Here is a 118,683-nt window from a genome sequence, read left to right on the forward strand (position 1 = left end):
ACTCTTCAGTTCTTAGGAGTTCATGCTGTCTTTTTCATCCTGCACCCACCCACCCCCCCCTTTCTTTGAATTATTTTGGCATCGGTCACTTGGAAGAATGGTCATTCTCTAAATCCAGATTGAAAATTCCCAACCTCAGGTTGATTCAGCCTGAATCGTTGAAATGTGCATAAACCCTCTGCAAAGCATCTGTGATGCTTTGGTGCCTCACAACGTCTTCCTCTTGAGAAATGGGAATGAGTTACCACCCACAGTGACTTTATATGACACAAATGTGCTGTGTAGAAAGGATATTTAATCTTCACAGTTACCTGAGGGCTCTTTTCCTGGCTGTCATCAGTATTACTCTATACATACATAAATAGATAGGCATGGCCAGCAAGTGTTGGTACCTGATTGTGAAAATATTCTAAGGTCATTGAAGAGGGTACAGTGCACTTAAACGTTACGGATCCCTCATGTGCATGTCCCCAGCATAGCTCACTCCCATGAGCAAGACGGCTGTCCTTGTGCAGTTCTTTCCCTGTGGGGTACCAGCCTGTCCCAGCCACTTCCACAGTCACTGCTGCTTTTGGACAAATCCTGGGCTGGAGTTAGTAGTGATAATAATGGTGAAGAGACTGAACCCTAAAGGTCTAAGGACCGGATCCCAAGTCTTTTGACCCTAGATGTGTTCTTTCCACTCTATCACAGTTCTTCCATTGTAGGATTGATGTAAGAGTCAAATGAGATGAGATCATTCAAGCTGGTCACTTAGTGTCTCGTGCAGTGAGGACAAGGCATTTGCTCTCTGGTCTCCATCGACACTGTAGCTAGTGTATTATCATCCCCCTGTGGAAAGTCTTCCTTGACCTCCAGGTCTCGGTCATTTCTTTTCCTGTGTCATCCTGCTACATTTCTTATCTTAGCCCCCCTTTGACATTTGAAAGCACTTGAGTGGCTTCTCACTTGGTTTGTCTTTGTTAGGCCATAAGCTTCCTAGAAGGAAATGCTTAGTGTCCTCCTCCACTCCTTACTGGTTCTCCCTTTACATGAGAGGCATCCAGTAAATCTGATCTTCAGTCTATACCAGGATTAACTTACTTTGGGAAGTCTCTGGACCTTATTTTCCCATCTCTAAAATAAATGGAGGCTGAGGCACACTGCCCTGTTTGTTTAGCTATCTGACAGTGCTATATTCTAGGATTTTTTTTTCCCATTATAATTCTTGGAAGGATAGTTTTTTTTCTCTTTATATATTTCTCCCCCCTACACAGTACAGAGCAACTGATTTTGTTGTTCCCGGGCCTGGTAAAGTAGAGATAACCTACACGCCCAGTGATGGATCTGAAAAAATGACCTACCTGGTACATAACTTTGAAGGTAAGTTCATCATGAGCTATATCTGTTCATTTTTTTACAGGTCATTTAGACACTATTAGTACTGCTTTTTAATAGTTATGTGGCTGCCAGAAATACAATCTGGAATCTACAACATTTCTACAGGGCCCAAAAACTAGCATAAAGAAGGAATTGGCTTCCATGCCTTCCCATGGGGTGCAATAAAGAAAGACACAAAGGGAACTAGCCACTTCATTGGAAATGCATGTGGGCAAAGATGGTACATAGTTTTGCCCTTCTCTTGAAACGTGGAGGGAAGGTTGGCAGGAATCTATTATAAATGAATTAAAGAAATTAAACATTGCTAATCCTGTATCACCTGTCATGTAATCTGCCCTTTGCTCTACTACGATTTTTATTGGAAAAAGGTTGCGTTATATAGTTGCTGAAATTTTCTTCTTGCCCTGAGTATTTATTCTGTGAAAGTAAATGTTTGCTTTTTGCTTTTTCTTCCCTACCATCCTGCTGCTTCAAAGATCCATTTGTGGCAAATGCCACCTAAAGGTTGAAAGAACAGAAAACCACCTTTCTCCACTACTGAAGTTGTTAAAAGCTCTCACACAAACAGAAACTCAAAGCTCACCTAGCCTTTGTACTCTTCGCCTCCTCCAAATAGTATCATTTTAATGGAATCTAGCTCAGCGGGTTTTGGCCTTGCACATTTCAAGCCTACGTTGGCCCTGGGCAGTGGCAAAGATTCAAGTTCTATCTTTCAGTAATTACAGAGTTCACCTAGAGTCGTGAAACACTAGTGATTACATGTAGCATAATTATTTCTACCAACGAGGTATGAACCTTCAGTATCCTCCAGGAAATTATGAGAATTCTCATTCAATATTTGAAATCCAGATTTTTCTCAATGGCTAAGGACAGAGCACAAACGTAGAGATTAAAACACATGTGAAATCTTAAGTGTGAAAGCACGAAAATGATTCACCATTTCTCGAGTGTATTTCTGGTTCATAGATCAGTAGTTTTTAGTATTTTGGTGTCTTCTGGATCCTGAGGACCATGTTTTTCTCACTTCTATTGCCCTTTCAAAACAAGTTAGAATGTCCTTATATGTCCTTATCTAGAATTGACTTTCTTCCAATCACGTGCCTCAGCAACTCATGGAATATTCCCATTTGAAGCCTGGGTAGGACTTTTTGAAGTCTAGGTTCAGACATGCTTGGGTGCTTAGGTGGTGGTAGGTGAATTTGGATTTGTTACAACTCTACCCCATTTACCTTTGTTTTCCTGTTATCATCGGTGTTCCCCTCCCCCCCCCACAGAGGGTGGTGGTGTGGCCATGGGGATGTACAATCAAGATAAGTCGATTGAAGATTTTGCACACAGTTCTTTCCAGATGGCTCTGTCTAAGAGTTGGCCTTTGTATCTGAGCACCAAAAACACTATTCTGAAAAAATATGATGGACGTTTTAAGGACATCTTTCAGGAAATATATGACAAGTAAGTACAGTTCTTTTTTTTTTCTTGTCTTTTTTCTAAAATAAGCCAGGACTTATTTGCATCCTTATCCCTTTGATTCTGGGACAAATTGAATGAAAACCATCACTATCCCATAAAGTTAAGGGCATAGCTAAAATTTAACAGATGTGAAACAAACCAATCTTGAGTTGCTTTTAGAAGGAAAATGTTTTCTTTTTTTTTTAATTTTTTTAAAATTTTTATTTATTTATGATAGACACATAGAGAGAGAGAGAGGCAGAGACATAGGCAGAGGGAGAAGCAGGCTCCATGCACCGGGAGCCCGACGTGAGATTAGATCCCGGGTCTCCAGGATCGCGCCCTGGGCCAAAGGCAGGTGCCAAACCGCTGCGCCACCCAGGGATCCCAAGGAAAATGTTTTCAAATAAGCGTCCCACATTTATTTTTATTAAGAGCCAAAATTGTTTATAATGTTTGAATGAAGGTGCCCTGTAACTGATAGAAAGTTCTGATTTGGCCAGGGAGCGCCTGGCTAGCTGAGTTGGTGGAGCATGGGACTGTTGATATCAGAGTTGTGAGTCTGAGCCTCATGTTAGGTATAGAGATTATTTAAAAATAAAATCCTTTAAAAAATTAAAAAGAGGGGTACCTGGGTGGGTCAGTTGGTTAAGTACCCAACTCTTGATTTCAGCTCAGGACATGATCTCAGGGTCATGAGTTTGGGCCCCACATTGGGCGTGTTGAGCTCCATGCTGGAATGGAGCCTACTTAAGATTCTCTCTATCCCCCCCCACACACACACATACCCCCACCCCTACCATTAATGCTTGCACTCTCTGTCTCTCTCTCTCAAAAAAAATTTAAAAATTCTAATTTTTCAAGCATATGACTTTCTGAATTGGGCACATTTCCATTCTTTTTGAAGCCCGTTGTTGTGATTTAAAACTCTGCTTTAGTGGAATCATTTGAACTTGTCTATAAGAACTTCAGGTTCAACATGAGAGCATGTGTTAACTTTTAAGATGCAAAACTCCCTTTTAGGAAAGTGTGGAGGCCAGGGCTTGGATTTTAGGTATGTTTCCTAAGAAACCTTAATTCCTCTTCCTGCTACCCATCCATACCAACCCCAGGAGCTGTCCTACTTTCCTGAAAGATATAGAGTGGAAGAATAGTCTTTTTCATCCATTATTACATTCTTTTTTTTTTCTTCTAAGATTTTATTTATTTATTTGAGAGGGAAACAGAGCACAACTGGGGGAGGTAGGGATAAGCAGACACCCTGTTGAATGGGGAGCCCAAGGTGGGGCTCGATCCCAGGACCCTGAGATCCCAGGACCTGATCCGAAGTCAGATGTTCAACCAACTTAAGTCACCCTAGACACCCTCGTTATTAGATTCTTAAAGTAAGCTGTGCCTCAGGACATCCTGAATGTACCCAGTAGTGTACTGAATCTGATCAGCAGTGTACTGAAAACTAAAAATAGTGCTGGGGACACTCTATTCTCTCCCTTATTCTTACATCTCTGTGAAGGATGTGAAATTACTCTCTGGTGGGGAAATTGGGGTTTAGCAGCTAGCAAGTGGACAGGGTTTGACCTTAGGTCTATTAGATTCTCAAATCTCTGCTGCTTCCTCTAAAAAAAATGCTGCTTCTGGCCCAACCCCCACTCTCTTTGGAGAAGCAGGTACTATACCTAACAATTTCTTTTTTTTTTTTTTAAGATTTTATTTATTTATCCATGAGAGAGAGAGAGAGAGAGAGAGAGAGAGAGGCAGAAACACAGGCAGAGGGAGAAGCAGGCTCCACGCAGGGAGCCTGATGCAAGACTCGATCCCGGGTCTCCAGGATCACATCCTGGGCCGAAGGCGGTGCTAAACCGCCGAGCCACCTGGGCTGCCCAACAATTTCTTTAATTCCCTTTTCTCTTTTGCTTCGTAGGCAGTATAAATCCCAATTCGAAGCCCAGAACATCTGGTATGAGCATAGGCTCATTGATGACATGGTGGCCCAAGCTATGAAATCCGAGGGAGGCTTTATCTGGGCCTGTAAAAACTATGATGGCGACGTGCAGTCGGACTCCGTGGCCCAAGGTGAGGAGCTATGGGAACAAGAAGAGGTGGAGCTCAGCCTGTGACACGAAGGTCAGGCCACAATAGCTCTCTAGTTTGGGAAGAGGTGTGGTTGCAGCCCTTTGTTAAATCATGAAATGTAAACACTACAAGCTATCCAGTTCCATCTTCTCAGCCTATGCAAAGAAGCCCGGGGCTGTTCACAGAAATTCCACTTTATGTCAGAGGTAAGGGCCAGATCAACAGAAAGTCTGCTCTGATTTCTCCAGCACCAAACTGCCCTCTGATTTTAATTACCCATGGCAGCTCTGTAAACTTGGTAAATGTTCCTGTTACCTTTAATTCTCTTTGCTTTTCCCCAGAAAGTACTACTTTTTCTTTTCTCTTTGGAAAAGTTAAGCACCTCCTTCCAGTTTGAAAAGCAGTAAATCAACCCAAGTTTATGTCAGATACGGGAGTTAGACAGTTCTCTTTACCATCCTGTGTCTGCAAACGCTCATGATCCTTTGTGCTGCATTCACTAGAGGAAGGAGTGATGCCTTGTGGATGCTTCCATGGTGGACAAAGGAAACTATTCCTTGTGAGCAGATTTCTTAGAAAGGGACCCAAATCGTCCCACTGTTTCTAAATGTCCTCAAAGCAACTAAGGGAGTATCTGGAGGGATATTTCAAATGTAAATGTCAAGATACAGAAGTTCAAAGGACTTTGGAATAGGACTTTTGAAGTGCAGTATCCAGTAGTGCACTGATAAGATACCTGGGACCAATGCTCTGTGTCTGGGCAGAGCTTGTAGATAAATGTGACCTCAGTGCAGCTCAACAGTCAAAAGGCAAAGGCAGAGCTGTCCTGGTGTCCGTTCTTTCCTAGGGTATGAACTACTTTGGACTCAAACCACTTACATCCTCAGTTTTGATGGTGATACCAACTAGTGTCCTAATATTAAAGATAGACAAACTCACTTTGGATATGGTCCTGAACTTCTCCAACCAGTAAACATTTGAGTCTACGAAAGCCCCAGACCAACACAGTGATATGAAAGGAGCCTACTAGGGAATAAAGGGGAAAGGAGAAAAAATGAGTGGGAAATATCAGAAAGGGAGACAGAACATGAGAGACTCCTAACTCTGGGAAATGAACTAGGGGGGGTGGAAGGGAAGGTGGGCGGGAGGGGGGGGGTGACTGGGTGACAGGCACTGAGGGGGGCACTTGATGGGATGAGCACTGGGTGTTATGCTATATGTTGGCAAATTGAACACCAATAAAAAATAAATTTATATTAAAAAAATGAAAGGAGCCTACTAATCCCATGCAGAAGTTTCTAACAATGAGTTTTTTTTAAAAAGCATTGTTTATTTACCTACTCTCAAACCAAAAACCAAAACTGACAAACAGCAGCTTGTTACAAATTTGCATTATTAACTCCACAGGTGCTATTGGAAGGTAGCTAAAAACAGAGAAAAATATTCTTTGAATTCAAGTGTAAGAGTGAATAAAAGAAGGAAAACCAATTGTCTAGACTTAAAAAGTGGTAATGTAATTCTCTGGATAGGAAGTCACAAAATAGGACTGTTTTGTTGGGGCTGTTACAGGGGGTAAGGGCAAGAGGGATGTTCTTGGGTCATCCCATCCTGTTTTCAACCTGCCTTTTCTTTCCAGTCCAGTGAGTCTGAGCAGCCTGATGGCAGGACACAACTGTCATTAATCTTTTTATTTTCCCACATCACAGCATCTGGCTGCACATATGGATAGCAGTAACATACTGAGCTCTTCTTACTCGTGGCAGGTACTATTCAAAGGAAGATGAATATATATTCTTTTCACAAATATACGTCTATTCATCTAATTCTTACAACAACCCTATGAATCAGATGAATGTGCATAAATTTGTGAATATATGCGGGACGAAGAAGCGTAGCCTTTCCAGAGGTGGCTTTGACCCTGAGGTCCGGAGCAGGGACCCTGCTTCCTGAGAGGCAGAATCATTGATGACTACACATGCGTATATTTATTTCGTTTCCTGAGACCTCTTTCATCTCTGAGAGACCCAATGTTCTTCGTGCAGTTGTACCTGATGCTTCACATTCTGCCTCTTACAGGTTACGGCTCTCTTGGCATGATGACCAGCGTGCTCGTTTGTCCAGACGGCAAGACAGTAGAAGCAGAGGCTGCCCATGGGACTGTAACACGTCACTACCGCATGTATCAGAAAGGCCAGGAGACGTCCACCAATCCCATTGGTAAGTGTTTATTGCTACGCTGATTTCCAACCAGAGAGTGGAGATCTCCAAAGGAAATCAGACATATTCCTTTGGCTGCCCAACACGTTGTGTCTAAAATCCTCACCAAACAGCAGATCTGTTCTACTAAGAGCCGTTTCAATGTACTTGAAATATACACAATATATGCTTTTCCATTTTGTAGCAGAATGTACGCTATAAAGAAGAATGTTGTCACTGAGCATTTTCCTTTTCCTCTGGTGCAGTGAAATGCCACAGATGGCTAAGAATCTAAAAGCCACACAGATCGATCCTTCTAACCGAATTTTAAGGACAACACTTTTTTTTTTTAAGATTTTATTTATTCATTCATGAGAGACACACAGAGAGGCAGAGACACAGGCAGAGGGAGAAGCAGGCTCCATGATGCAGGGAGCGCCACGTGGGACTCAATCCCGGGTCTCCAGGAGCACACCCTGGACTGAAGGCGGCGCTAAACCGCTAAGCCCCTGGGCTGCCCCTAAGGACAACACTTTAAAAAGAGATTACAGCTTGGGAAGAGGCAGGGAGGCCACCATAGACAAGAGAGAGGAGATTGTGACCTATTCCAAATTAGTAAATGCCCTCAAGCTTCAAGTACTACTAGCACACCGTGAAAATGTGCTTTCGTAAGGCTCTAACAAAACCCAAGACCTCTGCTCAACAGCAAGACAGATTTTTTTTTTAAGTTTCTATCCAATAAAATATTCCCAGTTCTTAGAAAACTTTATAGCCCATGTGGATAGCACCTAATGGAATCAATCACCCAAGCAAACAAACAAAAAAAAAATTGTTCTGTTTTTGGCAACTGAAACATTTGGGAATCCCTCTTGGTATGATCTAAGTGTTGGCTTTTGGGTTTGGTTTGGTTTTGCTCTTTCAGCTTCCATTTTTGCCTGGACCAGAGGGTTAGCCCACAGAGCTAAGCTTGATAACAACAAAGAGCTCAGCTTCTTTGCAAAGGCTTTGGAAGAAGTCTGTGTTGAGACCATTGAGGCTGGCTTCATGACCAAGGACTTGGCTGCTTGTATTAAAGGTTTGCCCAAGTAAGTATAAGATGCCCTGAGCTCTGTAGTCAAATCACCACTTACCTTTACTGGGCTCAAAACAGCAGTGCTTTTTGGAAGTACATGAATTATTTGTTATTTATTGCCTAGATCAGGGGTCAACAGACACTACTGATTGTGGACAATAAGCAGTTCAGACTTTATGGAACATACAGCCTTTTCAAACTCCTCAGCTATTGAACTTTGCCACTGTGGAAGGAGCACAGTCACAGATGATACAGAAGCTGGTGGATGTGGCCGTGTTCCAATTAAACTGTACCCTGGATGGAGTCCATGGGCCACACTGTAGTTTGCTGACCTCTGATCTAGTCGAAAATCATCGGGTGACAAGGTTCTGTTTAATTTAACAAGTAAATTATAGACATTTGAAACAGAGGGACCTCCAAGGGTATTGTATTCTTCCCCTTTATTTTCTTCAATTTATGAGTAAGAAGAGTAACTGCACAAGTTTTACGTGCCACTAGGTCTTAGTCCCTTCCGTAATTATTTACAACCAACATTCAAGGCCCGTTTATTGCCCAGGATTTTTCTGAGAACATGGTAGCATGTAGCCCAGTTGGATTGACTGCCAGTCAGAGACTTCTCCCTCACAGCTGGTCACTATGACTCACCTCAAGAAACCCTACTAAAGTTTAACATTAATCCCATGTCCTAAGCATGCGTCCTCTCAGTGATGAGGATATACTCAATCGCTACATCTTTCTTATCTTAAATTTCTGGCAAGAATACAGTGCTTGAAATGTTCTTATCAGTACACTACCTTTGTGGTCTATTTGAATAGGCACTTGTCAGCAGGATTACATTAGCCAGACTATCTTTTCTTTTTTCTTTCTTTTTTTTTTTTTTTTTTTTAAGAAAGACCGTGATAAAATAAAAGAGCATTAAAACTTTTTTAAGGACATGTGACAATTTGTAGGAATGTTGATGAGAGCATGGCCGTACCCCTGAATAGGTTTTGTTATTTTTAAGAATGAGGAATAAGAAGTGGGTTGAGTTCAGTCTGAATGGGAGCTCTGTGATAGTTTTGTCCTCAAAGACTCAGGGCAAGGGACATTCTGTGAAGGTGCATGTGGCCGAGCTGCCAGTGCAGGCTGCCTGTAGCCTGCGTCAGCCCCTTGAGCCTTGAGCACAGTCATCAGCCATATAGTCATACTTCGTTAATACTAGTTTTCTTCTAGACCTAAGTAAAATGCTACCTATGTAGCACTTCTAGAATTTTCCCTCTGCCCGCAGATCAGAAACAAACTAATCTCTCTTTTCTTTTTCTTCCTTTATTAGTGTGCAACGTTCTGACTACTTGAATACATTTGAGTTCATGGACAAACTTGGAGAAAACTTGAATATAAAACTAGCTCAGGCCAAACTGTAAGGCCATCCCTCAGCTTAGGAGGATACGTGTTTTTGGTAACTAGGTCCACTGGTTTACATTTTCCTGTATAACACTCAAGGGGAAAAGGTAAAATCAATTTTGTAATTTGTTTAGAAGCCAGAGTTTATCTTTTCTATAAGTTTACAGCCTTTTTCTTAAGTAGCTTACACTTATGCCACCCTCGTGAACGTGGCAGGGAACTTTTTTAAATTTTATTTTATTTTCTACTAGTAGCCTAGGAATTACTTTCATGCTCGTTGTATACTCATTGTCCCTTTTTCTTATGTTCCAATGCAAATGACCAAAATGAAGAGTGCTTGAAAGGGTAAACTGTAGCCACAGTGTTGCTCCCTGAAATAGATGTGAAGTACACATTGACTCCCTTCATCGCTCCGGGGCCTGGGGCGCTGTGTGGTTTTGGTGTAAGAGATGTCCCATTTCGTGCAGTAGAGCTGTACGGTGAACTTGCCAACTTGCCCATCGTCTGGAATGAAGAGCGTAGGTGTTACTAATACCCGCTGGAGACACCGCAGTCACTTTTGTAAAGAGGTCTTCTTGATTGTTTTGAAAATGCTAAATATTTCTGAGGCAACTGGAGACTTTGGAATCCAGAATAAAGATGACCTGAGGGTCTGGCCTCTGTTTGTCCCCTCTTCCTGGCCTTGTGTGGCCTGAGTATTATGCTACCCTGAGCAGCATATTTCATCCAAGTGCAATAACCCAAGCTGCACCTTTTTTTGGACTTCTGCTGGCCCGTTTTATTTCCCTTCTACAAATGTGATTTTTTCAAAAGTTGATTTTAAACACTATTCTAGTCTATTCTTCATCTAAACTATTAATTGTTATTAAAATTAAGTGCTAATGACTAGTCTTGGGTTTTTATTTGTGAGTATGCTTTAGGTGCCAGGCACCATGCTAGGTCCTGGCCACAGGAATTCAATTTTAAGTGGTCTCTGCCCTGAAGGAGTTTACTGTGGGGAAAATGGATAAGTAAACAGGAAGATGTGGAGCCTACAGTGAAAGGGAAAGAAGACCAACGACAGAACAAGAGATTACTAGAAGAATATTAGGGAATCAAGCATAGGCATTTGCTAAGGAATGGAAGTATGATCATGTAAGTTTATAGGAAGCCAATGAAGACTTAAGGGAGGGACATGGTCATATTTTCCTTTAAAAAAATAGCACAGCTTTTATGAAGAATGGATAGTAGTGGAAGAGGGGGTGATGGGCAGGATCCAGGAGAGAAGGCCAGTTTTCAAGGTACTGTGATACTTCGGGTGGGAAATGATGAAGATCTGAACAGGGACATGGCACTGGGGGTGGAGGGAGCAGGGTGGATCCCTGAAAAGATGAGAACAGATGGGGATTGGTGGGTCCCAGGGGATGTGGGAAAAGCAACGTCAAAGAGGTTTCCCACATATCCAGCTCGCTCTTGAAAAGTTGGTCAGCATCCCAGCAGTAGCCACGTACTATGGGGAAGGAAGCCGAGGCCTTGAGAGGCACTTTGATGAGATATATACAGTACCTCAGTGCCCATTTTAGCCTGGAAGCCAGGAATCCTCGTAGCTGAGCTAGGACTCTTTCTACTAGACCTGCACATTTGCAGGTTTGGATGAAGAAAGCATTGTGTGGAACAAAGTCACCCCATTGGATTGGATGACCTTTTGACTAGTCCCTCGAGCACTTACAAACATCCTAGGAGTTGATCAGATGAGTGTTAATGGCTGCAAAGGTCTACCCCAATGTCTATCAGGATCAGTATTTGGCCAAGAACCGGTTAATATTCTAAAATACTTAGTAAATGAACAGAATGCTGACCAATACGTGTAGAGGCTAATGGTTTATTTTGTAACAGCATTAGGATCAGAATTGTTGACCTGGAAAATGACTCCTGCTTTGCAAAACACTGAAGGCAGCAGGATCCACGGACAGAGAAGACAGGAGTCCCACATTTCGAAATTCTCTCAGTTGCAAGTACTATTTCTTAAGTAGAAATTTTTTTTTAAGATTTTGTTTGTTTATTCATGAGAGACACAGAGAGAGAAGCAGAGACACAGGCAGAGGAAGAAGCAGGCTCCATGCCAGGAGCCCGGTGCGGGACTCGATCCCGGGACTCCAGGATCACACCCCCGGTGGAAGGCAGGCGCTAAACCTCTGAGCCACCCAGGGATCCCTTAAGTAGAATTTTTAACTGAAAATACTTAATAACAAATCTTCACAATTAGAGTCTTGTATTTTTCCCAGATACATACAGTCCTCCTAAGACACTCCCAACAAGTGATTTCCCATCCTCATTCGAATATTTCTATCATAAAAATTTCTTCCCCATCCAGGGTCCTGTCTGTTCTTATTAAGGAGGTAAGAGAGGAAACATAAAAATATTAAGAGGAATGCATCTGCCTTCAATTCAGGTCATGATCTCAAGGTCCAGGGATGAAGCCCCATTTCGGGCTCCCTGCTTCTCCCTCTCCTGCTGCTCCCCCTGCTTGTGCTCTCTCTCTCTCTCTCTCTCTTTCTCTATCAAATAAATAAAATCTTTTTTAAAAATTAAGACTTTGAGTATTGATATAACTACTGAAAAATTTTGTACTTTTTTTTAAACCTCTCTATTAGAAATTTTATTTCAAGGCCCGATTCTTAATATTAAGGAGAATGCAGCATCCAAACTGCTAATTCCTCTGGAATAAGAAATTTGAACAACTCTGCATGGTATCTCAGACTCAAAGAGGTGAACTTTGCAAACAACATTGTAACTTAATTTTGGTATTATTTCAGACTTACAGAAAAATTAATTAAAAATTTGTGAGAAAGCCTTATAACCTTTTGCCAATTTTCTACTTTTGCACCATTTGTTATTCTGTCTCTCTGTCTTGTCTTCCTCCCCCCCGCCCCACATCCACACACACACTTTTTTCCTGAACCATTTCAGAAGAATTTGAAGACCTTATGCCCCTTCACCCTTAAATAATCCAGTCTGTATTTCCTAAGAACAAGGACATTCTCTTATATAACCACAATACAATTATCAAAGTCAGGAAATTTAACATTGATATAATACAATACAGTTCCTATTCAAGTTTCAGCAACTGCTCCCATCATCTTTACAGATTTCCCTCCAATGTCCAATCCTGGATCATACATTGTACTCTGCTGTCATATCGCTCAAGCCTCTTTGTTCCTGAAACAGTTTCTAAGCCTTTCTTTGTCTCTCTAGACCTTGACATTTTTGAAGAGTACAAGCCAGTTATTTTGTAGAATATCCCTCAATTTGGGTTTATCTGATGTTTGTAATTAGATTCAAGTTACACATTTCGGACAGAAATACCACTGAAGTGACAAAGAGGAGAGGGGGAGAGAGAGAATCCCAGTGTGGACCCTGTCAGGGGCTTGATCTCATGACCCTGAGATCATGTTCTGAGCTGAAGTCAAGAGTCAGACACTCCACCAACTGAACCACCCAGGCACCCCAGTGTTCTTTTCCTTGACATGGGTGATATTACAAGAATGCCTTCTCATAACTTATTAAACTACCCATTTGTTTTTTGTTGTCTGCTCTATCAACTTTATTTCCAACAAATATAATAGGAAACTTGTTCTGAATCCAGTGGACTAATTACACGGAGCCACATTCTCCGGAAACAAATCACAAACTTTCTCTCCGGTGTTGGCTGACCCTGCTAAGCTTTCTGGTTTGCCTTTGATAGAGTGACACATTCCAGTAACATTCCCTCAAACATTTTCGAACATAAGCTGCAAAGTGTTTCTCTAAGAAGATGTTCTACCCCAGTAATTTCAACTGGACTGTACACTAAGAATTATGAGTAGAAATGCTTGAGGGTCCTTTGGTGGACTTCCTCATCTCACTTTGATGAATCCATGACACTGTCTTTTTAGGAGTACTTTGGTGTAAAGCGCTCATTTGATTTCTGCATAAGAATTACTATTCCTGGTTGGTTGCTTTGTTTTGCCTGTTGCACTATTTATATATTCAGAGACTAAGCTCCGAGACATTTTCTAACGGAATCACATTTTCCTACTTTGAAATCACTGGTTCAAATTTCTACTTTTCTTCCTAGCAAGAGATTTTCAGGCATTTCTTACAGGGTTTTACTCTGAATTTCCCAAGTAAACTTTGAAATGTTTAAATTATATGATCAAAATTAAAAATTTAACTTTGACTCTGAATTTTGGTTCTAATACTCCAAGGCTACTTTCATCTCTTTCATCTAAATTTTCCATGTTTTCTGGTTGCAGTTACTCCATTTTCTAGAATTATTCAATGACCTTAGTTTGTAAATCATGTTCCTATTTATATTGTTTGAGGCAGCCTACACATTGCTGCAACTTAATTACTACACCCTTGTACTATTCCATAAAGATCTACAATTTGGATCTCAGCCAAAGTTTTTAATCTGGTCTTGGCACCTGGATCAAATTCTTTATATGAGGTTTTTTCTTTTTCTTATATCTTTGAACACAATTCACCCAACAAATAGATTTGAGTATGTCCTCTGATCCTGACACTCTTGGGATACCAGTGTCTGGTAAGACCCACAACCTCTAGATGGGGGTACTTCTCTTCAGTTCAGGCTGTACCATGTACTCAATATTGTTCTTTTTTTTTTTTTTTTTTTTTTTTCAATATTGTTCTAAGAGCCAACCAGCTTGGGCTTTGAGTCACTGGCTTTGTTACAGTGTTTTAGTAAGAGTTTTTACTATTATAATGGGAAAAGTTTAAGAATTTATTTGGAGTTGGGATGCCTGGGTGGCTCAGCGGTTAAGCATCTATCTGCCTTTGGCCCAGGGCGTGATCCTGGAGACCCAGGATCGAGTCCCACGTTGGGCTCCCTGCATGGAGCCTGCTTCTCCCTCTGCCTGTGTCTCTGCCTCTCTCTCTCTGTCTCTCTTATGGATAAATAAATAAAATCTTAAAAAAAAAAAGAATTTATTTGGAGTTAACTTGGGTCTCATTTTCCATGAATATATTTTCCAAATCTCCTGAGGCTATGGCAGGAAAAACATCTTCATCTGTACTATGAGTGCTGTGATCCTTGCCCTTTAGCACAGTTGTGACTAACCCACCTGATTCAGTAATATTTGTTTTACTTCCTCAGTTTCTGGAAAAGTATCACACCTGATGTAACTGCTTCATAAACTCCCAGCTGAGCACAGGAAGAGATTGGAGACACATAAAGGATGGAATTTTTCTAGGCATACTAGAAATTCTCCAATTTCTTTTTTTTTCTTCAAGATTTATTTATTTATTTATGACAGACACAGAGAGAGAGAGAGAGAGGCAGAGACACAGGCAGAGGGAGAAGCAGGCTCCATTCAGGGAGCCCGATGTGGGACTCGATCCCGGGACTCCAGGATCGCGCTCTGGGCCAAAGGCAGGCGCCAAACCGCTGAGCCACTCAGGGATCCCCCGAAATTCTCCAATTTCTAATCTAATTCTCCAACTTTGGAAAGTAATTAGAGCTCCTATCTTTCTCAAAGTCTCCAGCAATGGACTTAGTAGTGATTTTGAAACAGACATGGTGTTTGAATCTTATTACTTGCATTGTACATGAGATATTAACCCATTTGGATTCTCAATATTTTGGAATACTTTTAGTGCTTCCATAAGAAACAAAGACATGCATGGGATACCTTCTCAGCATCAAGAATTCATGAGCCTTTCCACTTGAAATAGATGCAGATGGTTATTTTAATTATAGAATGTGTCAGTCACCTTGAAGGTATAGCAGGCCACTAACAATTTTGCCTATATTTAGTGTAGTAGGGATCAAGTCAGTGGGTTATCTTTTATGTAGCTAATACCATGTGTTTTTTTCCTGATACAAACTTCATATGGTTCTAAGTCACAGCTTGAAAATATACAGTCAGGGCACGTGGGTGGCTCTGTCAGTTGAGCTTCTGACTCTTGAATTCAGCTCAAGTCATGATGCCAGGGTCCTGAGATTGAGCTGTGCTGTGGGCTCTACTTGGTGGGGAGTGTGCCTCTCCCCCTGCTTGCTGGCATGTGTACACCTTCAAATAAATAAATAAATCTTCTTTTAAAAAATTAAAAATAAAAATATAAAGACACTGCCATAACTGTGAGGTAATCTGGCCCAGTAATAGACATCACCACAGTCCATTAAGAAGAATCTATCAAAAGTCAATGACAAGGAGAAAATCTTGAAAGTAGCGAGAGAGAAGCTAATTTTCATGTATAAGGGATCTTCAATACAATTTTTTAAAAGGTTTTATTTATTCACGAGAGACACGGCGGGGGGGTGGTGCAGAGACATGGTCAGAGGGAGAAGCAGGCTCCTTGTGGGATCACACCCTGAGCAGAAGGCAGATGCTCAACCGCTGAGCCACCCAGGTGTCCCTTCAATACAATTAATAGTTAATTTCTCATCAGTAACCATGGAGTCCAGAAGGCAATTGAATGATATACTCTAAGTGCTGAAGGAAAAAAATAGCCCAGGGGCTCCTGGGTGGCTCAGTAGGTTAAGCGTCTGCCTTTGGTTCAGGTCATGATCCCAGAGTCCTGGGATGGAGCCCTGCATCCAGCTCCCTGCTCAGCAAAGACCCTGCTTTTCCCTCTCCCTCTGCTGCTCCCCCTGCTTGTTCTCTCCCTCTCTCTCTCTCTCTCAAATAAATAAAATCTTAAAAAAAAAAAAAAAATAGGGGATCCCTGGTGGCTCAGTGGTTGAGTGCCTGCCTTCAGCCCAGGGTGTGATCCTGGAGTCCCAGGATCGAGTCCCGCATTGGGCTCCCAGCATGGAGCCTGCTTCTCCCTCTGCCTGTGTCTCTGCCTCTCTTTCTCTCTCTGTGCCTCTCATGAATAAATAAATAAAATCTTTTAAAAAAGAAAATAGCCCAGACACACCTGAGAACAGTTGAATGTAAGAATGACCTTCAACTGGAATGATTTCTGAAGTTGAAATCCTTGAACTCCTTTTTTACTACCAGAATCTATTCAGCCTAAAAACCTGTCAATGAATATATCCCCAGGAAACATCCAGCATCTTACTGGTATCCCAACATTTAAAAAATAATCTACTGTATAGAAAGTTTGGATTTCTACCAATATCTAAAGAGCTGTGTTAACAACTAATTAATTTATTACACGTTTATATATATCATCTAAGTTTCTTGCTCTCTCTTTCAAATAAATAAGAAAATAAGGTTTTTTTTAAAGATGTTTTTCTGAATCTGGATGAGTGACTCACTTAAGGGACCACCATCAAAAAAGAGAAGTCTTGGGGTGCCTGGGTGGCTCCGTTGGTTAAGCAGTTGCTTGGGCTCAGGGTCCTGGGATCAAGCCCTGCATCCTGCTCCTGGCTTAATGGGGAGTCTGCTTCTCCCTCTCCATCTTCCTACAGCTCTGCCTGTTTGTGCTTGCTCTCTCTCTGTCAAATAAATAAAATCTTTAAAAAAGAGAGAAAGAGAGAGGGGAGGAGGGAAGGAGGAGGGGGAGAGAGGGAGAGAGAGAGGGAGAGGTCTCAAGATTGCTGGTTCCAGCCAAAGGTGAGTTCAGTTACGGACAATGAATTTGAGATACGCAGAACACCCACCTGGAGATCTCAAGCAGCATTTGAGGATGAAGGATTGAAATGAGGGCCAATGTGTGGACAATAGTTGGTGTTTTGCAAACAGAAACACTCTAGGAGAAAAGTGCAAATTCAGAACAATAGATGGTTGCTGATTGGTCACATTTAGGAAGCCAGAAGAAGAATCCATGAAGGACAGAGAAGGAATAATCTGAAAGACGGCAGTGGTGGTGGTGGGGGGGGGGGGGGGTCAAAGAAAGTCTGGGGAAAAGCTAACTCCTATGGAAAGCGGTAGGCACACAGGTCGATGTTAGAGATCAAGGTTAAACGTAAACCAAAAAATAATCACTGGCAACTCTTGATAATCATACTCTAAAAGGCAGACTCAGATTTTTAATTAAGTGTCTTACTCATTTGTATGAAGCTTACAAGATTCCCATCTTCTCAACTGACATTCTCTGCCATCTCTCAGTAGGAACCACCTGGAACACAGGCTGTAGACTCATCAACGCAGAAACAAAGTAAAGGGCATCACATGAACATCTGAATAAAGCTCTAAGAGAACTTCAGCTCCCATTGAAACTGGAAACCTATGCATTCATTCAACAAAAATGATTTGAGGGTCCACTGTGTGCTGGGCATTGGCCTAGGCCTGGGCACACTATGGGGAGTTAGACTTGGAGCCGGCCCCTTGAAGCTTCATTGTATGCCATTTACCTACTACTCAGTGAGACAGGGGCCTGGCAAGATTATATATAATCCAGGATGGGCACTTAGGGCCCATATATATAAATTATACAGGCAACTTTTATAACAAAAATACAAATCACTAGGGCACCTGAGTGGCTCAGTGGTTGAGCATCTGCCTTTGGCTTAGGTCATGATCTTGGGGTCCTGGGATCGAATCCTGCATCAGGCTGCCCATGGGGAGTCTGCTTCTCCCTCTGCCTATGTCTCTGTCTCTTTCTGTGTCTCTCATGAATAAATAAACTCTTTAAATATACATGTGTACATATATATAAATCATTTATTTCAATAATTACATCAATGGCTCATGGAGGACCTGGTTTTGTCATTTATTCAAATACAAAAGGAGCAGGCACTTCTGAACTTTTAGTGTCAACTGGCATGTTTACGTCTTAAGCATATGTGCTAACGTTATGGAAAATAAATCAGTTACTATTTTGAGGGGAGTGGGGTGGGGTGGACTGGGGAAGAAATACAAAGAAAAGGGATGAGATGAGACCCCACAGAGTTCTGAGATGGGGAGAGGGGGACCCACGGGCAGCATAAGAGGAAATACCGCAGGCCCCTGGAGTTCTGGAAAGGCGGTGTCCAGGCCCAGCTCAATGCAGCACTCTCAGCAACGCAGAGTCCCTTGGCCTTGGGGAGTAGGTTGTTTCTGGTCACGTGGTGCTCCATAAATGGCGTTAACTCGGTCCCAGGTTCAACTTTCCAGCTTGCAAATAGACCATGTTTCAACAGTTGGCATTCAGCGGTTGTTTGGCCCTAGAACATGATTCCTTGCAGCAGCAGTGGAGTAGGGCTTCAGCTTGCAGCTGGTGGGAAGGTTGGGGGAACTCACATCCGTGCGTGTTGTCTCTTACGTGCATTTTCTTTTTCTTTTCTTAAAGATTTAATTTATTTATTCATGAGAGAGAGAGAGAGAGAGAGAGATAGGCAGAGACACAGGCAGAGGGAGAAGCAGGCTCCATGCAGGGAGCCGGACGTGGGACTCGACCCGGGGTCTTCAAGATCGTGCAGGCCACGCTAGACCGCTGAGCCACCCGGGCTGCCCTTATGTGCGTTTTCAATTCCTTCCCACCGCCGTCTCTCAGGAGGTGGCTGAGGCCCAGACAACGTAACGGGTCCTGGGCCCACTAGCCAGCGGCAGAGTAGAAGGCCAACTCCCGTTTTCTCGGTGCCTCTAGATAAAATGCTTCTTAACCTAGGAACCCAAGACAGCCCAGATGGGACGCACCAGGAGGAGAGAGCGTGCAGTTGGAGGCCCCCAGAGGGACATTCAAACGCACGTTCCTGGCCTCCACCTGCTGAATCAGGCCCTGAAGGCAGGGCTCCAGGACTCTCCAGGTTCACAAGCTGCTCCGCTGATTGTGATAAATGGGAAAATGTGACAACTGTGGAAAGGGTTGAGGAAAAAGCCACGAGATAAAGTTACACCAGATTTTGGTTGGCGGATAGCATCCATTTTGAAAAGAAGAAGAAGATGATGATGATGAATTGCAAGTAATTCCTAACAGGTACAACTTAAAGGGTATTATTTACTGTATTTCCCCCTGCTGCCACCGGCAGTTTTTGTTTGTGGGAGACTTTCTCTGAGGTCTGCTTTCCAGCCTGTTTTCAGCCTCCTTTGTCACTCCCACTTCTGGACCCAGAGACCCTCTCAATCAGCTAAACCAAGAGCTCCTCTAAGAAGCTCCCCCAGGGATGGGGTAAGGAGAGACGCAGGTGCTGGGATATTTGTCCTCATTTTCAGGCAACTCTATGATATTTTCCCCAGATCTCCTGGATACAATGCACATTTGCTTTTAAAGCCACTTCAGATGTGGAAACCTTAATGATAATAGTCATTCATCAAAGATCCATCTGGAAATACGCCACCAACACTGACAGCTACTGTGGGAAGCGTGGCAAACTCCGGTTATAGTTGAATGTTGATTTGTGATAACTCGGATAAACAGAGTTCGCACTGATGCAGGAAACTGTCCTATCATCTGTGTGTGTGTGTCTGTCTGTCTCGACCTCTGCTTTCCCCAGTATCACCCTCCACATCCCCCCTACATCCCCTCAGTCCCACACATCAATTTCATCTCTCATTTCTGTCTAGGGATTAAGTTTTATTGATGAGGTTGGCAGGACTGAGTTAGCCATAGTGAATCCAGATGCCGAGGCAACCTCCAAAAAACCATACAGTCAGGGGCAAGAATTGGAACCTAGGGGTTAATGATTTGGCATTTTCCAAAGCCTGCAGTTTGATGAGCTTTTCCAGATGTTTCCTGAGGGCTTTGTTGCAGCAGGACATCCCGGCCCTGCCAGGCAGCTGCAGTCAGCACCTTGGGTGAAATGGCCCCTACTTGGTTTCTGAGGAGGCATTAGCCCTTGGAGGGAATTCAGATTCCCTGGGGATGGTCTCAGGACCCCAGGCTCCCCGTAACCAATTCTGCCTCCCTTTCTGTGGATTCTTCTCTCTAAGATTGTCTGCTGGCCTGACCCATCAGGACACTTACTGGCAGGAACAGTGTAGTCAGGAGACAAGGGTAGGTTGGGAATTGTCATTCTTTTAAAATAAATGGTACAGTGAAAAGGGGGCCTTAAAGATAATTTGATTTAGCACACTCTGTGCTCAAATTGGAAACAAAGAGAAGTAAGGCTTTTCTTAATGCTGTTTATTACCAAATAACGCAAGTGTTGTTCAGGCAATAGACATTTCTCATAAAAGAACATTCCTTCACTGCAAGGAGCAGGTTAGCACCCGCAAACATTTTAGCTCTAAATCTTGGTACCCATATAGAAGAAAAAAGGCTACTCCCTCTGGGTTGAGGGGGGAGGGGATAACTTAATAAAACCATCATTTATATTTAGAATGTCCATTTATCCCACAGGCAAACCAGAGGATAGAGGTCATCTAAGGATGTCTCAAGATAGAAGTCACTCTATTGCCAAGTTCCAGTGGTTCACTCTCAATCTCTGGGGATAAGATAGGAGAAGTCATTTAGTGTCATTCTGGAACTGGCCCAGGCTAAATGGGCTATTCCATATCTTGCTTGTCCTTTTCTTATAACTTGGATTGACAGTGATAATACCTGTAGCTAATATTTATCAATCTCATATAAACACTGCCCTAGATCCTTTACTTGATTACTTGTTTCCTGTTTGCAGGAGCCCTGTGATGCAGGTACTACTATTTATTTCATTTCATAGATAAAGAAACAGAGGCACACAGGTGCCTGGATCACACTGATGGTACTCTGTTCATCTTTTTTTTTAAGATTTTATTTATTCATTTGAGAGAGAGCGAGCACAAGCAGGGGGAGCAGCAGAGGGAGAGGGAGGGGCAGGCTCCCCTCTGAGCAGGGAGCCTGACAGAGGACTCGATTCCAGGACCCCAAGATCATGACCTGAGCCGAAGGTAGATGCTTAACCCACTGAGCCACCCAGGTGCCCCTCTGTTCATCTTTTGTTGCAGACTGAATTATCTGAAAACTTAGTGGCTTATAACCACATTAATTACTTTATTGTTACCCCTCACGGTTCCAGAGGTCAACTGCACTCAGCGAGGCAGTTCTCGCTTTAGAGTCTCGCTTGGGGTCACCCATGCAGTTGCAGTCAGATGGCGGCTGTGGCTGGAGTCTTGTTTCCTGTAGCATTTCCTCACTCGTGTGTCTTTTGGCCAGGATCCGAGATGGGGCTGTCATCAAGCGGCCCACACATGACCTCTCCACGTGGCCTGGACTTCCCCCCAATGCATCCCAGCTGGGCTCTAAAAACAAGCATCCCTAGAGGACAGGTAAAAGCTGAATTGCCTTTAAAATGTTTTTTTTTTCAGTTCATTATAGACTTAATAGGAAGTTGCAAATATAGTTATAGATGAACCCTTTACTCCGCTTCCCCCAATAGTGAGGTTCTATACCTGTAGACCAAGATCATAACTAGAAAATTGACATTTGCCTGATGCTATTAATTAGGTTATAAATTTATTCTGTTTCACCACAGTCAATGGTTTTCCATCTCTATAGTTTTGTCATCTTAAGAATGCTACATAAATCAAATTATATAGTATGTTACCTCTTGAGATTGGCTTTTTCACTACACCTAATGCCCTTTGGATCCATCCAATTGTGCATGCATCTATAATGTGTTCCTTTTATTGCTGAGTAATAGTCCCACTGTGCCTTTTAAGAACCGGTCTTGGAAGCCACACTGTTTCACTTCTACAGTAATTACAGTCCTGTCCAGATTCAAGAGTAAAAATCCACCCCCTCCCCACCTTGATGAGAGTAGTGTTGATACTCCCTTCCAAGAAAGAGTATGAAGGACAGGAGAACTGTTGTGGCCACCTGGGAAAATATAACCCACCACAGACGGTAAAATGGCAAAGGTGGAATTCAAACCCAGATAGTATGACTCTAGAGTCCCTATTTTTAGGGTGACAACCTGTGTGTTCTTTCCACAACAATGGGAATGAAATCATTGCAAAGTTAACTGGCTATAAATATTTCTTAGAATATACAACATTAATTTTATTTAATTTATAGAATTCGGAGATAAATAGGAAAGGTTGGCAAAACCAGAATCCTACATGTTCACTGGGGAAACCTGCTGGTAAGAAACATTGAGTTGAGTACCCTGGAGGTAAAAAGACAGATCTTATTCCTTTTTCATTCTACAGAACTTCTGACCACATAGCTTTCTGTTTACTAGAAATATTCTACGTTTACTACTCAGGAAAATCTCCATACTCACTGAAGTTAGAACCACACTTTTATTCTATAGATTTCCTAAAGGGCCCTATCTTTGCTAGGTGGATTATCCAGGATGCTTTACTAACAGGAAAAAAAATCCCAGAACCACAGCATTGCTACTACCCCAAATAACTTGATCCTCCATGGAGCCATCTCTAGCCTTTAGTCACCTTCCATAGTGAATTGGAGAAAGCCCTTCCACTGGGCAGATGCATCTCATGGTTTAGACTCTGTTGCTCTGAAATAATAGAAAACATATGTCTTGGTCTCTGCCCCCTAGTTCCTGGCACAGAGCTCCTAAAACACTTGTAATTTCATAAGTGAAAAGAACACGAGGAGTGTCTTTTATTCTAATTCTGGTCTTTGATCCTGAATCCTGACACAGAGCTCCTAAATTCCCTGGAATTTCCAGGATGATAGGAGTGTCTTTTGTTCTAATGAGGCAACTTTGGTTGAGCTCCTGTATGGGACTGGTCTCCAGAAACACCAAGCTGTGATCAACTGCTTGGAACTTTCAGCCCATTCAGCACTCTCTGGAGAGGGACTACAAATTGAGTTAATGGTTGATCATGCCTACTTGATAAAGCCTCCATGAAAACCCCCAAAATTTATGGTGTGGGAGCTTCTGAATTAGTGAACATGTGGAGATTTAGGGAGAATGGTGCTCTCAGAGAAGTCATGGAAGCTCCCTGGCCCTCCCCACATAACCTACTCTATGCATCTCTTGCATCTGGCTGTTCCTGAACTGTATCTCATAAACAGGTAATGTAGTAAAAACAAACAAAAAAACAATTTTCCCGAGTTCTGTGAGCTACACCAGCAAATTAATTGAATTCGGGGGGGGGGGGGGGCAGGGTCATAGGTTTACAACCAGTTGGTGAGAAGCACGGATAATGAACAACTGGACTTGTGACTGACATCTGGAGTAGGAGCAATCTGGTGACACTAAGTCTTTAACCTACAAGATCTAACACTATTTCCAGGTAGATAGGATTGGACCTGAGTTAAATTTGTGGGACACCTGGTCAGTGTCTGCTGAGAATTGGAGAATTTGTTAGTTGGGGGGTGGGGTTGGGGAATACCACATACTGGAGTTGCATTCACCAAAGCTCAGCTCACAATCCTGGTAGCCTTGCCTCTCAACCTTTTTTCCACTGGTTCCATAAACATTGCCTATCATGAGACAAGAGCTTTGCCAGTTGCTAGAGGTCCAAGAGCATTCACACTGCCCATGGGGAGCTTGTAGGCTGCAGGAGAAGCAAGCCAAGTAAGTGGAGAACACAACATAATATCATAAATATTAGCAGACATGACCTGGAGGCCTCAGGGGGAAGCATAACCTAACGAGGGGTAGGGAAATGGCTCTCAGGGAACACTTCCCAGTGAGTTCCCTGAGCCGAATTTTGAAGTTTAAGTTCTGGCAAATAGGACTTAGCCAAGGGAATGGGGGTGAAGAAAGATAATGGCAGGCAGGGACCCTAGTAGTGAGCAGGGATCACACAATGAGACTCAGGGCCACTGTCCTCTATAGAGACTTTTGTACAATTTTAGGAAATGGTCTCTTTGTCCCCTGAAATGTCTTAGGAAAAGCACCTGTATTAATTTTCTAGTGCTACAGCAACAAATTACCACAAACTTGGTGGCTTAAAACAAGAGAATTTATTCTCATAGTTGGGAAAGCCAGAAGTCTAGAATCCAACTGTCAGCAAGACTGGTTTCCTCTGGAGGGTCTGAAGGAGAATTCATTCCCTACCTCCCTCTTATCTTCTGATACTTGCCAACAATCCTTGGCTTTCCATGGCTTGTAGACCTAACTTGAGCAATCATTGCTCAGACCTAACTGAGCAATGATTGCTCTAATCTTCACCCCCATTTTTTTGTGAAGAAATACTTTGCTATGTTTCTCTTCCCTGTCTATGTCTTTCTCTCTTCTTAAAAGAATACTTGTCACTGAATCTAGGGCACACCCAGTTAATCTAGCATTATCCCATCTCGAGATCCTTGACTTAATGCTATCTGCAAAGATCCTTTTGCCAAACAAGGTCACACATTCATGAATACCAGAAGTTAGGACTTGGACTTCTTTTTTTTTTTTTTTTAAAGAATAATTTTTTTTATTTTTATTTATGATAGTCACAGAGAGAGAGAGGCAGAGACATAGGCAGAGGGAGAAGCAGGCTCCATGCACCGGGAGCCCGAAGTGGGATTTGATCCCGGGTCTCCAGGATCGCGCCCTGGGCCAAAGGCAGGCGCCAAACTGCTGCGCCACCCAGGGATCCCCAGGACTTGGACTTCTTTTGGGGGACCACAACCCAACCCACTACAACCCTCTTGGTGCATGAGGTGGGATCTAGAGCAGGGCACAATCTGTGCCCTGGCCCTGCTAAGTTGAGCTCTATCTACCCGCCCTCTAGGGTTAAAGAGTGAACCTAAGATGAAAATTCCAGTCTCTGTTATTCCAGAGCTTGTGTTGATCACTTGCTGCATCCATTTCTCCAAAGGCAATTAAAAAGTACTCTTAAAGACAGTCTGCATGGGGCACCTGGGTGGTTCAGTCAGTTGGGCTTCTGCCCTTTGGTTCAGGTCATGGTCCATGGTCCCAGGATTGACCCCTGCATCGGGCTCTCTGCTCAGTAGGGAGTCTGCTTCTCCTTCTGCTCCTCACCCTGTGCTGCTCCTCACCTCCTCACCCTCTCTCTCTCTCTCTCTTAAATAAATAAAATATTTAAAAAACAAACGATCTGCAGAACTTACCAACTCTTCACTCTAAGTTGGAACCTTGTCAGGAATGAGATTAGGCCCTGTTCAAATGAACAGAGGGCCACCTGGGTGGCTCAGTTAGGCATCTGACTCTTGGTTTTGGCTCAGGTCATGATCTCAGGGCCCATATTGGGTCTCCATGCTCAGCAGAGAGTCTACTTGAGGATTCTCTCTCCCTCTGATCCTACCCCATTAGTGTGAGCCTCTCTTGCCCTCAAAAAAAAATCTTGATTTTTAAATTTTCAGATTTTATTTATTTGAGAGAAAGAGAGCACGAGTGTAGGGAGGGGCAGAGGGAAAGGCAAAAGCAGGCTTTCCGCTGAGCCTGACATGGGACTCAATCCCAGAACCCGGGAATCATGACCTGAGCTGATGGCTGAGGCTTAACTAACTGAGCCACCCAGGCGCCCCTAAATAAAATATTTTTTAAAAAGGGTAGCAGAAAAGTTGGATTTAACCAAGCAAATAATAAACTAGGGAATGTGTAACTAGAAACTTAAGAAATGGGAACCTGAATAGAAAAATTAAAGAAAAACTCCTTTCACTAAGTTCTTTACATTTTTTGTCAGACTAATGTGTATACTACTATGAACCAGTAGCTACAATAGTGAGTTCATTCAATCTAAACCCTGTGGTGGAGAGGTTTACAGCAGAGTGTTTGTCATCCCTGTCATCTTTCTGAATGATCTTCTTTATAGAACTCCACTTTCAGAGCATTGCCCAATAGTACATGCCCTTAGAATTAGCATCAAGTCTATAAAAAATTATAAATAAGCAATGAATGGACTGGGATGGTATTTATTATTATACAGAAAGGGTGATTTATGCACTATTCAGCAATCAAATCTTAGAGCTCATGTCTGGAAAATTACTTAGTTCATTTACTTACCAAAGCTCGTGTCCAAGAATATTTTTTCAATAAAACCTTTCATTTTACAACCACGCAGCAGCCATCCCCAGAAATTGTGGTTTAAAAAAAAAAAAAAAAACTAGCCTAAGATTTGAGATATAGCAATCTAGTAACCTAAAGGTTCTGAATCCTTTATTAGAACCTTGAGCCAGATTTCAGGTGTTAGAAATGTCACAAGGGGTATATTCTGCATATTACAAACCACCTGCAGAAAGCTCCAGAACAGTTCACCATACTCAAACACAATATTTTTACAACCAAACATTGAAGCTTCTTATTATGGGACAGATTAAAAACTATAGCCTTGGGATGCTTGGGTGGCTTAGCCGTTGAGCACCTGCCTTTGGCTCAGGGCATGATCCCGCGGTGCCTGGATCAAGTCCCACATGGGTCTCCCTGCATGGAGCCTGCTTCTCCCTCTGCCTGTGTCTGCCTCTCTCTGTGTGTCTCTCATGGAAAAATAAATAAAATCTTAAAAAAAATAAAAACTATAGCCTCATGTCAGTTCAGATTAGATTATTAAAAACCCTTTTAGCTTTCAGAACTTCTCAGATTTTAAAATTGTAGAAGAGGCATTGTAGACAAGTAGGTAATATTTCACCTCTTCTTGAAGAAAATAATGATTACCTAAAGCTTATGCAACCACGGCAGACACGTCCTCCTCCACCCATGCCATCCCTCCAGCCCAGCCCCTGATAATGGACTAGGTAGTTTGAACTCTTGTTATCCTTTGACCACATCCAGAAGCCACACAATCTGTGGTACATTTGGAACTAGTACCCTATCATTCCAGATTTCCAATCCTAAATTTATTAATTTCTTATGCATTAAAATTACTGTAAGTAATTTGTGTGCCTATAATTTTACAATTAAAAGTGGGAATTCATTATTTTTAGGCACAGGACATAAAAGATTTTTTATCTTTTTAAAGATTTTATTTTATATATTTATTCATGAGAGACACACAGAGAGAGAGGCAGAGACACAGGCAGAGGGAGAAGCGGGCTCCATGCAGGGAGCCCGATGTGGGACTCGATTCTGGGATCAGGATTACACCCTGAGCCGAAGGCAGATGCTCAACTGCTGAGCCACCCAGGCATCCCAGAAGATTTTTTTTTTAAACTTTATTTTTTTATTATTTATGATAGTCACAGAGAGAGAGAGAGAGAGAGGCAGAGACATAGGCAGAGGAAGAAGCAGGCTCCATGCACCGGGGGCCCGACGTGGGATTCGATCCCGGGTCTCCAGGATCGCGCCCTGGGCCAAAGGCAGGCTCTAAACCCACTGCGCCACCCAGGGTTCCCGCCAGAAGATTTTTTAATAAATGGAAAGATGTAGCATATTTGCACATGGTAAGTCAATATTATAAATGTGCCAGGGATTCACAAATTTAAAAGTGGGATGCATTTTTCAATCAAAAGCCAAATGGGATTGGGGAGAAAATTTGGGAAAGCAATCAAAGTCTGTTGGGAAGAAAAACATGCAAGAACACTCAAGAAAATTTGGTAAGAGAATAAAGAAGTAATAGCATTAACAGTTATAAAATATTCAATCAACAATGAGGTGCTAGTACAAGAATAGAGATTCATTCATTTTGTCATCCATTATTTCAACAGGATCTTTTAAGAACTTATTCTGTGCCAAGCTCTAGAGAAACAGCAAGAAACAAGATGGATAGGGTCCCCTTCTCATGAAGCACATATTCTAGCAGGGGAATCAAGTATGAAAAACCCATTGCCGTAGTCTTTGATAAAAACGAGGAAGGGAGTGAGTATGGTGGTTGTGTCAGATCAGGTGCTCTGGGAAGCTTCAAAAGATTCATGAAGAAAGCCAAGAAGCCAACTGCAATATGTAAAAGAATTTGGCATTTACTACGAACATTTCCGGCATGTTTTAAACAGAAAAAAAAATTAAAAATAGAATAAACCAGCTTTAAGCTAAAATTTAGGCCATGTAATTAAAAACAAAAATATCCAAAAGAATATATCTCAGTGAGTTTACTTAAAGAGTCCCCTTTGAGATAATGCCATAATATTCAGACAGGGCCATAACATCACACATATGTAGGCAAATTCTTGTAGAACTTCCTTTGGAGCCTGCTGATAAGCCTTGCTGGCATTTCCAGAATAATAATTTGGAAAATTATTCAGAATTTACTCCCAACTTCATTTCCTAAACTCTCACCTCCAAAGGATACTTTTTTTTTTTTTTTTTAAGAGGGAGAGAGGGCATAGGGAGGGGGCAGAGAGAGGCAGAGAAAGAGAATCTTAAGCAGGCTCTAGGCCCAGTGCAGAGCTCAAAGCAGGGCGTGATCTCACGACTCTGAGATCATGACCTAAGCTGAAATCAAGAGTCAGATACTTAACTAACTGAGCCATGCAGGTGCCCTCAAAGGATAAAGATTGATCTGGGCTGAGGTTATTTGTTACCAGTGTTGAGGTTTTTATTTTGAAGAAAATAATCCTTTTTGGAGATTAGGAATTAAGGTTATCTCATTGCCAACCTTAAGATATAAACTTCATCTTTTCAGAGATGTCAAGGGTCAAACGTATTTTCCCCTAATTAAATGATAAAATGAAAGCATTTTGTTGGTCAAAACTTAGCCCATTAAAAAATAATAAAACTCTTTATCTTTCTGGTTCTTACATATTTCATTTTGTGCTTTATCTGTTCTGTAACATTCAGTAGGTTGAATATACAGGCATAGAAGACATTCAGACAATGTCCTTATCCTTCCAAAGAAAGGTTTTAAAGAGCAGAAAGTTTTCTTTGATATACTTTTCTGAAATCTCTATAATGTTCCAACAAATGTGCATTAATTCTATAATTAGAAAATAAGATTCTAAAAACAGGGGCGCCTACATGGCCCGGTCAGTTAAGCATCCGACTCTTGGTTTCAGCTCAAGTTGTGATCTCAGGGTCGTGGGATCAAGCTCCGTGTCAGGCTCTGTGCTCAGCGTGCAATCTGTTTGAGATTCTCTGCCTCTCCTTTTCCCTCTGCCTCTCCTCCTGTTCGCTTTTTCTCTCTAAAATTGATAAATACAATTTTTTTTAAAAAAGAAAAAAAAGATAGTAAAAACAGAACACTCCAAATACCTTGCTATTATTAATCAATTGCCACAAGACTGGCAAATCATTTTTCATGTCGTTTCAACAATAGCCTCATATGCCAAAGAGCATTTACCAGTCCACATGTATCAACTCAGAAAAGATAGTCTCTACTTATAGTTTTTCAGGCAACAGAGAGGTACAGACCCCCCAGAATAAAGAGGTAAACTCAGAGCTGTATGACGGCACATTTCCAAACCAGAATGCTGAATTTCTTTTAACCCCTTTTGGAATTCTTGAAGCACATCTAAGCTGATGTTATTCCAGACTCTAATATCATTTATATCAGTGGAAGGTTTATTGCTAACTTCAGCAGGAATACTGAGATGAATATAAAACACATCTTTGTGGAAAACACAGTTACATTCCAGGCACGAGGGCCTGGATTGTACTGTTTAGTATCAGCAGAAGTGACTCTGAGTTCTACCCTTAAGGATGACATGAGGTTGCCAATCATAGTATCATGGTATCCAAAATGCTACCATAATGAAGCCTCCCTGTGCATTGATAGGATGTTGAGGCTTCCAGAAGTTCCCTATAAATGGAAAAATGCCATTGCCTTTTATGACAAGCTCACGCTCAGCTCATTGCCTGGAAGGCAAGAAATAGAGATGTTACAGCTACTCTGGGTCACAGAAAAGAGATGTGACACCAGAGAAAGATGATGCCCAAGACCATCTTCTGGTTTCACAGGTTTTCTAAGTTTGGCCTTAAGTCCTGGCAGGGTGGTAGGACAACCAGTCAGAAGGAGCTGCGGCCAACACTCCCAATCACCCCTAAAGTACAGAGAGTAGACACAGAGTTCCTGCACCCTCCTGAGTCTTGGCTGCTACCAGGCTTAGACTAGCCAGAAGCAAACCTGGCCAGGTAATCACGAAGTTTTCTTTAATGCTGAGGTCAGAGCTAAACACAAAAGCTTCATTAACAACTTGTTTGACATCCGTATACACTCCTGGCTTGACCGCATGAGCCTGACATCACCGCTTCTATACACCCAGAGCCACCATTTTAAAATGTCCCAGTCTTGATGGGGTGCCAGTGGCATACAGCTGGGTGTCCACTGATGTCATCAAGCTTTGTAAAAGCACCATTTCCATATGTTTCTCTGTTAATGCCTTGATTCTCTTTTCAAAGATAGATGTTATGTCTGAATCCTGCAGAGCCACAAACAGTGCTTGCCACATCGCTGTAGAGATTGGTTGATTTACGATGCTGTCAGCACAAATTCTAGATCTAATCATGGTTGGGCATAATTACCCCTGTTTCTTGGATATCTTCTCTTCAGAATAGTTTTTGTATCAAGCTAACCCGTGACAACTTTAATCCTAAGGGACATCTCTTCTACGTTATCTAAAACAGAGACGGCAAAATGGAAATGAGAGAGGCTTCAATATAGTCCTCACTCGGCCAGCTGACTTAAGGCACAAGTCAGTGAAAACAGCCACATTCTTTCTAGAAACTATAATCAAACTCCAGAGGGTAGGCAAAATATCATGAGGTATGGGTCATGTGATCTTGAAGAAAATAGGGGAAGAAATATAAGGAGGATAGAGAAAGGGGAGGGAAGGAAAAATGGAGAGAAGGAAGAGAGATTTCCATCCCTTCCCATCCCTCACCCCTGCTCTTGGCTCTTAATAGGTTAGGGAGCCTAGGGTTGCCAGATTTAGCCCCTGAAAATACAGGCTGCCCAGTTAAATTTGAATTTCAGATAAATGCTGAATAATTTTTTAGTAAAGTACACCCAGATGGAATATGTGAGTTATACTAAAAAAAGGTATTTGTTGTTTATCACAATAAACTGGTGCAAACTGAATTATGGTGAGACCCGCCAGGATTTTGAAATAAGACAAATGTAGGTTGAATCTTGCACAATTACTTATTAGTCATGAAGCTCTGGGCATGTCATATAGCCGTTTGGAGCCTCAGTGTCACATCTTAAAATGAGGAAATGGCATGCCTTCATAGGGTTGTCATGGGGCTTAGAAATAAGCATATACTACAACTAGCAAGTGCTCGACAAATGCTCTGGATAATTCAGTTAAACTGTTGTTATGTCTGCTGCCTCCCCTTCCTACTTCTGAGTCTAATATGTCTCTAAACTCCACATATTTTTATACCCATCCCCTCCCTCCTCATTACCACTCCACTTTGCAAGTTCATTTTCTACAGCTTTTTCCCCACTATGGAAAATGCATTGTTATAAAGTGCCATCGAGTGTCATAAAGACTATGACATTTTAATTCCCCAACTCAGGAAAGATGGCAGGTCCTGCGGAGTTGAGAGTGGGGTTATTCCAGGGACAAGAGAGGACAGCAGACTTAGAGGGACTTAGCAGTCGCAGAATACCAGCTTATTCCTCAAACATACAACAGTAAGGACACTACTCACTGGAGGTAAAGTAGGAGTTGGTCAGGTCTCTCCTCCTACCTAGGTTCTGGGAAAGCTAAAGGGAATGATTTTTTAAGATAAAAAAAAAAAAAATGGCTTCAGTTTCCCCTGCCTGCATCTTTAACGAGGAGGGAAAGGCTTTTCCCCTTAACAGTCCAGGTCAGATATTTACACCTGACCTACTAACTGCTGTAACCACACTATGGGCAGAACACAGACTACTGCTGAGGCTAGAAAGCATGCCTTGCAAGTATTATTAATCAAACATGGCATTATGAAAGAAACCTCACAGACATGAAAGGAAATGCTTCCCTCAGAAACCACAAGTGCACAAAGCTTGTTTCTTCTCCTTCTGGATCAGAATCTGCAACTGAGAAGTTGAAAGACTGCTTTCAATAGCCCAAGAGTCCAAAGTACTCTGAAATATTTGCCAAAATCGCTGCTTGGCTGTTCATGCAAAATCCTGGTGATCTTCCAAGTGCACCCAAAGAATCATCTGATAGTCAGACTCTACATTCGGTGTCAGAGGAAGGGGAAATGGAGATAGCCATTCTAATGATTTCTGTCAATATTAAAATGTACTTATCCCTGGATTCGGCAAATCCACTGCAAACAATCTATCTTAAGGACACATGTATTCACAAATTTAAATATATTTTTATTTAGGTAAAAATGCTGCTGCAGAATTGCTTACTGTAGCAAACAATTAGAAACAACCTAAATGTCTCTTTTTAAAGGAACAGTTGAATATATTATGATGTAAAATTATAGGATACCCACAGCAGTTAAAAGTAATGAGGTAGATTTATGCATCCCAGTAAGGAGAGCTTTCTAAGGGGTGTTTAAGAGGTTAGGGAAACTACATAGAATATCACTATAATCCCATTGCGCTAAAAGAAACAAATGCCACAACTATTTCTATATTTACCTATGTATGTAAAGACAGGATAATGTCCTCAGTGACACATACTGAAATGTTCAGAGAGCTTACAACTAGAGAAAAAAAACTGCTGGGGAAGTGGAGGGAGCCTGTAACATGTGACTTAGTATCCCTCGATACCATTAGAGCTTTTAGCAAGAGTGTATTTGAGCATTGCTTGAATCATTTTAACTAACTGCTTTTAAAAAGAAATGTAAAAATAATTAAGTTAACTTGTGCAACCACTCTGGAAAACAGCATGGAGTTTCCTTAAGAAGTTAAAAATAGAGCTACAATAGAGTGCCCTAATTGTACTACTAGGTATTTATCCAAAGGATAAAAAAATACTGATTCGAAGGGGCACATGCACCCCAATATTTATAGCACATGTGCCCCAGTGTCCATAATAGCCAAAATATGGAAAGAGCCCAAATGTCTATCACAAATGAATGGATAAAGATACGTTGTATATCTTATATATATACACACATATATATGTATTCCATATATATGTATACATATATATACATACATACGGAATACATACATATATATAGAATACATACATATACATATATATATGGAATATTACTCATCCATCATAAAGAATTAAATCTTGCCATTTGCTACAATGTGGATGGAACTAGAGGGTATTATGCTAAGTGAAATAAATCAATCAGAGAAAGATAAATACCATATGATTTCGCTCATATGTGGAATTTAAGAAACAAAACAAATGAACATAGGAGAAGGGAAGGAAAATAAAATAAGATAAAAACAGAGAGGAAGTCAAACCATAAAAGACTCTCACCTCTAGGGAACAAACAGGGTTGTTGCAGGGGAGGTAGGTGGAGGGACAGGGTAACTGGGTGATGGGCACGTGATGGAATGAGCATGGGGTGTTATATGCAACTGATGAATCACTAAATTCTACCCCTGAAACTAATAATACACTATATGTGAACCAACTGAATTTAAGTAAAAAGTTTTTTTAAAAATAATTGAGTTAACCACTTTGACTATCCTCCTCAAATTTTATTTACCTCCCTATATAGACCTTCTTTATAAAAACAGGATCTCAGAGGCCATCTAAATTATGGACCTGTGGCAAATTCACACAAACCTAGGATTTCCTGAGCATATTTGCCCAGGATCCTGGGATCTAATTGTTTCACGAATGCAAGACATTCACAGCAGGAATTCATATGATGGACCAAGTAAAAATACTCAAGCTTAGTTCAAAGATTCTGCAGAACCATCTAAAAGAAGAAGAGGGGTCATTTGTAAGTGTATACACACAAAATCCCAGGGGGTTCTCAGATTGCTCTCAAACACAGGAATTTATAACAAAGTCTTACAGAAGACTATTGAAAACACCAATTAACCAACAAAATCAAAATCATCACAGTCTGAGTCACCAAGAGCATCAGACAGTAATGCATGATAAGCCGTGAGGAGGAATGAACCCCGGCATGTGTGGGGTGGTTTCTCCATGCCTGAGAGAAGTGACTGCAGGATGAGTCTGACCCACAGAAGGCAGTTGACATTACGATTCAGTCCAAGAAGCTGAGAGTGACTTGAGTCTCAAGCCACACAGACTGAGAGAGGTGAAGGTTAAAATGTTGGCAGTGACTGGAGAAGCAGGAGACCAACTACAGAGGTGGCTGAATAAAACTCCACAAGAGTGCCAGGAGAACCCCATGGGACTTTCTGAGCTTTGGGGGATGGATTTGTGAGAAACTGGGGTTTCCTCAACTCTGGTAAAGATCCAGTCTATTAAAAAAAAAAATCCAGTCTATTAACACTGTTCATTATTACAACTGAAGGTCTATTACAATCTCTGCCCCAGCCTGATGGGGCTGAGGAAATCCAGGTTATGTTTAAAAACCAAGTCCACCCCAGAAGTCCTACCACCTTTCTGAAATCTCCTGACAGTTAAAAATGAGGTCCTGAGCAGGAAGGGGAGAGGGAACTGGCAGGTAACTGGGGGTCTGAGGTAAGAAAGAAAATCAAAAGGTCTTCTCTCTGACTCCATGACTCTGAGATGAATTTCATTAACTTCCATGGAGTCAATGAAGGAAGCGTGCTCCATTTGCAGGGCTCTGTCTCCAACTATGCACGAGATCAGTGATGCCCAACTACTGCGGAAATATAAGGATCAAGGGACAGAAGAGAGGAAGAGGTGAGATGTGCTCTTTGATAGAAGCAGCTTCTGTATTATTTTCTGATTTTATTTGGGGGAAGTTGTACAAATCCTCTTGTTTAATGTTACAAATATCAAAGGAAGGTGGGAAATGGTTCAGTTTACCATAATGGGTTGACGTTTTTCCCCCCAATGCTTACACCAAGTTCTTGAAAGTAGGATTCTACTTTTATTTTTAAAGTAAAACTTGTTCTTAGATAAGAAAGCATGATCATCTATTCCTTCTTACCAGATTAGTAGATTAATTTCTAAGTTGTTTGTCGTTTTAAGAAAGACTGAAAAAAAGAAAAGAAAAGAAAGACTATTGCAAAAGCAGTATTTCAGAATAATTTGTCTCCTTAAGTTTGTTGAGAAATAGCTCTTAATAAGCTCAACCCCTACCATGCTTCCAAAACATGGCTTGGAAACAAATTAAGATGACAATATTACCTATCTCTCCTTCACTGTTTCTTGAAGGCAGGGTCCTTGTCCTAATGGGTTTCATATCCTTAATGAGGGCAGTCACAGAGTAGAACATCTTTGGAGGCTTGCAGTATAATAAGAAAAATGTCAAAATAGGTTTTTAAAAAGAGGAGTATATTTTAAATGTTGAAATTTAATACCAAAAATATTTGAATAATAATGTAATATAATAAATATGATGTTCACAAGCTGAGATAGGAGAAAAAGATATGGATCCATGATGATCTAAAAAATAAGATATGTGTTTAAAGTTAGTAAAGATTGTTTCTGTTACATACAGTTAAATGTCCTACATAATGTCCTTCGTTGCTAAATCTAAAATGGCAGCACTGCCCCAAGGAAAGATGGCAGCTGGTGCCCACCAAAGAATATCACTGCTATGCTCAAAAGTGACTGTTAAGGTGAAAGGAATCAGAATATAGCACCCCCAAAATCTACCACTTTAGCATAAGGTTTATTTTGATTTGAAGGCAATTGAAATAAATCAGATACAGGAAGAACTCACTCCCCTCCATCTGCCTAAAAGCAGGGCATAAATTTCTCTTTTGAAGGTGTCCTTCTTCTCAGAGATCACACCAAGATGCATCTACACAAACAAACTTTCATAAATAATCATAATTCGCAATTATTTTCTCCCCTATATTTCCTACTCACTTTCCCACAATTTATTATCCCTGGAAGCCCAAACATGCTTTCCTTTGGTCACTTCTTCACAATGTATTGCTCTTTGTTGAAAATAAGGCCCTGAGCCTAATCATTCTGAGTTTTCACTTTCCTGTGAAGCCTCCATGCACATAACAATATTAACATCAATAAACATTGCTATGCCTTTTCTCCTGTTAATCTGTCAGTTTAAATCACAGGCCTCAGGCATATAACTTAAAAAGATAGAAGAAAAGTTCCATCCCTACAAACATCTGCATCAAAGCTACTGATGTCTAATGGCCAAGCGCTGATGTCTGAAATTAAGGCCACCTCCAGTTTTGCCATCATGGCTGCTGATATTGCTCCCATTGTGGTAGAAGCTTATGGTATCATCGTTGATGTCAACCGGTGCTCCCAATGTCCCATGGTGATCACAGAGGAAATATGCTTTTTGGGACACCCAGGTGACTCAGTGGTTGAGCATCTGCTTTTGGCTCAGGACGTGATCCTGGAGTCCTGGGACTCAGTCCCACATCAGGCTCCCTATGGGGAGCCTGCTTCTCCCTCTGCCTGTCTCTGCCTCTCTGTGTGTGTGTCTTTCATGAATAAATAAATAAAATCTAAATCTAAGCATTTATATATACATATATAAACATACATATATATACATATACACATATATGCTTATTATTTTCATTCACTCTTCCAGTGCAGTCCCTTCCATTGAGGATCCAAGCATTAGGGGCTGGATTTAGGAAAGTATATCACTTAGGATGTCTTCTGCTAAAATTACTCTTAATCTCTAACTATAGCTGGCTTTAAAAATAAGAATCATTTTAAAAATAAGAACTTTAAGAAATAAAAACATATAATTGAAGTTCTTTGGCTCCGCCTTCATCCACTTGGTAGCTTCAGACTGGTAATAAGTTGACTGTCATAGTGCTGGGCATCATATTTAGTGTGACCTTGGCCCAAGGGGAAAAGTGGTCCATCTCCGCCTTATGCCTCTCTGGGGAAGTGGAGATTACTTTCCCTCAAACTAAAAGTTAGTATAACTGCAATAACAGAGCATTACCTTGATTATTCCTCCAGCTTCACATGTCAGCCTCTGGAATCCCTGGAGAAATTTGAAGAATATGGATGCCTGAGTCCTTACCCCCAGAGATTCTGAGTTAATTGATCTGGGGAGTTTTAAAAGCTCCTTGGTGATTCTAAAGTACAGCTGATTTTGAGAACCACTGATGCAAACGGAATCTTGGTACAACTCTGTAACCCATGATCTTCCTGACTTGCCCAGATATGCTCAGACATGTCTAAATCCTAAGGTGAATAAAGTCAGTCTCTTATGTTCACAGGGAAGATTACTAAATCTCATCTCATTTTTTTTTTCATATAAAAGTTCTGTGCTCACATAGGCTGGCTTGCCATATACTATTTATATACACACAAAGGCTTTTCCCCCTACCAAATGCAAATGCTAAAAACACTGCCATCTGGTCAACCCGTGCCAACACCATCTTCCCCCCATTGTTCAACCATTAAGGGCAAGAGCATGCCTACAAATGAGAGCAGAGATTTGATCTGCTAAATGTGTTCAGAGTCCACATTACATTTAGCACATAAAAAATCTCCCCATGTCAGATAATTTTTAGTGAATGCATGATACCTGCCATGCATTATTATGCATCTTGTTTGAGGAACGCAAAGATAGAAAACATAATGTTTACATTTAAGAAGCTTACCATAGAAATAAAGAGATTCAATATAAACCCACAGATAACACTTTTAAATACAATTGAATAAGATGCAAAAACTGTACTGGTAATAACAACTATTCTGTAAAAGACTATGATGCTCCAGGCCAAAGATATATATGTAAATGTCATGTCTAATGTTTGGAAGCCTATGAGATAGATTTTTTTTGATATAGATTTCCATTACACTTTACAGAAAGGGGAAATAAAGTGCAGAAATTGAGTAACTTAACCAAAATCACACAGTTGTCACCTCATTGTCTTACTATGTAGTAGTGTTACTTTTCAGTAATTTAAACATAAGTTTTGATGAAGATGAAAAATTCATATCTACATTCTGTGGAAATGTTCTGCAGTGTCAAGTCAGTATGTTATATACAGATATCTTGAATATTATAAACATCTTATCAAGTTTAAAGAATACATCAGAAAGTCTTGTAAAGGGGGGCACCTGGGTAACTCAGTCAGTTGAACGTCCAACTCTTAATCTCAGCTCAGGTCTTGATCTCGGGATTGTAGGTTCAGGCCTTATACTGGGCTCCATGTTGGGCATGGTGCCTACTAAGAAAAAAAAAAAGAAGTCTGGCAAAGATGCATTGTCTGGGGAGTCAGACCTGATAAAGTGGATTTTTTTCTCTGGCAAATTACCTCCTTTTCTTCCCTTGGCTTCCTTATGTATAAAGCATGGATATTATTTGCATATCTGCCTCCAGGATATGCTGTGAGAACTGACAATTTCTAGCTGTGGTATAAAAGTGCTTTTGGATGTTGTATTGTTTTGTTTTGATTTAACGTCTTGGCAATAAGAAGTATAAGAAGCGGTAGGTTTCTCCCAAAGCCAAAGCAGCCAAGGTAAAGGGGTCATCATTTTCTTGGTTTCTTCAAAAGCTAGATGTGTTCTCACTGGAAGAAGAAGGAAGAGGCAGCCTCGGCATCACCCTCCATGCCCGGGTGGCTGCCCTGGCATTGGGGCAGGCAGGTACACTGTTGGCATTACATCCAGCAGCCTCCGTTGGTCCATTTAGGACCTGGACTCTCTGGGTCTCCAGGGATTGGAGCTGGGGAGGAGAACACTGGAGTTAATGTCTTGGCTGAGTTGGACCAGCTGCAGCATTTCAGCTGGGGTGGGAGGGAGACAGGGAAGGGAGGCAAAGGTGAACAGGCTGAACAAGGTCAAGGCTAAAGTTCTCCAGGGTTGCCCTTGGGCAAGGAGCATCTTGGGGAGCAGGAAATTTTGGTGACACTATAAAGTAGGCATCACTAACAGGGAGCCAGTAAGCTGAAAAACAACTTTTAGTTTATTCTAATATTTCATTCGTAAATAAAAATAATTGTTAACAACCACACTAGAGGAAAGACTGAATTATCTTTCTAGTCTCTCCATAGAAAGTAATATCACAAAATCTTGGTCATATTAAGAAGTTATCAAAAATTATGGAAGAGAATATAGTTTTAGGTTATTTCAGTTAATAATAAAGATAATACCATGATTCGTTTTTATGCTTTTGATAGGGTGGCATTTGTCAGCTCTTTGTGATTAATGGTTCTAAAAAACATTTAATTTTGTATTCACATTTTTGCATTTTTTTCTTAGACTGCATCAAATTCAAATGATATAAACTTTAGGGTCACAAAGCCTAGAAACATCTGGGTATCCTATAAATTCAAGGTGGAGTGAACAACCAGGCTATAAAAATTCAAATCTAGAGTTTTTAGTGTCACTCCTCGAACACTTGAGATACCAGGTAACCAAGAGCCTTGGTCAGTGGAGAGGAGTGGAAGTGATACTGACACCCAGGTGCACATGGACCAGAATAAACTCTGCTCTGCCCACAGGTGTGGAGGAGATGCACGTACAGGCCACAGCGAGCTCTGGTCTCTAAGACAGTGAGGAACCGTGAGCCAGCTGTAAGCAGGGGGGGAAGTACTCAGGATGAGGAGGCAAGTGTGTGAGTACGGAGACCACTTAGCAGGGGGGAAATGGTGATTTTTTTTTTAAGTTTTATTTATTTATTCATGAGAGGCAGAGTCACAGGCAGAGGGAAAAGCAGGCTCCATACTGGGAGCCCGATGTGGGACTTGATCCTGGAACTTCAGGATCACGCCCTGGGCTGAAGGTAGATGCTCAAGTGCTGAGTCACTCAAGCATCCCGGTGATGATCCTTTGTACCAGGCAGTGGTCCTTCAGGACTCCCACCACTCTGTCAGTAGGTGGAATCATCCAAAGTGCTTCCAGACACCCTAAGTGTGAGAGGGGACACAGGTTCCCCGGCTTCTCCAGCAATCCCTGCTCAGTCAGATGACTCCCTAATCTGCAGCCAAGTGCTATAAAAAACCCTGGGGGAGAACTTCTTGCATCCTCTCAGCTTTCCAATTAATCATTTAGGGGGGAAACCAAAGCCTACTCAGGTAAAAAGATACGTGAACTCCAGGTCAGGATCACAACCTGGTCCTAAATATGACATTCTTTCCCCTGCAGGCTGGCAGAGGGTAGGAGGCTGGGTAAAAACAAATGATTTTCATTCAGTCACTGTTTCCTAGCAACCAAAAAAGAAGCATGTGTTTTCCTGATGTCTGTGAGCACCAGCCCAAGCCCATGATGTTCGGTGCTCCGGCTCACACCTCCAGAAGCAGGGAGAGGACAAAAGCACCGGAATCGGTCTCTGGTTGGTGAGAGATTCTGAAAGGGGAATTTGTTAAGGGCTGGACACCTAATAGAACACAATCTGAGAGTTTTGTATCATGGATGTAGGAGTGCAGAGAGGGGATCTGCATGGAGCGTGCAGATATTCAGGGCATAATGTTCTTACAGAGTAAAGCTGAGACTTCTGTGGGGTTCATTTCTATGAAACAGCTAATGTCTGAGACAGCTGACATCTTTCTATTAACTCTTTTGTGTGTATTTCCAGCCAGAGTCTTGTTTTTTTGTGAAAGCTCTATAGACAGAAGAGTGGCTGAATTCAAATTGAAACTACGTAGTCTATGCAAACGGCCCCCTTTCAACCAGGCCCAGCTCCTCAAAGCATGTAAGTCACGAACTCTACAGCTAGAAGGGACACCTCGACTCATTCCACTAATTGTTTTACAGAAGAGGAGACACAGAAACACAGAGAGACAGATTCACTTATCCAAGGTGACACAGCTAACTGATAGGCTTACTGGGTCTTTGGACCTCCTGGGGTTGGGACATGCTCATACTTTTAAGATTTTAACCTTTGTATATTATGCCACATTGAATGACGGTTGGGGAGGGCAGTCTAAGAGGAAGCTGTCACAGCATCCAAGAGACACATATTTTATAACCTGTAAGTCTGAAAATCAAAGAGTTGGCTCAGAATTACAAACAAGAATGGGTTAAAGCCAATGTTACGTCTTTTGCTTTTAAAAAGGCATCAAAGCTAAGGGAGCCCACCCACCCCCTTGTCAAGGAATTGAGATAAAGCAAATGTTCTACCAATAAGTGCTCTTTTGACTCAGTGAAGTAGAAGTGCTAGCCTTTATCAAGTTTCAAGTGCTAGGGCAAAAGGTGTTCTTGGCGACATCAGCCAGGTTCATCATTTTTTAGATAAGACCCGAAACTGGGGTGCAGAAGAGTCAAGAGGCTTGGCCACCACCACACCAATCAGTGGTGGAGTGGACACCACATCCCGGCATCTGGCCTCCCCGGCTCAGTGCTTTTCCTTCTAGGCCACAAGTTCCCCTCTCTGGCTTGCAGTATTCTCTCCCAATTGACTCTCCCGTAGAGAACTATATTACTATCTATGGAGTTCATTCATTCCCTATGGAATGCTCCTACTTTGCCCCCCACCTTTCGTCTTCATCTTTTCCACATCCCGTCCAAGACAGAAGCAGATGCAGTGGCAGCAAGAATAGTCCAAAATAATTAAATTGGTCTGGTGAAGAATTCATTTAAATTAATGATATCCTATTTTCTCTTTGCTTCTTGTTGGTGAGCTGAATCAAATATAGACTGCAATTTTTTCCCAAAAGTTTCCAAAGTTTTATTTATTCCAACCATACTTAAAGTAATGATTTAAAAACACAGGCACAATTTCAAAAATACAGAAGTTAAGATAATGAACATCTGTGAATTTATTTTCCCAGATTCAACAAATGTTAACTTTTTAAATATACATTTGTCTATTAGTCAGGGTTCTCCAGAGACACCGAAAATATATGTATATATGTGTATACATGAACAGAGAGAGATTTAAAGAATTGGCCCACGTGACTGCGGTGGCTTGGCCGGTCCAAAATCTGAAGGGGTAGTAGGCTGGCAGGCTGGAGACCCATGATAGGGTTCTCCAGCAGAATTCCTTGGTGCTTGGGAAAAGTCGATCTTTCTACTATTCAAGCCTTCAACTGATTGGATGAAGGCCACTCACATAACGGACAGTAATCTGCTCTACTCAAAGTTCACTGACTTAAATGTTAATCTCATCCAAAAAACACCTTCTCAGAAACACCTAGCACAATTTTTGACCAAATATTTTGGCACAGCGGTCTAACCAAGTTGACACATAAAAATGAACCATCACAATTTGCTTTTGATCTTGTTTAAGAATAAAACATCGCAGACATAGTTGATATCCTGCTTCTACCTCTCTCTGGGCATCGCATTTCTGTGACTTCAAACCCTTTTTGACCTCCTTATCTAAACTTGAATTTCTGGCTCAGTGTGGGGGTAAGAACTGAGGATATGGCTTCATATTTGCCATGGTGATATGTTCTTTCCAGGACCCTTGGCCATAGAAAGTCGTACATGGATTCTATAGAAAATCCCATTATGAGCCATTGTACCAAGGTGGATTCACTGAGAGTCACTATGTTGAATGTGCACAGAACCCAGATTCAGATCACAACACTTTTGATGCTTCTTGGCAAATAATCTCATCTACTATTACCTAAGCCAGGACTGTTTTACTTGCTAGCTTATTGCAAGGATAAGTAAGTGATGAATATTGGGAAACTTAGAAAAAATAAAAGGTTATCAGACAAACTCAAGGTACAATGAATGCACTGCCCTCCCATTCCTCACCCCCAGCCAGTTTAATTCTGACCTGGAACTTGCTGGATAAGAGGTCTGAGCTCTGCACACTTTGGGATCCCTTCCAGAGCCTAGGACTCCATGACTGGTATTTGGAGTGATAGCATCCCAATTCCAATTCTCTCTGATTTGCTGCTGTAGCCTGTAGGCTCAGAGAGGCTGGGTCTTCCCCAAGGATATCAGGTACAGTGTAAGCTACAGCTACCTGCCCAGCTGGACAAGCTTTGAATCATGGAAAGAAAGCTCCTAAAGAAGGAAATGAAAAAGCTCCTGTAAGTATGATTGAGAATAAACTTTTGTTTGTTACACTAGGCTTCTGGTGGGTTGCAGGTCATAGGTGGTCTGGATATTGGCAGGTGGGGTGGGGGGAGGGCGTTAAAAATCTGAGGAAGAATATCTATTCCTGCAGTAAAGCAGAAAGCCAGATGAGCTAGTCTCTGCCTCCTGCCTGAGAGGCCTCACATGTGGTGCAAAGGAGGATGTAGTCTCCTGAGAGGACGTTTCTGCCAGGATCGTGTGTGTCAGAGGCACCCCCATTCTAGGGCCCAACAGCTGAGCCCCCAGCCCAGATTGCCTGTACTGCTCAGGATGCACCTTTAAAAGGGCCCTGCTGGTGGAAGATATAGAAGAGATTTCTGCAAGATGTACCCAAGGGCCCGGCATTTTAATTGCAGCCTCTGCCTCTATTATTGTCAGTCTTATTGACTAAATAATTCATCTCCTTTTTCTTGACATCTGAACTTAAAAAAAAAAAAAAAAGACAAGTTTTCCCCTGGAAAAAAAATTTTCTCCCCCGGTAGCTTTTCTATGACTTTATTAAGAGGTTGGTGAAAAACACAGACCACATCAAAAGGGGGGAAAAGGCCATTCTACTTCATATACATTATAGGCATGACAATAACATCTTTTTATCAAAGACCTTCTCACAGTCCTCATCAGATGTCCTTTCTCCCGCCTACTGTAGTAATTGTTTTTTAACAAGTCCTTAAAAAGTATTGGAAGAAAATATGTATGACTTTATACATATTTACTTACATGTATGTGCTTGGAGGCCAACATAGTAAAAAAAAAAATTGTTATCAGAAATGTCAATTCTCCATGTAGAACTGGAATTTCAAAACTGATTTAATTTTATATCCAAAGAATAAGATTTAGGCTACTCTAGATAGAGTACCTTGGAATTAGAGAGCAAAACTTGAGAATTTTTATTAATTTTAGCTTAATAGACTCAGAAAACTTTTGGAAACCAGACACAAACTTACCCCTCCCGGCCCCCACTGCCCTGGCAGGAACTTGCCCCAAGTGCACGGTATGAACCTTAAAAATGGAACTGAGTTCATGTCCCTTTATCCTTCCTTTCTCCTGACTTCCCCGGGGGGGGGGGGGGGGGGGGGGGGTGGGGGGGGTGGGGGGTGGGTAGCCCCCTTTCTCTTCTCCCAGGGCAGCTGGGAAAGGTTCCCACAGGAATTCCTGGGTTTTATGCATAATTCCTCCTTTGCCTTCTAATGGGGAAAAAGGCCTTAGGGCAAGAGAATACATCCATACAGAACATCACAGGGCTGGAACTTTTCAACTTTGGACGTTCTGACTGAGTTTAATGCAGGCAGCAAGGGAATCTTTGTTTTAAACAGCAGGTCTCCATCCTTTTGGTTTCGAAAGATCTCCTCTGCATGTGGGAAGTTGTCAGGCCCCTCTCCTCTCCGCTTTCCCATCAATTCTGTTCCAACTACATGAGTTTTATTTTTATATAAATGTGATTGAAGTTCACAGTGGTTAGACGCTTTAAATCTATATCATTGCAGAATTGCTACTTAAATCAAAATGAGTATTAGTTGAGCTACCAGAGCCACCAGTGGCTTTGTCTTTTGGTGGAGGAGGGAGGGTTGGGAAGAATGTTCTTCTGCAGACGGAGCTCCCCTCTCATTCCCAATGGCTCAATGCTGCTCTCTTGCTTTTAAGGGGAGATTATATTGGCATCAGACTTCGGGAAAATGAATTTGACCCAAAAGGAAGAAGGCAACTCACCTTTCTAGATGATATGGTAAAGAAAGGCATGCCAATGCAAGTCACATTTGTGTTATTTGTGTTCAGGGGACAGAACAAGGATCTAATGTAGATCGTGAACAAGGCTAATCGTGATGCTCCCCAAATGTCCTTTTCCTCCTCTTCTCATCTTAGGTCCCTCCACATGGTCTTTTCAACTCATTAAACGGAAAGCAAAAAAGAATGAGAATGTAAAAGTCATGAGACTTTTGCTATTTCTCTCCTCGAAAAGACAAAAAAGCAAATGAGTGCAAGGTTAAATGTTATATACATGATGTTGAAAACTTTTTGACAAAATGAAGTATGTAGTTCTCGAATATAATAATGTTTTGTTTTTTACCATTTGCATTCATGGAGAAAACCAAAGGATTGAATAATCCTAAAATCCTTCATCATTATTTATGCTGGAACTCAGATTCCTGATGTGTAATGAAACTTCCCTTCACAGAAATTAAAAAATTATGTAAAGATCTAATTCAAATAAATTAGTCAACCCTCAGCTTTTTTATGCTTACCTGTTTCCTCCTCTTGCACTAAGAAGGAAGAAAGCCTCTCTCTCTGCTCCTCCCCTTCCCTACCTCTCCCCCCACCCTTCCCCACCCCTCCCCCCACCCCTCCCCTCACCCCTCTCCACTCCCTGCCTGACTTTCCGGAGCTGAATAAGCAGTTCAGCCTTGGCGTTCTAAAAGTACTTCTCTGTGCACATGTTCAATGGAGAAATTAAATCGATTAAATAAGTGCTTCTCGAGCTTTAATGAGATCTTAATGCAAGGCCCTTTTGATTTGTGAGGTTTGGGTGGGGTTGGGAATTTGCATTTGTGATAAGCAACTGGAGATGCCCAGGCTGCTGGCCCAAGCACCAACCTTTGGATTAGGTTTCAACCACTGATCACTGTTCTTTTTTTTTTTTTTTTTTTTGTTGTTGTTGTTGTTGTTGTTGGGTTTTCTAGTTTGGTTTAGTTGATGAAAGAAATAAGTACAGTTGACCCTCGAACAACATGAACAACACGGGTCCACTTATACACGGAATCTTTTTTTTTTTTAATAAATATACTACAGTACTGTAAATATTTTTTCTCTTACGATTTTCTTAATAACATTTTCTTTTTTCTAGCTTACTTTATTATAAGAATGTAATCTATAATATATATAGTATATAAATGTAATATATAAAATATGTGTTAACTGTGTATGTTATCAGCAAGTCTTCCAGTGAACAGCAGACTATTAGTAGTTAAGTTTGGGGGGAGTCAAAAGTTATAGAGGATTTGAGACTGCAGGCATTGGTGCTTCTAACCCCTGGGCGTTCAAGGGTCAACTGTACATTATTTAGACAATGTTAGAACCTTAGAACCCATCTAATACCACCAAGACAAAACCAACCTTCCCTTTTCCAGAGGTGGGGATAGAGAGGAGAGAAGGAATATTTTGATAGGGACAAGGTGAATATGCTTAGATATTACCAGAAAGATGATCAATAGGATAGAAGTGAACATTCAAATTGGTCCTCAACTTTTTACTGTATACAAGACTCTTATCGGGTCTACCTCCAGTCCTTTGTTCATATTGGCCCTGCCACCCAGGATGTCCTCCACCTAGAGAAGTTCTCATTCTTCAAGCCCGAGATCCACCAGGGCCTCCTCTTGGAAGCCTCCCAAGATCCCCCTGAGAGCACATTTCTGATGTTCTGCTCACAGAATTCAAAATCGTTCTCTGTGGCCCTCTTCCCCCACCTTCTCCTTCTACTATTTTAAAACTTGGGGGTACTGAAGTCCTGAGGACATCAGCGGCTTACTCAAGGATATATTGTGAGTTGTTGACAATATCTAGATTTGAACCTAGATTCCCTGATTCCTAGTTTCCTTCCAAGAATTTATCCTTTCTTTTCCTGTCACCATGAATCAAAAATTTAAAAATGGCCCTAGTGAGAAGTAAATGTAATCACTGAAGATTTCTAAATAAATCTCAGATCTCTGTCTGAGCATCAGGTTACTGGACATAGTAGATGGTCCCCCCCTCCATTGTAGACATCATAAAATAGTAGAATAGGCTTAGCAATGCCATAGTCATTGGGTCCGGGGGTGCTCCAGCCAATGTCTAAGCCCATCCCTTTGCTGTCTGTGCTTCCCGCTTCCAGGCACACTATGACTTGGCCATCAATGTTGCTTTGCAATGGCTGGATCACTCAGAAGACTTAACTTGGCTGGAGTGGGAGAAAGTGTGAGTTGAAATAGTTTCTTTTTTTTCCTTCTTTTTTTTAAAAATGTATGACAATGAGTAGTGATAGAGAAAGCTTCTCTCTGGCATCTTCCACCACGAGGCACTCTGTTCGAAAATGCTGCATGGTGAGTATCCTTTGCCTGCTAGATACCTAAAGAGACCCCATAGTTGTCAACATATGCATGTTTACATATTTTGTATCTCTTCTGACTGATTTCTGTCAGATGATCTTTCTCACACATAATGTTGTATCTTAGAAATATAACTGTGCTTTATTTTGCATGTGCTGTGATTTTTTAAATGGTCAATTCTTGGGGCACCTGAGTGGCTCAGTCAGTTAAACATCTGCCATTGGCTTAGTTCATGATCTCAGGGTCTTGGGATCCAACCCTAAGTTGGGCTCCCTCTCAGCAGGAAGTCTCCCTCTCCCTCTCCCTCTCCCTCTCCCTCTCCCTCTCCCTCTCCCTCTCCCTCTCCCTCTCCTTCTCCCTTTCCCTCTCCCTCTGTGTTCTCTTTCTCACTCTCTCTCTCTCAAATAAACAAATTTTTTTAAAAAATGGTCAATTATGTGGGTAAGGGCTATGGTTGTTTTCTAAGGACTATCAAACACAATCTCTTAAGCATTTAACTAGACATATACCTGAGCTGAGCTATTTGAACTACAGCTTCTTGAATCCTTTCCAGGATTATTGGCATTTCCATGTGTGCCAGGCAGACTCACTCAGTTGGTAAGAATAAGGAACTAATGAGGCCAGGACTTAATAGCTTACTCAAGAGGCCAGTTATTTTTTCTGTTCCATTGCCTTAGAACACATACCTTGTCCTGGATAGCTATATTAGTTAAGGTTTAGTTGTAATAAGCAGAAAATCTAGTTTGAACAGACTTAAGCACTCCCCTCTCAAAAGGGGAGGAGAGTAGGAATTTATTGACTCTATTTGAAAAGTCCAGGAATGGGTCTACATTAGGCATGGATTAATTTAAAACTCAAATTATGTCATCAAGATTTACTTCTGGACTCTTTCCTCTGGGTAGACATTCTTCTTCTTCTTTCCTTCCTTCCTTCCTTTCTCTTTCTTTTTCTCTTTCTTTCTTTCTTTCTTTCTTTCTTTTTCCTTCTTTCTTTCTTTTTTTTCTGAGAGAGAAAAAGAGAGCCTGAGTGGTGGGGAGGAGCAGAGGGAGAGAGAGAGAGGGAGAGAACCCCAAGCAAGCTCCACACTCAACACAGAGCCCGAGGCAGGGCTCCATCTCAGGACTCGATCACAGGAGCCTGAGATCATGACCTGAGCTGAAATCGAGAGTCTGATCCTTAACAGACTAAGCCACTCAACGGTGAACCTTATTCTTCATTCAGTCCATTTTGTCACAATATTCAGTCCGCAGGAAAGTAGGTTTAAGAAAAATATCACAGAATTGTGTCTCAATCATGCCTCAGCCCCTGATTTATCCAGAGATGGAGGGTGGGGGATTGGAATACTCTGACTAGCTTAGTCCACAGTGTGTTTTCTACCCTTGGAATCTAGGGATGTCCTTGGCTTCCCTAGAAGCAGATAGGCTTACAGTGGGTGATGCGGTTACCCCAGCAAGAAGGGGAGAGTTCTGCCACAGAAGGGGAAGAGGATACAGATTGGCAAAACCATAATTGTCCACCATAGTGGCCAGTGTTTGGCAGTGGTGAAAACATGGAAGGCAAATTCATCACCATTGTTGCAAGATTGCAAATTCAAAGTGTGTACTATATTGATGGCAGATTAGCCACCTCAATTTTGTAAATAAGTGCATAACACATGGCCATTGGAGATTAATTATGGATTACTATTATAAGCTTACTAGGTGTCAAAAAGAAAAAAATAAGCCTTCCATTGTTATTTATTCATTATCTCCCTTAGGAAAATGCCATTTCATGACAGACCTGTATATCCAAACCGAAAAGAAAGAGAAGCAATGATTTTATCATCTTACGCTGGAATCTTAATGGTAAGGAAAAAGAACACTATTTGCATATATGGAGATTTCATATTTATTATGTGCATTTTGATATTAATGCATATTTATTTTATTTTTCAACTGATCTTTCTAAATGCTTAGGATTTACTAATACTAAATGTTTCAGTTTTAAAGATATTGAAAAGTCCTTGAGGGACGCCTGGGTGGCTCAGCAGTTGAGCATCTGCCTTTAGCCCAGGGCGTGATCCTGGAGTCCCGGGATCAAGTCCTGCATCGGGTTCCCCGCATGGAGCCTGCTTCTCCCTCTGCCTGTGTCTGCCTCTCTCTGTGTCTCTCATAAATAAATAAATAAAATCTTAAAAAAAAAAAAAAGAGGCAAAAACAAACACACAAGAATGAAAGACATACATAATAATACTGAGATTCTGATTTATCCATTTATTCAGAAGTTATTTGTTTAGTGCCCATGGTATCCAAGCATGATTCTAGACACACCAGAGCTATGATTTCTTTGCTTTGTAATATAAGAAAAGCCATGATATGATAATGCATTTGTTGGTGCTGTTGTTTTTTTAACAGAACAGTATCCCAATTGAGGAAGTCTTTAAAATATACGGAGCTGATTCTTCTACCAATTCTAGGGCTACTAAGGTAGGAGTGATCTGAAACTATCTAATAAAAGAGATTTTTAGAGAGAATTTATTTTATATATTTATAATGTGTTTTTAACATTTTCAACTGCATGAAACAACAGGGTTTTTTTTTTTTCATCAAAATGTACAAAACCAGATGTAGCCATATCTTAGTTGGATAATAAATCTTTGTAAAATGATTTGCTTATGTGAGGGCTGTTCGTAATCACAAACGTATTTTGCACAAGGCTGAGTAGAGGCAGCAAATAGAGCACCAGGCTTAGAGTCTAGATTCTGCCTCTGTTTCTGGTAAGCAGACTTTCTCACTTCCACATTTTGTAATGTAGGTTTGGCAAGTCCAAGTGCTCCTCTTGCACGATGTACCAGGACATTTAGAACTAGGACAAGCTCTGCAAGGTTCAATCTCCTGATAAATTCTGTAGTTTGCTGCTGCCACTCCTCTTCCCATGAGAGTCCTTTACATTACAACAGTAGAAGCAACAACTCTCAGAAGTCCAGTGACACCACTTCTGACACCACTTCTATGGAGCCCTAGGTCCCTTTCCTTCTTTGAGTTTTCATATACTGATCTAAAAAAATTTTTTAATATTCTGAATTAACCTTATAGCCAGTTCAGTTTTTGCTACTTACATACGAACATTTAGTAAACATTAAATATAAGATAGTATTTAGAGGTGAACTAGTGATCTATTTTACTTTAGATACCTCTAGAAAAGGGAAAAGGGGATAGAGCTGGAGGGGTGTGCAGTGGGAGGGAGGCAGAGAGGAAAGAGAGAGAGTCCATACCCTAATAACCCAACCTTCTGCTCACACTGTCACTTTTGATTCCCACCACAACTTGGCAGGAAGGCCAGGGCAGAGGCAGGGCTATGGCCACAGAAATGGCCATAGCCATCTTGTTCTTTTACCTGTAGACCATACAGCAAACAGTGGGGTCTCATAAAAGCAAGAGCCCACCAGGTCCAGCTGAAGAGTCAAGCATTTACTAAAAAGTGTTGAAACTTTGAATCCGAGTGCCTCGTCACTTTTAATCCATATGTAAGCTGGCTCTAGTCCTGAAACTCAAAGCCCCTTGGTCACAGAGGACATCAGCACCTTTCTTCTGATCACCCTAGTTTAAACCTCATTCATTCATTCAATATAGTTATAGGTGCAAAGGATTTGATGGTGAACAAGTCAGACAAGATTACTTTTCTCGTAGGTCTTGTACCTTATGTTGGAGCTGACATTCTACCTTGGTTGACATATAAGCCACCGCAGGTGGCTCCTCAGAGACCAAGCTATTCTGTGCTTTTAAAGATATCCCAGCTCTTTTGGTTCCTTAAAGAGCCAAGCAAACCATAGTGCTTAATTTCTGCTGTTTTTTTCAGCAGTTTTCCCCCTTCCAGGCTGCCCCTTTCCCCAGCCCTCCTAACATATACACATAACTATCCAGCCCAGCCCCCTAGGGCTCAGCCATTGTATTTTTCCACATCTTCTGGTGCCTGGGGATGGCTAGGGTAGGCATCATGCACTGACTGGTTGACCTCCACTCACATGGTCAAAGGGCAAATATGGAAAATCACATCCTGGAGAGGATGGCCCTATGAATGCTTCCAGTCTTGGTTCGGTTATCAATCAAGAAAGTTTGCAAACACAGGTGTCCAAGTAACTCCGGCCTTTGTAAGCAACTAGCCAGCTTCATTTTAAAGGGCTGGAATAGGAAGCCATGCTATTTAGAGGTGGGCAGGCCAATTGCTGCCTATCCATCCTGTCTTTCACTTATTCAGTAAATAGATTTTATTCAGCACATTCCCTGTTTGGTTATGCACAGTCTTGTTCTCACAGTCAGTGACTCAAACTAAAAAGCCCAGATGTGTACATAGACTACATAATGACCAGCTCAAAAGGGCCATAGAAAATACTAACATGGAGGGGTCATTCCTTCAAACACCTGCATTTGTATATTGTTATAGGATATGACTCTCAGCTCATTTATAGGTTTGTAACTGGAAGGCAGCTTGGGTAGGGGTTCAGTATGAGGATTCTGAAGCCAGATTGCCTGGGTTAGAGCCAACTGCAAGCAGAAGAATCCTTCTAAGTTCCATCACTCTCGATTTCATCATAAAAATTGGAACCAGAGGATCCCTGGGTGGCTCAGTGGTTTGGTGCCTGCCTTCGTTGGCTCAGGGTGTGATCCTGGAGTCCCGGGATCGGGTCCTGCATTGGGCTTCTTGCATGGGGCCTGCTTCTCCCTCTGCCTGTGTCTCTGCCTCTCTGTGTGTGTGCCTCTCATGAATAAATAAATAAAATCTTAAAAAAAAATTGGAACCAGAAAAAGGGACTGCTGTGGGAAATGACATGAATTAGTACCAGTAGAGCCCTTAGTGGTTGGCACATGGTAACCTCAACACAATAACTATAGTTAAGGTTCTGGTACTTGGGATTTGGGTATATGATTTCTTCTATATTTCTATAAATCAAGGTTTTTCAACACTTCATTTCCGATCATTCTTTGTTGTTTGTGTAGGGGTGGAGCTGGGGGCTGTCCTATACATTGTGGGATATTTAGCAGCATTGCTGGCCCTTTAGATGCCAATAGCTTCCCCCCAATGTGACAACCAAAAATGTCTCTCCACTTTGCCAAATGTCCCTTAAGAAGCAAAACCACAGCTGGTTGAGAACCACTGCTCTACATAATTAAATAGTTCATCAAGCATCATATATATTATCAACATAATATAAACTTTGCCTATTTTAGACACCAAATGATCACATAGGGTATGATACCATTTGAGCTACAAATACGAGAATGTAAGGCTCATCTACCCTTGTGAACCTCACAAGCTCCCCCCTACTTCAAGAATACCAGCCCAGGCCTCTCTATTGTGGCTATATATCAGCTCAACTCTGGGACCTCCTTCACATCTTAAATCAGAAATTGATAGAACCTCTCAATGGAAATGTAGCATTTCGAATATTAAATTGTAAGAGCTATTTTAAAACAGTCTTTCGAGGTTTAACATAATTTCAAAAAATTGTTTTAACTGGGAGATAGGGTTGTTCAAAAGAAGTTATTGACAAAGATTCTTCTCTAATTGCTGCATGTATATGAATAAACTTTGATTCCTTTGGATAAAATGTCTCCTAAGCAACAGCTAAAATCCTGTCCAAGCAAGAGCGTAAAGCCCTGTAGAATACTAATCAGATTATGTAGAAGTTCTCACCACTAAAATTGGCTGCACAATTTTATATGGGCTGTGCATTGGCTTAATGGCTTTCTTCAGGAGTATTTGCTGCCACCTGGTGACTGAAAGGCATCACGGGCTCAGTGTTGTTCACCAAGTCTATTATCCTCAAGTTCTACTGCTGATAGGGAGCTCTTATTTGATGACAGGGAGCCATTTTTCTGCTGAGGATGTTGGACCTATAGGGAAAAAAAATCAACTAAGGGTCTCACACAAATGACTGTTACTAACAACCAGCTTCAGATAAATATAAAATAGCCTGCTCAATTTTAAACTGAAGAAAAAGAAGCATAAATCTGCTTTCAACAAAGCAAGCAGGCAATAAAAATATTCTTCAGTTCCATTTGTCAGAGAAAGAGGAAGGAAAGACAAGCAAAGAGAAGAGAAAGACAAGGAGAGGTGACTAGAGAACACCAGAACCTCTACTTACCCTCTCTCTTCCTGCAGCCACACCCCAAAGTCTGACCAACCATCATTTAACTCCACCTCAAGTCCAAAGCACACTCTTCAGGGGCAAACAGACTGGTGTCCAGTTCCAGCTCTGCCACTTGTTAGCTGTGTGGCGTTGGAGAAGTTATTTAACTTCCCTGATTCCATACACATACACATCAGGTGCATGATGCTGGTATGGGGTGGCGGACCTTCAACATTAGTGTTATTATTTCCAAACCCACCCACACTCCTGCCTCTCATCCACAGAAGTCCTTTGACAGCAGCCTGGCCTCCCTGCAGCAGGCTCGTCTTCCCCTCACATCCTTCTGCAGCCCTAGCCTCCAGGCACTTACCACAATAATCTGCCGAGTGTTTTCTCTTCTTGAAAGATGCTGACCCAGAAATGAAAAAGCATTTTCGTGATAAGGAGAAGGATCCATTGGGTTTACACAAAAGTTCGATATTGGCAGATCTTTATGATGAGAGGTGGAAAACTATGCTTTCAATATCCATTATGTCCAAATGAATACTTACAATATAAGTTTAAAGTATAAAAGCCAATCAAACAACAAATCCACCAAGTGGATGAAATGGAACGGTATCAAGAGTTTGGAAGCTCCCCTTGCATCCTCTCCAGCTCCTACCCTTCCTGTTACTCTCTGTTTCCACTATCTAGAATCAAGCATTTATCATTTTCTTGTCTTTCTCTCTAATTTTACCACATATGCATGTCTCATCAACATACTGTTTAGTTTTGCATGTTCTTTGAACTTGATAGAAGTAATATAAAAAAGCAGTCTTTACAAATGAAGCAGATGTTTTATTCTATGGCTTTCTTTTTTCATTCAACATTATGTTGCAGAAATTCATCTCTGATATTACACACTGTTTACTGCCCATAATATTCCGCTGTAGGAGTACGCCACAATTTATTTACATATTCTTCTATTTTAGACATTTGGATGATTTCTCTACATCTCTCTTTGTGTACAGTGACAGGATTTCTGTATGGCCTATGTCTAGGTGTGACCCCACCACCTCATCGGTATGTGCATCTCCAGCTCTCCATAAAGCCAAACTGTTTTCTAAGATGGTCGTACCAATGTGCACTTCTACCTGCAGTGAGGTTATCTGGTTGCCACCAAAACTTGCTATTTTCAGGCTTTTTAAGTTTGTCAGTCTGTTAAGTGGCTGTTAAGTGGTTTAAATTCATATTCCTCTGATTACCAATGAATAACTATTTCTATGTTCTTCTTCTGTGAAGTGCCTGCTAAAAATCTTCCGTCCATTTTTTTTTTTTTTTTGGTTGGGTCATTTTTCTTTCTTTCTTTTAATTTACACAGAGCCTCAATTTTTAGAAATACAATCAGCCAAGTCCTAGATTTTCCAGTACTCTTCCTATTTGAAATGTGCCCTTTCTCTTCACAAACATTAAAACATTTAGAAAATATGATGTTGCATGATCCCAACCTCATTTGAAAAGCATCTTGGACAGTACAAACTGTCTTTCCAGACGATGCGCCCTAATTTTATTTTGGAGAAATATGATTGTTGTGAGCATACGTTCAATTGTTTTGACATTTAGAATCAGAAATTCTACACCTTCTATCTCAGTGAAACCAAATGACATTTTAGTAAATTAGTCCTCAAGGCTGAAAGGCAGATGATTACTATCTATACTCTGCATCCCTTGGGGCACCTGGGTGGCCCAGTTGGTTAGGTGTCTGCTTTAGGTTCAGGTCATGATCCCAGGTCCTGGGATTGAGCCTTGCATCTGGCTGTCTGCTCAGCAGAGAACCTGATTCTCCCTCTCCCTCTGCTACCCACCCCGCTCATACTCATTCACTCTCTCTGTCTCAAATTTTAAAAAATCTATACTCTTCATCCCTTGATGTATCCAGGGCCTTGTGCACATTCCTATACGACAAACCTCCATCTTCTTCTCTTCCCACTTCCAGTTAGAAGAAATTTTTGTTGAATGTGCTTTGGACACAATTTGGCACCTCATAAGAATATGAATCAAGAAATAATTGTAATAATACTTCTATACTGATACAACGATGACCTTAGTAAATAGTTTTAAGTAAAAAAAAAAAAAAAGATTGTAGGATCAACTCTAGGTTTAGGACTTGAATATCATCCTACTTTGAAAATAATTTTACATATGAACTACACAGGAAGCTGTAGGAACTGCTTGCATGAGCCATCAGATTATCGGGACTTATGAATATCTGAGCTGGAAGTGACTTTTAAAATTATCAGGTTCTATCTTCCCCAGTGGATAAGGAACTAGAGCATGAAAAGCATCAGTCTTGAATCTTCAAATGCATGGAGAACGACATGTAAGCCAGTTCTCTTTTTCTTGGACTTCGTATACATTATTCTGAAGGGCTGCTCCCATAGCCAAAATTGCCCCCAAACTAATACAAAGCCCCCTTTCATCACCTTCTGCATATTAGGGCCATGTTTCTGAATAGATTATCTACTTCTTGAAGTGGGAGACCATCCTTTATGCTTATGTTTAATTCTTTACAATGTAGATAGGAAATAAACTCTATATACATATATTTTTAAGATTTTATTTATTTATTCATGAAAGACACAAAAAGATGTAGAGACATACGCAGAGGGAGAAGCAGGCTCCCTGCAGGGAACCTGATGCAGGACTTGATCCCAGGACCTCAGGATCATGACCTGATCCAAAGGCAGACGCTCAACCACTGAGCCACCCAGGCACTCCCCTCTATAAATACTTTAGGCATTTAAATAGAAAGCTGAGATCAAATTTAGAAGGGTCCCTGCCCAGATAGCTATAAACTATTCTGTCAACAAAGAGAACATAACCTCATTTATTGTTTAACTCATGTTTTCTGTATAATACAACCAAAAACCTATAGTAATCATGAAAACACATCTACTTCTCATGTGAAGGAGCCAGAGGTGGGCAGACCAGGGCCGGTAGCACAGTTCCTCACAGTTGTCAGGGACACAGGCTTTTCCTGGCTCTCTGGTCTGTCATTCTTGTTGAAAATTGCAAAATAATGCATAACTATAGTACCTTTCTTTAAAACAAAAACATCCCACCTATATATAAACCACACAGTTATCTTAAACTCAAATTGTGGAAATACAGATTTCTATTTATTTTGAAGGAATACCATTTATGTGGGAACTTGATCATTATCAATTTGGATGATAGGGTGGAAATTTTTCTACCCACCTCATAATCTAAAAATTGGTATTTTATTATTTAAAAATGGATATTGTTCTTGTCTTTTGGTATACATCATGTAAGGGTGTCCTATTGATGAAACAGCATATTTGTTGAAATGTATACATAAAGAGAATTGTATAACCATATCTTGCTCCTTAGAAATAAGTTCTATAAATATAAAGCCTGAATCTCAGTGAGAAAGCAGAAAATTATTGATCTTGCAGAGGGATATTAATTATTTCAGGCCTCCTGGCTCTAATGAGTTGTTTTTTAATTAATTCTTTGATTAGCTATTTCCAGGCAGGATCTTGTAAAGAAAATGGTGGCCAAGTTGTTGCCATGGGTTATGCTACACAATAGAGAGAGATGAGTCAGGGAGGGAGGTGGTGATGACAAATATAAATAATAATAATTATTATCATTAATTTAAAAGTCAATATATTGTACTGTGTGCCAAGCACTATTCTAAGCACTTTACATATACTAAATTTTTATTTCCTACCACAACCCTATAAGGTCATTGCCAGTATTATTATTATCACATGAAGAAACAGGCACAGAGGAATTAGGTGACATGCCCAAGGTCACACACCTTGTGCACTTTCATACAGCCTGTTTGACTGAAGTCCATGCTTTTAACCACTATTGCTGGACTAGAATGGTAGTTGTTCTACTGGTCAATGATACTTGAGGGTGTACTATGTGCTAGGCACTCCCTAGGGAAATGGAGAGAAAAAGTCAAATTAGCTATCTGGGCTCCCTGCTTCCACAATCCAACCCATTCTCCACACAGCAGCCAGAGTCATCTTTTTAAAACCTATATCAGACCTTGTCACACTACAGCTTAAAAATATTTCAATGGCTTCCACTGTGTCCTGGGAAAACGTACAGCTCCGTACCATGGCCAACAAGGACCCAGATGATCTGGCTCCTGCCTCCTTCCTCAACCCCATCTATAATTTCCCCCTTTCTCACTATGCTGTAGCCACACTGGCTTTCTTTCTGTGTCTGGAAATGCAGGTTATTCTAAGAATACCTTCTTGTTCCTTTTGCCTGGAGCACTCGTCTCCTGTTCTTCCCCTAGCTGGTGGTCAATCATTCTGGAAATCTCAGCTGAAGCACTGCTTCTTTCTAGAGGCTTTCTCTGACCATCTGTCTGAAGTGGTGGCTGTCCAGTCACTTGCTTGCACATCATCTTGTTTTATATATTAAACTTATCACAATGTATGATTACCCTGGATGTTTAATCGTCTATCGTTTGCACCTCCTCAGCTCCAGAAGGGCAGGAGCCTTGTCTTTCTTAGTAACCATAGCTCCTGACACAGGGCCTGGCCCATAGTAGGTGCTCACTGAAAACTTGTCAAAGGAAGGAATGAATGAAGAGACAGTTCTAACCTTGTAGAAGTTTCCAGTGTATTGCAGCAGACAGTGGGTTATAACTAACTACCCCACACTGGGGTTGTCCTACATGAGCACATGCTTTGAGCTCCCAGACCAGTAGAGTCAGCAATTCTGCCTTGAGATAAGGTGGGGTGCAGGGTGCCAGCACAGGAGAGCGGGGGTGGGGAAGCAAGGGGCAAGTATCTCAGAAAAGGTGATATGTGAGCTACATCTCTAAGGGAAAGTAGGAGCCTCTAGGCAGAAAAGGCGCAAATACTTATCCCAGGTCAAAGGCAACAATGTGAAGAGCATCAGTGTGTGAAAGGGCATCCTGGGCAAAGGCAACCAGGAATGGGAGCAAAGGGCAGTGTATGAACAGGTGTGCCATGCGAAACAGGAGTCACCCACGGATGGTTGGTGCTGTCCGAGGACCATGGGCTGGTTCAAGAGACCAGGTGTTATAACTAGCAGGTGCTAACAGCACAAAGTGTGTGCGGCTTTTAAAAACAGGACTGCTGGGACGCCTGGGTGGCTCAGTGGTTGAGCATCTGCCTTTGGCTCAGGGAGTGATCCTGGGGTCCTGGGATGGAGTCCTGCATCAGCTCCCTGCGGGGAGCCTACTTCTCCCTCTGCCTATGTCTCTGTGTCCCTCATGAATAAATAAATACAATATTTTTTTAATTAGAAAATAAAAATAGGACTGTTTTCCTTTCAGGTTCCCCGAGCCTCACCTTTCCGCCTCTCCTTGCATCCCTTCGCCATGTTAACAGCACCCAAAGCAGCAGAATACGCCCGCAAACAGAGTAAGACTCTTTACTTGCACCTGCTTATGGAAATTTAAGTAAAACTAAGAAATAAACCCACAAAGCAAGACCAAAGTCATTATGGTAATAAGACTTCTCTGTCCAGTTGAATAAAGAAAAAAACAAGCCAGAGGGATTCATGACTTAATTTCCCTTCATTATAGAAATCAGGAAAGTCTTATTTCTCAGATCCTTTAGTGATGGGAGCAAAGCACTCTAGAAAGGAAGAATCTAAATCTGTGGGTGGACTCACTTATTTTAAAGTTTTTTTATGTGGATTCGGTTAACCACACGTGTCTCTAGGTGTCAAGTTAAGAAGGGGAGCGACAAATAAAACTGCCACCAGCAGCGAAGCAAATGCCACAGCGTGGAAATCATCAAAAAATGTATCTTTGGACACCCAGCCAAAGAACAAAGTAGGTCTAAAAATGTAAATTGGACCAAACTCATAACAAGTTTTGGGGCGTACTTTACTTATATTGTAAAAGTCTAGCCTTTGGAGTTAGATGCTGTGGGTCTGAGTCTAAATAAAGCCACCACTTAATAGCTGTGTGACTTCGGGGAGGCTACATAACCTCTCTATGCCTTAGTTTCCTCCTCTACAAGGTAGGAAAAATAAGGGTATCTACTATCCAGGTTGTTGGGATAAATAACTTGGATTATGCATTTTAAGTGATTAGATTAGTGCATGGTACAGAGTAAACCCCAAACAAATACTAACCATTATTATCTTTTAGCACTTGAGAAATACTATTCACAAGTTAATCAGCTATTATTCTTTGATTCAAGTAAGTGTGTCGAGGAGATTTATATTAATGTCTCTGTCCTAAAGTTTTCTCTTCTTGGTCCCTCTCTCAGTAATGAAATTTTGTCTTTGCCTGCTTTGCATTTCTGCTGCTCCTGCCCTGCCCATCTGGTTCCTGGGACATTTATGCTGCAGAATTCGGAGAAAGGTCAGAGATGCACAGGGCTGGAGACAAGGAGAAAGGCAGGAGACCTCTTTGCCCTTCCAGTCCTGAGCTCTCTAATGTGCAAAGTGAAAAGGAAATTTTAAAAACATCAGAAGACCAAGTTACTCAACACAATAAAAGCTAAGAGGGCAGAGAATCAGAAAAGGGGTACAGCTGGCTGTCTGAGATATTTTAGGACTTTGCTGAACAAGAGGGTGTGGGCCAGCTACAGGTTTGTAAGGTAGGAAAGGGAAAAGGGAATCTTGAAACTTGGTCCACTGGGTTATCCATTGGGCTTGCTCCAAGAAACACGAGTGAAAATTTAAATGTTTATTATGTAGTTTGGTTGCTGTACTGGGCATTGTTTTAATGTGAATCTCTGAATAGACTGGACCACGGAAGGCCCCGGATGCATTCAGGTTTTAGAGGCAAACTACCGACCAGTGAGAAACGTAACCTTATCATAGCAAATGCTTTAGGAACTGCCTGAATTCTTTGGTCACATCAGGGTATTAATAAGTGTTATTCTAGTAACATGACAACCTCACTATTGGGAAATCTTGACTATCCTGAGTTTTCTTTTAAAAATATTTGCTATAATGATATTTGAAGGCATAGCTTTTCTAGAATCATACCTGTGTCACTGAAGAACTGTTTGAAGTAAGATGAAGTGTTGTTGTTGTTGTTGTTGTTGTTGTTGTTGTTGTTATAATAGGATTTTGGAGATAGCAAGTTTTAGAAAGTAAAAACAACAGGGGGGAAAAAGGAACTCCAGAAATAACACACAGGCAAACACACACACACACACACACACACACACACACACTGATATGTAGACTTGAAACTTAATTATGAAAAAACCAGATATCTGAAACAGGAGTTCTTAGACCCCCTGAGACTCCTATGCATCCTATGTACTAAAAATCTCGCCCTCAAGATGACTTATTGATACGGTGTTTTGAAAATACAATTTCATTTCCTGTATATTTTCTTCCATAACCATTGAAGATTGTTGGCTTCCTGATGGAAACAGACCTTTTATTTCCTATTTCCCACATGTATATAAAGTGCTTTGTAAGCAGGGCTATTCAGTAATTATCGTTGATTAGTGAATTGACAATACGTACTCCTGAGTGCTCTCAAACCACTATGCTCTGTCTTTACTGACTGAGTGGTTCATATCTAGGGACCAGCCATTTCTACAGGCTAACTAATGCCTTTAAACCCAGGAGTGTCCAAAGAATAAATGCCCATTTTGCAGTAGGACTGGATCTTGAGATGAATCCTTTCCATATCATCCTCTTCTTGAAAATCAAACAGCAGAAAACACATCTATGATTTTTGTTCATTCTTTATCATCTGTGTGCTTTGGGCATCTTTTCCAACTTCTGAGTAGTGTACTTTTAAATTAGCTTAAACTTTGTGATAGTAATACATGATTATAGTAAAAATCTCAAACTATACAGAAAATACAAATGGAAAAACAAAAGAATTCCCCCTTCCCCATACCCCTGTCCCACTCCTCAGAAATAACCATTGTTACTATTTCTTGTAATATTTAAATATTTGTTGTACATATCAATGCATATATGTGTGTCTGACTGATTGGTTAGAAATTAATGAAAAATATTTTTATTAAACATATGAAAAGGGGTGCCTGGGTGGCTCAGTTAAACATCCACCTCTTGCTTTCGGCTCAGGTCACGATCTCATAGGTTAGGAGATGGAGCTCCATGCTCAGCACGGAGTCTTCCTGAAGATTCCCTCCCTCTGGCCTCCCCTCACTTGCACACACTCGCTTGCTCTCTCTCTCTAAAATAAATAAACAAATCCTTTTAGAAATATGTGGAAAACATATTTTCACAGTTTATTGCTTGAAGTTTTTCATTTCTTTATCCATATGTTTTATGGACATTATATCATGTCTTTTAGCTGGTGAACAACTTTTTCTACCTCAAGATAAAACAATGCCTCATTCAGAATTTTCTATTTATTTCCAGCCACAGAATTGCTTCATAAAGTAAAAGAAAGGGAGAAAATTTTTAAACAATCCAGGCATTTTGGATAATCATTTTAAAGATTTCTTTTATACTGTATTGATATTAGTAACCCACTTATTAGTCAAAATGAATATGAGCAACACCATATCCTAGGAAAGTGGCGATATTGAGCACATTACCAGGAAATGGATTTGGAATGGACAGGATGTAACCAAAGAGCGAGAAAACAGATAACCATGGTGATTAAGAGTGTGGATTCTGGAGTCACACAGCCCAGAGTTGACTCTTGGTTCTCTCATTTAATAACTGGCATGATTCGTTAAGTGAATCTCTCTGTGTTTCCATGTCTCATCTCTAAAGAAAGGATTATAACAGTACCTATCTCAGAAGATTGTTACAAGGGCTAAATGAGTCAACATATGTGGAACAGCCAAGACCATGGCTAGCAATAATACAAATGCTCTTGTTCCTACCGCTCCTGACAGTCATAATACTGTGGATCAGAACAAGACACAGAGAAGGGGCACTTTGAGGGATTCTGGTTTCCGGTTCCGTGAGCAAGGAATTTACAAACTGCCACTCATCCTAACAAGTAAAAAGCTGAACTGGCTGAGAAATCAACAACTCCTCTTGGATCTGTAGGACAGAGAAGGTCAGAGGGCAAACTAATCTCTGTCCCCAAGGTTGGAGAGACCACGGGCAAATATAGGGAGTTAGGGCTTACCAGAGCAAAGGCTCACAAGTGGAAGCTGCCGCAGATACAGTGCTGGAGTAGGAAACCTTTACTGCAACTGGCAAATCACAGGAACCTCAGGGCAGGCAACTCAGAGAGTTAAAAACCCCAAGGGTACCCAGTCATAGCAGCGTACCTACAATTTTGTGAGATTTACCTGCAGGAGCTCTGCTGGGTTCTCAAAGCAAATATTGGGGAGCAGCGGGGGTAGGAGTGGGGAGTGGGGGAGAATCATTCTTAAATACAAGAGAGCAACTAGTTAACTACAACCTAACCTGTTGATGTTTTATCAGAGCCTGACTGACCTAGAAGAAGGGAAATACCCACTCCAGTCAGCTCTCATCCTGTCCCAGCTGGAGGAGAGGAAAGTGAGAAACAATTTATGAGGTTCAAAGTCCAGAGGCACAGGTTCACCAAAGACAGATCTAATCCTAGGACTCTAGAAATCCTCCCTTCCTCCCACAACCCCCCCAGCCACGTCACTAAAGACCTATTTAGGGCGTTCCTTTTACCCAGAACCTCATGCCTCACTATCAAGAAAGAACTACAAGGTATACTAAAATGCATATAACATAATTTAAAGAGACAGAGCAAGCATTACAAATGGGTATGGCAGGAATGTTGGCACTCTCAGACCAGGAATTTGAAACAAATATGATTTCATATGCTAAGAGCTCTAATGGATAAAGTAGACAGCATGCAGGAGCAGATGGGCAAATGTAAGCAGAGAGAAAGAAATCCAAACTGTTAACTACAGAATCCAGGTGGTGGGCATATTGTATCTTCATTGTTTAAATATTTCAACTTTTCTGTATGAAAAATGTCATCATAAAATTATGAAGAAGAAAAATTGTCAGAGTGAATAAAAAAAACAAGACCTGATTATATGCTATCTACAAGACACTCACTTCAAATAAAAAGACATATATAGATTAAAGGTAAATGGACAAAATAAATCATGCCAGCACTAATCAACAGCAAGAAAAAGCTATACTAATTTCTGACAGAGCTGACTTCAAAGTAAGGAAAATTATCAGGCATATAGAAATGCATTACATAATGATAAAGGGGTCAATTCTCTGAAAAGACATACAATCTTTAACACCTGTGCTCTGGACAACAGTGCATCAAACTACATGAGGTAAGAATGGATAGAGCGTCAAAGAGAAATCACTAGCTCCACTATCATAGCCGGAGACGTCAACACCGCTCCATCAGCAATGGAGGGAGGGCAACTCAAGTTTAAATTCAAAGCAATATATAACATTTTAAAATAATACTATATAAGCCCAATACACAACTGCTCAGGGGCAAAAGGAAATTATTTGCTTTGGGTAAGGTTAGTTAAAAGAAGTGTAGCTTTTATTATTTATGTTTCTATTTGGAAATAATTTTGAGCTTAGGAGAACATTGTAAGAATAGCACAAAGAACCCTCATATACCTTTTACTCAGACTCACCAAATGCTAGCATTTTGCTCTATTAGCATCACTATTCTTCCTGCTTCCATCTCTTTTTGTTCTCTCTTTCTCCCTGTAAATAGATACAATTTTTTTTCTGACCCATCTGAGTGATAACCACCATATTGCTATACCCCTATATACTTCAGTGTGTTTCCTGAGAATAAAGTCATTCCTCCAATAACCTGAGTATAATGATCAACTTCATAAAATCTAATATTGATACTTTTACCTGATGTACCATCTATATACCAATTTTGTCAATTGACCCAATAATGTCCTTTTCTAAACACTTTTTTTCTTTCTGTACAGGATTCAGTGTGGGATCATATACTGTATTTAGTTGAGAAATATAACCATTTCCAAACCTCTCAGAACAATTCCATGGAAGTTCCTTTGTACCTACATGTATTTTATTTTATTTTATTTTATTTTATTTTATTTTATTTTATTTTATTTTATTTTATTTTATTTTTTAAAGGTTTTATTTGTTTATTCATGAGAGACAGAGAGAGAGGCGCAGAGACATAGGCAGAGGGAGAAGCAGTTCCCATGCAGGGAGCCTGACATGGGACTCGATCCTAGGTCTCTAGGATCAGGCCCTGGGCTGAAGGCGGCACTAAACCGCAGAGCCACCGGGGCTGCCCCCCTACATGTATTTTAATCCATCTTTGTCAGTAACTTAGTATTTGATATTTGACCTTAACTTCCTGTAGATTGAAGCTAATGTCTGTGCACCAAAATCTTTTTTTTTTTTAATCTTGCAGGTCACTTAGAGACTTGGAATTGCACCTGGAAGTTCATAATAAAGTCTCTGGGAGAGGAAAAGAAACATCATCCTAACACTGCAATTCTTGCCAGCACATTTTTCTTTATAGTTAGCTTTTGGTGCAAATTTTATTGAAGTGTTACTGTGGATGTTGGGCTTTCTCCTCTTAGAATCTTATTGTATGGCTATATTGTGGTTTTTTAAAAAGTGCATATCTTATGCTACTTCCTTGTAACTGGAATACCGCAGGTTGGAGAATTTTGAGAATATGTAGTATTTCTATGTCAGAGCAGACTGGCTTTGCAGCACATTTCACAAATGTTTAGCACTGAATATTGCAGAGTGGAGGAGTAGGAGGCAGTTTCCCCAAGTTTCGATCTGAAATAAAATGAACCTGTCATTCATTGTCCTTACAAGGTTCTCACGTGAAAACATTTAAAATCATTTCAATAAAGCATTAAAGGAAAAATGAGTGTGGGTTTTCTTTCAGTAAATATCATAACTACTAGGAAAAAGAAAATGTTCTAGTCTTTCCACACTTTCCAAAATGCTGAGTAGGCATGTGGTTTGGCTTATAAATATACGTGGTAACAATTTGACCCAGTGAATGTGACTCTTAAGGGTTTGATGTGCCACCTTTCTGCAGAACAGTTGTCTTGAACATGTGCAAAAACAAGTGTTTGGTTTGTTGGCTTTTCCTGGAAATGGCATCCCGATGTGGTGCTGTGGTTGGGGAGACCGATGCTGCCTTTTCCACATGGGTTCATTTATGGTTGTAACTGAGGTTTACCAGCAGGCCTGAAGCACTGGGAGAGAGGCAGAGGATGCCTCAGTGACTTGTGATCCCTGGGTGTCCTAGAGCTTTGCCCCTTTTCCCCATCTAGTGTCCTAGAGCTTTGCCTGATTTCCTTTTGTCTAGCTCTGCCAGTTGGGAGGGAACATTTTTTTCTTTGTGGCCACTGCTATCTGTCCTCTTGACATCTGCACGTCTGCTTCACTTGCTGCCCAAGGACCTTCACAAATCATATTGTGGACACTCAGAGCCAGTTGCGGTTGGATACCTTTTCAGAGCCCTCCGTGGGTCACAAACCACGAAGGTGTTTGACTCCGTCTTTCTGCACACCCACAGATGACCAAGATGCTGGGGACTGAAGGCCTCCCGCACCCCTGCATAGCTGAGGGGTGCTTCTAAATCAATAGGGTGGCAGCAATGGAGAAAGCTACTTAGGAAGTTACTTGAAACAGTGATGCTCCAGAAAGGGAAAACTCAGGCAAAGTATGCTGCTAGTTTTGAGAAGAAAAGCAACCCTAGAAAATGGTTGGTGGGAGAGAGAGGAATAGAAGGATCCTGTATGTTTTCCTGCTCTCAGAGCGTCTCACAGAGTCTTGGGAAATCTCTTTATTTTTAGTCCAAGGAGAAGCATTTGATCTCAGAACAAATTATACTTATTTTCAAAATTTGCTGCTTTCCCCCAGCAACTCAGAGTTACACGTTTACAAATGGAGTTTATTTTTCATTTCATGAGTGTCACATATATTTATGGTAAAAATTAAGGCAATCAAAAACAGCAAAAAGGAGAAATAAAAACATAAGACCAGAATCTATAATCTTACCATTTATTGATAACCATCACTGATGTTTTGGTATATACATACACCATTCTAATATTTTCCCCCTACATAAACATATGCAAAATATTTTTATCAAAACCACATCATATCAAGGAAGTAATTTAGAAAATGTAATTGCCTTTCAATCAGAGGATTTTTCTGGTCACCTTTACCCCTTCAAGTCCTTCTGGAACTCACAGGATTGTCACGAGTCACCCCAGATGGAACCGCCAACCCCATCTCAGCAGTTTCCATAGGCAAACACACAAAATGCTGGGCATGTAATGTATTTCTAGAGAGCTGCATAGGATGAGAAGTGCGCCCTTTGTCTCCAAGGTCATAATGGCTCTGCTGACCTCAATTCCTTTCACTGGAGCTAGTGAGGAGAACTCGAAAATGCCAGAGAGAATGAGAGCCCCCTGCCCCATGATCCCAAATGAAAAAAAGAGAGAGAACATAGAAATCCCCTCACGCACTACCCCCAGGCCCCTTTTGTGTTGTTCTTGCCAACGCAGCAGCCCTCCTGCTACATATACCGGCTGCCACACTTGTCCCCATCACACTGGACGCTGATCATCCGAGGCCAACAACCATGGGGAAGGTGAGCCCCCCGAGGTGCCAGGCCACGTCAGCGGAGTGTCTACTGTGTTTGGGGGTGCTTCCTCGCTGACTTCTGGCCCCCCCCCCCTTGTTTCCCACCGTAGATCACCTTCTACGAGGACCGGGGCTTCCAGGGCCGGCACTACGAGTGCAGCAGCGACTGCCCCAACCTGCAGCCCTACTTCAGCCGCTGCAACTCCATCCGCGTGGACAGCGGCTGCTGGATGCTCTACGAGCGCCCCAACTACCAGGGCCACCAGTACTTCCTGCGGCGCGGGGACTACCCCGACTACCAGCAGTGGCTGGGCTTCAGCGACTCCATCCGCTCCTGCCAGGCCATCCCCTACGTGAGTCTTGCTTCCACCAGCCCGATGTGAAAGCATCACTGATCCGTGGCCATAAATTCCTGTTCCTAAGAGTCCCTTTGTTTCCACTCGGGATGAGTGTTCACAGTAAGGATAGCACTGCCTGACTCTGGAGCATCTAAAAAAAAAAAAAATTGTGAACAGGCTTATGACTCACTGTGACCTTTTTTTTTTTTTTCTTACTTAGGACAAGATTGTTCTTAGGCATAAGAAATTACAACACAGCCTCTAAAGTTAAATTTGGTAGCACCTAGCTGATCCCTGCTCTCTAAATAAAAATCACCATGTTCAGAAAAGGAAAAAAAAAAAAAAAAAAAAGCCTATCCAGGTCATTATTTTTTAATGATAGGAAGACTGAAGAGACTACGGGAGAACATAGGCATGATGTGTTCTGACTGTATTAGTGATTGTTTTCCATACAGTCTCTATGACAGAAGGATCTAGAAACTAGAACAATATGTCTCAGCTCCTAAGGGGCTCCCTGTTTCCCGCGAGTCATTATCAACTAGTCTCTTATGAGGGTCAGAGACAGATCATTAATTAGAATTTCATGGGATGTGGTCCTCATCAAAGTGCTGCTTAATGTTTTTTAAACACGTCGAGTTTGTGTTTCTGCTTGCTGGTGACACCAAGTTACGTGGTGTGACAAGCAGATTCAAGAAGTGAAACCAAAAGTAGGCTAGAGAAATTTGCAGATCCAAAAAGACACACGAATAAAATAGGAATTTCTTTGAGGCAAGAATCTCAAATGGTTCCAGTTACTTGGCAAAATGTCAGATGTGGACTCAGAGTAAATACGGATTGTAAATTACGTGTGAAGAGTGAGTTAGAAACAAGCTTGTTAGGACTCAGTTATATGCAGCCATAATGGAAAAGAGTTAAAATCCTCTCTTACAGACTCACTAAATATGGTTGTAACCAACGGTTTCCTACGAAGGAATCCCTTTTGTTCCCTTTATTTCAAGGTTTGTTTCTTCCACAAGACCAAGTCAGTTTTGATATTCTTCCTAATTTGTCAGCCCAACAATGTGAGGAGAGGACATGTATCCAGCAGGATGGTTTGAAAACCATGCTGCATGAAGATGCAGGCTGACTCACTTTTACTGAGATCAGAGATGCACATGATTGATTTTTCTTCTTTTGTTTATGGTCCCAGCAGACCAGCTCTCACAGGATAAGGCTGTACGAGAGAGATGACTACGGGGGCCTTGTTTCTGAGCTCACTGAGGACTGCTCCTGCATCCAAGATCGCTTCCGGCTCAATGAGCTCCACTCCCTGCATGTGCTGGAGGGCTACTGGGTCCTCTACGAGATGCCCAACTACCGGGGGCGCCAGTACCTGCTGAGGCCGGGGGACTACAGGCGCTACCACGACTGGGGAGCCATGGATGCCCGAGTGGGCTCTCTGAGACGGGTCATCGATTTGTACTAGGTTATGTGTTTCTTGTTATGATCCACATCAAAATGCAATAAATATGCAAATTGTGTTTCTGGCACCAAGTGACTCTTGTTTATCTTACATAATCACTGAACTCTAATAAATGGTGATCCTTGGCAACATACCTGACCCTGAAGGTCAGGTGTTTGGAATGTCTACTTACTTCCCGTTGGTCAGGCAACAGGATTTATGAAGCCCCCACTTATGAGGAGGGAGAAGCACCATGTCTTCTTCTACAACTCACAGTCTGAGAAAGAGAGGAAAAGACCAATGGAAGGAAAAACTCTTAGACCCACATAAAGTAAAAAACATAGAACAAGTTGAGGCTGGTATACCAAAGACAAGGGCCTGCTGGAAAGGTTAGGGCAGCTGGAATTTCAGATTAGTCAAGAAAAGCTGAGTAAAGAGAGGGCTTTTAGGCAGAATTCCCAAGGTAGAGAAGGTCAAGCGTGCTTAATGAGTTCAGCTGGGAAGAGAAGTGTTAAAGTAAGTGTTAAAGGCCTGGGTTGTTATCCTAATTCTACTAGTTACTGGTAATGTGACCAACTCAGACTAGTTTTTTAGGGACTTTCCCAGTTTTAGCATCACAAACCCTACATCCTGGAAAACCCCTCAGTCTCAGGTAAACCAGGATACTTGGTTACCCTACTTACTGGTTTATCTCCTTAAGCAAGTCATTTCTTATCCTTTCTGTGCCTAAATCACTTTATTGAAGACTAGACATGGATGAGAGATCCCTGCTTCACTAAATCCCAGGATGATTATGATGAAAAGATAGGGAAAGATTGTGAACACATTTTGTTATTTTTAAATTATTACACAAATGTAAATGTAGAAAATTCATGTATCCCCAGTGTTTGCTCAAATTCAAGAGTACAATACAGTCAGCTTTATTTTGGATTCCAGTATGAATTTCTATTTCTAAGACTCAATTACCTATGTGATGTAACAAGCACTGGGTATTATATAAGTCTGATGAATCACTGAACTCTGCCTCTGAAACTAATAATACTCTATATGTTAATTAATTGAATTTAATTTTTTAAAAAAGACTCAATTACACAGAGTGAAGTATTAAAGTGGAAAGTCAAGTGGATTCTGTAGTATTCTGTTCTCCCAGAATGCTAATTCTCTTTCCAAATTTATATAAGCAAAAATAGTGCTCTGTCCCAGATAACTTCTTTATCAAACTGATTTTAAAATTCACATAGAATTGCATGGAAAAAAAAAAAAAAGAAGAATTGCATGGGACCCAGAATAGCCAAAACAATCTTGAGAAAGAAGAACAAAGTAGGAGTACTTCTCAATTTTAGAACTTCTCACAAAACAACAGTAATCAAGACTGTGAGGCACTGGCATTGGGTAGACATGGAGATGAATGAAATAGACTGGAGAATCCAGAAATTAACCATGTGTCTGATTTTTGACAAGGATGTGAAGATGATTTAACGGGGGGAAAGAATAGCTTTTTAACAAATGGTGCTGAAACTATTAGACAACCACATGCAAAAGGAGGAAGTTAGCTCCCTATTTCACACCATATGTAAAAGCTAACTCCAAAAACTCGAAGATTGGGATCCCTGGGTGGCGCAGCGGTTTGGCGCCTGCCTTTGGCCCAGGGCGCGATCCTGGAGGCCCGGGATCGAATCCCACGTCAGGCTCCCGGTGCATGGAGCCTGCTTCTCCCTCTGCCTGTGTCTCTGCCTCTCTCTCTCTCTCTCTCTGTGTGACTATCATAAATAAATAAAATTAAAAAAAAAAAAAACCTCGAAGACTTAAAAGTAAAAACTTGAGCTGTAAAACTTGGAAGAAACATAAGCATACATCTTTATAATCTTTTATTAGGCAATGACGTTTTAAATATAATACCAAAAGCATAAACAACAAGAACAACAAAGTAAATCAGGCTTAGTCAAAATTAAAACCTCTTAGGCATCAAAGGACACTATCAAGAAAGTGAATATAGCAACTTCTTAATAGACATGTCTCTGGAGGCAAGGGAAACAAAAGCAAAAATGAACTATTAGGACTTCCTGAGATAAAAAACTTCTGCATAGCAAAGGAAACAATCAACAAAACTTAAAGGCAACCTATGGAATGAGAGAAGATATTTGCAAATGACATATCTGGTAAAGGGTTAATATTCAAAATCCATAAAGAACTTATCAAACTCAACACCCAAAAATAAATAATCCAGTTAAGAAATGGGCAGGAAAAAAAAAAAAAAGAAATGGGCAGACAACGTGAACAGACATTTCCCCAAAGAAGACATACTAATGACTAACACATGAAAAAATGCTCAGCATCTCTCATCAGGGAAATACAAATCAAAACCAGAATAAGATACCACCTCACCTATCAGAATGGCTAAAAATCAACAACTCAGAAAACTACAGATGTTGGCGAGCATGCAGAGGAGGGGGAACTCTCTTATACTATTGGTGGGAATGCAAACTGGTGCAGCCATTCTAGAAAACAGCATGGAGGTTCCTCAAAAATTAAAAGTCGAACTACCCTATGATCCAGCAAGTGCACTACTAAATATTTATCCAAAGGATACAAAAATACTGATTTGAAGGGGTATATGCACCCCAAAGTTTATAGTATCATTATTAACAATAGCCAAATTATGGAAAAAGCTCAAATGTCCATCAACCAATAAATGGATAAAGAAGATATGGTATGTATATATACAATGGACTGCTACTCAGCCATCAAAAAGAGTGAAATCTGCCATTAGCAATGATATAGATGGAGCAAAAGTGTATTATGCTAGCCAAAATAAGTCAGTCAGGGAAAGACAAATACCATATGATTTCACTGATGTGTGGAATTTAGGAAACAAAACAGATGAACATAAGGGGAGGGAAGGAAAAATAAAATAAGTTAAAACAGAGAGAGTGGCAAACCATAAGAAACTTAACTACAGAGAACAAACTGAAGGTTGCTGGATGGGAGGAGAGTGAGGGGATGCGCTAAATGGGTGATAGGCATTAAGGAGGGCCCTTGATGTGAGCACTGGGTGTTATATCTAAGTGATGAATCACTAAATTCTACTCCTAAAATCAATACTATGCTATATGTTAACTAACTTGAATTGAAATAAAATCATGGGAGAAAACAAAATAAATAATAATTTTCTTTAAAAGTAAGTGAAAAGACAGTCTACAGAATGGGAAAAAATATTTATAAACCATTTATCTGGTAAGAATTGAGTATCCAGAATATATATGTTGAGATATATATATATATACATATATATATATACACATACACACACACACATATATATACACACATATATATTCTGCATATATACATATATATATATCAACTCTTACAACTCAATAACACAAAGAATCACAATTAAAAGATGGGCAAAAGACTTGAATATGTATCTTTCTGAAGAAGATATACAAATGGTCAATAAACAAATGAAAATATGTTCAACATCATTAATTCTTAGGGAAATCCAAATTGAAACCACAATGGACTACCACTTAATACCCACTAGGATAGTTATAACTTTAGGGAAGGAAATCCCCAGAAAATAACAAATATTGGTAAGGATGTAAAGAGATTAGAACTCATATAAGTTGCTGGTAGAAATGTAAAATGGTGCAGCTGCTATGGAAAATAGCAGTTCCTTAGTGAAACACAGAATTATCATATGACTCAACAATTCTACTTCTAGGTATATCTTCAAAAGAATTGAAAGGAATGTTCAAACACAACTTATACATAGCATTTATAGCAGCACCAATCACAATGGCTAAACGGTGAAAACAACCCAGTTTATCGATGGATAATTGGATCAATAAAATGTGATATATCCATATTATGGAATTCCATTAGTATTCCATTAGTATTTATCCATTAAAAGGAATGAAATACTGATACATGCTATAACATGGATGAACCTTGAAAACATTATGCAAAGTGAAAGAAACCAGTCACAAAAACATATATGTTATAAGATTCCATTTATATAAAATATCCAGAGTAGGCAAATCTACAAAGATAGTAAGTAGATTAGTGGTTGCTTAGGGCTCGGAGGATGGTGGATAAGGGAATGCAATTTATAAGTACAGGATTTCTCATTGCATTGATGAGCATGTTCTAAAATTGACTGTAGGAATGGTTGTACATATCTATAAACATACTAAAATCATTAAGTATATACTTTTTTTAAAACATTTTTTTAAGATTTTATTTATTCATTCATGAGAGACAGAGAGAGGAGAGAGAGAGGCAGAGACACAGGCGGAAGGAGAAGCAGACTCCATGCAGGGAGCCTGACGTGGGACTTGATCCCAGGTCTTCAGGATCACGCCCTGGGCCGAAGGCAGGCGCTAACTGCTGAGCTACCCAGGGATCCCAAGTATATACTTTAAATGGATCAACTGTATGATATGTGAATATATATCAACAAAGATCTTTTAAAAACTAATGCTCTGGGGTGCCTGGTTGGCTCAGTCCATAGAGCTTGTGACTCTTGATCTCAGGGTTGTGAGTTCAAGCCCCATGTTGGGTATCAGGATTACTTAAAAAGAAAGAAAAAAAAGTCTTTAAAAAATAATGTTCTGTACAGAACCTTAAGTAATGAAGATTCTTTTAAAATAAAATTCCTTCTTGTAAAGGAACTTACAAAGATAAATTATAAATATAAAGAAACACATATTATCAAAATGTTGTGGCTCTTATCAATTCCAAATACGTAGAAGAGTTGAGGTTTTGTTGCTCGCCTAGCTAAATCATCATGTGATGTCCTCTGGTTGGGTGACTAAAGATGTAGGATCTCTGTTTTTACAAAAAAATGAAAAACCAGGTGACATGTCTCTCCAAAAATAACTTTGTTAATTTAGGATTTGGTTTTGTTTTAATCTGATGAACTTAGAGGCTTAGAAAACAGCATTTTATGCCACAAAGCTCAGTACCCCAAAACTTTCCCTCTCTATAAAATGAAGGGTCTAGATAAGATGAGCTCCACATTTTGTTCCGGCTCTGATACTTTAAGACTTTATCAGGTTTCGAAGTGGAGTATCTCAGTGGCTACCAATGCAGGCTTCGAGCTCCATAGACTTGGTCCTGGTTTGACCACCCATGGCTGGCTGATCTTGAGCAAGTTACTTATCCTCCCTGAGCTTCAGTTTTCCCACTTGCATGATCTTATGAGGAATAAATGAGCTCCCTCCTATAAAGAGGCTAGCATAAAGCAGAAGCTTGGTAAGTAGTAGTCATCACTCTATTCGTTGTGTCTAATTGGGCTGCATATATGGACTTTATAAGGAAAAAGAGTCAGGATAAATTAGCTGTTTTCTAGAAAATTTCTTTAAGTCAAAGAAAGGTGAATTTCTTTAATGTCCCTTTGACAGTCACTCATTACCACTGTCTTAGAAGTGAATAAGAAGTCCAAATAAGTGAATAAGGGATTAGAGAACCTGTTACAGTCAGTTAATGCTGATTTCTTGAGCTTGGCAGCTTCTAGAAAATTTCTTTAAGTCAAAGAAAGGTGAATTTCTTTAATGTCCCTTTGACAGTCACTCATTACCACTGTCTTAGAAGTGAATAAGAAGTCCAAATAAGTGAATAAGGGATTACAGAGCCTGTTACAGTCAGTTAATGCTGATTTCTTGAGCTTGGCAGTTAATGCTGATTTCTTGAGCTTGGCAGCTTGGAAGAATCCACTTCAATTGACCAGAACTCCTGTTAAAGACAAAGATTCTCAGGGTTGGTAGGGACACTGCAAGCTAGTTGGATGCGAAGCCTTTTGTAAATTAAAAGTATGACATTGAGAAGCATGCAATTTAGGAAAGATATAAGATAGGCACACCTAGAAAGGAACATCTAAGATAAGCCATTGTTATATGTAGAAGCAATTAGTTTAGGCCTTGGAGGCTGACACACCTGAGTTCAAATCCCAGTTCCTTCACTTACTAGCTATGTCTACCTTTTTGGATTTGTTTCTCTATAGTGATCAGTACTATGATTAGACTTGGTCTGTCAGGGATCTTGGCCTGAACTGGGTGCTTCAGAGGGTCTTACTCTAGCCTCCTCTAGCTGCAATCTTCCCCACAGGACAAGAATCTGTGGAACCCTGGGGACAAGCCCACACTTCTAGACCACACTCCTTTTACCTAAAACTCCAGAATTCCCTCTATCTAGACCCTTGATTCCAAGACCTAAAAGAGAGTCTTTACCAGGTCTATCCTCCCAAAAACACTGGTAGTCAAAAGCAGCTGTTTGTGGAAGGGAAGGGGGGCAAAGAGCATGTGGATAGAGTGTGGACATGTGAGGGAGTGAAAAGAGAAGAGCGGAGAGATAGAGAAGGCTCTATTTATGCTGTTGCTCTAGATTTCACAAATATTTGGGGAAGTTCCCATAATAATTGTGCTGTGTTGGCTACATGATGTACTTTGTACAAGATTCCTCGTACAATGTCTGGAACATACCAGACACTCTTTATACAGTAAGCTACTTCCTATTACCTATTATTATTTTCATCATCATGAGCCAAATGAGTACTGTAAGATTTGCTGCAGTTTCAATCCTAACTGCTTAAATGAAAGTAGACATGGCTTCCTTCAGTAGGGTCAAGTCAATGATGTGCTGATGAACTCAAGAGATTTCACTTAGGAGTGGTTACCAGAGAGTCCGGAAAAGCCAATTTGTAAACAAAAACATGTGTGTGGGGGAGGCGAGAAGGGTAATGAACTCTTTCCACTCAGGCTCCTAACAGCCTCACGTGACTATAATAGCTCCTAAATAAATGATCTTGTTTTTAGGAGAAAGCAGGGGTTATAGTAGATCCATTCAAATATTTTGATCTACAGGTTCATTTAACCATGAGCTCCTAGAGGACCCTCAACAGCTTTCTAACTTTTTGTTTTGATTTAAATAAGACCAGTTCTTCCAAAAGGAAGTTTTGCAGTTATTAAAAAAACAAACAACTAGTACATAATGTTACAGTTAAACTCAGTATTCAAATATTTCTGATAAGAGCTGCATTGGCTTCAATCCCTTAACCTCCCACATAAATCGAATGGGCTGCTGGCTGGTAATACAAAGAGACGTAACAAAGCATGTCTTACATCATCTGGGATCCAAAGACTCATTCTATTGATCCATCCACCTTCTAAAGTACAAGCCCCCCCCACACCCACACACAGTGGGCTCCACACTCAGCGGGGAGTCTGCTTCTCTCCCTCTCCATCTGCCCCACTGCCGCTCTCTCTTTCAGATAGATAGATAGATAGATAGATAGATAGATAGATAGATAGATAGATAGAAAGATAGATGATAGATAAATCGTTTTTTAAAAAAAAAGTATAAGAAAAAAATTACAAGGAAACAGCTAAGAATACTCTTTATTATTTTCCTTCACAAAATATTGCTTACTACTTTTTCTTTCATTTTCATTCTCTTTCTCAGGCCCACTCCCCTGTCTCTCTCCCTCAGCTGCTGGAGGGAAGTTCTAAGACTTTATTTTTTTTAAATATTTTATTTATTTATTCATAGAGACAGAGAGAGAGAGGGAGAAGCAAGCATCATACAGAGAGCCTGACGTGGGACTCGATCCAGGGTCTCCAGGATCACGCCCTGGGCTGCAGGTGGTGCTAAACCGCTGTGCCACCGGGGCTGCCCAGTTCTAAGACTTTAATAGCATAGCCCTGGTGTGCTCTTGGAGGGCCTTGTTGTTGTCAGCCCACACCAGCCAGCCTGGGGTTCTGGGCCATTTTTACCTCCCTTCAAGTCCTCCCAGGTAACCCAGGACAGGCAGAAGCAGAGGGCATCGGAATCAGAGAAAGTGGTAGCTGAGTGAGTGGGAGAAAGAGGCTTCTATGTCTCTGAACATCCGCATGGGTGACTTCACGTGGGAGAGTCATCATTTTCCAAAATAGAATTAGAATTATTATTTTCTCATGTTCTTCATGTTTGTGGGGCTCTCTTTATCCATCTAACTAACTAATAATAAATCATGATGGGGGATAAAGAGGTGTGACATGGCCCTATTCTTGAACTCATAACCTTGCTGAAACAAGGAAAAGAAGAAATTATATGAGAAAGACAGAGCTGCTGTGCTAAGTTGGGTGGTGATGAAGTGGAGGTAGGTGCTCAGAGAAGAGAGAGCCAAGTAAAGCTGGTCTGAAGAGGAGCTGTCCTAGAAGAGGGATGTAGGCTGCTTAGACTGAGCCAGGATTTGATAAGCTTCTGAGAAGGGAAGATGCTCCAGTATCAAGGAATGGCTCCCTTCCCTAGGCCCAGATCCTCACAGACATCTTAAATTTAGAAGGCAGAATGGGAACAAATCCTCCCTCATTGGCCCTCCCAGCCTGCTGTGATTTAATGCAAATGTCCCCATAGTTTTTAGCGTGAATTGTGTCTATTCTTATTATTTCTCTACTTAAGGATTAAAAAGTTTAGTCAAATAATTAGAGCAAGGATACTTCTTCTGACTTGTCCTTTATATATCAACTTTCCTCTTCCACACAGCTTCAAAGACCTCCAAAGCACTTTAACAGCTTTAATGTAATGAAGAATAAAAGTCAAACACATTAAAAAGACTGCACTAGTGATATAGAAATGAGAAAAAAAGGCAAAATTCTACTGTTAGCCAAATCAGGCCTAAATTGCCTGATGGATCAGAAATGTGCACACATACGCATGTAAGCACATATACCTGAGCCTCTGTTATGGCTGATGATGACCCTGGCTGCTGCATCTGCAGTTCACCAGTGGGGGAGGGTGTAGAACAGGATTTTGTCAATGAACTCATGGTAATGTGATCTTGGGGAGATTTCCCTTACTGTAAACGTGTTCCATTGCAGATTACCTCCTATGCAAGCAGCAGTGGCCACTCCAACCTGCAGTCCTGCTTTAGCTGTGGCAACTTGGCACATGCAAGTGGACAACAAGAGCTGCGTGCTCTGGGCTGTGGCATCTGCCACCAGCAGTGGGTGAACTTCAAGGACTCTATCTGCTCTGACTCTACTGCCCTTGTCTATGTTATTCCTCTCCATGGCACCTTGCTTCAGGATCACACTCAAATGGTAGTCATCATTTGATTGTTGAAATCAAAATTACCAAACAAGATCATTGCTAAATTTCAAACCATTTCACATTTTATCCACTGATATTATCCACTGATCACATTTGGTCTCCATAAAATAAGCAAAAAATGTAGACACTGTGATGTTGAAACACAGAAACACAGTCATATTTATTTTCATTTGATGTACCAAGAATTCTATTAATATTATCATCCTTAACATTTATTAAAATATGAATGATATGATATTTTAACCACTGGTATTTATAGTTTATCATGTATTTTTGAGTTCATTATTGCATTTGATTTTCATCACCATTCCTATTTTATAAATGGGGAAACCAAAGCCTAGGGAAGTTAGGTGATTTTCCCAAGATTACACAAATTGTAGTGGAAACTGCAGAAGTGCATGTGTATGTGTGTAAGTGTTGATCCTTGAATGTGTCCTCCACAAATGGTGCCTATTCAACGATTTCATGGTGTTTATAAGTCCTGGGAAGAAAAATAACTTTAGAGGAAGCACTGTGAAAGCAAGGCATAGGACAGGTAAGGTAGGTGGTCACAGTTAGTGTCACTTGCAATTGCTTATTCCTCCACCGAACAGTGGTGCAAATCCTGAAAGCACCACTCACCCCCCTACCTGACCCAGTCCAGGTCCCTGATGGTCTAACATTGGAAGCTGGCTACACAACTGAGAAGTCTGAGAGTAGAGGCCTCTGACTCAAGGCCTTAGATGGTAAATCTATTACATATTAACAAAAATAACATATTCTTATGAATAATAACTATATTTTCCAAATCAAAAACAAATAACAAAAAGATCGGAATTGTTTTACATTTTTACAGATTAGTGTCATATAGCCTCTAGAAACCTCCACCATACACCTGTAAAAGAATAACAGTGAAAGGGTCAATAACATCTTGTTATTGTTAACAGTGAAAGGGTCAATAACATCTTGGTATTGTTATGAAAACGTTCTGACCTGATGAACCTCTTGAAAGTGTCTCAGGGACCTCAAGAGTCCATATACCACACCTGTGAAGTGAAGTTCGGATGATCAAGAGGCTCTGTCAATCTGGCTTGGGTGCTCTCCAGCATCTCAAAAGTGTGAGAAAGTAGGCCATTGGTATTTCAAGGATTTCTACATTACTCTTCACACTAACCCACACCCTTATCAAGTGAGCAAGAGTCTGTAATGGTGATGAGGAGAGAAAGATCTTAGGACATTGAAAGAGGACAGGAACAAAAAGAGCAAGCAGTACTCTGGGCAGCCACCAGCAGAAAGAAGAACTTAGGCTCTCAGGGAGTTGTGAGGAAGGGGAGGCAGGCCTTAACTATCTGCCTTCTTTCTGATCAAAGCCAAGCATTGAGGGCCAACCCTCTGCTGTAGGCCCAGAGGCAGAAAGGAATAAAAGAGAATTCCCAACCTCCAGGAGCCTACAAATCTCCAGTCAAGTATCAATTTTATTCAAGAGAGACCCCAAAACAACAGCCATGATGACCACAGGATCTTGAATTTGAACGAAGCTTTCCGCTTTTTAAAGCACTTCCACAGATTTTTCACTTGATTCCCTCTTCCCGAAGATCCTTTATTATTTAAATTCTGCTTTTCAATAAAAGCTCAAACAAACAAACAAACAAACAGCAGAATCCATTACTTGGTTTAATTGCCTTTGAGGAGTCAATGAAGCAGAGTAGGCGACAAAATAAAAGCACGGGGGATAGAATTTCGCTCATCCTTTTGCTCAACTAAAAGAGTAAAGACTCTTTTCATTTTGGTGGCAACAACAGCTTTAGTGAATCAGAACAACCCGAACCTACCAGAAAGAATGAGAGTAAACCATTCAGCTAACCCCAATGACCAGGGGGAGGAGGAGCGGGGAGCTTGCAAATCCCCTTACTCACCGAAATGGGCCCCTTTTGTGTGATTTCCTGCGGAGGCAGCAGTCAGGGCTGCTATATATACAGCGGCACTCCCCCTCGGCCCACACCGCACCCAGCGACACCTCCTGCTCCCTCGCTCCACCATGGGAAAGGTAAGTGCGGGGCAGCCAGGCTCGGTGTTCGCCCTGGCGCAGCCTCCTGGGCGCGGGGGGCAGGTGGCCTCACGCTCCCACATCCTCCATCCCGCAGATCACCTTCTACGAGGACCGCGGCTTCCAGGGCCGCTGCTACGAGTGCAGCAGCGACTGCCCCAACCTGCAGCCCTACTTCAGCCGCTGCAACTCCATCCGCGTGGACAGCGGCTGCTGGATGCTCTACGAGCGCCCCAACTACCAGGGCCACCAGTACTTCCTGCGGCGCGGGGACTACCCCGACTACCAGCAGTGGCTGGGCTTCAGCGACTCCATCCGCTCCTGCCGCCTCATCCCCCAGGTGAGCGTGGCTCTGTCCTGCTCTCTGGGGCTCTTTGGACACGAAAGCCATTAGCAGATACGCTTCTTCAACCAGATCATTCCGACCAGAGAGCAGAGGATGAGAGTGAGCCATTCTAGAAGGATGTCCCCGATGGGGGACATTCTGCGGTCCATTCTAGAAGGATGTCCCTGGTGGGAAGCCATTCTCCATGAACTCTGTGGTGCTTGCTTTTTTTCACTCACATGATCTCAGATTTTTAAAATTTTAAATATAATTGAATACATTAGAAAGCCAAAGACTGATTGAGAAAAAGCAGGACCTAGGGAAAACAGAAGTTGCCGTGTGTTTAAGATGTAACTTCCTAAAGTTGTCATTCCAAGCAGCAGGGATTCAGAAATAATATATCAAAACGTATAGTTATAATCTGGGTCTGCTTAATTGGTAAAAATATGCTTGCTTGCTTTGGCTCATTTTTATATTTAATTATCTTCCTGGAGAAGATAGGCCCCTGTCTGCTGGTTTTGGTTCTAATTTCATGGTCAGTATCTATTCGCTCCCTTAGAGGTATAAATGAGAGGAAAGGCCAACTCCAAAGCCAAAGTTTGAGATTCAGTTTTTCCTAGAGAGTAATTGCACAATTCTTAGAAGAATGTGCTGAAGTGTGGGAGGCATGGGGTATAGTGTCATCCAAACAGAGCTTAATGGACATGATTTTTGGTGCTGAGGGAAACGAAGACAGCTAGAGAAGAGACCAGAAAGAAAGCTTAAGGGTCAGATAAGTTGAAATCTGAAGTAAGCTGAAGTGATAAAAAGAGAGACAAAGAAAATGTGTCATCTTCTTTTTCACAAGAGCTTGATAATCTCATGTTCCACAGTGTACACAAAACCAAAACATTGGCCTTACAGAAAATAGCTAAATATTGATTCCTTTCTAACCAGAGTACTCGATCAAATGGGACTTTGCTTTCCAATGACTTATCCTTTTCTCTTTGGAGAAGGACCTTCTCTGATAACAAGCCTTAACATGATCGATTTTATTTGAGACACACCTTTGGCTGCCAAGGACAGAGACTGGGTGGATGACACTGAAGGGATGATGAGTCTGTCCCTAGCATTACCCATAAGTCATTAGATGCCCTGGTGGATGATGTGGGGGGCGGGGGCGGGCTCTTTAACACTACAACACGATTGTTTTGGAAGCAAACCTAGACTCCAAGAACTTCTGGGCTGGTGGGGCCTGGTTGGTGTAGGAGCTAGAACCCTAAGTTCTCTCCATTTGTGTTCACATACCTTTGCTTTTCTCTCTGCCTCTCCAGCACTCTGGCACTTTCAGAATGAGGATCTATGAGCGAGATGACTTCAGAGGACAAATGTCAGAGATCACAGATGATTGTCTCTCTCTTCAAGACCGCTTCCATCTCAATGAAATCCACTCCCTCAATGTGCTGGATGGCTGCTGGGTCCTCTATGAGATGCCCAGTTACAGGGGAAGGCAATACCTCCTGAGGCCCGGGGAGTACAGGAGATACCTTGACTGGGGTGCCATGAATGCCAAAGTTGGTTCTTTGAGACGAGTGATGGATTTTTACTAAAGTATTTATGTTCTCCACTTTTGTCCTTTAGAATCCAATAAAATATTTAGCTTGTGTTTCTGGCACTATGGAGTCCTGCTTTTCTTTTTGTCTCTTAAACCTTCATAAGCAATAATGGCACTTAGCCAAACATATTAACAGAGTTTTTATGATGGGAAATACTGTCTTCTAAGGGGGATAAAATAGAGGATATCATTGCCAGCATTCTTTTAAAGCCTAAACCATGTAGACTCAAGGTTCAATTTAATTGGGCTAACGACATTTATGGTTAGTCTTAAAAGGATAATCTTGCAGCTACAATGATAAGTGGGTATTTACTGTAACACCTAAAGTTATCCTAGGCTATCTCCACTATCTTTTCCATGTAGTCCAAGTATTAATAAATAAGAAAAGTCATCTCAGCATCTAAACCCTTTCTCAGCATCTAAACCCTTCCCTTAGCTTCAAAAGCAAATTAGTCACCCTCACCTCTTGCATGCCTTATCCTTCTAACAGCAGCCAATTCCATGTCAATACCTCATTCCTCCAGATCTGCAGTCCAAATAGAATTCACTGTCTCTGTGGTATGTGCTTTATAGAAGAATTTCAGGATTTCTACCAAAACCACATGCACATAGGGACACTCAACCTCCTATCACTTTAGTAGGAAGTAAAGAATTATGACCATACCTGGAAAGTAATACTAAATGGAAAATAAGGAATTGACATTTTCTGAAGAAGCTGGTTTGACTGTATTGTGTTTCCTTGGGGGATGTTTATTTTCCAGGAGTGAAATTTGAGCCCAAGGAGTCTCATATTCTAATACCTTTTGTTGGCTATAGATAAAGCCAGGTTCGAATCCAGCAGCCAAGACAGAGGGGGGAAACAAGATCAGTTCCATCACTAATAGAGTCCATGAGACAAATAAATTAGTTATTCAAGACTAGTCTAACCATTCCCAGCACTAAAACCTAAAAGAAAGTTTTCATGTGGGTCCTAGTAAAGAGGGTACAGAGCAAACAACATCCTTAGTAGCATCCCGCAGTAATTAAATATGGTCTTTGGGTCTGTCTCTTATAAAGCTCTACAATGAAGCTGATGGTTTCAGGTCAAAATCCATCTAAAGCATCCCATTCTTTGAGATTCTAATGAAATGGCTGAAATGTCATCTCATGTGGAGTGGGAGATTTGTGTACCCACTTTTTCCTGACACATATGTACTCAAAATCTCATGGAATTCTGGAAAGGGAATGAGTTATTTATGCTTTCCCCAGTCACCCTCCCCTCTCAACTTGTTATTGGATGGATCATCTTGTCCTCCCCCATATGACCCACCCCATGCATCTCACCGATTTAGGTGGGAGACATAGCTCCTTTTCCTGGAGCTCCTAAACCATCTCTCACATAAAGCATTTGTGTGTGCAGCCAGCCTCATTATAGAGGTTGTGGGAGGAGTTTAGATCACAGCAGTACAATAAAATCAAATTTAATATTAGTAGCCCTGTTCTAAACAGTCTGTAAGCTCCAACCAGCTGCTGGGGGGTGTGTCTTCTTTCCCATTCTTGCTCCTCTCTCCTCCACTCTTAGCTGTAAAAATGGCTAATGGCTCTTCATTTTTTATAGTCTCCTTCCAGCCCATGCTTTCCAGGGCTCCATATCTACCATTCAAGTGGCTTGTGAACAAAACAAGCATCTAATTTGTTGCTTAACCTGAGTCATTTTTGAGAGCGAAAGTGTGTGCCATTAAGGATCACACGCAGGCAAGAGGCATGAACCAGAACAGTCCAAGGCAAACTGGGGCCCTTGGTTAGGCTCTTTATAAAAGTTCTTTCCCTAGAAAATGTCAGATTCTTGAATTATTTGATATTAATTATTCCTAAATCCCAGTTCTTCAACCTTTAAACTCCCAACACTAGCGTTGGCTTCCTGGAGACATCAGCCAGAGTTCTATTTGCCAGTAATAACATATCACATAAATTGGAAAGCTAAAACCTTCTTGCAGTGCTGGATTTTACATTGTTGGGCATAAAATCACAGACTTCAGGCATGGAAATGATCCGGAAACACTTGAACCGAAAACACATAAAATTAGAGACCCTGGATGTCACTGATCAAGTTTCTCTTCTTGAAAACTGTATTTCCATCTCTGGGGGACAGGCAAAGAGAACAGTATAGTTCCTCTAATTCCACAACTAAAACAATCAACAGAGAGAAGTAATGGTGCTGGGGAAGCAGGGCAGAGGGATTACGACCAAACTAAGTCCTCACCTATGCTTCCTCCTTTTTTTTTTTTTTTTTACAGAGAGAGGCAGAGGGAGAAGCAGGCTCCCTATGGGGAGCCCGATGGGGGGACTCAATCCCAGGACCCCAGGATCACGCCTGAACCGGAGACAGGTGCCCAACCACTGAGCCACCCAGGTGTCCCTGCTTTAAGTCTGGCTCTGGAGGGGCCTGGTCCTGGTTCTGCTCTGTTAAGAGAAGCAGTGTAACAGCAACAGCCAAGAGATAGCGCCCCAGGTGTGCAGTGTTTCATCTGGGGCTCTTTCCCTCCTCTCTCAAAAGTACTATGGAACCTCAAAGAACTGAAAAGTTCTGAGATGAAAGCAGCCTCCAGAGAAGAAGGGGAGAAGGGATACCCTACATGATCCCACTAACCTTTTCCCCTTGAAGATGAAGAAACAATTCAAGATAAACCCAGTGTCAGCCTATATACCCTATACGCACCAGTATTTCCTGTATGTCCCAGTTTATAATAAGTCCAGATTTTAAATCTTTTTTTTTCTAAATATGGAATGCTTTAAGGATTTGCATGGCATCCTTTTGCAGGGGCCATGTTAATCTTCTCTATATCACTCTAATTTTAGTATGCAAGCTACCAAAGTCAGCACCAGATTCTAAGTTTTTTTCTTCTTTTTTCTCTTTTCTCCCTTTGAACCTATAGTGTCTTCTGGCCAATCTAACCTTATAGAAGACGCACCAAGCAAAGAAAGTGAAGTCATTCCATAAAAAAAGTGCCAAGAAGTGCTATATTGAGTTACACTCTCAAAGGGTGCTCCTCGTTATGGCTTCCCTCTCTAGTTATCCTGCCTTGCTGCCATGGGGTTAGGTCCTGATGTTGCTACTGTCTTATTTCCTCCCCTGAAACTTCAGGGGATCAAATTTTCTTGTGGGTTTGTTAAGGCAAAAATGACAATCACAACCACCTATTGCTTAAACAAGAAGAAATGTACTACTTTTCACACAAAAGCCAATTTAATCCAAATGGGACATCATAGGAGTTAAGAAGAGGTGGGTCATTGGTTGCCCATCTTCTTGTCAGCTATTGAACAGTCATCAAAGACAAGCTGAGAAAGAGAACCAGAGGCTGATACCATGATGCTGATCCTTGGTGTCTTACCCAATCTCCCTGTTTGAGATACTTTGGTCTTTGTTGCTCCCAGCCACATGACCTCTTCTCATTGAACCAAGCATGTGTATGATACAAATGCTATACATTTGTTACTAGGAAGCAGGAAGGTGGGCATTAAGGTCAACTGCTGGCTGGACCTCAGACACTAGGGATACTCTGGAATTGGCCACTGCAGTTGTAGTATTAATTTGTCATCTCAGGAAACACAAAAAGTAGACAGAATTACCAAGGAACAGAAGGCTTTGGGGACAACACAACATTCCTGTTTTCTCTCATTTGCTTACTCATCTCCCCTGTTATAAAGGCCTATTAAATAGATCAAATGCAGAGTGCTTGTGTCATCCTACACATTGAAAGTTGCAAATACTGAACTTTGATGTGAGTGTGTATGCCTGTGGTGCTGAGCATTCAAAATAGGTCCCATGGACTATCACAACAATGGATTTCAGACTAGGGAATAACATTCATATCCTCCAGGCATTGATTGAGTAGCCTTCATGTGCCAGTTCATTTTGCCATTTAGTAGGATTACAAAAAATAGTCCCTGCCCAGGATGGGGCTCCCCTCATTCATTTCAAGAAACTGATATCTAAACAAAATAATTAGATAAGTGATAATTACCATTATAGTGGTATGAGCAAGATGCCTGATAGAACCAAACTGGCAGTATTAAATCCAGCCTGGAAGATTAGAGAAAGTTTCAAGAAAATTTTTAGAGGAATTGATATCTGAGATAAACCTTCTAAAATCTCCCTGGGTGAAAAGTGTAGAACTGGCATCTCAGTGAGAAGGATTAGAACATTAAACAACAAGAGAAGTATAGCATAAACCTCCAGCTATAAGATGAATAAGTTCTGGGCATCTAATGTACAGCGTATTGATTATAGTTAACAATACTGTATTATAGACTTGAAAGTTGCTAAAAGAGTAGATTTTAAATGTTTCCACACACACAAAATATTAATTATGTGAGGTGATGCACCTAACACTATGGTGGTAATCATCTCACAATATATAACTGTATCAAATCTATATGTTGCATACATGTTACATGCAATATTTCAATGATATCTCAGTAAAACTGGGGGGAGGGCAAATGAGAAATGTGAGATAACATTGTGTTTTTGGGACACTACAAGTGATTCAGTGTGATCTGTTGGGAAGTCTGGAGACAGAGTATCTCAGGCCAGGTGTGCCAGGCTAAGGAGCCAGTACTTGATTCTGGAGGCAATGGGAGTCAGGGAAGGGTTTCAAGCAGGTAAGTAGCTGCCTTAGCTCAGGCTGCTAGAACAAAAACACCGTGGACTGGATGACTTAAACAAACATTTCTTTCTCACAGTTCTCAGTTCTGGAGGCTGGGAAGTCAAAGATGAGGGTGCCAGTAGATCCAGTGTCTGGTGAGCCAGCTTCCTAGTTTGCAAACTGTCTTCTCATTATGCCCTTACCCCGAGGGAGGAAGTGCCTAAGGACACTCATCCTGTCATGATGTCTCCACCCTTATGACCCAGTTACCTCTCAAGGCCCCATCTCCAGACATCACAGTGGGGATTAGGGTTTCAATATATGAATTTGGGGACACAAACATTCAGTTCAGTGCTGTGACATGACTTGATGCGTTTTGATTCTGATCACCCTGGCATGTTGGCAGAATGCAGTGTAGAAGAGGGCAAGGCTGGAGAGAGTCAGGAGACTGTGGACAGTCCAGCTGAAGATGATGAGAATGCAAGAAAGGCAGCTACAGGGCAGGGTGACAGGGAGGGGAGATTAGAGAGGTCGCTAAAGGAATGAAGCCAGGATCCCCGGGAGAGAGAGAGAAAGATCTGGAAAAAACAAGACTAAAGTTTAGTACTCTGCATTTTCTGACCCCTTCACCTCTTTTCCTGTCTAATCAGCACTATCACTTAAGTGCTGGAATTTCTGCTTTAATTCTCTCATTATGTGCATATAAAACTTTGTAGAACAAAGCAGAGCATTCTTCTGCCTACATATTTAAGGAAAATGACATATAAGTGCTAAGTAAACCTTAGCTGGTGATGGCTAAAATGTGTTTTCCTTACCAGAAGAAAAAAAAGAGTAAACCAGACTAGCGTTTTTAAAAATTTGATCCAAGAACGATCTAGTGCTAGTTAGAAATACAGATTCCCGGAGTCTTTTCCACATCTGATGATGCCAATCCTTGGGAGAGGGTATGACCTAGCAATTTGCAGTTTTAACAAGCACAGGTGATTCTTTAGACACACTAGAGTTTGAAAGCCATGAGATGATTTCCAAATTACCCTCCATGTCTACTTTTTTTTTTTTTTTTTTTTTTTTTGTTAACTGCAAAATGGCTTCATAGCAGAGAAATCTTTCATGCACCTGAGAGGATCAACTATGTTTGAGAGACAAACAGGCTGAAGTCATCCTTAGTAATGTTGCACTGTTACTAACATGAAACATTTACTTAATGCTCACCTGGCATGTGCCATTGTACACATAAACCCATTGTCAAAGACTAGCAGAACACCAGTCACAAAGCAAGTTGGGTTTATTAGCTGTTAGAACAAGAGAGAAAAAAAAAAAAAAAAGAACAAGAGAGAACACACACCATGGGGAAATGGGGGGGGTGTCTTAGCAAAGGGTGTCAGCAAAGGATATCATCATAGGATTTGTACTTTGGTTGAGTGGATTTGGGGAAGAGTCTAAAAAGGCAGGAGATCCCTCTAGGTTGGATGTTGTCAGAACATGGGGAAAATTTTATGATTGTGTATCTCAATAAATGTACTCATGCGGAGGAGAGCCTAGAAGGATAAAGCTGCAATTGTTAAAGAAGGAGTTAATCATGTGGGCTGAGAGACGGAGTGTTTGGTATTGTGTGGGGGGTACAGTGACTTTGTTTTTGCTTGTGCTTAGACAAAATTATGAAGTCGCCTTGTTTTGTCTCATTGCATCATAGTCTCAGAGTAACCCTGTTGGTATTCCGTGGGATTGTTTATGTCTAACAGAAGAATAACATGGCTTAGCTCTGAATGCCAGGCCAGCTTCTAAATGCGAGTACCTCTCCTTTTTTTCCTTCCTTCTTTTTTGACTTACTATATCCCATAAGGTAAGTACTCTGAAATAACTCTGGCTCTGAGAGGCTATGTGGTTTGCCAAGTTCATGTGGCTACTAAGGGGACATTCTGAGTTTAAAAAGCTTTACTGCCTCCCCCCACCCTGGAAAGGGGAAGTACTCCAAAAGCAATATACTTCTCAGTCTTGGACCCAACGACCATAGAAACCTCCCCCTTGGTTCTTATCACAAGTTGACTTCCAGGGGCCGGTTTCTAGTACATGAAGTACACCCACCAAAGGAGGACTTAGTAGCTATGTCTTAAAGCATCAGATCACCACAGTCAAAACTAGCAAGGGTGGGAATCCAGACCTGTGGCCTGCACTGGGCTGGTAAATCGCATGAAGAAAAACAGTTTTAAGTTACAATGACCTCTGCCATCAGGGACAGTTAATCAAGTGTTTGTGGCATTCTATATCGCAGACAGCCTCTGGAATCATGGAACACTTCTATAAAGGCATAGATTTCCCCCCAAAAAATACATAGGGCATCATGGGGTCATATCTGTAGAGACATGAATTCCGGGTCAAAAGTTCAGATTGATGTGCTGATAAATTTACAAAACACTAAGAATCCAAATAAAAGCAACTCTGGGGACTCAACTAGGACACATACAGAACAGCATTAGAATATACCAGAGAATGAGGGCAAACTCTACAGGCATTTCCACTGAGTGCAGCACGTAAAAGGGATCCATAAAATCCCCTTACTCACCCCCTGGGGCCCCTTTTGTGTTGTTCTTGCCAACGCAGCAGCAGCCCTGCTATATAGACCCGCGGCGCTGCCGGCCGGTCGCACTGAACTCGCACATCCGTGTCAACCAGCCATGGGGAAGGTGAGCGGGATACAAGTTAAATGAAAAGAAGAAAAAAAATGCCTCTATATGAGATCTGTGGGGAGCCACTGATTTAACTCGGAATCATTCTTCCTTTGCAGATCACCTTCTACGAGGACCGCGGCTTCCAGGGCCGGCACTACGAGTGCAGCAGCGACTGCCCCAACCTGCAGCCCTACTTCAGCCGCTGCAACTCCATCCGCGTGGACAGCGGCTGCTGGATGCTCTACGAGCGCCCCAACTACCAGGGCCACCAGTACTTCCTGCGGCGCGGGGACTACCCCGACTACCAGCAGTGGCTGGGCTTCAGCGACTCCATCCGCTCCTGCTGTCTCATCCCCCAGGTGAGGTCAACCTGGTTTCCACCAGGCTGCCTGCTGTCCTCCCTGCATGGTTGACCAGGGAGGGACGTTTCTCCTTTAAAAGCCATTCAGGGTAGAGTGGGCTTTGGCTACTGCCTAAGCCCAGAGAGACAAATGCACAAAGCCAGCCGAGAATTCATGAAGAATTCCCTTATGGGAAGAATCAGCCTCACTTTTGCTACCATTATGTCCCTTGCAAAGGTGTTTGTAACAAATGTACTGTCACAGTGGGATATAGAACAAAACTTGCGAATGGGATGCTGGTTGGACCTAGGCGGGCTGTACTGCAAACGGGTTGCTTTTAAAAATTTGAAACCGTAAGATTGTCATTTTAATGAACAGTAAAGAATGGATGGGGAATGATTTAGGTTCCAGTACAGGCTAGTAAAAACTGACTCTCTGTTAGCAGAGGCTAATCAAAGTTTGGGTCCAACTTTGGAAAAGGTAATTCATTGCCCTTAATTTGGAAAAGTAGTTGAATACTGGTTTCAAGGGACTGTTTAAACTAATTTTCACTGAAGCATGTGATTTTGAAAGTCCAACTTTGGTTGTAAACTCGTATGTATATAAATTTGGGAGATAACACTAATATTATTCCAAAAAATAATAATAATACCCCTGTTAAAAGAATGTTAGTCAAAATACTTTCCATTTCCCCCTCAGAATATATATTTGACTTATCACCTAGAAATCAATAGAAATTAGAGAATTGGGAGTCAAGATTATTGAATTTTGATAGACTCTAACCCAGACTCTGAACCTCTAAAAATTTACCTTTCCTAGATATGAAATTTTAAAAATGAGAATGCAAACATTTATTAAACACCAGTAGAACACAGATCCATACACGGCACACACAGCCATCTCAGAGTCTAGGTTTCTACATTGGCCATCCCGTGCCTCAACCTACCAAGTTCATTTGTTGTTTGGTTGCTTCTTCCGCTCCTTCTCTTTGTGGACGAGCAGACAAGCTCCCACAGGCTGCGGCTGTATGAGAGAGAGGATCACAAAGGCCTCATGGTTGAGCTGAGCGAGGACTGCTCCTGCATCCAGGACCGCTTCCACCTGAGTGAGGTCCGCTCCGTGAACGTGCTGGAGGGCTGCTGGGTCCTCTACGAGATGCCCAACTACCTGGGGCGGCAATACCTGCTGAGGCCCCAAGAGTACAGGCGCTACCACGACTGGGGAGCCATGGATGCTAAGGCAGGCTCTTTGCGGAGGGTGGTGGATTTATACTAAAATAGGTTCACACTACCATTTTCTCAGTTTGGAACCTAATAAAGTATTTAGTCTGTATTGTTGGCAATTGCTGACTTCTGTTTTTCTTTCACCGTGTGCTAAGGAATTCACCTGTAAATGCTCCCCGGTAAAGGTTGAGGAGCAAGTAAGTGGGGAGGGGTCCGTTCTAGAAGCTCTGCAAAGTGAAATGAGTCTGAAACAGGCTCAGAAGTAGGGGTGGAAAGAGGAGGTGGCCTGTCTAAGAAAGAAAGGGAGGTCAACATAGAAAAATGGGAGAGGGTGACTGGTGAGGAGGGAGGCATTGGGTTGAGGGCCCTGGGGAACAGCATTCCAGGAGCTTCCTTCTGACTCAGCAGGTGACTGGAAGCCATGGAGGGTCATAGGTGAGCAGTGAAGAGAAGCCCACCTGGCAAAAAGCCTGATTAGACTACATGAGGAATTGTAGTACTGTTTACTTTTGAACACAGTATGACATACCTAATCCCCAGGCCTCCATTGAACCAGTTGAAGATTCTCTCCTCCTCTCCCAGAATGCCTCCTGACTTGGTTGCACCTCTTGGCCAGTGTATTCCCAGGGTCAAACTCTACCTGAAGTGCAGCTAGTGCAAATAAATTAATGAGATAGATGTTAGTGTTTTAAATAGACTTCAATTGAAGTAAAATCTGCTTGCTCATAAGCAAAGCCCTGTAAGTTAAAAAAACAAAAATTAAAAATCTTTTCGTTACTAGAGAATTAATTTGTTTTTTAATTTTTTCCTTCAAAGTAAAAGCCTCCTATAATCCTACTACTTCACAAATTCTATAAAGAAAGAAGTAGAGAGGGTCCTTCTGATTCTACTCCTCGTTGCTAGCTCTTCTTTACACTTGGTGGGCATCCTTCTAGAATTTTTTGTTTTTTATATTGACATCTCATGAAACATGCTTTTTAAATTATTTATTTACTTATTTGCAAATATGGAATCATGCTGTTCATATTAGCCTGCAACTTGTTTTTAACATGCAAAATGATACAGACATAGATCTCGATCAGTATACCTTATTCTGTTTCATGACTGCATTGTGTTCCATTATTTGTTTTGTTTTGTTTTTTAAGATTTTATTTGTTTTTTTTTTCATGAGAGACACACAGAGAGAGAGAGAGGCAGAGAGAGAAGCAGGCTCCAAGCGAGAAGCAGGCTCCAGGCCGGGTGTCCAACGTGGGACTCGATCCCAGGTCTCCAGCATCACACCCCAGGCGGAAGGCAGGCACTTAAACCACTGAGCCACCCAGGGATCCCCATGTTCCATTATTTGAAAGCACCCTAGATTACTTTACCATTTATCCATTGGTGATTGGGCTTGTCCAATGTTCCTTTTACCCTAGATTACTTTACCATTTATCCATTGGTGATTGGGCTTGTCCAATGTTCCTTTTACAATCCTTGTATGTCTACCTTTATCTACACATACCATAACTTTTAGAGGATAGAGACCTAGAAGTGAGACTGCCCAATGATAGCACAAGATATTTTCCATTTTAATAGACTCTGCCCAAATTGTTAGCTACCAAAGGTCCTAACTTGAGTTAGTGTCTTTACCATTTACTAAGCACCTACCATAGGCCTGCCATATGTAGCACTGGGGATGAAAAAACAAACAAAAACAAATAAAAGACATTGTCCCTACCACCACAGAGGTCTACACAGAAATAACATGAAATGCTTACAGTAGACTGTAAGTATGCAACCACTTTTTAAAGTCAAGTACTTCTCAAGTGCTAAATAATACATACATAATCACTTTTATCAAATACTTTTATTTAGTACTTTAAAGTCATCCCAAGACAAATTTCTAGGGGAAACAAGTGTAAAATTGTTATATATGTAAACAATATTTATTTACATACTTCTTATGATATCAAATGGTTTAAACCATACTACCAAATAAAATGGTTCTCAAAATTTTAGATTTCCCAGACCAGTTTTCTTTAAATAGAGACCAACATAGGATTGCCTATTTTTATTTCACCAAGCAAGGGCCTTGAAAATTAAAAACAAAACAATGAAATTGTAAAACTAAACACCATCCATTTGTACATCATTTTATACAAGAAAAGACATTTACAAAATGACATTTTTAACACCCCAAAATACACAAGTTCCTAATAAAGTATGGCTCAGACCAAGGAAGAATGCTCGGGAATTTGCTCTGATGTGTAGTGCTTTCATCTGTCAAAAACTGAGCAGAGTTTAAAGACTATTGTTTGAGGTTAAGGCCCAATGCCTTCAGGGGCTAGAGAGATGATGCAAATGAGCAAAACAACTTCCTTTAAGACAACAAGGAGTGATGAAGAGTATGGTGAGCTGTGAAAAGTGCAAACCAACCCAAAGCATCATGAAAAAATCCATTGTGCCAGCCAAATAAAACACATCCTAATTCCACAGCCTTCAGGGCTGCCAGTTGTCATTTCCATACTGGTGTGAAAGCTGGGGAGGGCCACCACCAACGGACTGCATGAGAGTTCCCAGGGCACCCTCTCCCTACATGAAATGCCTTGGTCTCATGTTAAGCCTACAGAACCCAACCTTAGAGCCTGGGAATGTGAGCAGACAAAACCCCAGGAATGAACCACAGTGAAATTTTCTCTCCATCCCAGGAGAATGAGATTTTGATTCATAATATTTTGAGCTCTAAGAAATAAGGAAAGTGGTATTTCTTTTTTTTTTTTTTTTTTTTTTTGAGATTTTATTTATTCACTCCTGAAAGACACAGAGAGATAGGCAGAAACATAGGCAGAGAGAGGAGCAGGCTCATCGAGTCCGATGCAGGACTAGATCCCAGGACCCAGGGATCACGACCTGAGCCGAAGGCAGACACTCAACCACTGAGCCACCCAGGTGCCCCAGAAAGGAGCATTTCTTATATGCTTCATTTTGTAGGTGACACAGCAGTAACAGAAATCTTTGACCCTGCATGTAGCAGAACTCTAACCTTAACTCATGTATTTTGCCTCCGCTCTTGTTTGAAACCACCTGAATATTTAGGAGTGACAATAGGTTACCTTCTGGACTAGAGCTCAGGATTGAGAGTCCCTGACCCTTATCTCTTATTCTCCCTCCAAAGACGGTCCCCATCAGTCATTCCAGGCAATGCGTATAGAACTCTGCTTCAGGGCTATAGGCATGAGGATTCTCAGTTTTTTACTTATGGTCATTTAGCACACTGAGTGCAACTTGGGGCTTCAGTCGGACACACATTTGTCAATCCTAGAATTTTCTGTAATGCATTTAAGTCAAACACATTTTGGCGCAAGTCATTCACTTTTCAGCTCTATGAAAACTGTGAGTTGTTTTTTGTTTGTTTGTTTGTTTGTTTGTTTTTCTTTTTCCCTGTTTCTTTCCCCAGGCTGAAATAAAGCCTTTTCTCTTCCTAGTCATTGAGAAAACCAAACCCAGAGTCTTCCTGTTTTAGCCCTCCAGATGTATCCCAAATTTGTCGTTGCATGTCAGCTGTGATGGTGGTGGTCCTCACAGCCATCCCCAGCAGGCTCCCCCTGGGTGTTCTCTGGGGCTCTCCATTTGGTTCTTTCTCATATTTTACTGTTTTTATCTATCAATCCTCTCCCCACAGAAACAACTCTGAGTGAAATGACAGTATTAAAGTTTTTATTTTGTTAATTATTATTCTTTAATTTTTTTTTAATTTTTATTTATTTATGATAGTCACACAGAGAGAGAGAGAGAGAGAGGCAGAGACACAAGCAGAGGGAGAAGCAGGCTCCATGCACCGGGAGCCTGACGTGGGATTCGATCCTGGGTCTCCAGGATCGCGCCCTGGGCCAAAGGCAGGCGCCAAACCGCTGCGCCACCCAGGGATCCCTATTCTTTAAATTTTTAATTGAAATGATGATTTTTAAAAAATTCTTTTGATTTGAGCTGCGTACTTTCTATAAACAGAAGTAATTTTGCAAACACAAGCCTATATATAGTGGGTAATAAGAACTGAAATCATCCTCTTGTACACAGCTGGTGTTTTATTCACGAATACCAACTTACAAAGATGTATGAACCAAAGTCAAGACAAAGTATTTCCGTGAGACAACACAGGACTGTGAACAATTCTTTGAACATGAAAGAGGCTCAAGGCGTAGGTCATCTTCCACTCCAATGCTCTTTCCAGCCCATCAAACTATTCTCTTCCAGGCTAATAAATACTTTCTAAAGCCTTCCTAGAGTCTCAGCTTCCAGATTTATTCCTTCCTCTCCCCACACCATTTTAGCTGTAGCTCTTCCTCATGTTCATGCAATGAATATCCTTTGAGTCCAGAACTCTGTGTACCCTTGTGCTCCAGAGGAAAAGGTATATGTAGATTCCTACTAGAAATGCATTTCTTAGGAATTTGGTTTTATTTTATAATAACCTGAGAGGTGATCAATTTTTGTGTTTTAACTTTTTCTTATTTCCTCCAAGTGAGAAATTTCCCTTTTAGTTCTTTCCGGAATGAAACCTCTTAAAACTATTCTCCCTATTGAATTACAATTAGCCAAGATAAAACATCTAATCATCAGTCTACTTCCAGACATGACTGTAGCAAATTCAGACCAAATACTGAATATCTGTGCTTGCTAGGATTTTTGTTTTGATTTGATTTGGTTTGGTTTGGTTTTGGCTTTGGTTTTTACCATACTGCAAGTTTGAAGTTTTATGAATTCCCTTGGTAAAATATTCCCATTTCTTACACCCTTTAATAAGAAAATTCTCTTAAAGGACAAAGTTGAAATTATCAACATTCCGTTAAGGTAATTTTCTTCCTATTAACAATTAGTATGCAATTAGTATTCAATATTGAACATGAGGAGGTGCTCCAGCTAAAATGGTGTGGGGAGAGGAAGGAATAAATCTGGCTCCCTCACTTACACTTTTTTTGTTTTTCCCCAGCCTATGCAAATAAAAGTGTAGACTATATATGAAATGGCTGAAGCTCTATTTCTATTATTAAATCAACAATGTTCCAAATTACTTTTTTTTCCAAACGGTTTCAATAGCATCAGCCAGTGATAGCAACCGGAATACTCCAGAGAGAATGGGACCAAAACCCACAATGAGCCCCATGGACTATGACAGCAAAGAGAAAAAAAGAGCACACGAAAATCCCCTCCTCGCCCCGCGGGCCCCTTTTGTGTGGTTCCTGCCAACGCAGCAGGCCTCCTGCTATATAGCCACGCGCTGCGGCCCATCCCTGACCTGCATCCACCACCATGGGGAAGGTGAGCCCAGTGCAGTCCCAGCCTGGGGGGCCCCCTCTCTCCTCCCCACACCAGGGCCAGGCCTCTGAGCCTCTCCCTCCTTGCCTTGCAGATCACCTTCTACGAGGACCGGGGCTTCCAGGGCCACCACTATGAGTGCAGCAGTGACCACTCCAACCTGCAGCCCTACTTCAGCCGCTGCAACTCGGTGCGGGTGGACAGCGGCTGCTGGATGCTCTACGAGCAGCCCAACTACACTGGGGGCCAGTACTTCCTGCGGCGCGGGGACTACCCCGACTACCAGCAGTGGCTGGGCCTCAGTGACTCGGTCCGCTCCTGTCGTCTCATCCCCCACGTGAGTGCAGCTCCAGATGGGGACACAGGATGCATAGGTTCAAGCAAAGGTTAAACATGATCATTAGTGATCATTCAGAATAACTGAAGGTTTGGACAGAAGACCAGCTACCCTACAGTAGTTCAATATAGTTTGCCCCAAACAGAAGCAAAGGGTGACCCGGGTACCAAGTAATCAACAAATATTTATTAAGAATGTGTTGGCCACAGTGGTCATGTACCAGCAATAGGTCCTGTCCTGGAATCACTTACAGTGGAGTTGTAGAAAAGCCACTAATATTCAATAGAAGAATAATCAAGTGCTAGAATATGTGCTAGTTATAGAGCAGACAGGAGTTGAAAAGGAAACTTAGAGGGGTTAATTTTTTTAAGACCTCTCTCTCTTTTGCTCCCCACTTGTGTATTTTGGTCCCACCACCCACCCAAATAGAAGTACTTTCTCTCAATGGGGAGAAACCCAGAGACATTTTATGCACACACGCACATACATTTCAAATATGTGTTTTAAAACACTAAGGTTTTTGAAAAATTAGTGCTGGGGCCTTACCGATTTTTCTTTCTCATGTTTCTTCATTTTATCCCTGAACTATCAAATAAGAATCAACTATTGTCTGAGTCACTTAAGATGTTTGACTTTGCTTTCGCCAGAAACAGAAGGATCCAAGTCCTTGGTGATTTTTCCAAGATTTATCTTAAACCCAAAGCAAGGTCATTCATTTCATAAACTGACTTTACTGTTCAAGCACACATGCTTGAAAAATTAAAAACATCTTTTCAAAATGGCAAAAATAGTAATACGCTCTTAAAGGTTTGAGTTTCTGGTATGGTTGACTGAACATGACTAGTATTTTATTCTGGCAAATATTTAAATATATAAAGAGTGAAATTTCCTTCTGAATTCTATCATACTTTATGGTCTTGAAAAGGTACTGAATCTCGAGCTTTGAAAATGGGGAATATATAAATATTGAGAATTACTTAAGGCAATTACTTAAGGCTTGCCATATATTTCAAAATAGCTTGAGCTGGACTGCATGAAAGTGTTGCAACCATTTCATGCTTTGCTTTCCCCCTCTTTCCATCTCTGGATGGGCCAGGCTGGCTCTCACAGGATCAGACTCTATGAGAGGGAAGATTATAGAGGCCAGATGATGGAGTTCACGGAGGACTGCTCCTCTCTTCAGGACCGCTTCCACTTCAATGAGATTTACTCCCTGCATGTGCTGGAGGGTTCTTGGGTCCTCTATGAGCTGCCCAACTACCGGGGGCGGCAATACCTGCTGAGGCCAGGGGACTACAGGCGCTACCATGACTGGGGAGGCACAAGTGCCCGGGTGGGCTCTTTGAGGAGAGTCATGGATTACTACTGAAATAGGTTCTTCATCATTTCTCAATCTGGAAACTAATAAAATATTTTCAGTGTGTTCCTGGCATTGGTTTGCTTGTATTTTTCTTGGTCCGCCTCTTTTTCTTTCTTTTTTAAAGATTTTATTTATACACGAGAGACACACAGAGAGAAGCACAGACATAGGCAGAGGGAGAAGCAGGCTCCCTGCAGGGAGCCCACTACAGAACTTGATCCCAGGACTCTGGGATCATGACCTGAGCCAAAGGCAGATGTTCAACCACCGAGCCATCCACGCGTCCCTGTCCTCTTATTTTATTCTTTCATTTTCACACACAGATACACAAACCCACACAACACAAGTGGAAACCAAGATGTGTGATCCATACGAAATAAAACACGTCTCTCACAATAAAAATATGCCTTCATATTCAGTAGAACTTAATAGCTTGTGAAACACTTTTATGATACATAATCTCATTTGACCCTCTGGTATTTAAACAAGATGTTGCTTCAAACAAGATTATTAAAAATCTGTTTAGATTTGAGGCACTTGGGTGGATCAGTTGGTTAAGTATCTGCCTTTTGCTTGGGTTATGATCTCGGAGTCCTAGACACCATTGCGCTTCCTGTTCAGCAGGCAGCCTGCCTCTCCCTCTCCCTCTGCCCCGCCCCCCTGTTTGTTTACACTCTCTTTCTGTCTCTCTCTCAAAGAAATCTTAAAAAATCTGTTTAGATTTCAGTTTTTTTCTGAGCGGTGAGAATCTGAAGCTGAGGTTCAGAAATAGTGTGACCCACATTTTAAAACAGGGATACCACGATGGGCCTCAAAAGGTTTTTGAATCCCCTAAGCTATAGGTAAAAGTTGAGTTCACAAATCTCTGGCAGACTCTTGATGCTGAGGCTGTCGCTTGACACTCCCTGGACATGGAAACCTAAGTGGCCGAATGCTGATGGGGAGAAAGAAGAGATGGTGCCAGAAAAACAATTGCTTTCCTGATGAAAAGGAGTTGCTGCCCCTGGTGCCATAATCCCCTCCTCTTTTGGGCATCTTATACCCAAGAGGTGACATGTGTGAAGGAACTGCCAGTTTCAGAAACGCTGGCCTTGATGTGGTCAAGATCCTGAGCCAATGTCTACCCGCCAGGGCTCACAAGAGAACCGAACCAATAGGATATATATGAATAATATGAGGAGATTTATGAGAAGTATTACCTCACTAATGGAGTCTGAGAAGTCCCATGATCTGCAAGCTGAAGAACCAAGAAAGCTGGTGGTGTCCTCTAGTCTGAGTCCAAAGGCCTGAGAACCAGGAACTCTGGTGTCTGAGGGCAAGAGAGAAGATGAATGTCTCAGCTTAAGCAGAGAACTAACTTGTCCTTCCTCCACCTTTTCATTCTAGTCAGGCCCTCAACAGACCAGATGGTCCATTCACCAGTAAGGGCAATGCCAGCAGTGTTTTACCTTCACACTTTTTATAATGGGAGTAAAATAACCCCAAATTCATTTATGCCACTGCAATTGGATGTTCTGTTATTTGTAGTTCATATCTCTAGCTAATACAGAGCATATGTGACTTTTTCTGAGGTGATTGTTGAGTATGTATTCAAAGAAATTCCTAATGGAAAAAATGCGGGAAAAAATCAGGAGAAGAAGAAAGAAAGAGGGGGAAGGAAAGAGAAAGGAAGGGGTGGGGAAGGAAGTCAGGCACTATTAAACAATGAAGTGATATGATATTTAACATATTTTGGACCTGGAGATCATCTATAACTTAGATAACTCATTTCATGTAAGGTAAGCTGAAGTCCAATTCTAATGCCAAACAGTCAATAACAGAAGTGGCATCAGAAGCCAGAACCCACAGCTCAGAGATCACCGATTTTCCATCATGGAATCAGGAAGATTCTTGTCATAGTAATGACAGCACTAGCTTACTGATTCTTACTATGAGGTCATTGCAAACAACCAACCAGGAATTGAATTAAATATATAGGACAACCCAAAGCTGCATTCTGTCTATATATATCTATGCACATCCCATACACACAGTCAAATCTATTTACATAACCCTGTACTTATACGTATAATGTGTGTGTGTGTGTGTGTGTGTTAGCATACTATACACTAAGTTATAGGGAAGTAGGGCACTATATTCGCTTACATTGAGTCTTCTACTTTCTGTTCTGTCTTGCGCTCTCATTGCTGGAATTTTAGGAAGGAAGAACGATGTGTAGGTTCAAAGAGATATGATCAAGTCATTGCCCTGCTTAAAAACCGTTGATATTTCTCCACTGTCCACAGGGAAAATTTCTTCTTACAAGAACCTATGGCCCCAGCCCATCTACTTCCTCTCTTATTAACCTGATGCTCCTGACCTGCCTGGGTCTTCCCATCACACCAAGGATTTTCACATCTCTTTGCCTTTTCTCACAATCTTTTCCATCCCTGAATTACTTTTCCCCAACTTCCCTCCTGGTGAGCAGCTCCTTCTCCAAAGCTTGATCAAAATCCACCCGACTCTCTCAGCCAAATCTGCATCATCTCAGAAACATCAGACTGGAAGTAGCAGAAGCTCCATATCAAAAGGGCAAGCAATACAGAAATTAGCTCATGTGACAGGAAGTGCTAGGATAGCACAGGATTTAGGGATGGTTGATTCAGCAGCTCAGCAATGTCATTAGGGCCCCAGGTTTCGTCTGTCTCCCACCATATTTAGCATCTGCAGGGTCCTGGAGCAGCCAGGCATCCCTGGTAACCACAGGAGAGCTGCTAGCTAAGACTGAGGCAGCATAGAAGGAACACTGGGTGAGGACGAACACCCAACAATCTCTACAACACAGTTGTGCCCACAGCACAAATCCCCAGAATTAAAGAGGACCTTGAAATGTCATCAGGTTCTTGAGTGTAAGCTTTGGTGATATAAGGTAATCAAATGCAAGGAATAAAGGGAGGGGTGCCTGAGTGGCTCAGTGGTTGAGCACCTGCCTTTGGCTCAGGGCATGATTCCCAAGTCTTAGGATTGAGTTCCACATTGGGTTCCCTGCAGGGAGCCTGCTTCTCTTTCTGCTTATGTCTCTGTCTCTCTCTGTATGTCTCTCATGAATGAATAAATAAAAATTTTAAAAAGAAAGAAAGATAAAGAGAGAAAGAAGGAGGAAGCCCAAGAAGGGAAAGGTACTAATTTAAAAAAATTTAAGACATTAATTATATTTATTACTGATTTTTTTCCTATCATAAAGTAAGAAGTATAAGTACCTTAAACTTTTAAATACTGTTTAATTCCCTTTGAAACCCTAATATTCACCCACTTCAATATTTTCTTACAACCTCAGTAGAATTATTGAAATCAAGAAGTTCGTATTGATAAAATTAACATCAATGTATTTTTTTTTCTTATCGGTCATGGAAAATGCTTTAAATTGTGGTAAAATATACATAACATAAAATTTACCATTATAACAACCTTTAAGTGTTCGTTTCAGTGGCATAAAGCACATTCATGTCGCTGTGCAATCATCAGCACTATTCATCTCCAGAACTTTGTCATCATCCCAAACTGAAACTCTGCACTCATTCCAGACTAAGTCCCCATCCCCACCTCCCTGTAGCCCCCCGCAATGCCCCTTCCACTTCTTATCTCCATGACTCTGACTGTTGTATGTACCTCAAATAAATGGAATTGTACGATATCCATCTTGCGGGGCTCATTTCACTTAGCATCATGTTCTTAAGATTGGTCCATGTTGTGGCATTTATAACATCATTCCTTTTTAAGGCTGAATCATATTCCATTCCATGCATATACCACATGTTTTGCATCTATTCACCCCTCAATGGGCATTTGGGTTGCTTCCATCTTTTGGCTCTTTCACAGTGGCTACAACATTTCACATTCCCACCAGCAATGCACAACATTTCTAATTTTTCCACATCCTCACTAACACTTGTTATTTTCTATTTTACATTTCTATAATAGCCATCATTACAGGTATGAAGTAGTATCTCATTGTAATTTTGATTGCATTTCCCCAATGATTAGTGATGTTGAGTTTCTTTAATGTGACTATTGCCCATTTGTATATCTTCTTTGGAAAAATGTTTATTCCCGTTCTTGTATTAAAAATTGTTTTTTTTTTTCACTTTTTGCCTGTTGTTGCTAAGTTGTAGGAGTTCTTTATGTACCGATGCCTTATCAAATATATGATTTGCAAATATTTTCTCACATTACATGGCCTTTCACTCTGTTGATAGTCTCCTCTGTCACACAGTTTTTATTTTGATGAAGTCCAATTTACCTATTGCCTATGCTTCATTGTCTTATCCAAGAAATCACTGCCAAATTTAGTGTCATGAAACTTTTCCCCTATGTTTCCTTCTAAGAGTTTTATGGTTTTAGTTCTTTAAGTCTTGAATCCATTTTGATTTAGTTTTTGTATATGGTGTAAGTTAGGAGTCAACTTAATTCTTTTACACGTGGATATTCATTTTCCCCAGGATCATTTGTTTAAAAGCTGGTCATTTTCCTATTGAATGGTCTTGCCAACCTTGTCAAAAATCAGTTAACAATATATTTGAGGGCTTGTTTCTGGGCTTCCTGTTCTCTTCCATTGGTCTGTATATCTATTGCTGCACTAATACCACACTGTTTTGATCACTGTGGCTTTGTGGTACATTTTGAAATCATAAAGTTCAAGCTCTCCAGCTCTGCTTTTGTTTTCAAGATTGTTTTGGGCATTTAGGGTCCCTTGAGATTCTATGTGAATTTTAGGAGGGATTTTTTTTATTCCTATATAAAACATTGCTGGAATTTTGATAGGGACTGCATTGAATCTGTTGATCACTTTGGGCAGGATATCTGAACAATATTGATTCTTCCGATCCATAAGCACAAGATGTATTTATATTTATTTATATCTTCTTTCTTTCAGCAATATTTCTCAGTGGTATAATGTACTTACTTAAAAAGAAACAACATATGGTGCACATTATCCATATATTTCAATAAATTCTTTGAGAACATGATTTTTGGTAGCTGCCTAACACCTCATCAAACAGATGTTCTATAAGTTACCGAATTAATGCCCTATTTTGGACATTTCATTTGTATCTTTTTTTATATTATAAACAATGGTCAGATAACATATTAATGCACCTAAATGTCTGCATGTCCTTTTAACTCTTCTTTGGACAAATTCTTAAAGATGAAGGTATTATATCAAAGAAGTGAAAATTAAGAGGGTTTTACTGTCGTAAAATACACATAACAGTAAATTTACCATCCTAACCATTTTTACCACATAGTACAGTAGTGTTAACTATATGCACATTTTTGTGCAATGGACCTTTAGAACTTTTTCATCTTTTAAATTTTAGTTTAAATTTTTTCTCTATAGCTTCCAAATTTTCTATAAAAGTAAGAATTTTTAAAAGAAAGAATGTGAATAAGGTTTATTAAATGTGTGTGCATCAAATGAAATGAAAACAATTTTTTAGTATTAGATTCTGGTAGCAACAATCCGAACTAAGGAATGAAATAGAGCATACATATCAGGTTGTTTTGAAGGACTTGCTTCTTCTTAAGGAGTGGTTTTCAATCTGTGTTGATTTTGCTCCCCCAGGAAACATTTCCAATGTCTGAAAACATTTTTGGTTGTCACAACCAGAAGAGTAACGCTACTAACACCAGGGGAGGGTTGACACCAGAGATGCTGTTAAACATCCTTAAGTGCACAGGACAACCACCCTGTAACAGAATTTTTTGATCCAAAATGTCAAAATAGTGTGAGGCTGAGAAACTGCTCTAAAGAGAGCTGAGCACCAGGAGCTACTGGGGATGAAGGTAGGGTCTTGAGGGAGAAAGGCAGACTCTAGGCTCTGGAGTCAGAGCCTTAACTCCAGAGCAACCACAGCTTGCCTGGAGCTGGGAAGGGTAGAGAAAGATGTAAGATTGTAGGATCTTAAGCTTGTTATATTTGCATATTAACTTGTATTTCTCAACAGCCAGAACTAATCTTAGCACCTGGTTTGCAAAATTATTAAATAGAAAGTTAATGCGTGAGACGGAACCACCAGTGAGTCACCTCTATGAATTACAAAAGTGAGGGTCTCCTTGCCTGTGCAGGAAGAGGCGCCCCAGCTGAAGCCCTGGAGATGTCCCTGGTCCTGTCCAGGCTCCAGGCAGCAGGGTGGCAGGTGCGTCCCTAAACGGGGTTTCCTTAGGGCCCAACTCCTGGTCACCCTTCCTCAAGTGTTAGCAACATCTGCTGTACCCACTTGTCAGCCTGGAGGGTCATGGAGAGGTTCTTCCTCTTGGACAGAAATCCCATCTTACTTTAAACATACTACAGAGAAGGTAGGCTCTTCCCCATGTGCCAGGTTCTCACACCAAGAAAATGCTCTCATCCAAATGCCTCGAGCTGGGCCCGTTCTGACCTCAGACTCAGTCATTACCCGGCTCTCTTACCCAAAAGGAGATCGTTTTGCAATTTAAGAAGATACCTAAAATATTCCATTGCTATTATTAACTCGGTGAGGGCTTTTGCTCAGCTCCAAAGTCCTAAATAGGCTTCGTCTAAAGGCCCCAGAGGCACCAAGTGACAGTTTTAACGCGGGTCATCAAATCGAAAACACTGGAGAGTCTAAGAGAAAACATACAATAAGTCCCCCACCCCACCCCCCACAGTCATTATGTAGAAAAGAGAGAGAAAATCCCCTCCTCGCCCCGCGGGCCCCTTTTGTGTGGTTCCTGCCAACGCAGCAGGCCTCCTGCTATATAGCGGCGCCGGCCGCGCCGACCTGCATCCACCGCCATGGGGAAGGTGAGCCCCGCCAGCCCCAGCCCGGCCCCCCCGCCCCCGCAGCCCGGGGCCAGGCCTCCGAGCCTCTCCCTCCTTGCCTTGCAGATCACCTTCTACGAGGACCGCGGCTTCCAGGGCCGGCACTACGAGTGCAGCAGCGACTGCCCCAACCTGCAGCCCTACTTCAGCCGCTGCAACTCCATCCGCGTGGACAGCGGCTGCTGGATGCTCTACGAGCAGCCCAACTTCGCGGGGGGCCAGTACTTCCTGCGGCGCGGGGACTACCCCGACTACCAGCAGTGGCTGGGCCTCAGCGACGCCGTCCGCTCCTGCCGCCTCATCCCCCACGTGAGTGCGGCTCCCGCCCCCCCCCCCCGCCCCCGGGGCGGCTGCTCCCGGCCTCGGACTCCGCCGCCCGCGCCCCGATCTAAGCGGTGACCCCGCTGTGCAGCCCCGCGGCTCCGCTCTGCTGGGACGAGGGGCGCGGGGTCGGCTCGCGGGGGCCGGCCCTGGGGAGGGGGCGGCGGGGCTCCCCGGCCCGCAGGTGGCGCGCAGGTGGCCCGCAGGTGGTGCAAAGCGGGCCCGCAGGTGGCGCGCAGGTGGCCCGCAGGTGGCGCGCAGGTGGTGCGCAGGTGGACCGCAGGTGGCGCGCAGGTGGTGCGCAGGTGGCCCGCAGGTGGCCCGCAGGAGGCCCGCAGTGGCCCGCTGGCCCCGCCGCCGCCGCTCTCCTTCTGCACCTGTCGCCTCGTGGGGTCGGGCCGAGGCTGGGAGCGGCCCCGAGCACGCGGCGGCCACCTGTGCCCTGAGCGTCGGGTCCCGCGCACGCGCAGTCCCGCCTCCTGTGCCGCCGAACCCCGAGCCGACCGTGGGCTGCCGGCCGCTCCCGCCAGGCCCGCCGCCCCCGCAGCCCCCGCGGCTGAGACGGCCCCGCAGTCGGGGACCCCGCGGTCCCACCGCGACGGGCCTGCGGCTCAGGTAGCGCTTTGCGGAGTCGGAGGCCCGGGGCTGCGGCGCGGGGCCCAGAGCAGCCCCGGAGCCCGCGCGTCCGGCTCCCCGCCCCCACCCAGCCCCCGCCCTCTCTTTCCTTTTTTAAAAGAGTTTATTTATTTATTTATTTATTTATTTATTTATTTATTTATTTATTTATTCATGAGAGAGAGAGAGAGAGAGAGGCAGAGACCCAGGCAGAGGGAGAAGCAGGCTCCACGCAGGAGCCCGATGCGGGACTCGATCCCGGGCCCCGGGGTCACGCCCTGGGCCGCCAGCGCCCTAGTCCTCCGCTTCTCGTCGAAGAGGCAAAGGCTGTGGTGCTGCTGCGCGTGCGCAGGGCCGTGGTGAGGACCAGGTGGTGCACACGTGGGCCCTTCACCCACGGAGATGCCCCCTTGGAAGTGCTTTCTACGCAGGGGGGTTGCTCCTGAGCACTTTCCCTCCAGAGCATTCAGTGGCGGGAGAAGGAAGACAGGGAGACCGTCGGCGCCCTCTGGAAGGCAGCTGAGAGATCAAGTGCTCCCGGAAAGACAGGCAGGATTTGCTCGGGACAAACAGCCTAGCTTTCCGGTTTTCTCAAGGTTTTATTCCCCCTTGGTCCTGTGCAGGCCTCCTCCGCGACCTTGGGCTTTCCGTGTTGCTTCTTACCTACAGCAGATCCGCAGGAGGCCCGTTGGAGCTGCCACCTGCACCTAGTGTCTGGGTGGCCTCTTGCTTTCCAGGGCCTTAGAGGAGCGGGGCTGAAGGCAGAAGGGAAGGGATTAGGGATTGCCCGGGCTGGGCTTCTTCTTGAATTGCCACTAGTCTGTGACTTCACCTGAAGGAAAAGCAACTTGACCTCCCTTCCCACTAGCTTCTTCTAATACTGTTGAGATTCAAGATTAGAATTTTCTTTCCCAGGGGTCCTTTCTAAAATTGTATTTAAGTATCTAATTATTCTCACGTCATCCAAGGATCACTTGAGCTCACCATAAACCCATAAAGGCGACAGCAATATGCACATAGTTATTTAAGAATGATACTAAATACGGCCAGTGTGGATGGTTCATACAGGTTGTGGCCTGAGAAACTCTTGGCAGCACCACAGGTAACTTGATCTGTAGGAATGACGCCTTCTTCAGTTTTGCAGTGCGCAACCCATTCAAATGTACACAGCTGCCCTGGCATCGGCTATCTTTTAAAATTTGTCATCTTTGATACAGAAAAGATAAAGAAATGCCCAATCCCTCTGTAGCATGTGTGACTGGTTGCTAACGGCTCGGTTTTCTGACTTTTCCTCACCTGCTGATGGCCGAACCCACAGACCAGCTCCCAAAGGATCAGGATCTACGAGCGAGAGGACTACCGGGGCCAGATGGTAGAGATCACCGAGGACTGCTCCTCGCTTCACGACCGCTTCCACTTCAGTGAGATCCACTCCTTCCACGTGCTGGAGGGCTACTGGGTCCTCTACGAGCTGCCCAACTACCGGGGGCGCCAGTACCTGCTGAGGCCGGGGGACTACAGGCGCTACCACGACTGGGGCGCCCCGAGTGCCCGGGTGGGCTCCTTGAGGAGAGCCGTGGATTTCTACTGAAACATTTTTACTCTACCCTGGTCTCCATCTGGAAGCTAATAAAATATTTCCTGTGTGTTTCATGCAGCCATGGGGTCCTGTTTTCCTTTCGGCCTCCTTGGAGGGGCTCAGCAGAAAGAAAGCCGGGAATAACGTGGATCTGCTGACGCCTGTCAGTGCATGGGCTGGCGTGGGGTAGCAGTTAGGAGCACAGCCTCGGGAGCCCGGGCGCCTGGTCCAAAGCCCTACTAGCTGTAGGCAATGGGGCACGTTCCTGGGCATTCCTGTGCCTCGGTTTTCTAATTTGTAAACATTGGGCTAATGGCACTCTTCATCTCTTAAGATCGTGACGTGGATCACGCAAGTTTTTATTTTTAAATTTTTAATTTTCTTACAATGGTGCCAGGCACAAAGTAAATGCTGTGTAGTAAGCATTTACAAACATAAATGCTCCTCGATTATTATAGAGTATTTGGGCTTAATCAACTAGTGTTTTATCAGTAATGGATCAAGAATCACCTGCATCAGAATCACTTGGACACTTGTTAAAAATGCAGATTCCGAGACACACACACACCCCCAGCTGCTGCTTCTGCAAATGGTATTTAAGAACCATGGTGCTAAATCTAGCTTTTCATAGTGCAGAATCACATCCCAAAAGATCAAGCACCCCTATTTTAGACACTGTGCTCTCTACTGGGAAATAAGGAGTCTAACAGTCTAGAGGGGCAATAGAACTTCCAACAGAATTTCTTTTAAGATTTTATTTATTTATTCATGAGAATACACAGAGAGGAGAGAGAGAGGCAGAGACACAGGCAGAGGGAGAAGCAGGCCCCATGCAGGGAGCCTGACGTGGGACTCGATCCTGGGTCTCCAGGATCACGCCCCGGGCTGTAGGTGGCACTAAACCACTGAGCCACCGGGGCTGCCCCCAACAGAATTTTTATGCCTGCACCAAGTAGAGGCAAGTATGTCAAAAGGGCCGTAGGGGCTTTGAGGAAGAAGCCCGAGAGGCTTGCCAGAGTTTTCACTGCGTCTTCACCCATCACTCAAGGGACTTTGAACATTCCCATTACCGCGGTAAGAAGTATGAACATGTATCACCCGGGGCACCTGGGTGGCGCAGTCAGTTGGGTGTCTGCCTTCAGCTCAGGGCATGATCTTTGTTAGGGCCCTGGGATGGGGCCACTAGGGCTCCTGCTCGGGAGGGGGTGAGGGGGGGAGTCTGATTCTCCCTCTCCCTCTGCCCTTCCTGATGCTGGTGCGCTTTCTCTCTCTCTCTCTCTCTCTCTCTCTCAAATAAATAAAATCTTAAAAAAAAAAATACTGCTCCAAAATCTTCTGGTAACTTTTCTAGCGGAATGCTAGGGACCGAACACTGACACAGAAGCATCACACCGACACGACAGGCAGCATAATGGAGGGATTAGAAGTCTAAAATCTGCCTGGAGTTCGATCTGACTGCTTGGGTTTGAATGTCATCTGTATCTAGTGCTAGCCAGGCTAGAGTCTTAGGTCGGGGTCCCCCAGACCCAGATCAGGAACCAAGGACTCGGGAGGAGGTGACTGATCAGAGAAGTGCTCCCAGGAGGGCAGGTGAGGGAATAGGGGAGCCAGATAGAGACAGGCACAAAGCCAGCTCAGTCTGATCCTGTGGAGAGCCCTGGAGGCTGCATCCCCTTTTCTAGTCTCTCCAGCCTGGAGGCAATGGGGGACTGGTATTCCCACACCAGTGGGAGGAGGCTGGTATTCCCACACCAGTCCCCTCTGTCATTGGTCACTGGAGGGGAGGAGGACACAAAACCCCCAGACCCTTTGGATTCCCTTCACCTGCCAGCAAGAGGTAATCTTCAGAAAGTTGCAGGGCGATCTGCAGAAGCGGGGTAGGAGGGCAAGCAAGCATGCAGAGCTGGAAAAGGATGTGAGGGGATCCGGGCAGAGCATCCCTCCTCAGGGTCCGAGGGCTAATAAAAATGTGTCCCTTGCACAGTGTGAGATTCAAAGGATATAATGTCTGCACACACTCAGCACAGTGCCTGGCACGTAGTAAGTGCTCACCAAGTGCCTACAATTCTTATTAAGTGCTGCAGACTTGGAAGACATGGGTATAAAGGTGGTGAAAATGTTCTGGACTAATCTTGTCCCATAAGGGAAAAAAACATGGCACAGATGAGGGGAACAACGAGTGGCTCAAGTTGGCCGAAGTGTCAGAGACCCAGAGGGGAGAAGTGAGAGAGAAGTAGTCGGATGGTTTAAGCCAGAGCAGGGAGGGAGGTGGCATTGGTTGTTATGGTTGTTTTTTAAGATTCACTCATCTATTTTAGAGAGAGTGTGTGCAAGCGAGGTGAGGAGGGGCAGAGGAAGGGGGTGGTAACTAGCAGACTCCCCGCAGAGCATGGAGCCCAACAACGAAGGGCGGCCTCGATCCCGCAGCCCTGAGATCAGGACCTGAGCCGGCCGCCTAGCCCACTGAGCTACCCCGGCGCCCCGGGAGGGGGCCTTATTGATCAGACCTTGGCTGAGACAGAAAGGATGTCGGAAGGCTCCCAACCAGCATCTAGAACCTGAGCTCCAAAACAAAAAGAATTTTTTAAACAAAGTCCAAGAGAGGGGCAGCCCTGGTGGCTCAGCGGTTTAGCACCGCCTTCAGCCCAGGGCCTGATCCTGGGGACCCGGGATCGAGTCCCAGGTCAGGCTCCCTGCATGGAGCCTGCTCCCCACCCCCCCTTGTCTCTGCCTCTCTCTCTCTTTCTCTCTCTGTGTCTCTCATGAATAAATAAAATCTTAAAAAAAAAAAAAAAAGTCCAAGAGAACAACAGAGCAAGCAAAACCATTTCAAGTGCACAAAAGCGGAAACCAGTAAAGGAGAAGTGTTGGTGCAAAGGTAAACGCTTTCTCCACAAGCAGGGTGATCACCATTCTCCAAGAGGCTGCAGCTAAGCCGACACACACACCCGTAACCTCCTAGTAACTTTGCCTAGACACTTCCAGCTTTCTTTTAAAAACTAATTTTGTTCTCTAAAACCAAAATCGGAACATAGAATAGTTTGTGATATGGTTGTTTCTGTTACTACAAACTGCTAAAGGTGTTTAAAGAAACTTTAAAATACAAAGAGCAAGAGGTGAGGAAGGAAACAGAGACCAGCTGGCTACCAGGCTGCTGCAGCCTCCAGAAAAAAAGAGGCCACGCTCCCGGCGGGTGGCATTTACAGAGGTGGGAAGTGGACACATTTTGAAAACATTCTCAACACAGAAAGTCCCATTGGATTCAACGTGGGTGTGACAGAGAGGGTTGGTCTGCGCCACTGAGAGGATGGAGTTGTCTTCAACCCAGACAGGGAGAATTGCAGGGGGAGCACGTTTGGGGAGGAAAACCAGGTGTCCCATTTTGGACAAGAGGAGTTCGAGAAGTCTAGGAACATCCAGGTGGTGTTGTTAACCGACAACTGGTTAGTGGTTAACCGGGCAACTAGCCTGGAGTTCAGGAGACAGGCATGGGCCAGAGATCGATGTTTGCAAGTCAAAAAACATGGTATTGAAAGTCATAAGTTGGGACAGGATCCTCACGGGAGTGTGTGTACGTGGAGCCTTGGGCACCCCAGCTTTAAAATGAACATATGAGGGGCGCCTGTGTGGCACAGCCAATTAAGCAACCAACTCATGGTTTCGGCTCAGGATCTGATCTCAGGGTCATAAGATCCAGCCCCACATGGGGCTCTGCGCTGAGTGTGGAGCTTGCTTAAGACTCTCTCCTTCTTCTGCGCCTCCCACCTGCACATACTCTCTTTCTCTAAAACAAGTAAATCTTTTTAAAAATATGAAATAAAATAAATGTATGGGAAAGAGGGCTAACAAACAATGCCAAAGTTCGGTGACTCACACATTAAAAGTTTTCTGTTTCATTTAAAATAACTTAATTTGGGACGCCTGGATGGCTCAGCAGTTGAGCACCTGCCTTCTGCTCAGGGCATGATCCCAGGATCTGGGATCAAGTCCCCCATTGGGCTCCCTGCATGGAGCCTGCTTCTCCCTCTGCCTCTCTCTCTCTCTCTTTCTCTCTCTCTCTCTCTGTCTCTCATGAATAAATAAATCTTTAAAAAAAATAATAAAACAATTTAATTTAATTTTAAAAAATAAAAGAGGGTTTTATGGTTTTTTGTTTTTTGTTTTTTTTAATGGGGAGTCCAGGTAACTCAGTCAGTTAAGTGTCTGACTCCCCATTTCAGCTCTGGTCATGATCTCAGGGTCGTGAGTTCAAGTCCTGTGCTGGGCTCCATGCTGGACATGGAGCCTACTTAAATAATAATAATAATGAAAAATAAAAGAAAAAATGTTTAAGAATTTCATTTTTTTAAATAGACAGTAATGGCTTTTTAGCTAACTCTTAAAAGCAAGTAATCTGGAAACAAGGAAGTCAGCAGGAACAATGCCAACGTAATTAGAAAAGTGGAATCTAATTGTTGTTTCACATCACTTTTGATTTTCTGACCATTACACTAGGGAGCACTATCTACTAGTTCATCAAGAAAATTTGAGGGGCGCCTGGCTGACTCAGTAGGAAGAGCATTCTGACTCTTGATCTCAAGGCTGTGAGTTCGAGTCCCATGCTGGCGTAGAGATTAAATAAATAAATAAATAAATAAGCTTTTAAGAAAAAAGAAAATCTAAAAAAAAAAAAAGAAAAGAAAAAGAAAAAAGAAAATCTAGAAAACTGTAATGACTACTAAGTAATACCATGATGCTTATACAGTGATATTTAGAATTATTAAGGGATTAAGGACTTTGAAACTTCTGTGACAGTCACAAAGGCCTGGTACACAATCAACTACCCAAATTAAGTGAGGCCAGTCTGTCTCCAGCACGCAGCCCAGGAGAATCACCCAGGTACTTTCAACACACGATGCTCACACCTGGTGAATCAGACATCTCCAGGGAGTTTCTTGTGCATCTGTACGGATTAACAAGCCCCCCTGACAAGGATTATGATCCTGAACATTTGGAAAACACTGAGTGAACGCCTTTCTTCCCAAAGTGTCGTCTGTAAACCAGCAGCATGGGGATGCCCTGGGAGTTTGTTAAAAATATAGAATCCTAGACCTCACCCCAGACATGCTGAATCAGAATCTGCATTTTAACAAGACCCCTAGATGATTCTCACGTGCATACCAATTTGAGAAGCCGCAGGCTAAGGAGTGCCGGTATCCCCTAAATCCAGTACAATATAGATCACTGCTTCCCATGTCTGGCTATATATTAGAATCATCCACAGAGCTTTTAAAAATTCTAATGCCTGGGCCACACTAAAGATTCTGAATTAAGTACATAATTTTCAAATAATTTTTCTCTTCTGATTTAAAATTTATCAACGTACGTACGCTATTTGACTTATATATTCTAGATATCCAAATATACCTAATATTTTAATAATGTTGAAGCTGGATTGGAAAACAGGGTTTGAATCTAGGGTCAAGATGGAGCTCTGAAATTCTCTTCATTTTATTTTTTTAACAATTTTATTTATTTATTCATGAGAGAAACAGAGACATAGGCAGAGAGAGAAGCAGGCTCCCTGTGGGGACCCTGATGCGGAACTCGATCCCAGGACCCCAGGATCATACCCTGAGCCAAAGGCAGACGCTCAATCACTGGGCCACCCAGGTGCCCCAGAGCTTCTCCTCAAATCAAACTAACCGCCAGGCACAGGCAGGGCAGCTACCTGAGTGCAGGAGTCCTTCCTAGGGACAGCCCTGCCCTGGTGGTAGGTAGGACCAGGCTCAGCAGGGAAGGGGTGAGGGGAGGGGAGCACCGTTAGGCAGGCAGGCCCTGCAGGGAAAGCCACAGACAGACCCAGTGAGGTCAGCAACGACTCTCCTTGATTTTTTTGTTGTTGTTGATTAAGCTGCAGTCACCTGAGGATCCCTCCTGCACATACTGTCTTTCTCTAAAACAAGTAAATATTTTTAAAAATATGAAATAAAATAAATGTATGGGAAAGAGGGCTAACAAACAATGCCAAAGTTCGGTGACTCACACATTAAAAGTTTTCTGTTTCATTTAAAATAACTTAATCCTGAGGATCCTGAGGATCAAGGAGATGTTTATCTCAGGAACAGCTTTTTGGATATGAAGAAATCTTTAGACCTAGCTATGCCAAAATTGTCAGCCGAATTTATTATTAACAAGAGATCTTTCCATTCACAAATCCTCTCTCTGTACCATTGTTCTCACATCTTTCTTACTGATGTACGGTTCCTGTAATTCTCTTTTCTTCCGTTTTAAATTTTTTTATCTTTTTTTTAAGGAAAACCCATTTTTAATTTTTTTTTTTTATTAAGCTTTATACCTAATGTAGGGCTTGAATTCATGACCCTGAAATCAAAAGTCACATGCTCTACCAACTGATCCAGCCAGGTGCCCCTCTATTTATTTGTTGTTTTTTGTTTTGTTTTGTTTTGTTTTTTGTTTTTAAGATTTTATTTATTTATTCATGAGACAGAGAGAGGCAGAGACACAGGAAGAGGAGGGAATTCAACTTGGGACTCGATCCCAGGTCCCCAGGATCACGCCCTGGACCGAAGGCGGCACTAAACCGCTGAGCCACCCGGGTTGCCCTAGTTACTTGTTTTTAGCAAAAAATTGGAAATCTTTTGCACCACACAGACTAAATAACTAAAAAATCCAAACTCTCAAGCAGCTTCGTTCTCCTTCGCTTAGACAATGCTTTTACTTAATTTAGATAAGAGCTCCACCCAGTGCTCATCAGAAAAAAGACAAGCGTGGTTTAAAAGCTTTTTCCAAAATCACATAGATTAAGAGATTATTTTGCACCTTTTAAATATACTCTGCTAGGCAGTGTACGCAGGGCAAACATTAGTAGCCAAAATTCTTATTAAACCATGGCCTAAAAAAAAAAGAAAAAAAAAAAAAAAAAAAAACCATGGCCTACTCTGGAAAACTGTGCGGAGGTTCCTCAAAGAGTTAAAAATAGACCTGCCCTTGCACTGCTGAGGATTTACCCCAAAGATACAGATGCAATTAAACACCGGGACACCTGCACCCCGATGTTTCTAGCAGCAATGTCCACAATAGCCAAACTGTGGAAGGACCCTCGGTGTCCATCGGAAGATGATGGATAAAGAAGCTGTGGTCTCTGTATACAATGGAATATTCCTCAGCCATTAGAAACGACAAATACCCACCATCTGCTTCGACGTGGATGGAACTGGAGGGTATTATGCTGAGTGAAGTAAGTCAATCGGAGAAGGACAGTGTATGTTCTCATTCATTTGGGGAATATAAAAAATAGTGACAGGGAATAAAGGGGAAAGGAGAAAAAATGAGTGGGAATTATCAGAAAGGGAGACACAACATGAGAGATTCCTAACTCTGGGAAATGAAGTAGGGGGGATGGAAGGGGAGGTGGGCGGGGGGTGGGGGTGACTGGGTGATGGGCACTGAGGGGGGCACTTGATGGGATGAGCACTGGGTGTTATTCTATATGTTGGCAAATTGAACACCAATAAAAAATAAATTTATATATATATAAAAAAAAAAAACATGGCCTGAGCCGAAGGCGGATGCCTAACTGACTGAAGCACCCAGGCGCTCCCCAAGCTAAGCATCTTCGGGCTGCATTGAGCAGTGTCCTCCAAGAGACATTTGTCTCTCTGCCTGAGCCCAGTTTACGTTGGTTTCAAAGGTGGGAGTTGGGAACTATTGATAGAGCTCACAATATAGTTCACATTCTCATATACTTGGGGCTCCATTAAGCATTCCAGAAAACCTTCATTCTAAGTTCCACATGGCAGAGGATTGCTGCAAACCAGCCCAGATCCAGGTCCCTTTGAGGATCTACCAGACTCCAGCTTTGAAACCTAGCCTCTCCCACTCTGACTTTGTGGCCACCTGCCTCACTCTCTCAGGGTGCTGGCCTGGAAAATAAGATAAACCCTGTCTTTCCTCATCATCTTTTCAGGAAATCAAACAGGCCTGTTCTAAGCCAAGTCTCACCATCACACTCTCCCAAACCACCACTCTGCTGCCCATGTCTGATACTGCTTCGTGGTTTCCATGTCCCACAGCTCACTCTTCCCACCTATGTTGTAATTTTGTTATTTACCCATTTTCAAATTTTGTTCCACCTATCTTGAATTTTATTCTTCACAACTCTTCGTCTTTAATATTTATTTAATCTTAAAGGCTTTACTCAGAATTGTTCTATCTCCCCTGCCCTCCCCCCAGCCACCCTCCATGTTAAATCCATATTCAAGGATTCACAGAACACAATTTTACATTTAAGAAGCAGCAGCAGGAATGCCTGGGTGGCTCAGCAGTTGAGCATCTACCTTTGGCTCAGGTCGTGATCCGGGGTCCTAGGATCGAGTCTCACATAGGGCTCCCCACACGGATCCTGCTTCTCCCTCTGCCTGTATCTCTGCCTCTGTGTGTGTGTGTCTCATGAATAATAAATAAAATCTTTGAAAAATAAAAAATAAACAAAATGTTACCACGTAAAAAGGCTATTTGCCCTGTGAGCCCAGTAAAGAATTAATACCAATGTGTGTAATTTGGGGAAAGGCTGTTATCAGTTCAACATGAAAGAGATTTTAAAAGAGCCAGAAGTATCAGGCAATGTAATGGGAGCCTTGCATAGTATTCAATGAGGTGCTGACATGCAGTGAATAATAATAAGAGGGTTTCCATGTAGGTGGGAACTGAACTTAACAGTGACATCTCTTCCTACTCATGGGAGTTGTTTATGTGATTCCAGGAAGGTATAGTAGACTCCTTTCATTGCACATGACAGATCCTGAACTCAAAAGAGTTTAAACTGAAACAGGATTAGAAGTAGGAGGTCACAGCTGTTGTCACACAGAGATGGATTCCAGAGTTCAAACAATGATAAACTTTCTGCCATGTGGGCTTCCAGGCTTTTTCCATGAGATGGTTGCTAGAAACTCCAGGGTTACCTGATCCTTAGCGTCCAAAATCCCTGTCTCTTTCCCTGAATGTCTGGACCAGGTCTCTCAAAAATGACTCCTGTTGATCCTGCAGGGGCAGGAGACCACCCCTGAACCATGAGGGCCAGAGAACCGCATGTTCTCCACCAGCCCTGGTCCCATGTCCACCACTGTGTTGGGGAGATGGGACCTTGAAACCACTAGCTCCACTGTGATGGGGGGCAAGGGGTGAAGAGCAGCTGTCAAAGAGATGTTGGGTTGACAAATGCTAACAGTTATCTGCTACAAGAGGACTCCTGAATACGCAGATAACAAATATGCCTCCAGTTTCTCTGGGTGATCCCAAAAAAGCCCTTTTTTTTTCTGTAAAGTATTGCCCACTATTTACAGATATAAAATATAAACACTACTTTATTTTTCCTTCTGTAAACATTTTCCCTGTGAGGTCCACATTTTCCTTCTATAAGAGATTCCATCTATTAGTTATTATTATTGTAACTACCAAAGTAATCTAGAAATAAATTTCTTTCCAGAAATAATAACTATTGGAATGTAGGAGCCAATTGGTTTCAATTTGGTACAAATGAATGGAAATGGAAAGGTTAATTTGTAGATTACCTAGAAATGTGCCAAATTCTCCCTATAGGATAACTTTTGTCTTAATGGATCAGAGAATTTCCCAAGATTTTCAAAAATTCCTTTCCAGTAGAAATGTTTCATGTACAGCACAAACCTCTTCACAGCAACATCTGCTTAAAATATTACCTAAATTTTAAGTACCTAAATTTCAGGCACCTGAAATTGGCTCAGAGCGTGATCCCAGAGTCCTGGGACTGAGTCCCATATCAGGCTCCCCGAGGAGAGCCTGCTTCTCCCTCTGCCTGTGTCTCTGCCTCTCTCTCTCTCTCTCTCTCTCTCTGTGTGTGTCTCTCATGAATAAATAAATAAAATATAAAAAAAAAAGAAAAGAATAAAGAAGTACCTAAATTTCAATTCCTTTGTGGGTATGCACCACAACCTCCTCACCCCACTACTCCGAATCTAAATAAGAGCTTCTGCTCTTCCTGTTATGTCTGTGGCATTAATTAACCTTTTTAAGTACCCACAATATCAGTGATGTTGAGTTAATAATATCAGCAGGGAAACTGTCAGACTTTAAAATCCCCACGGTAGTCATTGTTTAATACATATGTGCAATCGGCTATTGATGGTGTAGGTCAACATTTATTGATATGGAAATCTGGTCATGATGTTTTAAGTAAAATAACATTTGTCAAAAGAGCCTAAAAGTATAATCTCATGTTTCTCTGTGCAAGTAGGAAATAGTCTGGAAAAATCAACACTACAATGTCAATGGTATTTGTCTCTAAGGTATGCGACTCAAGATGACATAAATTATTGTATAGCTATTTTTTTCTGCAATGAATATTTATAAATTATATAATAAGAAAGAAAGAAAAAGAAAATAAATACAAATTTACAATTTTGTTTCCAAACCAAACTGCCTTGATGATAAGCGCCTGGAGGTCAGGGGACCAATTTGGCTCAATACATAACAGACAATGGTTAAGGCCTTCTATATGCCTAGCATTGTCATGAAATCTCAGAAAATAATAGTCCTGCATACCTAAAAGAGATGGGCATTCACAAAACTGATTTAAAATGGAAAGAAAGAAAAAAAAATAAAAAAAATAAAATGGAAAGAAAGAAATACATGCCATGAGGGTTTAACATATTTCTGGGGCAGTGAGCAAGGAGACACAGGGGTGGTCTGTAAAGTGTGGAAGACCTGGTAAGGCAAAAACATAGGTACCAGCTATGGGGTCCTGAGGCTGAACTGGGATCCCAAAGGAGTGGCATGGGTGAGCCTCAAGACTCAGGGCAAAAGTGATATGCCAAACGGTATGGAAGCAATTCAAATATTTTCAACAAACAGTTCAAGAAGATGCCTACCATGGGGTTGGGAAGGACATAGCTCCTTGCTGACAGCTTGTTGACTGGGAAGATAAGTACCCTGAAGAGCACCACCATTGTCTGCCCCAGCCCCCTTGCTCTGGTGGGAGATCCCTGGAGGGCACTTACCTGGGTCAAGAGAGAGAGGAAAAAGCAGCTGGGAACCAGACCCTGACAGTCCACAGCTGGCAACCAGCCTGGCACTCAGCTAGGCCATCATGATTTCCAATTCAACATAAACAATTAACAGCATGCTTTCATCAGTTGAGGTCACTCTATGACTGTGATGGAGCCAGACAAAAACAAGGCCTCTCGGTACTGTGTCTGAGCACCAAAAGCAAGAGCAAGGACACCAAAAATGGAGGAGATGACCAAACATTCCAGACAACAGTGAGTGATTGCTATCTCCTCCTTCCCATTACAGCTTTAGTCTCACTCCATTCCTCCCACCTCCGAGATTATATTTAGATAATAGCAGTGATCCCACCTTGTGACCCTCCCCCAAGTCACCTAACACAAGACCAAATCCTATAGCAACCCCTCCAAAAACCTTTGTGCTGGGGTGCCCCATGGTATGCAGCCTCCCTTGGTGCAGCAAGTATCAATAAACTCAACTTTGTTCACCAATAGGTGTGCTCCTGGTAGTCTTTGGCTGAGGGGTGAAAGGTAGCAGAATATGCCACCCCAAAATATGTCTCTTTGGCATAAGGATTATTTTGAGGTGATCATTTTTTTAAGAAACAGCAGACACAGGAGAAACTCTGAGAACAGAGTACAAGTAACTTTTTTGTAAGGACATTTACATTTACCAAAAAAATCCATTGTTTTTTTTTCCCCATGCCATTTGTGGTCTCTCTCTGTACCAGGAAGGGAAAGAAGGATGACTCTAAATCACAAGAGACTCTTACCAACAAAGAAAGCAGCAACTTAACTCTATAAAACAAATCT

The 118,683-nt window shown here is 42.0% G+C and overlaps 7 protein-coding genes, 1 long non-coding RNA gene and 1 other non-coding gene across 15 annotated transcripts in view; 7 read left to right on the forward strand and 2 right to left on the reverse strand.

Moving 5' to 3' along the window:
• Positions 1 to 10,441, forward strand: part of IDH1 (isocitrate dehydrogenase (NADP(+)) 1) — a 19,155-nt gene extending 8,714 nt beyond the window's left edge. For both annotated transcript variants that reach the window (XM_077885535.1, XM_077885536.1), the window contains exons 5-10: positions 1,257 to 1,362; positions 2,655 to 2,832; positions 4,751 to 4,902; positions 6,979 to 7,119; positions 8,021 to 8,183; positions 9,483 to 10,441. In XM_077885535.1, the coding sequence (XP_077741661.1) occupies positions 1,257 to 1,362; positions 2,655 to 2,832; positions 4,751 to 4,902; positions 6,979 to 7,119; positions 8,021 to 8,183; positions 9,483 to 9,573 (831 nt within the window). In that variant the 3' untranslated portion in view covers positions 9,574 to 10,441. The remainder of the gene's footprint in view (positions 1 to 1,256; positions 1,363 to 2,654; positions 2,833 to 4,750; positions 4,903 to 6,978; positions 7,120 to 8,020; positions 8,184 to 9,482) is intronic.
• A 29,854-nt stretch (positions 10,442 to 40,295) lies between these two features.
• On the forward strand, positions 40,296 to 65,093 carry C36H2orf80 (chromosome 36 C2orf80 homolog). Of its 6 annotated transcripts, XM_077884820.1 has the most exons (10): positions 40,296 to 40,419; positions 40,659 to 40,775; positions 42,938 to 43,068; positions 44,756 to 44,837; positions 46,977 to 47,059; positions 48,947 to 49,034; positions 49,584 to 49,655; positions 58,626 to 58,713; positions 59,017 to 59,129; positions 64,623 to 64,762. In XM_077884820.1, exons 3-10 carry the CDS (start codon positions 43,028 to 43,030, stop codon positions 64,629 to 64,631), a joined length of 576 nt encoding a protein of 191 aa, XP_077740946.1. In that variant the 5' UTR covers positions 40,296 to 40,419; positions 40,659 to 40,775; positions 42,938 to 43,027; the 3' UTR covers positions 64,632 to 64,762. The 6 variants fall into 6 exon arrangements, with proteins under 6 accessions (XP_077740946.1, XP_077740943.1, XP_077740942.1 ...); XM_077884817.1 differs by lacking the exon at positions 59,017 to 59,129 and having other exon boundaries at positions 64,623 to 65,093; XM_077884819.1 differs by lacking the exon at positions 42,938 to 43,068 and having other exon boundaries at positions 40,307 to 40,415.
• Positions 65,094 to 65,238: 145 nt separating this feature from the next.
• LOC144305744 (gamma-crystallin A) lies at positions 65,239 to 68,696 on the forward strand. The gene is made up of 2 exons (XM_077884824.1): positions 65,239 to 67,182; positions 68,360 to 68,696. Exons 1-2 carry the CDS (start codon positions 67,060 to 67,062, stop codon positions 68,630 to 68,632), a joined length of 396 nt encoding a protein of 131 aa, XP_077740950.1. The 5' UTR covers positions 65,239 to 67,059; the 3' UTR covers positions 68,633 to 68,696.
• An 8,635-nt stretch (positions 68,697 to 77,331) lies between these two features.
• Positions 77,332 to 81,638, forward strand: LOC144305802 (gamma-crystallin B). Its single transcript, XM_077884886.1, has 5 exons — positions 77,332 to 77,415; positions 77,467 to 77,688; positions 79,629 to 79,724; positions 79,822 to 80,064; positions 81,363 to 81,638. The coding sequence occupies exons 1-5, from the start codon at positions 77,332 to 77,334 to the stop codon at positions 81,636 to 81,638; spliced, it is 921 nt and encodes a 306-aa protein (XP_077741012.1).
• A 2,760-nt stretch (positions 81,639 to 84,398) lies between these two features.
• On the reverse strand, positions 84,399 to 84,505 carry LOC144306299 (U6 spliceosomal RNA). The gene has a single exon (XR_013373369.1). It is a non-coding gene; the product is annotated as a U6 spliceosomal RNA (small nuclear RNA).
• A 2,132-nt stretch (positions 84,506 to 86,637) lies between these two features.
• On the forward strand, positions 86,638 to 90,553 carry LOC144305803 (gamma-crystallin C). The gene is made up of 4 exons (XM_077884887.1): positions 86,638 to 86,773; positions 88,870 to 88,952; positions 89,054 to 89,296; positions 90,281 to 90,553. The coding sequence occupies exons 1-4, from the start codon at positions 86,638 to 86,640 to the stop codon at positions 90,551 to 90,553; spliced, it is 735 nt and encodes a 244-aa protein (XP_077741013.1).
• A 498-nt stretch (positions 90,554 to 91,051) lies between these two features.
• Positions 91,052 to 104,613, reverse strand: LOC144305745 (uncharacterized). Its single transcript, XR_013372815.1, has 3 exons — positions 104,385 to 104,613; positions 98,693 to 98,802; positions 91,052 to 91,152 (listed from the first exon to the last, which is right to left on the reverse strand). It is a non-coding gene; the product is annotated as an uncharacterized LOC144305745 (long non-coding RNA).
• On the forward strand, positions 95,791 to 97,502 carry LOC144305877 (gamma-crystallin D). Its single transcript, XM_077885006.1, has 3 exons — positions 95,791 to 95,799; positions 95,891 to 96,133; positions 97,230 to 97,502. Exons 1-3 carry the CDS (start codon positions 95,791 to 95,793, stop codon positions 97,500 to 97,502), a joined length of 525 nt encoding a protein of 174 aa, XP_077741132.1.
• Positions 104,170 to 106,906, forward strand: LOC144305743 (gamma-crystallin F). Its single transcript, XM_077884821.1, has 3 exons — positions 104,170 to 104,295; positions 104,380 to 104,622; positions 106,568 to 106,906. The coding sequence occupies exons 1-3, from the start codon at positions 104,287 to 104,289 to the stop codon at positions 106,838 to 106,840; spliced, it is 525 nt and encodes a 174-aa protein (XP_077740947.1). The 5' UTR covers positions 104,170 to 104,286; the 3' UTR covers positions 106,841 to 106,906.
• Positions 106,907 to 118,683: the final 11,777 nt, after the last annotated feature.

This window comes from Canis aureus, chromosome 36, assembly GCF_053574225.1.
Source record: "Canis aureus isolate CA01 chromosome 36, VMU_Caureus_v.1.0, whole genome shotgun sequence".
NCBI lineage: Eukaryota > Metazoa > Chordata > Mammalia > Carnivora > Canidae > Canis > Canis aureus.

What these genes read in the sequence shown, in the direction of transcription:
- LOC144305802 (XM_077884886.1), top strand. Translation starts at nt 77,332, where the DNA reads ATGGCTGATGATGACCCTGGCTGCTGCATCTGCAGTTCACCAGTGGGG. An exon ending in TTCAGGATCACACTCAAATG is followed by an intron (nt 77,689 to 79,628) that starts GTAGTCATCATT and finishes TTTCCTGCGGAG; the next exon opens with GCAGCAGTCAGGGCTGCTAT. An exon ending in CCTGCCGCCTCATCCCCCAG is followed by an intron (nt 80,065 to 81,362) that starts GTGAGCGTGGCT and finishes CTGCCTCTCCAG; the next exon opens with CACTCTGGCACTTTCAGAAT.
- LOC144305743 (XM_077884821.1), top strand. An exon ending in CCTGCCGCCTCATCCCCCAC is followed by an intron (nt 104,623 to 106,567) that starts GTGAGTGCGGCT and finishes CCGAACCCACAG; the next exon opens with ACCAGCTCCCAAAGGATCAG.
- C36H2orf80 (XM_077884816.1), top strand. Translation starts at nt 40,732, where the DNA reads ATGCAAACGGCCCCCTTTCAACCAGGCCCAGCTCCTCAAAGCAT. An exon ending in TGGCTGGAGTGGGAGAAAGT is followed by an intron (nt 47,060 to 48,946) that starts GTGAGTTGAAAT and finishes TATCTCCCTTAG; the next exon opens with GAAAATGCCATTTCATGACA. An exon ending in AGAATACGCCCGCAAACAGA is followed by an intron (nt 58,714 to 64,622) that starts GTAAGACTCTTT and finishes TTAATCTTGCAG; the next exon opens with GTCACTTAGAGACTTGGAAT.
- LOC144305803 (XM_077884887.1), top strand. Translation starts at nt 86,638, where the DNA reads ATGCGTTTTGATTCTGATCACCCTGGCATGTTGGCAGAATGCAGTGTA. An exon ending in GTCAACCAGCCATGGGGAAG is followed by an intron (nt 88,953 to 89,053) that starts GTGAGCGGGATA and finishes CTTCCTTTGCAG; the next exon opens with ATCACCTTCTACGAGGACCG. An exon ending in CCTGCTGTCTCATCCCCCAG is followed by an intron (nt 89,297 to 90,280) that starts GTGAGGTCAACC and finishes GTGGACGAGCAG; the next exon opens with ACAAGCTCCCACAGGCTGCG.
- LOC144305744 (XM_077884824.1), top strand. Translation starts at nt 67,060, where the DNA reads ATGCTCTACGAGCGCCCCAACTACCAGGGCCACCAGTACTTCCTGCGG. An exon ending in CCTGCCAGGCCATCCCCTAC is followed by an intron (nt 67,183 to 68,359) that starts GTGAGTCTTGCT and finishes TGGTCCCAGCAG; the next exon opens with ACCAGCTCTCACAGGATAAG.
- LOC144305877 (XM_077885006.1), top strand. An exon ending in CCTGTCGTCTCATCCCCCAC is followed by an intron (nt 96,134 to 97,229) that starts GTGAGTGCAGCT and finishes TGGATGGGCCAG; the next exon opens with GCTGGCTCTCACAGGATCAG.